Genomic DNA, 144179 nt, shown 5'->3' with positions numbered 1-144179 from the left:
TACGACTATTTTCTTTCTTTATTTATTGTAAGTTTGTCGAAAAAGTTAGATTTATTTCACTCTCCTAAAACTATATATTATGTTTATATTAACTTGAAATCTATTTTAAAACATTTTTTCATATAGTTTGGCCCGCTAAATAAAATATGTTTTCTTGATTTATTTTTCGTACGAAATATTAAGAAGATTTTCTCTGTTAACGATCTCCATTTTATATTAATAAATTGTAAAATAATTATAATGCTGTTTGATTACATTACGACTTGAAATTTTTTAACGGATTTCTAAAGAATTTGGAAATCGCTGTTTTGCGTTCGGTCATATTTTCTAAGAAGTGGTCGGAGGGATGGGAACAAGCTTTTCTTTACGTTATGGAGTGTCCTGGACACGTTCCCGCAATGTTTTATATCCATATGTATGTATAAGATTATTTTGTCCGCTCTACTGGAAGCAAATATTAACCAGTTTTCACGAAACTTGGTGAAGTATGTAAACCTATTGCATATGGAGTTGTATTGATTTCCAAGTGAACCGGTTTATAGGAACCAAAATTAGAAATAAAAAACTGAATTTTTGGGTGCCTTTTCAAGGAATTTCGCCTTTCTAATGCTTTTACTACGTCATCATTTTTCATATATGATAATGTATGATGCAATTTTAAATTATGATTTTATATTTTTAATCTTTTAATAAAAAAAAATAAGTTTCTATTCCACTACTAAGTCCAAAATTGCAACATTTTCAATTATCCATTATTTAATTTTTTGTGTAGATGGTAATAAAGATCATAAAGGAATAGAAAATCCTCGTATCTTGGTCATCTAAGGGTCATAAAATTACATGAAAAAATTTTAAATTTTGAATTTAGGACTGTTGTAAAATCTAGTTGTGCACTTCCCATTTTGATTGCAATCGACTGGACCAAAAGTGTCCAGAAAAGCCCAAAATCTAAAACATCTGGATTTTCGACTTTTTCTTAACTGCAATAAGCCCTCATTGAGAGATTTTAACTATATAAGTGGTACTTATTTCCATTGGTTCCAGAGTTATAGCCAAATAAAATTTTAATTAATGAAATATTTGGATCTCACAAGGGGAAGGCACGTCGGTTCGAATCAGACTTCATCTCCTTTTTTTTTTAATTTAAATATATTGATTTATCAGTAATTATTAATCTCCGATTGTAAAAAAGGTTTACAATAAATAATCATTCAATAATAACAATAATATATATATATATATATATGAAAAAATATCAGAAGTTATTAATGACAAAATTTTATGTTCTTTTCATTTAAAAAGAATGTGTGTGTGTGTGTGTGTTTGTAATTTAATTGGTGTGCAAGGAAGTCACGTGGGGTCCACATCAGATTTTTTCTTCCTCTTTTCCACATAGTTGTTGAGTTGTAACTGCATCAATTGCTTAGCTCTGCTGCTTGCTAATAACCCGCTTTGATACTGCTATCCATAATTTGTGTAGTTATGGAGCCGTGCTCACATAAAAGAACATTTTTAAATTGACCCAAAACGATTAAACCTTCAAAACTGATTTTTTTGGTCACCAACCCCTTTCCATCCTACCAGATAACATTTTGGATTATAGTGAAACTAAACTACTATAGCGAAACTAACTCGCACCTGGCGGTGCTCGCAAAAATCTGATTTGGGCTACAAACTTAGTGTTTGGGTTCATTGGGAAACCAGCTCATACCTGATGGTAATCGTACAAATTTAATTTTTTCTTCTAACATGTCATCCTTCAAGTTAAAACATAAAAACCTAAACGTACCCAAAAATCCAGTTTTTGCCTGCAACTCTGGTTCCTGAACCGATTCGCTTGAAAATCATTAGGATCTGTTTCTATAGGTTTACATTATCTTACCAAATTTTCTCAAAATCTGTTAAAAATTGCGTCCAGCAGAACGAACAACCTGGAAATGTACCAAAAACTCCATTTTATGGCTCTAACTCCGGTTAGAGCCAAAAAACAAAAGTAATGAAATGTAGTAGAAATAACAAAGATGGACCACTGAATGTGAAAATAGGAGGAGAAAAGATTATGGAGGTAGAAGAATTTTGTTATTTGGGAAGTAGAATTACTAAAGATGGATGAAGCAGGAGCGATATAAAATGCCGAATAGCACAAGCTAAACGAGCCTTCAGTAAGAAATATAATTTGTTTACCTCAAAAATTAATTTAAACGTCAGGAAAAGATTTTTGAAAGTGTATGTTTGGAGTGGCGCTTTATATGGAAGTGAAACTTGGACGATCGGAGTATCTGAGAAGAAACGATTAGAAGCTTTTGAAATGTGGTGCTATAGGAGAATGTTAAAAATCAGACGGGTGGATAAAGTGACAAATGAAGAGGTTTTGCGGCAAATAAATGAAGAAAGAAGCATTTGGAAAAATATAGTTAAAAGAAGAGACAGACATATATTCCACATCCTGGAATAGTCGCTTTAATATTGGAAGGACAGGTAGAAGGGAGAAATTGTGTAGGCAGGCCACGTTTGGAGTATGTAAAACAAATTGTTGGGGATGTAGGATGTAGAGGGTATACTGAAATGAAACTACTGGCACTAGATAGGGAATCTTGGAGAGCTGCATCAAACCAGTCAAATGACTGAAGACAAAAAAAAAAACTCCGGTTCCTTTTAACCGACTGGCTTGAAAAAATCTATAGGGTTCTGTTCCCAATAGTTTAACATCACCGGTTTCAACGATCTGCTGAGGACTCCTTGGGTGTGTTTGGTAGGTATAAAAAATAACAAAAGATCCATGGGCCACACCACGGGATTGAGGTATGGTGTGGTGCCATAAAGGACAAAAATGAAAGAAACCTCAAAAGAGCCACCGGTTAGCCCGACCTGCTATGCCGGTAGGTTGGGAGGGCCAATTAGAGTAACGGACACTCCCCTGGGTGGCGTAATATCATCAAGTCGGTCCGGCCCAGGGGAGGGGGAAAAAACAAAACATCACCTCGCCAAGTTCGTCTGTTAAGATTTACGTCCGGTAGAACGAACAAAAAAAATCTTATACATACATACGTTTGTAAACACTGTAGAAACGTGAGTTCAAAACGAAAAGAAAAGTTTGTCCCCCTCCCCTCATCAAGAAAATCTAAGCGGGAGCAGTAGCGATTTCTACAGATCTTTTGAATAGCCGGTAAAAGTCATAAATTAAAAGAAAAGCGATAGTTTCAAATCTCGCTAGGATAAAAAAAAAATAATAAAAAATATATGAAATAATGGTTGGACCTAACATGCAAATGTATAAATTTTTATATAAGATTGTTATTAAATTTTATTATTTTGATGTCAAATAGTTTAACGAATTTTTTGAAGTAAATAAAATCGAATTTCTCATGAAGTTCATTATAGCCGATCTCCGTGGCGGAGTGGCAGCGTCTCAGCTTTTCATCCGGAGGTCCTGGGTTCGAATCCCGGTCAGGCATGGTATTTTTCATATGCTACAAACTTATATTCTCATAAATAACCAATGCCTCGATGCTCGTAATTTCAAAAAAAAAGAAAAATGACCGTTTTGTAATATTGTTTGTGTACAGTGTGTAGTCCCGTCCAATCTTTCTTGTGTTTTTTGGATGATTGTATCACGTTGTTTGAGCGTATAGCTGTAGAGCATATATAAAATTTATAACTCTATGTCATAGTTCATATCATACATTGTCAGTTTTCCCTTCAGCTTCTACTACTCGTATCTTTCTTTTTGAATTCAATCTCACTAATTTTTTATTTATTACAGACATTGCTCTTTTCATATATTACATTATTTTTCCTTTCTTTTTTACTTTTTAATCTTTATAAACTAAACTGTAATTCAATTGTAGATAAAACAAAGTATATCAAATTACCAGTTTTTGCGAGTAGAAATAATGTCTTACGATTTGGAAAAACCGTAAAATGGATCTTTATTAAATATAATATATATATATTTAAAAAAGTAGTTATAAGAGATCTATAAAATATTTTAGTTACTTTACGCTGTTTGCGAACGCGTATGTAACCGATCGCGTGATGAATCATTTACTCAAATTTTATATATTATTATTAAAATAGATTGTGCGTGTTATTTCCGTAATTATGATGTTTGTAAGCAGCTCACCCCGAGATAAAATCGAGTAGTCATTTCAAGAATAATAAGGTACCGTACCGGGCTTACCGAAGAAAGCGAGGTATGAAATAGTTTACTGTAGCCTTCACCGAGCCGGGTATGTTATTTATTACATATCGGGGAAAAAATGTAAGTGATTAGACTCTGCAATCGATTCACAAAGAATAATTCATTAATTCATTTCAACGCAACTATAATTGTATTGTATAATGAATATCATTGACATTATATTGTGTGAGCAAACCGAACAAGCTCGAACTGCAGTTATTTGAGTATCACCTTTAAAGTTGATACTGTCGCTGCCTACTAGCGCCATGTATTTGTTGTGTACGTTATAATTCTCGTCTACAAAACTTTAGTACGACTAGTAAAGCGTTCATTTTTTAGTCCAGTTTATTTTCTTTATGATTATGTTCTTTTGTAAATGTGTTTTTCTTCAATACTATATTTGATCGAGTAAAGATTGCTATAATGAAAGCGTATGTTCGTTCTTGATCCTTTCAAGAAACGCGTAAAATGTTCGTTAAATGTTAAAAAATGGCGTAGAAAGTGGTAGATTTCAAACGTAAAACGAAATGGATACCTTATGTTCGAACTCCAGAGGCCATAGTTGACTTTTAAAGAAGATTTCTGCCCGTCCGAAAAAACTATAGTAAGTTACCGTGAATAAGCGGTGATAAATTTGTATCTTTACGTAAGATTCTTCGTTATTTAAATTTAAAATGGTATGTAACTACTAAAGAGCGACTGGCTTCTCAAAGACATTGTCGATGGGCCGTTATAGCCGATTCTGTATTTCACGTCAGACGAAGCAAGTTTCTTATATCTGGGCGTATTAATTTGCACAAAACCAGGTATCCTCACAGGATGTTTGAGTGTCATCGAGATATACTTATTAGAGATAATACTTATTTTCGTTGGTTCAAGAGTTATAGTCAAATAAAATTTTAATTAATGAAATATTTGTTTCCTGCAAGGGGAAGGCATATCGGTTCGAATCAGACTTCATTTTCTATTTTTTTTTAACTTTCTTTTAAATTTAAATATATTGATTTATTAATAATTATTAGCCTCTGATTGTAAAAAAATGCGTATATGCAATTTAATATGCGTATAAGGAAAATTTTTTTCTCCTATTACTGTACCATGTTATTTGTGATGTAATGTCGCAATTATATCACGTAAATTTTTTTATAGTGCGCAATATTTTTGTTATATTTTATTATATGGGTATAATATTTAAAAAAATTCCAGATATATCTGTATTGTCTTTTTAAAATAAATAATTTGAATATAGTGCTTTAGAATCTGCGTTTATTTATTATAGTAATTTCATCACTGTTAATTTTTGTTTACGTCAATATTTTTTTTGAAAAATATTATTTTTATTATTAGAAATTCTAATAACAAATATAATTAATAATATCTGTAATTGAATGTAATTAATGTTTCCTTTGTAGGTGTCACAGCTGTCTGTGTCAAAAGGGCTTCTACTGATGTCACAGAACATTGATTATCGGTATGCATATTAGCCCCTACTATAACGGAGGCAAAGATTAAAAGGATATTTTCAGTTGGGGAGAACTAAACATTTTTATTTTAAAAAATTCTGAATTCTTTCGAATCGAGCTCTTAATTTCGGATTCGTACTCTACTTACAAATATATATTTTCCCTTCCTAAAATGAAATAGTTAAATATTAATAGATAAGTAACGTTTACTTAATAAATATTGCGTAGTTTATGGTAAAATATTGTAATAATATTATAAGATTTATTTTATTTTTAATTATAACTCGTCTTAATATTTTAAATTTTATGGAAAATCATATACTAATAAACTTTTTCGCTAACGATCGCTTCTTCATCAGATGATTCTTTTTTTTTCAAACGATATTAGAAATGATTTACTTAAAAACGATAGATCTAAATGATATACCTTCTTCTTCCTCTTCATCTTTTCTTCTTTCCATCATTAAATAAAACAGTCACTTTTTGATTAGTTTGCATACTCTTCTGATGAAGTAGCGATCACAACGAAAGCGCTCAAGAGTATAGACACAATTTAAAAAAAACTTTAAATCATTATAAAAAAAAAAGCTAACAACTCAGTAGTAGGATTTTCCCGTAACGCCACTTTTTTCAGTTGCACGTCTTACATGCACAACTTAATTTAAAATATTTTTAATTGCATTTAAATGTAATATTTTTTGTACGGCTGTACGTCAGTGCTACACTAGCGCTCCTTGTGCTGACTGGGGGTACTATTGATGCAGTGTACCCGCTTAGCCAATAATTTAGGGAATTTTTTAAGGTGGTGTACGATTTTGAAAAATTTTTGTTTGCTAATATTATTACTTTTTAATTGTATTAATTAAATTTCCACCAAGTGAAAATTTAATTGATAAAATTGTATTAATACCAACCGTGCCAAATGCTTAGGAAATTAAATCTATACTTCTTAATTATTAACAAATGTGCCTAAGAAAAATAAGACCTTAATCAGGCGAAATCTCGAGATACTGAGGGTGACCTTGCTCAACAGCCTCACACTCTTTTGATCTTTTAAGTTGAAAATATAGTGGTATCAATGCATATAGGGTAGTAATCTGACCAAGTTTGGTCAACATCGGTCAAATAGTTCTTGAGATATAAGGTGTGAGACATCGAACACAGAAAGTATATACGAACATCCGGAAAATTTTTATCCGCTTTTTTGTTTTTTTGGGTTCCTTAGGTATTAAAACGTTAATACAGCCTCACTCTTTTGACTTTTAAAGTTGAAAATTTAATGGCATCAATATCCCATATGTAGAAGTAATCTGACCAACTTTGGTCAAAATCGGTCCTGTACTTCTGGAGATATAAGGTATGAGACATCGAACACACAAAGTATATACGAACATCCGGAAAATTTCTATCCGGTTTTTTGTTTTTTTGGGTTCCTTAGGTATTAAAACGTTAAGATTCGGTGAAAACCGCTATGCCCAAATTGAACCGATTATAATACTTTCCCCTCTACAGCTATAGCTTTGCTATAGTGCTAAACGGAAAGTAAAAATTATTTCAATGTGTAATCGATATTTATATAGTATGATGATCCTTAAATAATTTTTCAACGGTTAAACACGAAAAAATATAATTTAGCAAATTCTACGTCCTCGAAACTGTTTATTTTTCAGTAGGAGAGAATCTCACCAAATGATCCCCGACTCAAAACATTTTAAATGGATAACAGATGATTTTCAAAAGCATTGAAACACAATTTTTTTGTAAAACATCGGGCTGTGACAATTCTAACCAATATTGTAGTCATTTAATATTTCTCATAGCCCGTTTTAAAAGTGGCCTACAGTACATCTCTGGTAGTAATCTCATATCGAAAAATAGATCTGTTTGAAGTAGGACACATTCCTAAATTTAATTTTTTAGTGCTTTAGTGTCAAGCACCTATTTAATAGGTACTTTAGACGACTTTTAGAGCTAGGTATTAAAAAAAAGGTCATTATTTTGGTTAGAATTGTAATATTTTTAATTATTTTACATCAAAATATTTCATTTTCATTGCTCTTTAAAATGATGTTTCAAACGGTACCCGTTTTCATTAAAACGTTTTGAGTAACTCCTCTGGATGCTTGAAGAGTGTTGGTCTCGAATATAAAAATAGATCATTTAGAGATAAAAAACGTATACTTAAATTTAATTTTTCTGTAGTTAACTGTTAAAAATTTATTATTTAAAGATTGCTATACTTTATTATTTTCTACTACCAATTGTTAAATTATGTAAAACTTTTAATATTTATTGTTAACATTTTTTTGATTATTCGACCGTATAATTTATTGAATATTACTTTTTTAAATTTTACGTTAGTTTGTTGAAAAGATATTTGAAAAAAAAATTAATTTAAACTTTATTTTTTTTAAAAGTAACATCATTTCTCATTCTTAATCAAAAGTTTCCAGATTAGAATTCAGAACAGGTATACCATTTTTTCAAGCGTTGATAATTTTTATATTTCTTCCTTCCTCTAGTAGATTGGTGTCGGAAAGGGCATACTTCTAAGCCTGTTTTTCGTTTACTTCCCATACAAAAATGGATTATAAAATGGAAAAATACAAACGTTTCTTTTGAGTAAAAAAAAATACTACGTTATTCATTTTTATACACCAGAACATTTTTTTTGGGTTTTGTAATTTTACTTTAAAAAACCATATTTAATTTGTTTAACTGTTAAAACCTTTTCGTAACGTACGGGTTATATATCTTTTAGGTTGGAATCTATCAGTTTAATATCCAATCGGTTAAGAATCGTAAAAACGAGTATTTTTCGACGAGTAGTGTAAGGAAGAAGTTCCATTTCGCAAATACATTTTTTGTAATGTTATTTTTAAAATAATTTTTATACACATATTTCAGTTGTAATATAAGAGTAGATATCAATTCTTAATTTTATTTAACTTTATCCCTTTTTAAAAAAAATTCCCGTTGTTTTATTCTCACGGATGTATACTGTTGTAATATCGGTCGTTTGGTACTTCAATATGATTATGTGATGTATTATAGTAATGTAAATATTATATGTAAATGTAATATTTTTAATATTTCATCATTAAAAATAAGAGTTATCGACCACGGTAATGTTTGTATTGGTATTCATATTAAAATATTGTTGTAGTAGAATATTTTGCTGAACAATTCTTGTTTAGATCAGCACTATGAATATTTATTGTTGCGTAATAACAGATACAAAATCGCTTAATATACCTTATTTTCTACAACCATTAATTTGTTACCGTTATAGTTTAATCGACAACGCTATAGAAATTTCTGCTGATATTAACTTGTAGCTATAAATTATTTTAACTTATTATAAAAATAAGTAAAAAAAGAAGTAATAATAAATTATGGAAAATGAGTTTTTAAAGTTATCTATATTTACTACATTTTTACATGGGAATTAATACAAGGAAGGTAAAAAAATGTATTTAATTCTTTATAAAATGCGGTGGTTCTTAATTTTATCGGGTTTTTCAAAAGTAATTACTATGGAAAAGATTTTTAAATAACTAAACATTTAAAAAAAAAAAAGTAAATATACTTGACGTAAAAAAAAACAAAGCTGACAACAGTTGTTTCTGATATACGGCTTACATACATACACATACACGCGTGCGCGCGACTAAATTAAAAATATTTATCATTTTATTTAAATATAATAAATGTTTTATCGTTTGTTTAATTAAATGATTCTAACTAAAACGCGTGCGCATAGACATTTAATTCGCACGGGTGTGGCGGTATTAGCGTTGACGGTCTGCGCTAACTAAACTAGTGTAATTTCACAACTTAGAACAAATTTCGCTTGTACGGTCGGCAGCTGGTGTAGCCGTGAGGCTTAACGCACTAGGTGCCGAGTCACCCGGGCGATCAAGTTCGAGACCTAGCCAGACCGAGTTTTTATTATACTTTAAACATTATTCATTTGTTTAATTCTGTCGTTCACCTGTGATGTCACAATATAGTAGTAGACTACAAAACAATTGTTTCGGGTGGGGGCACTTGGACCCCAAATTTTTGCAAATATTATTATTTTTTAATTGTTAACAAATGTGCCAAAAAAAAAAGTGATCTTAATTTGGTGAAATCTCGAGATGCTGAGGGTGACCTTGCTGTACAGCCTCACCCCGTTGACCTTTTAAGTTGAAAATTTAATGGCATTAATTAATTAAACATATATAGAAGTAATCTGACCAAGTTTGGTCAAAATCGGTCCAGTAGTTCTGAAGATATAAGGTGATTGTAGGCCAACAACAAACACACAAACATACATACGAAAAATCCGGAAAAATTACATCCGGCTTTTTGGATTCCTTAGGTGTCAAAACGTCAAGATCTGGTGAAAACCACAGGTGTCCAAATTGGACCTATTATTATACTTTCCCTTCTAGAGCTATTACTCTACTATAGCGCTATCTAGATGGGAAAGTAAAACGTACCTGGTTATTCATTTACGTATCAGAATTAACAAAAATTGTTCAAGTGAAATAATGGCGCTTTTACTTCAAATTTGATGGCTTAATATTTTACTGTATTTTATCCGATTATTTCCCTGAAAGATAGTTCAATCCGTAAGACCTTGCAGGGTCAATAAGATAGGATAACCTGATTTAAACCAGATACATTTCTACGTTTGGGATCCTCTAAAATGTACGCTTTACATTACAGCGTGCTCAATTTTAAAGATCTGTAGCAGAAAAATGAAGAAATTCTTCGGCGTTCAGAAATACACCTGTGATTTTGAAAACGAAACGAATTGTTTAATCTTCGACTACTACAGATTACTGTCATTTCGAACTTTAGTTCTAGATAAATTGAAAGTAAAACGGTATGAAATTTATTTAGTGATGTTTAAATTTAAATAAATTTATTGTTTATTGTAACGGAGTTGAATTTATTTAATTCTATTGTTTTCCTATTTATAATGATGAATAATCTTGAATCATCATAATAGTCACTGCATGAGAAAGGAATCGTATAAAACGGCGGAAAACTGTGTTGTAATTAATATTTTAATTAATATAATTATTTTTATATAATTTAAAGGCCTCTATTTTGCACAGTAAATAATATTTCACTAATTATTTAATTACATTAAGTTTAATTATCCATTATTTAGCTTTAAAACTATGTAACAAATTTAAGCGTATTCAGATTAATTAATTAATTAATTTAACAGTGGTGGAGATGATGAAATCCGACTGAATATTATATCATTAGTTTTATGCAATAACTCGGTCGTTTGTCAAACGATTTTCAAAAACAAGGTATCATTTTGTTTATAATGAAAAGATTAACGTTTTAATTAACAAATGCATTTTGGTAAAACAAACGATTACAAAGATTAAATAATTGACGGCCCCCATTTTGAAATTTACTAACTTTTTGAGCTTTACTAAAGTATGCGTTTGTAATAAAATATATATTAGAATGATTCTTAATCATGTATTTTTTCGTACCAAAAATGTGTTCCTAATAATAATAATTTATTCTTAGACGTACAAGGGTTTTCTATAACTCCTTACAGGTATTTGTTATTATAAAAACAGTTTTCATAAATCTCTTTTAGTTAATTAATAAAAATTTGAGTGAACGATTGTCTAAACAAATGAACAATTATCTGCGCAAGTTAAATGTTATTACTTCTTATATACAAGAGGTTAAAAATGGACTTCATATCTTCAAAAGCATATAAAAGTTTATTTAGATAACTTACAGATTCGGTTGATGTTTCATTTCATAGAAAAATAAATCAACTTTGTCGCCCAACATTTACTTTGGTTTGATATGGCTTCGATTTTTAATGTAACTTACATTCCACCTGAAATCGATTTCATTCCAGACTTCAATTCGGGCCGTACTTCTGCAGCTGCGGCGTTGATTCGAAGTTTTAGCTCAACAAGTTCAGCAGGCAAAGGTGATACATAAACTCGATCTAATAAAACCCCACAAGAAAAAATCTAGCGGGGTCAAATCTGGAGAGCAAGGTGTCCATGCAATTGGACCTTCATAACCAATCCGCTGATCTGGGAATCGAGTGTCAAGAAAATCTCAGAATTCTAAGCGGTAGTTGGGTGGTGCCCCATCTTGCTGATAGTAATGGCGTCCATCTTGGTTATTATCGTCTAACTGAAGAATTAGAAAATTTTGAATAATGTTCAGATAAACGATACCATTTACGTAGAGTATTTGTTTGCTTAGAGTAAAAAAATTCACCTTAGGGCTACCACGAATATGCTGATAAGTTTCATGAGGGTTTTACTCCATACTCGGAAGTTACGATTGTTCACCTTGCCAGGGATGTGAAACGTTGATCCATCACTAAAAATTACATTGTCTAAAAATGTATCGTCGTCTGCAAATCGATCCATCGCTTCTAAATAAATCTTAAGCTGAGCAACCGTGTCGTCATTTGCAGTGTGTTGAACCACGGTTAGTTTGTACGCCTTGAAGTGCAGTTGCACTTAATGCGCAACTGCACTTCAAGCCTATTCCAGCAAATATTCAAAGATATTGTTAATTTCTGGCTACCACAATGATTAAAGCAATTACATTTAAGACGCAGTGTATTTTATATTGAATATGATTCCTGATTCAAAACGCCATATCTGGGAGTATAATGTGAAAAACCCAACTAGGGTATGTCATCCTATTGAAAATACGTTTCAAACATCGCTTTCAGATTTGTTATTTTATTTTCTACCGATTTAATTTATTTTATCTCTTTTACCTATTTACATCACTAAAGTACAAAAAAGTCTAATTTTTAATGTGTAATTACAAGACGTATTTGATCGGAATAAAATATACTTTATTGTTAAAAAAAATTGCGAAATCATTCCTAGAATCTCGTTAAACCAATTGTCGTATGTTATTTAACTTTATATAAAAACAAAAAGAAAGAAGAAACATATTTAACTAAGTTAACTGAAATCATATGATTCAAACAAATCGTTTGGTCAAAATGGCGTTTGTAAGCGTCGAGAAAAGGAAAGATTGCTTTGTTATATACTTCCCGCGGTGCATATCGTAAGGTAGTTTTTTCTGTCGGTAACAATGATACAATCAATAGTTAATCTAATTTATATACAGTTTAAAAGTTATTTGTAATTGAAAAAAAAAATTAAACGCTAGGTTTTATTTGATGTAAAATCATCATACGGGTACATTTTAATGCTGTATCAAACAAACACTTTGAATTTCATCAATACGCTGCAATGTAGAATATTATTCAATTGTTTCAATATTTTAATAAAAATAATAATAATAAAATTATATACAATATTATTAAAAAAAAAATCTACTGTAAAACTCTTTATTATATTCTACGTTTTAATGTTTGATTTTAACGTACCGATACGTATGCATCCGCAAAATCGTGACACACACATACACATGCGAGTGTGTAATTTGCATTATAAGTGCTGCATAAATACGCCATATTTATATAAGGTGTTTATAAAATCCGTTTCGAGAATTAAGGCGATGGTCTACCCCCCATAAAAATAAAGAAAAAAACGTTTATCAGTATATGTTCGGAAATGTTTAGTTTACCGGCTATCCGCCATTTTCTATTTTAATGTATAAATTTTTTTCTTAGGACTATCTAATTCTATCAAGCTGAAATTTCATATACTGCTAGGGTACGTAGAGATTTACTTGTATAAAAATAATGAAACTGATTTCTCAGTCCATTTCAAAATAATATTTATTACTTTTTAAGTTAGTATTTAATTTTAAATGTAAGTAATTACCAGGTGAAGTAAACGGTCTTTAAAATGACAAATTATACTACATGCAACGATTAAGGAGAAAATTTATTGTCATTCGCTTCTAAAAATATCAAAGAGGAAGAGGGATGAATTATGATTTCTTAAAAATCACTATATCTCTAGTACACATAGAAATTTTTAAATTGACCTTTTATTTAATAAGTAATTGATCCGTAGATTATTTTACATCTTTTCAAGAAGAGATATTCAGTAAGCAATACTCTTATATCGATTTATAGAAGCATCAGTTTGATTTATTACAGGTATTTGAATATTTGATACTAGAGTAGTTGTACTGAATGTTATGCACTTCCTCATCTGTAATGCGGAGCAGATCTAATTTCAGGATTTATTCCCTCTAAAATATATACATAAATATATATGTGTGTGTATCTATACACTGTATTATAAAATAAACTTTCTGCTTGATTTTGCATTACCGTAGAGTTAGTTATAAATTTACAGTATGGTATATATAAATTTAAATATGTTATGATTTCCAGTCTTGTTTAATAAATAATACCACCATTGTACATTAATAATTAGAATATAATAATATTGTTTAATTCGTAACAGTTAATAATTTAAATAGGTTATACGAACACGGTAGAAATCTTCTTATAACAAATCATAATTTAATAAATTATTAACTAGTTGTTCTTAGAACAGTAGATTTTACTCGTTTTGTACCGACTAACAAACTCATCTCTACAATGAAATCTACATCTGTGCTTCTGTACTATTATATAAAGAAGAAGAGGGTTTCTGTTTGTTCGGGATAAACAAACAACTATTCAATCAATTGCAACCAAATTTTTAGCCATGTTTCTTGGCATAACCGAAAAGGTTTTTAGATATGTTTAATCTCGAAGAACCGACCGATCAATTGTTTTAAAATTTTTAGAGTACATTCGTATTATACCATGGTTGGTTTTAAGCCACAGACCGAGCCCTAGCACCCTTGAAGGTGAAATATTAAAAATATTCATTATTTCTTCACCCTCAAGCAGGGTGAAGTTGTTGATATGAAGATATTGCAGGGTGAAGTTGAAGATATTCATTAAGGAAAAAAAATTACTCTTTCTAATTCATTATTATATTTATGCCCCATGCCAATCAAATAAGTTATGGATTTTTCGTTGTCAAAGGTGTGTGCCCTTTAGTCACCATAGCTATTATTATTAGATCGTGATCTCTACTAGATCGTGGATACAGGTGTTCTTTAGTGGTTGGGATTCAATTAACCACACATCTCAGGAATGGTCGACCTCTCTCTCTTTTCCTGTTTAGCCTCCGGTAACTACCGTTTAGATAATTCTTCAGAGGATGAATGAGGATGATATGTATGAGTGTAAATGAAGTGTAGTCTTGTACATTCTCAGTTCGACCGTTCCTGAGATGTGTGGTTAATTGAAACCCAACCACCAAAGAACACCGGTATCCACGATCTAGTATTCAAATCCGTGTAAAATAACTGGCTTTACTAGGACTTGAACGCTGTAACTCTCGACTTTCCAAATCAGCTGAAGGAATGGTCGACCTGAGACTGTAAAAGACTACACTTCATTTACATTCATACATAACATCTCCATTCATCTTCTGAAGTAACAGCTTAACGGTGGTTCCGGAGGCTGAACAGAAAAAGAAAAAAGCTACTGTTGTTCTGTCTTTTGTAATTTAGTTTCTTTTGAAGGTTTCTATAAAGTCTGAGTACTCTAATTGTTGTTTATCAGTATTATTCTTACAATCATGAAGATAACGAACAGTGCGGGGGCCCAGCGGGCGGAAGACTCTGGGTAGACGGGAGTGGCGATCGTCGAGTTCTGCGGCCGTCGAATAGGGTCTATGGTCCCGGGAGGCCCCGAGGAGCCCCTGAGTTGGCTCCGGGGTTGGTCTGGGCCGACCTGGACCCTGAAGGTCTAGGTTCTGGCAAGGCAGGCCGGCTAGTTGAATAATAAAGTAAAAATCGAAGAAAAAATGATGATTGTCGGCTGTAATTTCGGGAGGTTTAGCCTGTCAGAAATAATATTATTGAGTTAGCGAGACCGTAAGCGTTGTTTCCAGGGGTATGAAATTCACGAAAATTATAGAGAAGATATTTGTTTTATCGCTATGTACCTTTTTTCAAATAAGGTGTTCGAAGGCAAAACAAAAAAAAAATCTGAAATGGGCATCACATGACTTCTTTGTACGCCTGGTAAATTACGTATACAGTTTTTTTTCTGCACTTCATTTAAACTTATTTCATTTGAAAGTAAGATACGATCCTCCAATTCTTTAATGAAGTGAACGGTTACACAATTGCAAAAATATTTTTATTGACATCAAATATTTATATATACTGTTACTAATTCAACAATCTTACCTGAAATATTAGGATAGAGTAAAAGTCCCTTTATTACTCCTTAAATAAATGTAAGTCATATCTATTTTTAAATTATTATGATGTAACCAACAACAAAATGAAAACAAAAACGAAATAGGAGAAAGTTATTAAATTTCATAACGATGTTTATTATCAGGTAGACTGAAGAAAATGGATAAATAAAAAAATAATACGATTCTAAATTATAATTTTCAATTAATATTAAATAATCATATATTTCATCAAAACTGATGTGAACACCACATGACTTACTTGTACACCTATTAAATTACCTTACATAGACACATTTCTTTTTAAATGAAAATTACATAACATTTTTTTCATTAATAACTTCTGATATTTTTTTCAAATTTTATTTTTATTGTTACTATTGATTTATTATTAATTGTAATTTTTTTTTACAATCGGAGGTTAATAATTTATTATTAATAAATCAATATATTTAAATTAAAAAAAAAAGAAAGGGAGATGATGTCTGATTCCAAATATTTCATTAAATAAAATTTCATTTGGCTATAACTCTGGAACGAATAAAAATAAGTACCACTTATGATATATTGTTGAAAAGCTCTCAACGAGGGTTCATTACTACAGTTAAGAAAAAGTCAAAAATCCATTTTTCTTTTGGATTTCGGGCTTTTATGGGCACTTTTTTCCAGCCGATTGCAATTTTTGTGCATAGCTAGATGTTACAACAGTCCAAATCCAAAATTCCAACATTCTACAGCTAATTGTTTTTGAATTATGCGAGATACAAACGTAGAGCGTACGTACATACGTACAGATGTCACACCGAAACTAGTCAAAATGGATTGAGGGATGGTGAAAATGGATATTTCCGTTGAAATCTGAAAACCGAAATTTTTGGCGATCACAATACTTCCTTTACTTCGTACAAGGAAGTAAAAATGATCGAAAACCAAGGTAGAATTAAGTATTTAATAGTACATATAAGAGGGCATGATGATCTACACGTTTTACAAGAATGGTGTTACTAGACTAAACGGCGCGAGTTAAACATGCAATATTGAAGTATTAAACGCACAGCAACTAAAAGAATAATCGGAAATGTTGTGTAATATCAAGAATACGCTAGGTCAGGAACAAAGGGGGCAGACGCGTGTTCCGCTTGTTAATATCGGTGACGGCGACATAAACTTCCCTTCTTCCTCTGATCAGTACTTATAAAAATGACAACTGCCACTTTTTAAAAAAGTGGCGGTTTTACAAAATATCGTTGTAGATACGTCTGAAAATTTAATAAAACAAAGAATATTTATTTAACCGTAACCGCATCAGAAAAAAAAAAAAAAAAAAAAAAAAAAATATATATATATATATATATATATATATGTGCTATGCTAAAAAGTCGAGTTAAAAATATTTCACTTCTCTCGGCCAGTTGAAATAAATCTTTAATTAAAAAATTATATACAAATGGCTTTTTTATTAAATATATTCATCATATATCAGCGCTACAGTCCATACAGGAGGACCCTGGCCTACTAAACAACATTTCTCCAAATGTCTACGTCCTCCATCACACATTTCCACATCTGATGTTCATTTCTCCTGTAATTCTCGACATCATAAACCAGTCTCTTCCCCTGCCTCCTACTTTTTCGAATATCCATCAGGCCTGCCGGTCTATATCTCTTTTTTTTTGTAAAACCTGCGGACTACACACTGTCTATACTACGTTCCATGTTCCTAAAATAAATTCGACTTTTCGCTTTCATTTTCATTTCATTAAGTTTTTGATATCCATTATTCTTCACAAAAACAGTATATTTAATTTTATAAAGCCGTTAACATTACGCTAACCCACAGTTTTGAACACTTCACTGTCCTCAATCTTGAGGACATAGAGAAGTAAAGAATTTGTAAATGTGAGTACTTAGAGGTTTGTAAGATCAAAAAATTAATCCTTTTCGATATTACATAATAAAGTCATTAATATTTGAAAACCCTATGGTTTATCTGAAATAAAATTACGTCGAGAGCATAGCGCCGAAAATCTAAGTAGATTTCTTACGTAAAATATTCATTTTTTGAAATATTTGATTAATAAACCGTTATTTAAGTAATTTAAAATTAATTAATAAATATACTGGAGGTTGATTCATTCATATTTTTCTGCCATAGGGCAGATCCTGTCATGGCTATTGCTCTCCACCTTGTTATCCTTTGCTAACCTCTTTGTTTCACAGTATATTTTCCCTTTTCCATAATCCCATCCATAATTTAAAATCTCTTCTTTCCTCTTCCTTTCCTTCCATATACCAAGCTTTCTATTTTTAAAACCTTCTTCTCATACAACGCCATGGCCAGTTCCTTTTCCTCTATTCAATCACATTTAGCATTTTCCTGTTCTCTCCTATTCTTCTTAATACGCTTCATTTGTTACATATTCTTGCCATCTGACATTATAATTTTGCGCCACACCCACATCTCAAAAGCCTCAATTCGTTTTCTGTCTGCCTTTCTCATCGTCCAAGTTTTAGCTCCATAGAGCATCATACTTCAAATAAAACATTTCGTTAATGTCTTCCTTAACGTTAAGTTTGACTTTCCACACGCAGTCTTCCCTTATTATTAAACTTCTGCTTATTTCTTGATATTCTTATTTTAATTTCTACTGCGCTAGTCAGATCAAAGCTCTCTAAGTACTGAAATTTCTTTACCTGCTCTAAAACTTTATTTCCTATCTTAATCTCAATCTTCTCCTCTTTTCCAGTTAATATCATTCATTTTAATATCATTCTTCTTTCTGTTAATCCGCATATCCTGACTTGCAAGCTTCATTTAAATCATCAACCATTACAGTTAGTTTTCTTGGGTTCTAGTTTAAATTGGATATAATCTATTATAATTTTTTTTTTTTCATATGGTACGGAATTTGTGTAATTTTCATAAATATTTTGCTAAATTTTCCGTAAAATTTCCCAGATTAGAATTTTTGTAAACAGACTTTTTTTTTACTCTCATCCATTTATATAAAAATCTGATGTGGACGCCACATGACTTTCTTATACGCCTATTAAATTACATATACATATTTTTTTTGAAAAGTACATAAAATTTTATTTCATTAAAAATGCCTGATATTTTTTTTTTTAATTATTATCTATCGTACATTTTTTTTTACAATCACAGGTTAATAATTATTAATAAATTAATATATTTAAATAAAGAAAAAAAAAGGAAAAGAAGTCTGATTCAAACCGATGTGCCTTCCCGTTGTAATAACCTTATATTTCATTAATTAAAATTTTATTTGTTTATAACTCAAGAGAACCATTGAAAATAAGTACCACTTATGAAATATCGTTGAAAAGCACTCAATGAGGGCTTATTACAGCATTTAAGAAAAAGTCTAAAATGTAATTTTTTTGAATTTTGGACTTTTTTGGACACTTTTGGTTCAGTCAATCAAAAGGGGAAGTGCATAACTAGATGTTACATTAGTCTTAAATCTAAAATTTCGACATCCGATATTCGTTTTTGAGTTATGCGAGATACTTACGTATGTACAGACGTCGGGTCAAAACTAGTCAAAATGGATTCAGGGATAGTGAAAATGGATATTTCCGTTGAAATCTGAAAACCTGAAGTAAAAACTTTACCTTCTTGTTATATTTCTATGTAATAGTTAATCGATTATTTTACGGCTATTACTGTATTGTATACTTATACTATTGTGGAAAACCTTTTTATTGGAAAAAAAAACAAAAAAAACATTATATGGTATTATGTACTAAAAATATCATTGCATAAAATCATTGATCCAATAAGTTGAATGAAATCAATATAAATTCTAGTTGTTTTTATCAAAGCCTTAGTACTAAATTTATTTAAAATTTTTGACGCCAGTTTTGTTGTGGAATTTTTACGTAAATATTTTTTGTGATTTTATTTTTAAAGTATAGTTCAGTTTATCTCTTTATTCGATGGTAAAAAAGTTTCAACATTATTGAAACTCTAGATATTGCATTTTTTCCTCGATTTATAACGGATAAACACTTTAAGTTTTCCATCATTTCCATTTACATTTCATCCTCTTTTCTTTTCATTTTTTTTCAGTGTCTCTTTTTTGTTTTCTTTTGATTTTCGATTATTGAAATAATTCTCATCTCACATATATATATATATTTTTTTTTTTCAGAGTAGATACCAATTAAATACAAAAATTTAGTAAAATTTTAATGAAACTGTAATAATTTAATTACCGTTCCTATTTTATTTCTATTCTTCATCATATAAACGTCATCTCAGTCGATTTTGTTGTATTTTGTAATATTTTTATTCTTGCTTTGTTTTTCTGTGCATTACGTGACATACAAACTTAATTCGATGTATGTTATTTTAGTTGTCTGAGTTAAAATTTAATTGAATTTTTAACAGTATATTAAATTTATTTAATATTTAATTAATATTTAAATTTATTAAATTTTATTATTATTAAATTTCATTAAACTTTTAAATAGGTATTTAATTACAAAAAAAAAAAATAATAATAACTTTTGTGAGAAGGTTTCGAATGTTATTTCAACGGTTTGGTTCAGCTTGGTTTGAGTCGAGATAAGTAACGTCGTATAAAAAAACCTAAGTAAATAAAGGAAGAAATTTAATACAGTACATAACCGAAACATACTCAAACTATAAATAAAATATATATTTATTTATTCGGGAATTTATTTAACTGATAATTTCAGACGTATACGCGTTTATCTATGTAATTTATATCGGTATTACAAATATAATTCTCTGTTTGATTCCAAACCAAGCAGGAAATGGTAATATAATTTTTAGTTCCGATGAAATTAACAATAACCCAAAAGTTTGCAATTTATTGGTCGACTGGCTAATACGTAAGCCAGTACCTTTAAATTTTTAACATATTAAAATTTTAAGTAGTCGATCTTCGTGGCGGAGTGGTAGCCTTACAGCCTTTCATCCGGGGGTCCCGGGTTCGAATCCCGATCAGGCATGGCACTTTTCATATACTAACAAATTTCATTTCCGTATCCCACGCCCAAGTTTTAAGCTTATGTGGTAATATCATCAAGCAAAAAAAAAGACAATAATTTAAAAATAAAAATTTTTAAACTTTGCTCAACTCACCTACTTCTAATATTGTTCCCAAAATACTTTTTTTTGGAACGTATTCACTCCTAGTATGCCTTGGAAGACATTACAAGATTCGATTAAAAAATAGGCAATAATAAAAAACATAATTTTTTTGATATTTGAGGGTGGGAAAGTTTTGGTGGCAAATATTTTTTTTAATGATAAGATAAGCATGCATGCATGTACCGAGTTTAATATAAAGTGGGGTTATGTTTGTAAAACTTTGAGAAAACTGACCCCAAAAACTGTTAACCTCCAATCCCTGAAATATAACCCCAAAATTTTGCCTATTAATTGCTTCATATACACGAGTTTCTGTACAACCTTCAAGGAAATCGGTTATCTAAATAAAAATTATCATGCTTTAAAAATTTCAACGCACATATTTACGAAAATTACTCCTCAATATTTTTTTTTGTTTTTGGTGTTTCTCTGTCATGAAATGTCAATAAATGCGATAAAACCTATACCCAATTTTTTGACTGATTACCAGACTTTCCTTCTTTCAACATACCTCTGGAGCAATGACATCAGCCTTTTTAACTTCACGACCTCCAAAAAGTAAAATAAATAAAATATAATGAATATTTCGCGACCCCCCCTCAACCCCAAGCCAATGAATCCTAGTTAAAATTACTTAGCTAGGTTGATAGCGACGGGTATGAAAATGCATGTAGTGTACAAACATGAACAATTTACAGGGTTTAATTTGATATATATATATATATATACGTATTCCTTGTTATTTGGTCTGCTTGTATAATATTCGCTGTGAGAACTTCATCTTCGAACATGCATATTATTTGTTTGAACACGTTAAAATAATTTACTTTTGGTGTTTCTAACATAGATCCACGAATGGAAAACTTTTAAATGAAATACAAACGAAACCCTCTTATTAATTTATTTTATTCACTTATGTACTTATAAATGTAAGTAAAATGTCTATAATAAACTATTTTTTCTCGTAAAATGATTTCATTATTGTTTACGTGTAAAATTGTAGACTAATTTCGCGACTCCCCCTTTCACTTCATCGCGAGACCCAGGTTGTGTAACGCTGCTCTAGAGCTATGATGCCTTATGTTTGAACAAGAAATAAACGTATTCTACAATAGTAATAAAAATATAAATAGCAGTTATTTACTTGAATTAGATTGTAACTTGATTGGAAGCCTTTTTACAATATGCGTTTAAAACCATCAAATTTATCCATTCATAATACAATAGTAATGTAATGTCGAAGTAAATAGCTCTGTTATGTTTATATTTTCAACGTTTTTGCTTTCTTGTTCGAAGTAAAGGAAGGATTTTGATCGGGAAAAAATTTCTGTTTTCAGTTTTTAACGGAAATACCCATTTTAACTAACTATCCCTGAATCCATTTTGACTAGTTTCGGCATGACATCTGTACGTACGTATGTACTCGTATCTCGCATAACTAAAAAACGATTAGCCGTAGGATGTTAAAATTCTGGATTTAGAAATGTTGTAACATCTAGTTGTGCACCTCCCTTTTTGATTGCAATCGACTGGACCAAAAGTGTCCAAAAAAGCCAAAAATCACCAAAAATTTGGATTTTGGGTTTTTTTTTAACTGAAGTAACAAGCATTTCAACGATGTATAATAAATGATATTTATTTTCATTGGTTCCAGAGTTATAGCCAAATAAGATTTTAATTAATGAAATATTTGGATCTTACATCGGTTTGAATTAGACTTCATCTCCTTTATTTTTTAACTTTTTTTTTAAAATTTAAATATGTTGATTTATTAATAATTACTAACCTATGATTGTAAAATAAAAATTACGGTAAATAATAATTCAATAATAACAATAAAAAAAAATATGAAAAAATATCAGTAATTATTAGTGAAATAAAATTTTATGTACTTTTCATTTTATATGTAATTTAATAGGCGTACAAGGAAGTCATGTGATCAGATTTTTTTATCAGGTAGGTGGCTATTTGAGTTTGGTGTAATGTATTATTAAAGAATGACTTATATGCTTTGAACTGTCATCAAAATTAAAATATTTATACGAATAAAATCTTTTAGCGTTACTTCAAATTATTTAATCGGATGGAATTGTTTGATGTTAAGGATTTTATGTTTAGCTGTATTCCGTAATATTTATTGCAAGTAATTTTTTTTTCTTTTACCAGTTGTTATTTTTATCCGGTGAATTATCAAGGGAATAAAACATATTAATGGTGGATTTATGAAATAAATTTAGTCTCTCTTTTTGTTCGCTCGTGTTAGTAGATTAAAATTAACGTTTTTTGTTGTTTATCATTTGTTTATCGACCAAATGTTTTAATCTTCTTCACACCGTCCGTTCTTTTTCTTTTATTGTTACTGCGCACAGTTTTTTTCTTTCTCTTATTAGTTGTTTCTCTCATTTGGTTTTTATTTTCTCTCTTTAGTATGATTTTTTATTTGTTTTTACGATTAACTTTAATGGATGTATTATTTTTACTTTGTAATTTATATTTTCGGCTGTAATCCTTATCCATTTTATATTATACGATCGATATTCTGTTTAAATGTTCAGAATAATCACTGGAATCGAATTCGGTACTTCTTAAATAATACTAGCTTTACTACATATCTACCGATTTATTTGTTGATTTATTTTCATAATAAAGAAGATATTAATTAAAATGGTTGGTAATTTCTTTTTAAAAGTGATAAAAAAAATTCCGGTTAGGATAAATCAAAAAGATTATTTTATTGCGTGTCATAAAAAATGTAATAAAATTGTTGATATGAACGATATTTGTTTATTAAAACGTTTTACAAAGTCTCTTTATATTTTATGGGGTGAACATTTATCTGCGTCTGAAATCAACTCGCAATATTCTACAGCCCTGACACAGTAATATACTCAGCGATTATTTAAAACTGATTTAAACATTATTTTCATACGAAGGTGTATAAATCTGAAAAAAAAATTAAATCGTCGTAATAAAGCTTTATTGTAATCGTTTTAAGCTTAATAAGCGTTAAAAAATCTTATAAATCTGTAAAATTCAATTACTATCGTTTATGTTGAAAATGATGAGTACGATTTAAACAGTTAAAATAAATCTTGCGCAGTTGTGTACAAGAAGATCACTTTTCAATTTAAGTTGATTTTGATAATTAAACATTCTTTTTTAATTTGGTTTAATATTGCTAACAATAGACATCGTAGATAAAGAAACGTTAACGTTTTAACTTGCAGCATAATTACGAACCATGCTTCTAACTTGCTCCGCTCAAATATTTTCGACCTTAAATTGAGTGTAACTCAAGAACGACTCAATTAATCTTTATTAAATTTTTATATGCACAACTTCAGGTATACTACTACAGAATATGTAAATATCACTGAAATTGATGTAGCATTTTTGGAAATTTTTGAGCCACAAAATTTTATACATTGGTGTGTGTGTGTGTGTATATATATATATATATATATAGATGTAAAAAGGAAATTACATTATTTTCAGTGAGAATGATATTTTCGTACTCCTCGTACCTCTAAACATAAAGAAAATTCAATTTCACACCCCCCCAAAATCATTAATACCGAAACTAATACCATAATTTCTTCGAAAACCGAAAGTAGTAGCGGAATTTTATTTGAAAAGTCAGTAAAAAATTTTACTGTTCATGTCTTTAAATTTCGAAGAATAAATATCATATAATAAATAATTGCTTTAATTTAATTATTTTCAATTTTATTAAGTGGGTGGTGATCTCAAATTAAAATATATATAACAGAATCGGGTAGTACTATTTTTACTTAAAATTTTATTTTATTTATTTCCTGTATTGATTTCGAAATATTTCTTTAAAGAATTGCTTTTTTTACTTCCTTGTACGAAGTAAAGGAAGTATTGTGATCGCGAAAAATTTCGGTTATCAGATTTCAACAGAGATATTCATTTTGATCATACCTGAATCCGGTTTGACTAGCTTCGGCGTGACGTCTGTACGTACGTATCTCGCATAACTCAAAAACGATTAGCCGTAGGATGTTGAAATTATGGATTTAGGACTGTTGTGCGCCTCCCCTTTTGATTGCAATCGTCTAAACCAAAAGTGTCCAAAACAGCCCAAAATCCAAAAAAAGGTTTGGATTTTGGACTTATTTGGGTCTTACAAGGGGAAGGCACATCGGTTAGACTTCATCTCATTTTTTTTAACTTTTTTTTTTAATTTAAATGTATTGATTTATACAACTTCCGATTGTAAAAAGTTTTACGATAAATAATTATTCAATAAAATAAATAAAAAATATCAGAGGTTATTAATGAAATAAAATTCCATGTATTTTTCAATTGATAAATATGGGTATATGTAATTTCATAGGCGTACAAGGAAGTCATGTGTTGTCCACATCAGATTTTTTTAATTACGTAGTTTTATCTTATAATTAATATTAATTTCTCTCTACTTCTTTAATGTTATATGATATTATAAAAATTATTATTGTCGATATGATGATGCTTATTTATTATAAATGAATATCTTTTTATTTAAAATTGTATAATTAATTACTACCAAAACCCCAAACCTCCATGAAAAGCAAATCAAAAATTTTAAATGGAGAGGAATAAGGTTTTGTCAACCATTTTAATTGGAATTGAAAAATAAAACATTTGACGTGAAAACCTTTATAAAAATCTTAATCAAAGTTACGGTCATTTAATATTTCTTTTTAGTTTCAAAAGTGTGTCAGAGTACACCCACTCCAAGATCGTTTTAAGATATGAGCATTTGTTAAATCTCATTCTTCTGTATATACCGTTGAAAAGTTATTTAAGGACTTGCCATGTTTTATTAACACCCTGCATTTTAAATAAATTTAAATATATATATATATATATATATATATATATATATAATAATAATAATAATTAATCTAAACTGTATCCTTTGGCTAGACAAATATTAAAAAACTAAATAAGTTAGAAAATTATCCAAAATAATAGAAAATTTTCTAATGCAATTCATATTGTTGATAATTCATTTATGAATTGCTTTAGAAAATTTTCTATTATTTTGGATAATTTTCCAACTTATTTATATAATATTATCTTATTTATTATATATATATATATATATATATATATATATATATATATATATATATATATATATAATAAATAAGAGTTTATCACAAAGTTTTTCCGGGAATTTCATAAGTTATTCTAGTGGTGTAAATAATAGAAATTTTCATATAAACATATGTGTTAAAATGCTTTGTTTGGGATTTACGGCTAGTGAAAGATTTCTCTCGGACATCAGCTACCCTGCGTAGCGTACTGTGTACTGTGTACTGTTTTTAAACAAAACTAGAATTTTTCTACTTTTCTTTGTTTTATTCAACTTAACTTACACCATTTTGTTCAGAATTAAATTCGCTAAAAGATTTGTTTAAAATTTTATGTGTTGATTACCCATTTAATAAAGTTATTGTACGTCAAACATAAAAAAACAGTGTTTTTACCCCAATTTATTTGTTTTCGCCCAGATTTCTCATAAACTACTGAAGGTATGGTTCTGGGACTTATTTGATTGATTTTTCAGGTGAAAAACCATAAGAAATCTCTAATTATGCTGCTTAATTACGGTCCTAAAAATTTTAGTACGGTCTCATCGGGGTAGCTGAAATCCAAGCGAAATCGTACACTAGTTGTAACTCGTTAAGGAATAATATTAGAGCATATTTTTATATGAACTTTTTCCATTATTTTCACGAGTAGAATAGGTTATGGGTTATGAAAGTCCTGGGAGAACTTAGTGATACATTCTGTATATATATATATATATATATATATATATATATATATATATATATATATATACAGATATATATATATAACGGCTCATATATATGAGCCAAATTTCAGGTTTAAATGTTTAGGCTGTCCGGAGATATCTCTCAAAATATAAGCAAACATAGATACATTCTTCGGGGATTTTTTATGTTTTTTGTTTTTCGATTTGAATAGATCATGAAGCTTCGACATTTACAAAATTTCCACACCGAAACTTTTGATAGACTCCGTATTTGGCTGTAACTATAGTGCTGCCAGGAGGTAACAAAAAAAATATATTTCAGCTTAAAAAATCGAAACAGAAAGAAATACTTTATGCGAAAAATAAAATAAATTACATAATTAAACAAAAAATAAAAGATAAAACGATGGTTAAAAAATATTTGAATAACAAGTTCATTTCTTTTAGGTAATCGTGTCATATACCCTTCTTCTTCTTTTTTCTGTTTAGCCTCCGGAACTACCGTAAGGTATTACTTCAGAGGATGATTAAGAATGATATCTATGAATGTAGATAAAGTATAGTCTTGTACAGTCACAGGTCGATCATTCCTTAGATATGTGGTTAATTGAAACACAAACCACCAAAGAACACCTGTATCCAAGATTTAGTAATCAAATCGGTATAAACGTAACTGCCTTTACTAGGATTTGTACTTTAGAACACTCGACTTCGTAATCACCTGATTTGTGATGAGTTCACCACTAGACCAACCTGGTGGGTGGTTTTTCGTAACCGGCAGTTTGCAGCTGAACACTCATTATACTTACACTTTCACTTGATGTTAAAAGTTACTGTGTCTGAGCCCCATTCCCGATTTAATCTAAGGAATAATTGTTCTTTTTTAAAATTTATGACATATCTTTGAAACTTTTTCAGTTTATCTTTGTATGACTCCGGTAGCCGCTTAGATATTGTCATCCTTTTTTGAATAGAAAAGATATCTGCAAAAAATTCTTCGTTACCGATATTTAATTCATCGGCGATTTCCAGGGCTTTGATCTGACAGATTTCTGTAGAAATCGCATCTCCAAACTGACATACATTCCATACGCTGTTTCTATTTGCGAATATTTCACCTTTTTCCGTCGAAATGCTCCTTTGTTTTATTGCTTAAGAGAAGTTCGTTTTTTTTTTCTTTTGCCACTCATGAATGGAGGTTTCTGGTATATCAAATTCCTCGTCTGTAGTACGATTTCCATGCTTGTTTGCGTTAACAATAACACGTAACTTCTTGTAATAATGAATAAACGCAGTCTCTTTTTTCACTCGTTCTGTAGTTATACTGTACACGAGATTTTTGAAACTTGAACGTCGTTATCACAATAAAAAATTATACATTTTTTGTGTAGACTGATTGTATCGTTTTTAAAGGTGTCAGTAACTTGAATTTTTGTGTAATTATATAATCGGCCTATGGAATAGGCGACGACAAATCGCCCTGTGTTTTTCTTTTCACTTATTCCTGAACAGGCTAGTCCGTTTTCGGGATTGGCTTTTGTTTGATGATAGTTTGCCAAAAACAATCTAGTACTAAAAGCTTACAATAATAAAAATCCCTTTCGGCACGCCGGAAGGCGGACGTAAATTTCAACGGTGCTAAGTAGGGAATAAAAAAGATGTCCACCTTAAAGTTAAGAAAAACTTCGAATTTACTCAATACAACAATGGTTGCATGTGAAAAAGAATTTCACGTTTAGCATATGAAAAGCCTCATATTCATACAATTCCAGTAATATTTTGGTCATCTCTTGCCGTAAGGGTTGGTCTTATCAAAAATTGTTTCAGATAAAGGTTTAGGTAATGTTTAGAGGACTAACGGCCACTTTAAACCGATTCGATACTATGTCTATTACTGAAAGTATAATATTTTTTGTCTTCGAAACCCCATTTTTTCCACCCCCTGGACCAATGTTGGTGATATCAAAAACTTTATTTAGATAAGTTTTAGGCCCTTATCCAAAGAATAGTAAGAACTTTAAACGAATTCGATATTTTATTTAATAAGAAAGTTATAGGATATTATGTTTTTTCGAAAAAGCCCCCCCCCCCAATTTCCACCCCCATGGTCCGATTTTTTCCGTTAACAAAGTTGACGGAGATTTTGGGTCGTTATATTTTATGTATCAATTTGAAGGTGATTGTCACAAAATTGCGGCAGTTGTCGTGTTCACAAGAAAGTGAAATATATATGTATAAACATATGAATTGGCGTTGGTTTTGGGACCTGGAGGATGTGAAACGCGAAGATACATCGAAATTTTCCGAAAGTCGAATCATGGTTCCGTTACAATAAGTAGCTTTTTTATGACATCTATCAAAAGACATACTAAACTGATAAAATGTTAGAAAAAAATAATAAGGGATTCTATCGATTAAAGTAATAGAATTTAGGAAGTACGTGACCGATGACCAGGATGTGTGTTTCTGTATGGTAGGCTATTGACTCCCGTTGTATACACATAACGTTTAAATGTTCAACATGTCATCTGATGAAGGTTTAAACCCTCAGATTCAACTGATGGCCGAAGAGCTAGGAGCAGGGAATGGAATGGAATCCAAAGGTGGCGGGGGTTTCACAAATTCTCCCTACGAATCGCAGAATCTGGACAGTGTCCGTTGCTGCTGCATGATTCTATAATCGGGGGTGTTTAAGGGTTTATTATTTTTTATGACGGGTCTAAGTTTTATATTATTTTATATTTTAAGGACGGATTTATTAGCATTCCAATCCGTTTATACCAGCGTTCTCGAACCCATTTTAGGGTCCACCGCGGGAGGCTAGGCTTTTAAAACCCGTGCTCCCGACGTAATTCCCCTTCAGACCGTCCACTGAAGTCCTTTCGGTACTAACACTTCATAGGCTAGCAGGAATACGCCACAACGGGGCGCTAATATGGAGGGAGCAATGGGCCCCCTTTTCCGGAGGGAGTCGCAATTGCCGATTTAATTTAATTTAATTGTAAGTGTTTTTAGGAATGGATAAGAGGAAAATCTTCATCCACTTCTTTAATGGCTGCCTTTCACGGTGCATCCGTGAAAGGCACCGTCACGGACTCCTGTCCGTGACGGTCGCGTAGAGGGTCTTCTTTCTTCTTCATCTCCTTCCTCTTCTTCTACAGTTGACCTCTTCGTTCTTCTTTGGCCTGCACTTTCAGAAACTTGGCAGTAATCGGAATTACATACCATTAACCTTGATATTCCCGTGGCACCGAAGGGCTGAACGGGGGAAAGTGCAGGTTTCTTCTTTCTTCTATGCTGTCGGTGGCTGCTAGGCAGGTGACTGCTGGGCTGATGGCTGCTGGACTCGTTCCCTCTTCTTCTTTCTTGAAGGGCTCAGGGTAGTAGTAAAGCTATATTATTTATACCTAGAATTGTACTTTGACCGAATGACGTGTGTTTCGACCCTCCTTTTCTGACGATGCCTCACACCAACCTTCGGGTATAGGGTTCCCAAATGGGTTAGCAAGTCGTCCAAGGGCGTACTGGTGCCTACGGTCAGATGCTGTGCGACTGAAGCCGAATAATTACTCCGCGCTAGGGTAAGTTGTGATTCAAAACCTATGCTGAGTTCTAAACCGGATCCGTCTCCGAAAAACAACGTTGCTCTTAGACGAATCGCACCGGTTGCTGGGACAGTTGAATGTACTCGATGTACGCAGTTGCGTATACCAGTTTACTCAAAAGTCCGCGCTGGATTTTTATTTTTGCCTAGGAATTCTGTGATTGGACAGCGTAAAATCTTTTTCCTGTCATCTCACAATGACATATGGAATAGTACCTTCTATTACTTTGTGTATTTCATCAGGCCAAGCACAGGTTAGAAGGTCTATTCTTCGACAGATCAAGAAGTCCTACTTCTTTATTCATAGAATCTGTTCCTTTCCGAGAAGAGACAGCTGATGATGTGCTCGTTAGTTATTTTACTATCAAGTATATTGATAATTGTAATCTATGGTAGGCAAGTGATTGTAACCATGTAAATAGATTATAGACGATAGTACATAACGTAGCAATCCTGGACGTATATCACTCGTCTTCTGTATCACGCTATATGTGCATGGTTAGCTCGTAAGAGTGCGTAGCCGAAGTTAAAAACAATGCATTATTATTACCCTTTTCTGTGAAACTTGATGTCTTAATATATTATCATGTATATATTTTTATTCTATTTCTTTCGCTTCTGTTTCCTCTAATACAGTCTTTCCATAAGATTTTATTCGATTTATTGTCGCATTTAGATAATTTTTTAATGGAAATTTGAAAAATAATGAAGATGATGTACACTTATAAAAAAAAAGTTTTTTACGCTAATAAAAAAAAGATAAAATAACAACAACAAAGTAAGAAGTTTTGAAATTAAGTCTATACTAAGTAATGTAATTCAGATTATTACTTTTTTTTATTATTGTTTAAAGGAGTTGCTAAAAACAAAATATATGTTAGAATGTAATAAATAAGCCAAATAAATTTAAGTAGATTTCAATTGTATCAGCAAAAATTTGTTTTCAACAGATTGTAACTACTATATTCTAGTTCAATGAAAGATAGAGCTAATCTTTTCTAGTCTGTAAGAAAAGAGATGAAGATAAAACTTAGAGAGAAGTAGTAAAAATATAATGTGGAGGACGGGTTAAAAAGAAAAAGATAGAAAGAGTAAAAGATGGTAGCAACGAATTGGAACTGTCATGAACACCATTCTGCGATTCTAAGTCAGGGATATTATCATCCCTCCCTACGTATTCTGTTCGTTCCTTCTCCCTTCCCCTCTTTCTGTTTTTTTTTCATTTTCCCTTTTATTGTATACGTTTCTCCTTGTTGCAATTTCTCTCTTTTTTCTTTTATAGTATAAAAACCCCTTTAGGATACAGTATCCTCTTTATCTTCCCACTAGAAACTAAAGTTTGAAATCAATCCAAATTTCCTTTAGGGTATCCTTTATTGGAATCTCTCTTTACCGGATAATATACTATTATTAAAAATTCTAATTAATAAAAAGATGTATGTATCATTTATAAAATTAACCGTTTTTAAGCCGTAAACAACGGTATTTTATTATTCATTTGAAATTATAAGTTATTTATCTTAAATCGATCAATTTAATCAGATTGACCCGCCAAGGAAGAGGAACGTTCGTGCAAGTTGCGAACGGTAAAATTCTGATTTTATCTGCTAACAATCAAATGTTGATAAAAGTTGAATATAAAATTTTGTGAGGTAGGACAAGAAATTTATTGATAGGTATAAGTGTGAGATTCGGAAATAAATGAGGGAAGTCTCAACATTTAGCAGTCCGAGCTGTGAGTATCCGTTTGGATACCGGGAAATTTATTGTAAAACGGGTAAATAATAGTTACAATATCACAATGTTTGGTAGAAGTGATGACGGTAATGTTTCGATGAAAATGAATAAAGTAATGGTAACGTTTCTTTAAAGTTCAACTCTTTGTAATCGAGTCAAGTGAAATATTTTCTTTACAAGTGTACTACTGAAGTCGTGTAACATACTGGGTGGGTGAACTGTAGACGATTAATTTTGGAAGACAGAAAATGCAACACTCAAATGGAAATTTTTTAAAAGACGCCTGTCACTATTTTCACTACCACTTTATCAAGTAAAAATTACATTAGGAAATGACAACTAAAGAATTTAGACTGAGTGAGTGTCTTATCGTTATTTTTGAAGAAAATATTTGTACCGCTGAACGTTTATTATTTTGCTTGATGAAATTCACTACAGAATCTCTATGCTTGTGCATGAAACACTATGTTCTAACTTTAAAGCCTGATTTAATATTTATTATCGTAATTCAAATTAATTTATTGTTCGGGAGGTCAGTAAAACGTTATGTCTCCCCATATATTTTCAAAAAAACTCTGATATGGGCACCACATGACTTCCTTGTACGCCTGTTTGAGTTACATACACCCATTTTTTTTTTTTTAATTAAAAGTACATACAATTTTATTTCATTAATAACTTCTGATATCTTTTCATATATTTTTTATTATTATTATTTATCGTAAAAGTTTTTTTACAATCAGAGGTTAATAATTAATTAATCAATATATTTAAATTAAAAAAAAACAGGAGGTGAAGTCTAATTGGAACCGGTGTACCTTTGTAAGATTCAAATATTTCATTAACTAAAATTTCATTTGGCTATAACTCTGGAACCAATGAAAATAAGTACCACTTTATAGTTGAAAAGCTTTCAGTGAGGGCTTAGTACTGCAGTTAAGAAAAAAATCCAAATTTTTGGACGCTTTCGGTTCAGTCGATTGCAATAAAAAAGGGAGGTGCACAACTAGATGTTACAACAGTCCTAAATTTAAAATTTCAACATCGTACGCCTAATCGTTTTTTTAATTATGCGAGATACGTACGTACAGACGTCACGCCGAAACTAGTCAAAATGGATTCAGGGATGGTCATAATGAATATTTCTGTTTAAATCTGAAAACCGAAATTTTTCGCGATCACAATACTTCCTTTATTTCCTACATAGAAGTAAAATATCCCTATTTTTATTTCTTTGCAAAGTTTAAATGTAGTAAATTCTTTTCTTATTTTTGAACTTTTCTCAACTCTACATTACTCCACAGATCAAGTGTGTACTCCTGATTTGATTTCTATAGAATTTTCGTTGTGATTCACAGTATGATGCTTGAAGTGCACGTTAGCCGAGGTATGAATGCCGTTGTACTATGCTCGTAAGTTTATGTTAATTTATCTAACGTTGAATTACGTTAATTTATAACGATCCTCATTTAAAATGTCATTTACTTTTCTTTAATTTAATTTTCAAGATTAAAATCCAGTTGTATGTAGTATTAATGTAGATGACAAAGGACTTTTAACGAAAACGATTCCCGTCGGACTTAAAATTTTTCGTTTTTTTAATTTCTAATAATTTATATGATTTTATATGAACAGCCAAACTGTGGCTGTTATTAAAACATCAATGAATGAGGTTGCTGTCGAGCAAGAGAATCAAACGGTACCAAAAAAGTACTGTTTTTTTGGTTTTTTTTCAGCAGTTGTACTGTAAATACAGTATAATTTTAATAATAAAACCGTCATTTGTTGAACAGGATCAGCTGGTTCCGAACTTTTATATTGACATACAAATCCGCTAGGATGAAATTGCTATAGTATCAAATCCGTTTCCGGATTAGCTAAATAAATAAAAAATACTGTTTTCACTATTATTGATAATAATTATTAATTAATAATAACAATAATTATAATATTAATTATTGTTATTAATAATAAAAAACTATTTATGTAAATGAATGTTTGATTATTTTTGTAAAATTTATAACAGATTTCGTAAGATCCTAATACTTAAGAAATAGGTTAAGTGATATGACCACCATTTGTACTGTAATGTTACAGAATCCTGGGTAAAATCCTATTAACGACTACTCTTAATTAGATTTTCTAGTGCCGGAGATATCCAGGAAATCTGAATTCAGATCAGTTTTACGGTCGGCTCACACTGGAATACTCCAACAATCTAATTATTTACGTATATTATAATAAAATATAAAGAAATAATAGTTTTTTAAACGTAGTGATCTTTCTTTGAAAGAATATTTAATTATTTTACATTGCGCACGCGCGCACACACACACACACACACACACACACACACACACACACACACACACACACACACACACACACACACATACACACATACATACATACATACATACATATATATATATATATATATATACACACAGAGAGAGATAGAGAGAGAGAGAGAGAGAGAGAGAGAGAAAGAGAGAGAGAGAGAAAGAGAGAGAGTGAGATACTTGTAATATATATATATATACTAGCTGTACCCTGCCACGCCTCGCTGTGGCACAGCGAAGTTTCTGCGACGTTTATCAATTGATAGTTTCTTCGATGGAGAACAATATCTCTAGGTTGGAACTGATCTCCGACTATGACAATTGCTACTTCGTCTATAGTTGGATCATTATATCTCCGGACATGTTCTCCAGCGGGCGTTTTGTCTGCGGGAATGACAATCTTGTGTATCTGATGGCATTATATCAATTGCCGTTTTGAACAAACGCACCAAATTGTTCCTTTCGTGATGGAGCTTCTGTAGCTGCGAAATAATGGATCTTCTTGGCGAGGTATGTATTCCACAACGTGCATCAACTTCATCTCTATTATCACCAATGAAGTACATTTGAAGGAATTTATGGTCACTATCTGGGAACGGGAGCAGGGAGCCAGCTTTGTGATATATTTGCCCTTTAATTTTAAAAGTTGGCATGAATTCAGTCGTCACGATTTCCACACTAAATGACGTCATTTGGAAGCAAGAGTTATATTTCCTGATGTTCGATAGGAAATGCTTCGATTCAGCGGTAGATCCAGCAAATAGAGTTTTAAATGGCTCTGGTGGTGCATCAAGTTGAGGCAATTTGATTTTTCCGCCAGCGCAACACATCCCTTTCGTTTCAGTATTAAACTTTAGAGCCTGGGAGTAGGTACAGACATGATTCATCTGGCCAATGACAACATGCCGACTAGAACTATAATCAACAGCTGGATTGTACCGGGAACGCAAGACGATTGTATTGCAGATTCAGATCAGCTGTTCTTTGGGTTCATGTTTCAGCTATCCTCACCCTGTCGCGTTCATTCCGTTGAGAACGAACCAAATCTGTTGCTGCAGAACGCGACTGACGTGCTCGCAATCGTGCATCCTCAAGCCTGGCTGCTTGTCTTTCTGCTGGTTCCACGTTACGTATCTGGATGATGCTTAGTCTGTTCCTCTCTCGTACGGATGCCCGCTCTTCCTCAGTCGTATTCGAAAGCCGTCTTCTTGATCCTTCTGTGTAGCGAGTGCGACGACCCAAATTCGATTTTCTGCAGGCATTATTTCGGTTTTCACTGGAATAGAAGGAAGGGATAAGATTATAAGCTCTTATGGCTTTCACAGCTGTAGGTTGAAAACCATGACAGAAAGGACAAATAGTTTAATAAGGAAAAATTTTCATTTTGAAAAGGCCAAAAAAATTTATTTATACGTTTTTCACCTATCTCTCATGGTTCTCATAGCTGCAGCTAGACAACAATGAGATACAGGACAGACAGAATTGAAAAGTGGCTAAAAATTAACAATATTAACTAAATACATGAATTTAAACAAATAAGTAAAATGAAATAGTTAAATAATAATTATAAAAAATTAATATTTTTTCTGACCGTCTCTCATGTAAAACATAACCTCTACTTACGATTTGGTGAAAGGCGCAGCTCAATCACGACACGATCACACAAAAGTACCTCGATTAAAGTGAATATTTAATTTAGATTGTGTATAATAATCTGAATCAGATGCAGGTAGATACGTTTTGTATCTACCTTCCCAATGTAATTGGGAACAGGTATTGTTTCACATGTGACTGCGGTTGTCGTTAGCTAGTATGGCGAGTGTTCCCCTCCCTTCCGGCAGATGGCGCGGTCACTGGTACGCAGCTGACCGTTAAAAAACTGTTTTCTCGCGGTCCCGGGTATGTGACTGATGCGAAAATTAGATAAAAACAACCTTTGCTGCGGGTTATATATCGTGCTAAAATTTGAGCTCAATCGGTGCAGAACATGTGTCTTGTCGCCGTTGTTATTACAAGCAGCTAGCGGTTGTTTCATAATACCGTGTCAGCTGATAGATTATCAAGATTAACTATTTAGCTTGATATCGATTAAAACCCTATTAAAATCGTAATAAACAAAATAGTAATAATGTTCTCTTTAATACAATACCTGAACAATGATTTTACGATTATATCAGTACTATGTCTTGTTTTACAGATTTCATAATTAAATTAGGACCACTTAGTAAATATATCATTAAAATTAACAACGAAAATCTATAACGTAAAATTTTAAGTTATAGTCGATCATTAATAAATTGTCGAAACATCTATCAAATATTAAATATAGTATTACGATTTCTAACTATTGTTTGTGAAATTTATAAATTTTAACTACTGAGAATTTTAATTTTTTTTCTAATTTATACTTTTAATACTACATAATATTTTTTACTGAACATTTTGATCTTTTTCGTAATAACGTAATGAAGTCATGAATATTTAAAAACCCTACAGCGTATTTGAAGTAAAAAATTTGTCAACGGCAAAGCGGGGAAAGTCATGCAACCCTTTGGCGGCTTTTTATTTATATCATTAAACAAGCGCTGTACATACACAATTCTTTTTAATTTGTATATAAATCTGTTCACTAATTACAATAGTTATTCGGAATGGGTCGTCGTGTAATATTGTTTTAGTTCTCAAATTAATTAGTTTACAATTTAAAATACAATTAGAACTAAACAAAATCTGTTGTGAGATTTAGTCTGCTAAATTCAGTTAACCGATGCGGTTTTAATTAATTTTGCGAGTAAGATTAAACAGAACGTATTTAATCGATCGTTACACTATATACGGTCGACTAGTAATAATTAGTTAACCGGCTATGAATAAGTATCTAGCACCCTGTTAAAGTAATTCAAAGACTACATGTGTTATTCGTTTATCCATTAAAAATTCTTACTGATAAAAACGCTTCTGTTTTGTATTCAAAGTTCAAGTACGGTCATCGTTTTAAATGTTGTGTTTTCTTTTGAATATTAATTGAAATGCTTTGTTTTTATAGCGTATATTTAGCAGTGTATAAACAAAAAAAAAGAAGGGAAACAGTCGGATTATTTTATCCGAGTTTTCACCTTTCTTTTACGAGGATTAATAAATAGCTTAAACATGCATTAATTTTTTTTCACGAGTACTACTTATTTCACCGGCGGGTGGATTTATAAATTATTTGTGTTGATATAATAGCGAGTTCATTATGAATAAAATTTTTATATCTCTTTTTACGTGAAATTATTCCGCTTGTATTAATAATAATCATTAAAGAGAAAATCGAGCAGCAAAACGCGTAAACTTTATAACCAATATAACGGGAAACGATAACTATGTATGAAACTTTTATGTTTTTCTGTTTTCGATCGTAGGTAGTTTATTATCAAATCTAATATGAAATTTGGTACTGCTTTACAATGTATAATAAATTAAACTAGTCGTAGAATTTGAGAACGGTGCAACTATTGAAAGAGAAAGAAAGAAAGATGCAAAAGAATAATAAAAAGAAAGGATTCTCTAGTGATATTGTTCTTTCCTCACAAACTAAAAATTAGATGAATGTCTTCCCTTCGCTTCCCCACTCGCCACACCTCGCTCCTTGCGATTTTTAATTATTTCCGAAATTAAAATCGGCGATGAAGAAGACGCCGTTTTGACTATTGATGACATTAAAGCAAATTCGTCACCGACCTTAAAGGCCATTTCAAATGAAGCTATCCATGACTGCTTCGCGAAATGGAAACACCCCTGGGATAAGTGTGTGAATAGTGGAGAAGAGTACTTTAAAGTGAATAAAAACCATTAAGCTGTAAAATTAATAGATTAAAAAAAAAAAGTTCGGTTATTTTCCGAACAAACCTCGAATATATATAAACTTGTCGATTGGAAATATACTTTTTTTTTAAGTCCGATGAGAAACAGAATAAATTATAAAATAATCATTAAATAATAATTTGTAATTAAATATAATAACGCAGTTACATTAAAAAAATATTTACCGACTAAAAATTCTCGAGTAAAATATATCGGTAAAAGAAACAAATAAATAAAAATACCTACAAAGAATTATGTACTAACAGAAATATTATAAAAGAATAATTCAAAAGTTCAATAAAACTGTATTTTATTTGAAAAATAAAGAAGGAAGGCTGATTAATCCACAAGAATAACGGTACACGATTAGTAAATAAAAGTTAAAAAAAATATAATAACTGTAAACCAATTAAACAACAGATATATTAAAAATAAATAAACTAATAAAATAAACAGATTTAATAATAATAATAAAGCTTAAATATACTAAAACTCAAATAATCATTTTAAACAATAAAATTTAATTCACAGAAATAAACGAAAACAACTTAATATAAATCAATGAATTAAAAAAAATAATCATAACTAATTAATTTAAAACGAATAACTTTATAACTTTAATTGTTGTAACAAATATAAACCTGCAGCTATATAACTACAAATTAATTTTATTTACACCAGAAAGTTATAAAATAGAAAGCAACGGTTACCCTAAAGATATTCATCGACGTTTAATAAAACACTGTTATCGATACACGAGAAATCTTTTTCAAATTCATCGCATAGAAAGAATTCAGGTATTTCCAATTCAGACGATAAATTTCAGATTATATTCATTACAATAAGTGTAGATTGTTAGTGTGTTTCTTTTAAGTTTTTAGTACGTGTATCACCATAAAAAATTGGAATAACTTTTTGTAAAAATCATAATTATATCGCTTACATTCTATAAAAATTAACTAAAAAAAAGAGAAACGTATTTAACAAATGAAAATTTTATGCGTAAATTTATCCTCTATAGATCTTATTAAATCGTAGAGTATATTATGATTTAATATTGGGATTTAAAAAAAGAAATCATTATTAAAGACCATCGAAAGGAGTTTTATGTAAACGTTTTTGTTATTTGTTTGATAAGAGATTAGATATTGTAATTTTTATAATTTAACGTAGAACATTTATTTATATATATGCGGTCTACAAGATCTGGAATTTAAACGACGACTGAAAATTTAAATAAAAACAATTTTTCAATCCCGCAAATTCGTTCTGACCGTTTAAAGATGCCTCAGTAATTTATTCTCTATTCCAGACGGGAATATATGTAGACATTTAAATATGTAATTATAAAACTGAATTGTATTATTTCGAAAAATTAAAGTAAAAGATTGTCTAACAGCAACTTATTTATTTTTTGTATCGTTGTAAGTAAAATATTGCCGGAGTAGATGAACAAGTTTTATTACGGCCATCCTGTACTATATAATAAACACAAGTAATAATTCGAAGGTTTAAATTGATTATACGTACTTCTTTCATAAAACTGAACAAGTGGGTTCATTACTAGGAGAGAAATTCAGTTTGAAAATAACCAGGAGTAAAACAAATGCAATGAAAATTAAAAGAAGGATAAGTAAGTATTACGATAAGTGAACATAATATATAAGAAATTTAAATTTTTTTATTTTGGTAGTAAAATTGCAAAGAATGGGCGAAGTAATGTAAACATTGAAAGAAGTACGGCACAATTAAAAAGAACTTTCATACAGAAAGAGAGGCTGCTAATATCAGATCTAGAAGTGGAAACATACTTTTTAAAATATTTCTATGGGAAAATTCATATTGCTTTGTGATAGCAATTATGAATGACAGGAAAGCAGAAAATCAAATAATAAAGGCCTTTGAAATGTGGTGTTACAGGAGGGAGTTGAGAAGACGAGACGGGTCGATAAAATTTGAAATGAAGAAGCTTTTAGAGAGGGAAGAGATTGTGGCAGAGTATAGCAGACTATCTAGGTAAGCGGGTCGTATTTTAAGACAATCAAGTTTAATTAATTTGTAACCTGTGGGATGTGTAGAAGGTAAAATTTGTAAAAGTAAAGAGTAAGGGAAGATTGGAATATATAAAACAAATATTTCAAGCCGCAATGTTCACGATGAAAGGTTAATACAGTACAGAAAGGAACGAAAAAAAAAAAAGTATTTTACTCTTGTTTTGGTATAAAGAAAATCTTTTATTTAACCTCTGCACGCATAACATCTATTATTCTGCATCATTTAATAAACTTGATCCATTAATACAATTTTTAAATTTGCTCAATAACCATTAAAATTACAATGGGTTCTCCTGCGGAGCCATAAGTAAGTTTTCTGACAAAAGCATGGCAAAAAAATTAGGTAATTCACCATAAATAATTGCAAGTAAACTTAAAGTTCAATATGAAATCTCAATTCATAAATCACAAAACATTAATTGCAGCACCATGTTGTCAACAAAGAATAAAAAGAAAGAGAAGTAACAAAGAAGTTAGATACGATACCACTAAACTTGACAGCGTTAGATTCCAAACTGTTACGCAGATCCTAATTCGAGTACATAGACATGTCTCAACCATCGGGCGTTCCAGCTATTATCGAGTAGATTAATTGCAAAGTGGTTTACATGATTCTCAGGCCTCTGCAGGTATTTGATACTGTGCTGCCGTGCAATCTCAAGTTTCCTGGACCACGTTTCCACGGAGCGGTCTAAGAAATTTAATAAATAAATCTTAAGTATCTTTTTTATATTCTTCCACTATATAAGAATAGATAACAATGCTAGGAACGTATTATAACTTTTTTGTCAGCTTTTTACTAGGTTTCCTGACGTCCAAGGTTCTGAGGTTCAAATATGGATTTTTACGTTCGAATAGGACAGGGTAATTTAAAATACAGCTTCTCGCAACATATATAATTGCATAAATCTAAATAATAATAAAAAACAGAAGAAAATTTTGGATCTATAAATCTTTATGGACAACTAGATTGTGGTAACTTGTAATTACCGAGCACGTAAATTACCCTATCGTCCATTTAATCAATCGTGATTATTTTCCTGGTATATTAACTTAAATGCAAATTATAAGATGGGTTTTATTGTATCTGTAAGGATTGTCTTCGAGGGCGGGAGACTGGAATGATGACTGAATTAGTAAATTTTCATTTTGAATCAGATTTACAAATTTAACATAAAGCACAATTTATACAGGTATGTATATTAACGCTCCAATAAACCTCCATCATTATTTGACTCCTATTTTTCTTTAAAATAGGAAATGTTTTCTGAATATATATTACATCGATTCATTCGTTGGTGAATATTTTATTATATTAATTTAAATAATTTTTATTATCTCCAATAATAGTTTTACAATATCGTTTTAAAAAAATCTAATCTACATTATAATGTTTAAATCGATTTTATTCAAAGAATCAAGAGTTATTAGCTCTTAAATATATTTCGGCTTCCAACAATTTAATAATCCCCGTCTATCTATCCTATTATGTTAAGTACTATATTAAAATTTAAAATAATTTCTAAATAGATTGGTTTTTTTTAAATATAAATATGTTAGCAAGATATGATTCAGAATGTATAATTTCTCAATTTCGTTAAATTAACAATTTATTTTCATAAATTAAAATATAAGTATTGTGTTATATGTTTCCTGGCATCATAAGTCTAGAGCTATGCTATAAGAAGGCAATCAATCTGAAAATGAGGTAAGGATCTTTTTCTTTATTTTTCGACGTTTCATGACCCAGAACCCCCTAAAAAAAAAAAAAAATAAAAAAGGGGTAATGTTCGTACGTATGTACGTGGGTTGGCATGTTTGACGTTGGCATAAACGTTGGCTTCAAAAAGTTATTAATTACATTAACAACTTTTGACTGGACAAACCGATTTTTTTTACAGAGACTCCAGTGTATGGGGCAATGTTTTGGTAAAATTTTTGGGTCAATATCTTCTGGAGAAGGGGAGTTTTAGAGGTCAATTTTCTCAAAATTTTGTAAATGTACCTCACTTTATATTAAGCTCAATATATACGCGCATGCTAATCTTACATTTCCCCAAAAATAGAAAAAAACTATCTTTTTATTTATTGAATAATTTTAATTAATTTTTTTAACGTCTTCCTAGACATAATAGTAGTGCAAGTTATCCCAAGAAAAAAAAATACTTTGAAGGCAATATTGTGCGTGATGAAAGAGCCAATCAACGTTAAAAAATATCAATTTTTGTATTTTTCGAAACTTTTTTGGTTTACTTTTTTATTTTTTACTTTTAATATTATTAAATGTTTAAGTAATATATTTTTAGTAATAATATTGCATCATAATTGATCTTCTATCCTCAAAAATGGAATGTTACGTAACTTGTTACTGGTTGTACAATTTTTATGAAATTATTTTCTGGTTTATTCTATTTAACATAGTATACGTAGAAATATCAGAAACTTTTTCTTGAAAGGTAATTTTAGAGGTGAAAGGAGCAGAAAATATAAAAATATACAGATATTTTTTGAATTAAAAAAAAATTTTTGTTTATTTAAACGTGTAACGATAATTTTACAATAAATTACAATAATAATTTTAAAATTATAATCATTAGAAATTATAATTTTAGTTATTGTAAATAATTTTACAATAAATCTTCATCATAAATTACCACCAACCCAAAAAATAAATCTTAAGTATCTTTTTTATATTCTTCCACTATATAAGAATAGATAACAATGCTAGGAACGTATTATAACTTTTTTGTCAGCTTTTTACTAGGTTTCCTGACGTCCAAGGTTCTGAGGTTCAAATATCAGTAAAGATAAGTTAATATGGATTTGAATACTAGGCAGTGGATATCGGTGGTATATTTTGGTAGTTGGGGTTTAATATTTTAGATTGAGGTTTTAATTACACATATCAAAAATGGTCAGCCTGAGCATGTACAAGACGACCTCATTTACGTGTGCTATATAATATCTTTCTCATCTTAATGGGCTATCGGGTTGCTTTGTTTACAAAGTTGAAAATAATGTGGCGTACACTTTAGGAATAAAAGAGTTTAGTAAAATAATGAGATTAGTGCATGATTTTATTAGTAATGATTTAAAATATTGTAAAACTGTTTAGACGAAAAACGTATGTAGTTTTTAAAAATTAATTAAAATAATTAAATATCATGAAAATACAACTACATTGAAACTATAAAAGAAGTAAACTTATAGCACTTAAGTTCGATTTACAGGGAAAATATTGTCGATAAGGATAAGTTGACGTGGTATGTAGCTACGAAAGGATTAAATTTAGCGGGAAATGTAAAAAAAAAAGCCTTAGAATTATGAATTATTCCCGGAAATGTTATAAAAATTGGGGGTTTCTATAAATATAAAAAAGAAGTTTGCCTGCGTATTGGAAAATAGCAAAAATTCAATATCCCAATAGTATAAATAAAGAAATAATTATTCTCATCCGAGCTTAAAAAATATATTATTAAGATCACGTCTGTAAAAGATTAATTAAAAATGATAAAGCAATTATAAGATAAAAAAGTTGATGTGTTTAAAGTCCATATTAATTATTTACCTGAAATAATGTTAAGATAAATTCATTAAGAATAAATGATTCACAATTCAGAAAACTCCATTGAAAATTATTTTGAACACATATTTGTACTCGTTGAACGGGAAATAGATATATTGTGTTTTTTTTTAACCAATTTTTCTAAGAAAAGTACGGTATTACTCTCATTCGCATGGTGGAAGTGAGGGATACAAATGAATTTTCTTACGTTTAAAGGTACGAGGAGTGAGAAAATATCAATTTATTAAACATTCTGAGGTCATTAATAAAAAATTAAAAAAGAAAGGGACTGAGAAGTCCCTGATGTACTTGCGTTCTACATCTTGAAGTGAGGTCCTACATTTTATATGTTTATTCGTATCAAAACATGAAATTTCAACTTGTTTATAGTCGGTAAAATATGATATTAAACAATTTTAAGCAGCCCTTTGATACCAAAGCTATTATGTTTTTAGTTCCTTGAACCAAGTAAAGGAAAGGTATTACTGAGATGTATTTAGATAAATTTGATATTTGAAAATGGATATGAATTAAAAATTATTTTTTTTTTAAGATAATTAAAATTTATCTTTGTACGTTTGGCGCTGCGATGCTGCATAAATAATGAATAAGTTATTAAAATGTAGCCGATTGATAATGAGAAAGTAAAACTTTCTTCGATATACAGAATTTTTTTGTGGTTTTATAATATCATTGTACGTCTTTTGGGGTATTTCTCCACGGAGTGTATTTACGAAGTGCATCAATAAAATAATGAGATAGATTTTTTTGAGCAAAATGTGGCAACACTGCTGCCGTCATAGACACTCTCTGTTTGACCTTGATCTTCCCGCTACTACTGCTGCAATAAAATAATGAGATAGATTTTTTTGAGCAAAATGTGGCAACACTGCTGCCGTCATAGACACTCTCTTTGACCTTGATCTTCCCGCTACTACTGCTGCCTTCATAGACACTCTCTCTTCGACCTTGATCTTCCCGCTACTAATATTCCAAGCGGTACATCCATAAAACCTCTCACTCTTAAATAGTAGTGTAATAAGTGAACACGTGTTTCTGTCTCTCGTCACGGAAAAATGTAGCAGCTGATCTGTTGGCACAAGTACAAATCAACCTAGAGTTATTGAACCGTGTTATCACTGGTAACGAGAATTGGTTCTTCCAGTATGATCCAAGAACAAAAAGTTAACGTTTGCAGTGGTGTTTAAAGGGATCATCTAGACCATAAAAAACTCGCATGTCGAAGTCAAAAGTGATATGCATGCTTATGTGCTTTTTCGACTCCAAATGCATTATTGAGGAAGAATGGGTGCCTCCTTTCCTTTTTTGGTTTTTGCCTCCGAAACCACCGTAAAGTATTATTTCAGAGGATGATATGCATGAATACAAATGAAGTGTTGTCTTGTACAGTCTTAGGTCAACCGTTTCTGAGATGTGTGGTTAGTTGAAACCCAGTCACCAAAGAACATCGGTATCCACAATCTAGCATTCAAATCCGAATAAAAGTAAAGTGGGTATTTCTTGGACAAACAATAAATATTTCATATTTCTACTAAAAATTCTACAAAGACTTCGAAAACGAGTCCTCCGTGTCCATTCAAATATTGGTACAAGTTGGATTCTTCATCATGAAAACGCGCCATCTCATACTGCATTATCTGTACAGCAGTTTTAACTTCAAAACTCATTTCAATATTACTACAGCCACCTTATTCACCAGATCTCGCCACGAGTGATTTTTTTTATTCCCAAGAGTCAAACTGGTGGGTCAAGGGACACCATTTCAAACAATTGAAGATGATCAAAATAATGTGACAATAGTCTTAGACTACATTCTAGAAGAAGAATTCTTGAAATTTTACCATTGGTGGCAGAAGCGTTAGAATAAGTGCGTGCAAGCAGAAGGGAACTACTTTGAAGAGGTTACACTACAGTGACTAAAAACGTAAGTAAAGATTTTTGTCACATCAGTCTCATTTTTTTTTTTTTGTTGCACTTTGTATCTTGTCGTTTTTTCTCTTAACGACGTCTTATAATTTAATTTATAGACAAGATTCCTTTTTCACCATACTACGATTCAGATAAATGAAACCGTAAGCGTTTTCATCTTTGTGAATCCATCCGCAATTTTTTTCTTTCCTTTATAGTTAAAAATTTCCAACGTATGATTTCTGTTCTTTTTGAATATTTCTTCATTAGTTACTCTTCTCTTCTGACTGAAGCTTTTCATTATTTTTCTCACTATTATTTCAAACACCACAGGTTTTCTTTTGTTTTCTGTTTTCGATGTGCAATTTTTCAGCACTATAGAAGATCACTCTCCGTACAAAATATTATATCGTTCGTTTTACTAAGTTTTATATATATGAATACATTTTTAGCTTTTAATTTACATAATATGTATTTTTTTTTAAAGTCAGCTCTTCATGTCACAAATCTTTTCTCTTAGATAATATGTCACGGTTTTCAAAAGCTGTGATTATTTTTTTTTAATAATTTTTTAACTCCGTTTCACGGTTGAAAATAACGAGTTTTGTTTTATATTCTGTTGTACCAATTTAATTTTTCTTATGAGTTATCTTAAAAGTACATGTAAATAATTTTTGTTTAATATTATTATTATTACAATAATGTTATTAAATATAAAAACGTAACGAGAAATAAAAATGTAAATATAATTGTAATCTTTTTTTTTAAAATTGTTCATTTATCAACAATTTATTCCGAACATAATACTTTAACTTTTCGATGCAGTAATTAAATAATCGGTATTCTTTTGTATATTCTTATTATATTATTTAAGGAACATAAAAAAAATTATCAAAGGTAGAAGAATATATTCTTAAAATTTACAAAATTTATTAAAAAAAACTTTCGCAGTTTTGCACAAGAAGACCAATTTTTCGTTATTTTATTGAAAAATACGTACATACGAAACATACCGTAGAATGTTGAAATGTTGGATTTTTAACGTTATCTTAACTGCTGTAATAAGCCTTCATTGAGAGCTATTCAACGATATACGTATCATAAGTGGTACTTATTTTCGTTGGTTCCAGAGTTAAAGCCAAATAAAATTTTAATTAATAAAATATTTGGATCTTACAAGGGAAAGGCAGATCGATTTGAATCAGATTTCATTTCCTTTTTTTTTTTTGTAACTTTTTCAAATTTAAATATATTGATTTATTAATAATTATTAACTTCTGATTATAAAAGAGTTTTACAATAAATAATAAAAAATATTAAAAAAATGAAAAACTCAGTAGTTATTAATGAAATAAAATTTTATGTACAAATTTGTATATGTAATTTAATAGGAGTACAAAGTAGTTATGTGGTGTCCATATCAAATCTTTTTAAAGGTTTCGTATTGATAGAAACTATAGAAAAAGTGTTAAAAGTACTAAATGACAGCTAAATATATTTTTTTAAAGTATTCTTAAAACCTTATGGCTTTATAAAATATGTACCTTCAGTAATTAGAATAAATTTATTAAGCGAAATATTAATTAAAATATTTGTTTGTGTGATTTAATGATATTGTAAGTAAATCTGATGTAATCTGTTGGAAAATTTATAATTATAATAATGCAGTAGTTCTTCCTGTAGTTCAGTTAGAGATACTTTTTATAGTTTTTATTATTGAAATGATTTTGTTTGACGGAATTTAAATCGACAAAGTAAATGGTCTTTTGTTTAACCAGTGGCGCCGACCGTAATCTCCTTCATCGTGTTCACAAACTCACACGCGCGCAATATTTACGCACACATCCGATCGTATTCCATTATTTGATTGCTGGAGCATGTTTGTGAAAATATATTAACGCACACCCGGTCACAAATAAAATTTTCTCTTTTGTTTAACTTGGTCGGGTTACTCTCCTTTAAATCAATAGACTAATCCTTTAAATATTAGATCATCCATTAAATTAGTTAAGCTTAAAAGACGTTTAAAAATAAATCTATGTCCTTATTGTCGTTTTTTTTTTAATAGAAATTTATTTCTCTTTAGCAGAATTACATAAAGTTTTTGATTTTTTTTTTAAACCTATTTAAAATTTCATAATTTTTGCATTTAGTAAATGATAAATGTTATGATGAGAAAATGAATTTCTCACTGTAACGGTTCTATTAGAATAATTATTGACATTATACAGAAAAGAAACGACCAAAAAATTAACAATTACAGCAAAACGGAACGCTGGAACTCTCGACTTCCAAATCAGCTGATTTGGGAAGACGCGTTCACCATTAGACCAACCCGGTGGGTTATCTACGATAATACTAGTAAGACTTTCCCGAGCGAACTTTCTTCTTCTTTTTTTATTATTATTATTGTTATTATAATATAATTATTATTATTATTATTATTACTGTTCTCTTAATTATTAATTCATTTGACAGAATTATTACCTCTAACTTTTGCTTGACTCAAATTATTACATATTTCATCTTTGTATAATATATTAAGTGTTATTGTTTGATTTAATGCAATTGCTATTTATAAATTTTATATGTATGATTTTTATGTTTAATAATTTTATATTTATATTATTATTTTTTTTAAATCTGCAGGTGGCGCAAATGAGTTTGTATGATTTTAATAAATCTCTATTGGTGTCAAACAACGCTAAGTTAATACAATCTATTTATCTTATGTTTTGGTGGTTTTATGACATTTAATTTTTCAATTATTAAAAAGTTACCTTTTCTCCCATTTTGCGGTCTTACAAAATTTATATCTATATATTTTATGCATTTTAGTAAACATATATAGTGCTTTTGAACTAATTTTATTTCTTGCACCGTTATTGCGTAGTGATTTTAGAAAACCTTTAATTCTGGCGGCCATTCCAATAATTTTAATCCACTAATGGTACATAATCCGAATCCGTATTCAAAATCAAAATCCGAGACAAAAATTGTTCACACGCATACATAGTTGAGCTCTATTACAAACTTTTCTTTCGTTGAAAATGAAGAAAATCGGTTTTAGTCCAGAATTACCTGGAAACTGGACACATTATTAAAAAAATGGTGGTTTTTAGGAATGTATGTAATAAACAGGGATTACGTAACTGGAAAATTTTCTTTGTCATTAGTAAAATATAAATTTTTAAATGAGTATATTTCTGCCATGTCTATATCTTTCTTAAACGTAATTTTTATTTTTCCAGCCTATAAAAGATTCGTGTTGTGAGATCTGAATTTTAGGATTTAATAGTTTAGATATTTTAAAAGTAAAGTTATCTTTTTTATTAAATTATCTAGAATGAAAATAATTTTGTATTTTTTACCGATTTTTCAAAGAAAAGTACAGTATTACTTTTAAGTCGCAAGGCGGTCGTGGAGGCAAGTTCCTTATGTATTTATAGGCCTATGTATAAAATTTTGTGGTTCGAAAATCTCCAAAACTACTTCAATTTCACCAAAAATTTAGATTTGCTATAGTGGTGTATCTGAAGTTGTACATATAAAAATTTGATGAAAATTGGTTGTGTAGTTCTTGAGTTATGCTTGAAATTTAAGGTCGAAAAAATTTGAGCGGGGCAAGATTGAAGCGTGTACTGGAAAACGTGTATTACAGCCAGCAGATATACGAATTGGAGACTATAATATTGAGGAAGTAACAGTATTAAAATATCTTGGAGTCATCTTACAGAAAAACTGCAGATTTACTGAGCAGGTACTAAGTGTCTGTCAGAGTGCGGAGAAACTGACTAAATGCCTAAATATAATTTTGTCAAAGCAGAGCGCTCCTCGGGCATGAAAAAGAAGAGTTTTAGCGACAACCGTAGTGTCAACAATGATGTATGCCGTGCCGGCATGGAGTTGTGCTCTCACTATTAGCAGAAATAGAGACAGGTTGAAGAGAGCACACAGGGGGATACTACTGGGAGTAGTATCTGCCTATAGAACTGTTTCTTACGAGGCCCTCTGTGTGCTCTCGGTAATGTTACCGACTGACCTTATCGCCAGATATAGAACTGACAGGTTTTTAGGGAGAGCAGAAAATGAAGTCAGGGAAAACATACATAGAATCTGGCAGGAGAGATGGGCGGAGGCTGGAGTGGCTGGATGGACAAGAACCTTAATTCCAGAATTAACAGGATGGATTAACAGGCGGCATGGAGAAACTGACTATTGGATCACCCAGTTCCTGACGGGACTGGGTGTTTCAATGGTTATCTCCATAAGGTGGGAAGAAGGAATGAACCCACGTGCATGTACTGCGAACAGGACGATGATTCTGAGCATACGTTTTTAGTATGTAATAAATGGATAAGACTAAGACACGACGCGGGTATTCATGGAAAAACGCCGAAGGAGACCATGGATTTCATGCTTAGCAGTAAGGAGAACTGGAGGAAGGTCTCTGATTATATAAAGACAGTTCTAAAACAGAAGAATGAATATGAAAGAAGTATGGGTTTCTAGTATGTTAGGTTGGGTGGACAGCCTCAGCGGTGAGAGCCAGCATGCTTAGTTGTGCTGGTTTCAATGATCCGCTGAGGACTCCTTGGGGTGTGCTGTAGGGACAAGAGAGTATTATAAAAGATCCGGGGGTCACATCACGACTTGTAGGTATGATGTGGTTCCATAGAGGACATAATAGAGAATAAAAAATCTCAAAAGAGCCACCGGTAGGCCTGAACTGCCATGCCGGTAGGCGGGGAGGGCCTATTAGAGTAACGAACACTCCTCTGGGTGGCGTAATACCATCAAGTCGGTCCGGCCCAGGGGAGTAGAGAAATAAAAAAAAAAAAAAAAAAAAAAAAAAAAAAAAAAAAAAAAAAAAAAAAAAAAAAAAAAAAAAATTGGATGTTGCCATTTCTTTATCTGCGAAATCTGTTAACAATATAAAAAGTAAATTAACAAAAAATAAATTTTAAATTAAATCAACGAAATGTCGGTCCTTTTGAGCAGAACTGCACAATTTTTTTTTAGTTTGTGGTTATTTTTTTATTATTACTCTTAAATTCCAGTTAAATCTATTTCATTTTTACAGTTTTTAATTAATATTGTTTATTATATTTTGTTTTTTTACGTTATGTATAAATATAATTTTTTTTACCTGTATGCTTTCTCCGTGGCTCTTACTGATGATCGTTAACAATCAAAATGACTAATTTTAGCTAAACAGCCAGTTTTAGCTTTAAGTAAAATTCTTTTGTAATGATTTTGAAGCATAATCCTTAAAATTTATTTAACGTATTATGATAAACTTGCTATGGCTTTTAAAAGGAAATTTTATTTGTTGTAATTTTTATGCTTGTAAACCTTTGTTTTTTTTTTATTTATTTTTAATTGAACTGTACTGTTAGGCAGGAATGGTATGCTGCTAGGAAGTTGGATAAGTTGACATCTGAAAAGATCCAGGAGATCGAGCAGTATGGTTATGATTTATAGCAAACAAGATGGGATGAGACGGAAAATGGGTGGTACACCCATGATCTTTTCCCGGATATTTCCCAGGGCGCTTCCTGGATTTTCCCGAATAAGTATGTTATGCACTTTGTTTCAGAACACGTTGCTTTAAGGGGCAGGTTGGTGCGATTCGACCTGGTGGATGCGGGTTTGTGTCCGCAGTGCGGGGTTCTGGATGCTGCTTTTCATGATTTGCATGAGTGCATCCTGACCCCATAGGGGAAGACACTTTCCATGTGACGGTTTCGGTCGCCACGCCATCCCTTCCGTACTTAGCCCTTATAGGCTTTACCGGAGGTCATTTTCAGTACCTCGGTAATGACATCTTTCAGTCTAGCTTCAGCATGGATTCTACCGATGAGAATGGGAAAAGCGACGTTCCCGTCGGTCTATTAACATAAACAAAACACTTCTAGCCAGATCTCCTTCTATACTGAATAACTTTCTAAGAACGAAGGAACTGAACTCTACCTGTCATCGTATTTTTGCATGAGTGCACAAAATACGATGACAAGCGTATATAATAATTGATTTGCATTACTGCTTCATGGAATAATTAAGAAGCGTACAATAATTAAGGAATTTACCTTACAAAAGAAAGGATAGCGGAGGAGGTGTAGACTCCTGACTGGGCTTCCCTCGTTTTCTCATTTCTTTGTTACTTTGTATTTGCTGGTTTTCCTGTTAATTGTTATATTGTTGTTTTGTTTATGTTTCACTTTTATGTTTTTCACTTGTTGATTGGTTTGACTTGTATGTCGAACTCACTTTTACCTGCTAGAGTAGGTGATTTAAATTCCTTCATTTAACGTTTAGGAATTCAGTCTTGTTTAAGAATTTATTTGAGAGGTGGTTTGTTGTTATGATTTCATCTTTGTTAGTAGTACACCGATGGGAATTCGCTTGCGGCATTCGAATGGGTGGCATCCTGGCCGAAGCGAGACTGAAATATGTCAACCGCCGAGGTTTCTGAAGATAACCTCCTGTAAAGCTCCTCTGGCTTAGGTACGGAGAGGGTAGCGTAGCGACCGGAAACGTCATATGGTGGGTGTCTTGCCCTGCAGGGTCAGGATGGTGTACTATTCATTTATATTCCAATGAGTTTAAAACGTAATACCTTGCTAAATAATAGACGAACATAAAAAAAAAAAATAATCGACTATATTTTTATTCAATATTTTTTCTACAATCTATGTTATTGTTTGAGAGTTACTCCAGTGATACAGGTACTTACAAATGAAAAAGTAAATTATAATTTAATCAAACTAAACTCAAAAATTAAGATTAGTATAACGCCGAGAAATTATAGAGGAATCCCCTATACCTGCTTTGAATTTAATATAAAAAGCATTTGTGTAAAGGATCATGTGTAAAATAAATAGTATTAGTATTAAATTTACGGAGAATTAACTAACAGTTTTTTGCAAGCAGATCTTAGGTGACGTAATGTAACATTTTACGTCGTAGTTTTTTTTTGTTGTATTGCAAATGTACACTTCGCACGTGACTTGAATCGAAATAGCTATTTTTAAAAAGGTTCAAAGTACTACGTGTTGTTTAGATCTGTGTAGCATTACTGATGTCATTAATTTAGCTTAGTTGTAGTCAATTGCATTTTTCCTTTCTGTCCAAGTTTTTTTTTCTAATGGTACTCCAAAAGCTATCAAATTATGATATTCATCTATTTTTAACTGAATTTATCTTTGTAACATATCTCATTATCATCTTAAAATATTTTAAAACAATATTTGATATTATATTTGACAAGAAATTTTCCTAAGAAAATTAATAAACGAAAAATATTAATTAAATTTTCGTTACGTGCATCGTTGGTATTTTATAATTCTCATAAATTATAAATAATGAGAGTTGTTAAGCTTACCAACAGTTATAAAATGTTTAAATCTATTCAAACGCGTTCCCCGTGGCGCGAGTGGTAGCTTCTCAGCCTTTCATTTCATCCGGAGGTCTCGGGTTCGAATCCCGGTCAGGTATGGCATTTTCACAAACGCTACAAATCATTCATCTCATCCTCTGAGGAATGCGTAACGGTGGATCCAGAGGTTAATAAAATACAAGAAAAAAAACACTTTCCTCTATCCTCAGATTAATCCACATGATTAATTATAAAAATATAATTATTCATTTAAAATGAGATAAAATAAAATAAACTAAAATTTTATTTCCATAACAATTGATTGTCATATATTATTCAAAGTTCAGTAATTTTTCTACTAAAAGTATAGTAACAGTCTCAGTAAAAGAATCTCAGTTATGGATATGTATTAAATATATATACGTATATGTAATAGTGGAGATTTTCCGGTTGAAGCATAGACGTTAAAGAATTGAATTAATGAACTGTGAACTGCGAGCCTTTATCACTGTGTCATCTAGGTTTGAACTAAATGATTCGAATCAATCGAATGAATAATATTACAATAATAATAGAATTAAATTTATGTTAAATAAAATAAATAAACTTAAGTTAAATAAATTAAAAAATTTCTATTTAATAATAACGGGCTTCCCGTGGGGACTGTGTGTGTGTCTAGGAGTGGTGAGATGATGAGAACGCCTCATGCGAGGTTAGACTAATCATCACCATCAACCGGTGACAAACGGGGTGCTCCAGGGCGCTGTTTTGGGAGGTACAATAGGGTGTTCTTATAATATCTCTGTAAGAAATCGTCCGATTTTGAAAATTCAAATGGGGTATTTGTTAGTAGGTTGAAGACTAACATTTGCATGCATCAGGTACACTCTCGATCTAACAGATCGCGGTTATTCGGAAATGTTGTTATATCTTCGCCATCAATCTTCCGATTTTTAAAATTCAAACGGGGTATTTGCTAGTGTAATACAAAATCATGATAGAACCAAAAGAAATTAACCTTACTTTCTACAGAAATGGACCTAACTTTGGCAGTCGTGTTTTTTAATTTTTAATATTTATCTCTTGTTACCAGATTACGTACACAAGAGGAGTGGTAATTTTAACTGTGAATATGTGTTTGTTCCTTCTACAGCTTCACAGACCCAACCGATTACAGCCAAATTTAAGGTAGTAACAGTCAATTGATCTGTAAGTAACATAGACATCTTAAATTGTCTGAACCAAAAAGGGAGCGCTACAATGGGGGGCGGGAACAAAATTAAAAATTATGTTATTTTTTAATTTTAATGATGGTATTCCATAAAACGATAAAAAAGAGATATTTTTTTACATTTTGTGATTTTTTCGTAAAATCCATCGTTTTCTAGATATAAGTGAAAACTTTTCACAGAAAAAAGAAGCAGGAATTCATCGTGAATGTTAATGTTAATGTTATGAATGATAATGTACATGTTAGCCATGATGCATTCCTTTTCTTTCCCTGTTTAGCCTCCGAGAATTACCGTTCAGGTATTTCTTCAGAGAATGATATGTATGAGTGTATTCTTCAGTCTCAGTTCCACCATTCCTGAAATTTGTGGTTAATTGAAACCCAACCACCAAAGAACACCGGTATCCACGATCTAGTATCGTGGATACCGGTGTTCAGAGTAATTACATTTATAAATTCAGTTATACTATTTTTCAGTTCATCGAGGGTTTGAGGATCGTTATTGTGTACAGATTCTTTTTTGTCCTCCATTAATAAAAATCTGTATGTGTAAGAATGGGGGGGATCTCAGTGGCTAAATACGATTTGAAATGAAACTATTCACGAAGACTTCAGGCAGCATGTTTAGCGAAAAATCGGAAGCATTAGACAAACAAATGGCGTGTGAACGCACACATTGGTATAAAAATTGATTTCCCTACTTGAGTTTCATAAAAGTACAAATGTTTGATTAACTTGTACAAATCTATTCAATATTTAAAAAATAAAGTGTATTAGTAATCTCGAATATAATCCCGCTTTTATTGCTCGTTACTATTTAAAATTTAAATGAGTGATACTTTTGTATTCATATTCAGTCGAGTGAATAACATTGACGTTGTTTCAAGCACACTCCGTTTGTTTATCATGAACAATTGAGTACTTCAGTTACCATTTTAATCATTTTATTTACTCTTAGATTTTGATAAAAAAAAAGACTATAAAAATTAAAAATTTAGATTTGCTTTTTCATATATTACAACTATTTATATTCTTGTATTCTATTTTTATTATTTAAGGGTGTAAAATTAAAATTATATGTTTTATTTTTGTCAAATTACGAATTAATTATTTGTTATTAACATATCATCACTTTCAGTTCCCTTTAATCAAAGTTTCCTCTGGTTTGGCCTTCTACAAAATTTCTTCACCTGACTCGATCCATAAACCATCTCTTTTCCATTACTCTCACCACATCTCCTCTTTTTCCCCTCTCCTCCGAATCGGATTCCACAGTGAAGCATAACACAATCCGCGGGAGTTTCTTTTTATAAGCCGGCTGGATCTTAACTAATAATGCCTGCCTCTAATAACGTCTTCTCTCTTGCGGACTTCCTTTATCACTGTATTTAACCATTTCATTCTTGGTCTACCCGTGGGTCTTTTACCGGTTTCTTCTGCATGTAGCATCCTGTTTGGTTATATTTCCTCATCCATCCTTTTATTTGCCAAAAAAACCATGTGAGATTTGATCTTGCAATTGACATGACAAAGCTTCCCAATTTCAATTCCTCTCTGATCATACTGTTTCTTACCCGTAAAATACAATTGGATATTCCATAAAATTTATTGTAGATTCTTATACAGATAATGGTGAATAATTAAGAACATTATATCAGTTGAATCATTATTTTATTTTATATAAATCAGGTTTTCCTCTTCATAATAAATTATACAGTTGATAACTTTTTTTTTCATTTGGTGCAATTCATAATCAAAGTAAAACTGAAATCTGTAAATAAAGAATCATGTTAAAAAGGACATTAAATACAACCTGAAAGAAGTTTTACTTCCAATTAAATTTAAAACGATGTCCTTCCTTGGTTATAGTTTAGTGATAATTTACTTAATTTGCGGAATTAATTTAATTTTATAATTTTAATTATGTTATTAGAAAAAAAAAGTAATAAATTTTTAATTTATAAGGTAGTTTGAAATACTAATAAATTCTGCAGTGTAAAAAATTAAATCATAATCATTTTTATTAAATAAATCTTTGATCATAAAATTTTATTAATTAAAATATTCTCGTTTTTTTTTTCTAATGATTTTCTGGCTTTTTTCTATTTATATTTGGTAATAGTTTATATCTTATAAATTATTTATGTTATAAAGGTTTCACATCACTATAGTATTGGTAAAATCGGTATTACCAGTTTTCCTGTTGTTTTTACAAACCTTTAGGTTGACTTCAACCTTATTAACTGAAAATAAATCCTCATTCTAAGTGTTATATTGAATACCACTATATTTTTCGATACAATTATACAATGGTATTGTACTATTGACTGAGATCTCGGATTTAAGAGTTGTATTTGACTAAGCTCTCATCTACCCTTGATGAAACAAAATGTTTTGTCGGGTGTTAGAGTTGTCAGTCTTTTTATTAAAATTTGCAGGTCGTTTAGAAATATATTTTCAATAAAATTGTTGTTTTCTTATACTTTCCCGTCTAGCGCTATAGCTTTAGAAGGGAAAGTATTGTAATCGATCCAATTTCGGCATATGCGGTTTTCACCTAAGAAACCAAAAAAACCCAAAAATCGGATGGAAATTTTCCGGATGTTCGTATTTACGTGTACATATTCGGTGTCGCACTCTAAATCAATCACCGTATATCTTCATAACTACTCGACCGATTTTGATTAAACTTGGTCAGATTACTTCTACGTATGGGGTATTGATGCCATTAAATTTTTAACTTAAAGGTCAAGGGGGTGAAGCAGAGCAAGATTACCCTCAGTATCTCGAGATTTCGCCTATGTAAGATCTTATTTTTCTTAAGAACATTTGTTAATTAAAAAATAATAATTTCCAAAAAAGGTTTTAGAAATAAAAATCTTTTACTTTTCTCGCCTTGTGACGGGTCCTAAAACTGTGTTGTCAAGATTTTTTTTTGTTATTTCAGGATAAAAGTACGAATCAGTTATATGGTGCCTTTACAATTCAATTTATGTTAATTAGATTAATTTTATTTAACATGGCCCAGTGGTATATTTATTTTTTTTTTTTTAATTTGATATATTTTTTATATATTATATAAAAAATTATAAATATAAATCCGCTTACCAACAAATATTTGTATAGATACATTTTAGCGACGGAAAATTATTTCCATTTTCAGGGATGTATCGTAACTAATTAAACCAGGGTCATTCACGGGAACCGGATGTTTTTAAAATAATCATAAAAAATTAAATGTTTACTTTAAAAAAGTTTTATTGGTACCGAAACGCTTGTTAAATCAAAGCATTTGTTACTTACTCATGAACGAAAAATTATGTCCGCCAACTGATGTCCATATTGGGCTATAAATTGTTGCAGCCTTTCATGGTAACTAGCCTCAATTCTTTGCAGCATGTCTACATCAATCTGGGTGACGTGATGACGAATTGCGATCTTTAGGTCCTCCAATGTACGCGGTTTATTGCCGTACACACGCGATTTCAGAAACCCCCACAGAAAAAAATCACAACTACTCAAGTCGGGGGACCGAGTGGGCCTAGGAATATCGCTGAATCTGGAAACGATCCGTCCCGGAAACAAGTTACAGAGAACAGCCATCGTTGCCCTCGCTGTGTGCGCTGTAGCTCCATTATGCTGGAATAACAAATTTTGAAAATCGATTCCCCGGTTTCGTAACTCAGGGATGAAAAATGTATTCAACATCGCAATGTAACGATCAGTTGTTACAGTTACGGCAGCGTCATTTTCTTCAAAAAAATATGGTCCAATAACACCGACCTTTCCTATTGCACACCAGACAGTCACCTTTGGGCTATGAAGTGGTCTCTCGTGAAGCTGATGCGGGTTTCTTTCTGCCCAATACCGGCAATTCTGTTTGTTGACGAAGCCATTCAGATGAAAATGGCCTTCGTCACTCATTAACAATAACAAATTTTCATTTTCTTCAAAAATGGTAAGCATTTGTCGACAAAATTGTAATCGCTACGTGAAATCTTGCTCGTTTAACTGCTGCAAGACGGCTATCTTGTAAGGATGGAAATGCAGGTCTGTATGCAGAATTCGTCTTACCGTACTTGTGCTCATTTGAAGCGCTGCTGGATGCCTCTGAATAGAGCGGCGTGGGCTTCTGACACTGGCTTCCCTTACTCATTCGATGTTCTCCAGAGTGCTAGCGGTTCGTCGGGGATCCGGTGGTTTTTTCTTCAATATTGAACCGCTTGTTCGAAGGTTGTTTACCCGTCGCGATATTGTGTTACGAGAAGGGACACTTGCATTACGATGGATATTAAACTGACGGCGGAAATCTCGCTGAACAGCAGTTACGGAATCGTCATTTCGCATAAAACTGTCATACGCGTGCAGGCGTTGGTCTAGCGACCACGGCTCTATCTCAATGACTAAAATGTAAATGCTATGAACAAAGGGAACGTCAGACACCAGCCACGTGCCCTCCCACCACGAACGCCCGAGTACAACCCACTTCAAAAACATCCTATTCCCGTGTACACAATGACTCTGTACATATAATAATAATATTTCACATATTAAATTAGTTATATAAATAAACAAATATTTGTATAACTATAACAATTGATAGTTAATTAATAAAATCAAGTCATACGTAATACGTCTTATCAGTGTGGTTGTCACAATTGTTATGAATTGTGATAACAATGACACTACCACACTGTGTGTGTGTACTACCACACTGACAAGACGTGTTACGCATGACTTGATTTTAATAATTAACTACCAATTATTATATTTATACAAATATCTTTTATTTATATAACTAATTTAATATGTGAAATATTTTTTTTCTTTCCTGTTTAGCCTCCGGGAATCACCGTCAGGTATTACTTCAGAGGATGAATGAGGATGCTATGTATGAATGTAAGTGAAGTATAGTCGTGTACAGTCTCAGGTCGATCATTTCTGAGATGTGTGGTTGATTGACACCCAACCATCAAAGAACACCGGTATCTACGATCTAGTATTAAAATCATATAACAGTAACTGCCTTTACTAGGACTTGAACGTTGGAACTCTCTACTTCGAAATCAACTATTTGCGAAGACGCGTTCACCGCTAGACCAACCCGGTGGGTTGAAATATTATTATTATATATATAATTAGTTACGTTACATCCCTGAAGATGGAAATAATTTTCCGAAAGCGGTAAGATGAAAATCTATACAAACATTTGTTGGTAAGCGGATTTATAATTTATATTTATAATTTTTTATTTATTAATTACATTGAAAAAATCTCTTCACTGTTTGCCATTTTATAAACTGTATAATTTTTGTACATTTATAATACTATAGTAGATTTACTTTTTTTGTTTAGTGTCAATTTTCTTAAATTAAGATGAAAAGTCGCTGCCTTGCTTTATTGGAAGTACATTTTTCTTGAGAAGGAGAATGAGGAAATTATATTACAAATACTGCCATAACTGATCCTTGATCGCGTGCTTTATTTTAGACAGAACACATAGATCGGATTATATTATCTATGAATTCTCCTATATGTTTCATGGTGCAATTAATTGTTTAATAAGTTCATAAGCTGATTTTTATTCCCCAGAGTCGGAAAAGATTTACAGTATCCGTGGTAGTGGCTCTTCAGTTTAATACGTATTAATTAATATGGATAGGTATTTAAATTTCTTTTTTTCTTCTTTTTTGGGTCTTTCAAAGGATATTGCAATGTCAGGTAGATTTTTATTTTTCATAACTTTTTAGAATATCTTTTGCTCTTTATTTTAAAATTCTTTTATATTTTGTTTAAAAATTAAGAATTTACAATATGCAGTACATTCTTAATTATTATTATTACATTCTTTATTAGTACAGTGTATGCAGTTATTTTTCATTGTATTAACATTTTATTTTTATTTTGTAAATTTGATGAAAATATAATCTAATTGTGGTTTATACGTTGTAATTTTTATTGTCATTTGCAATAAGCGGACTTAATTTTAGTCTGTTTTGAATGATAATAAATAAATAAACAAGTAAATAAGAGGAATCGTCGGCTCTAATTTAGAAGAGAATCGAATTAGCCTAAGCTATTTCAAAATATTTATTTATTTTTTATTTGTATATATAACAACCAAATAAAATTTGTTATTTTTACACGCTCTATAGTTTTATTACAGTAATAGTAATTTTAATAATAATAATTTTATTATTACTTTTATTACATTTTAGTAAATATTTAAATATATAGAATTATAACAATAGGATAAAATTTTGATATAAATATAATAGTAACTTTTATTTTTGTTGATTTATGAAATTAGAAAATCGTTTTACTAAAAACATTGTTTGGGCCATATTAGCCTGCTCCACTTATTATGTTCATAAATAAATATTTTTTTCTAGATGTTGGTAACTTTCTGTGGTTTAACGATCTACTTCAGTGCATTATAAGGCGATTTCATAATAACTGAACTGTATTACTCATGTTATTTAAAATGATAATCCGATTTTGTTCCATTCTGCTGTATTCCGTTTTTGTATTTGTGAATTATATATTTAGGAAATATTAATTTTTAAGTAACAGTAGCGATAATACTATATTTCTGTAATAACACTTGAGAAAATAATTTCTAATAAGAATTATTTTAACCTCGGAGAATTTTTGTTTTTAGCAATAACACATTGTCGGTACATAGATTATATTTTATAGAAACATATCAGAAATGGGTATATATACGATTTTACTAATTCAGTGACGAAAAAGAGGTAATACCTCAGCATTTACCTGGTTCGATTAAGATTGTCAAAGCTTGATGTGAGGAGCATTAAAATATATAATTAAAAAAAAAAATTAGATACCATTGATGTCCACATTAATTATAATTAATATATAAACACTTAAAATAATATTAAGGTAATTATTACATAAGAAAAATTTAAATAGAAAAAATAAATACAAAAAAGTTATTTGAAACTACGTACGAACATACCACCCACTTTTTGTTGTTCCTGAGATATGAAACGCTGATTACCATGTTTTTCTTATCATAGCTAAAGAACTATGATCCCAAGAAAAATAAAGGAAATAAGGTAATTTTAATTGGTCGTAGATCTATAGTTACCGAAGAGAGAACGTATAAATAAATAATTTTTAAGAAAATCCAAATAATCAGTGATCTTATGATCGTAATGGGTGCCCAGATTTCTATCTTTACAATTTTATCAATTATTAATAGAGTGAAGATGTTAATAATGCTCTGTAACTAATAGGACCATGCATCAAGCCTTGTCACTACATGCGATCGGAAGATAAGTAATGTGATTCGAAAGAAGCATGATAGCATCTTTATGTAACAATTTTATCTATAGTTTTCGATCGTACGTAAAAATGTTGTAACAAAATGTTTTGTTCCTTATGTTCTTCACTTAAAAATGGCATGTATATTTTTTTTATCAGAATATTCTCTAATCTACCAATTTTATTTCAATTTGTTCTTTACAGCGATCGTATTAGATTAATAAAAAATCCCATTCGGTACGCCAGAAGGCGGAGGTAGATTTTACCGGTGCTAAGTAGGGGATAAAAAAGATTTCTACCTTAAAGTTAAGAAAAACTTCAAATTTACTCAATACGACAATGGTGGCATGTGAAAAACGTTTCACTTGTTTAGCATACGACAAGCTCATCTTCTTACAATTCCAACAACATTTTGCTCATCCGTTGCCGAAAGGGTTGGTCATAGCAAAACCTGTTTCAGACAAAAGTTTTATGTAGTGTTTAGAGGACAAACGACCACTTTAAACTGATTTGTTACTGTGCCTAAAGAGAGGCATGATTTTTTTGTTGTTTTCGAAACCCCATTTTTCCACGCCTTGCGCCAATGGTTAGTGATATCAAAACAATTTAGTTAGATAAGCTTTAGGCCCTTCTCCAAAGAATAGTAGGAACTTTAAACGAATTCGATATTTTACTTAATAAGAAAGTTATAGCGATATTTTTTTTTTCGAAAAAGCTCCCCCATTTCCAACCCAATGGTCCGATTTTTCCCATTAACGAACTCGACCGAGATTTTTGGTGGTTATATTTTATGTATCAATTTGAAAATGTTTGGTGCAAAATTACGGCAGTTATCATGTGCACAAGAAAATGAAATACATAAATAGATATATAAACTTTTCAACTGACGGTTGTTTTGGCGTCTGGGGGATGTGAAAAGCGAATATATGTCGAAATTTTCCGGAAGTCGAATCATGATATCCATTCCATTAGGTCATTTACCTATTTTAGGTCATTTCTTATGAAATCTACCTAAAAATAGACTGTTTTTAATTCTTAAGAAGATATCTGTGACCTCGGAGGTAGGATTAATCTCGTACAGTAATTTTTCCTTTCTGAAAATAATCTGATGGACTACTTTAAGTACATAAACTATATAATTAGTCGTAAAAATTAATTAGATTGACATATTAGAAATTATAGATTTTTTTTAATGAATCTGAGAAAAATATCTTGTGATAAATTTTTACTAAATATATCTGTTTAAAATGCATTTGTAAAGATTTTAATAATGATTTGTTATTACAATTTTATTACCTAACTTGTTAAAAATTCAATCGTGTTTATTTAAACAAAAAAGTAATTTTAGCAGGAAGATATCTGTGCCAGGGTTTTGTTTTTATTTTTATAAAATCCACTCACGAATAGAGTGTAGTCGAATATGTTAAATTTTAAACATCTGTATTAGGTACAGGTGTATAGGCCTGTATGTTTTGTTATAGGAGCAGGTCTGGAGAAGAATACATAGCAGTGGGGATGAACTGCATACCGCGTACAACAGCGACCTAGTCGCTTCGTTGCCTGCAACCGAGTCGTGGTCAGAATACGTAATACGGTATCGGGAGGAAATTTTCAGATGAAACATAACCTCTCCTGAATCCTTTATCGGTTTATAACTTTACTGATAGGAAACTTCCTTTCCTTTTCCACAAATAAGTGAATTTGTATTTTTATTAAGTATTTTAGAAATCTGGGTTGTAATATTAAATGATCTAAAGTTATTTTACTTTATGAAATTATTATCATAAATAAAAACTGCAGTATTTCATTAATTATTATAGTACAAGGTGTTCTGTACAAAACGCAACCCATCTATGTCAGTAGGTATATTTAAATAAAAAAGGCATTTGTAAGTTATTAAATAAGTATTTTATTTCCAAACTTTCTAATTCCTTAAATTCTAGATTAAATGCTGGAAATGGCCTCCATCTTCATGAACACACGCTTCCGCCCTTTTCACTGTGTTTCTTGCAACTGTTTTCAGAGTTTGTAAGTAGATATTTAGAACAGCTTGTTCGATATTGACCTTCAGTTGTTCAAGTGTTTGTGGTTTGTTGCTGCTGTAGGCTTTTTCTTGAGGTAACCCGAAAAAAAAGATCTGGCGCAATAAAATCTGGGGATCTTGATGGCTTTTTTTGTCGTCCGAAGAACGGTTGATTTTGCTAATGTAATCTCAGCTGACAAGCGACTAATTGATGTTTTTGGCAAGGCAAGTTAATCGCCTTTTTTTTCAGCGACTGTCTGCATTTAATATTGTCGATCTTGTCATCTCTCTAAATCTAGCCACTAACCTCAAAATTGATGTCTTGTTATGTACTGGTTTATCTCGGTACTTGCACAGTAACTATCTTTACTCAGATAAAAGATTCTTCCACTGCAACCACTGATCGCGTGCTAAAGTACGACTTTAGAATAAAAACACGTTGGTTGTGTGAAAACACCATCTTCTCTCTAACAATGCACTAAACGTTTTGATTACTTTGTTATGATTATCAGTAGCAGTTTACTGCGTCGGGGCGATTTTACTTGTTGGACGAGTCCATCCCAGTAAAACGTAGGGGAGTTGGTTGTCAATTCAAATATTATAGAAGGCTGATTGGTGGGTTATGTTTCAAATTGTAAATTATGTGGAAACTGTGAAATTTTAAGTACCTTAAGAAGCACTACTCACTTAATTTAATTTGTACTAAAGCTTAAATCTTCTCCCACCTTTATACAAAAATTAATTTAATTTGTTTAGATAAAAAATTAAATTTTATATCCTCTTTATTAATTTTATTCAAAATTTAATGTCATTAATATTAGATCCATTTTCGAAGAATTTTTGTTGAAACAGTCTGGAAATAAAATTAAAATACAAACTGACATAAATCCGTACGTAAGTACATACATCTTACGAACATTTCTATACTTTGTGTTTTTTTTTTTTTTTTTGTAAGATGATCTTGAAACTTCACATTTGCAAAAACTTGACAGACACCAATAATTTTGGCTGATCATTATACGTTCTCTTTAAACCTGTGCTGCTGCAACAAGATTAGAACTATACCCAGGATAGATAGAAGCACTTGTGACAGTACTGCTGTAATGATTTTTGAAAATAATATTGCTCTTGGTGTTTTAGCTAGCTTTCAGTATTTTTTTGTATGTCATGTTGTTAGATCATATGTTATTTTATAATACTGCTTGGTACTATGTATTGTTCCACATTATACTCGTATATTCGTGTTTTTTCTTCCTCTTCTTCATATAGTTGTACTGTGACTGCATCAATTACTTAACACTTGCTAATAATCTACTTTGATACTGTTAAGCATAGTTTAAGTGGTTTTGGAATCCAGTTTTTTGTCTGTAACTCCGGTTCCTGTGAACCGATTATTTTGAAAATCAAAAGTGATGTATTTTTATTAAATATACGTCATCCTACCAAGTTTCATCAAAATCGGTTAAAAACTGCGACCAGTAGAACAAAAAAGCTGAAAATGTACTCCAAAATCCGGTTTTTGGTTCTAACTTCGGTTCCTGTGAACCGATTCGCCTGAAAGTCACTAGGATTTATTTCCAATAGGTCTATATCACTCCACTAAGTTTCGTCAAAATCGGTTAAGATCTGCGTCCGGTAGAAGGGACGAAAAAATCATAGAGATTTTAAATCTTAAAAGCCCAAAAAATTTAAATCTTATAGGCCATTAATCTTAAAATTAATGTTCATAAATATTGCAGAATCACGTTCAGGAGACGACCAAAACGTAAACAAAAATTGGTCTTCCTTCTTCCAGCCACACCTCAGAAAATCTGACGGCGTAGTAGGGATTTCTACAAATTCTATTAAAATCTGCTAAAAAAAAATTAGAAATATCTTCTACCAGTTAATCTTTGTTTCTTCCAGAAGATAAAATTTTACAAATCTCACTGTTATTTATTGTATTACTGTTATAATTATGCAATTGCAGAGTAAAGCAGTCTTTACATTTATCTTACAATATCTTTTCATTTTTCTATAGGTAAACCTCGAAAAAAAATGTATGTATGTATTCCTTTATATTCTCATTCGTGTATTTTTTATCTTGAAAATATCTATTTAATGCTTCTTATTAAATAAATTAATAAATTTTAGTGGCATAAAACGATACTTAACAATACACTTACTGAACGTTCTTATGTCTAAATCAGTTGTAAAACTATATAACGCTCAAATAAACTAATTTTCAGTTAAAATCATGCTATAAATTAAATTTTATTATTATACACATTATTCATACACATGCTTGCGTTTGCGCACATATAGATTTATGTATTCCTTTAGCGAGAAAAATGTTTTTATATCCAGTTTAAGCGATGTTAAAAGAAATTTTAATTTATGTTTAATTTTTTTAATTTTTACATTTATTTCTATCTCTTGAATAAACTTACAGTAGATAAAAAGATTTCATAATTCCGTTGTTAGAATGATATTTAAATTAAAAAAGTTTTAATGTGGTACAGTTAATTTATTCTTATGTTGGATATGTATCTATTATTAAACCATGGTTAACGTAAGTTGTAAAAATAATTCATGTACCGTGTAAGTAAAACAGTTTTAATTTTTTTCCACTTAAAAACGTATTAAATTAATGTATGTAGTTGAAAGATTATGTAATACAGGCGTGGCCAACAGTTTTTGCCTCCGGGCCGAATTGGAAAGAAGACTTTTTCCACGGGCCGAACGAAATATTAAAATTAAAAAATGTTAAATACAAAATTTTATTATGGAATTTGTTGTATTTTATTTAAATTCATTAAAGAAAAAGTTTGTTCGCAAATATAAGTTGAGCTGAAAATTAATAAATATTTCTTGACAAGTTTTTTAAAATTCCCTATTTTCCATTATTCAATTACTTATTAAAAAAAAGTTAATAAAAAATGTTTCGCGGCCGCATAAATTCATTACGTGGGCCGTATGTTAGCCATGCCTGATGTAATGAATTATTTAATCAATTAATTTGTTTAAATAATAATCTACTAATATATTTCAATGTAAGATATTAGTGGATTTTATTAATTCGATCCGCCTTATTGAAATAAACGACTATTTCCAAGAATTTTGCAAATTATATTATACGAACACCTCTTGTATGAAGAAAAAAAAAGATTATAATTACTTTATCTTCTTCTTTTTTGTGTAATGTTAATTTTTATCATCATTATTCCATATATTTCCCTTCATTTTATTTCTTTTATTAAAATAATAAAACATATAAACAATACGATTAGGTCTTACTGAACAAGAAATAAATATAATATTAATTTTTTATTAAAATATTTAAAAATCATTTATAGGCCATTAAAAAAAAGCTTCAATAAAATTCGGGTAAATAACGTTTGGAAAAATCTGTTCCTTAAAAAAGATATCACCGAAACGGAGAGTGTTTGACGCTGCCTGTAGGTCAATAGTTTACATGTAGGTTCAAATTTGGGGAAATAAACAGATAAAAGATTCTAAACTGATAAAAATAAAGATATAAAGCGGATAAAATTTGGGGATATAAACTTCAAAAGAGTTTTCTTAAGAAGGATATTTAGACTATCGAGTAACATATCTTATTATATCTTATATTGTGAAATTAAATCTCAATTTATCTAGTAATGTATTTAAAGTACATATTAAAGGCGTTATTCCTTCCTGATAACATGTTACCCAAAAGATAATGGAAATTGTATCGGATAGAGGAATGCGATGACCCAGAGAATTGTTTGAAATTTTCGGTTAGATATGATGTTTAATACAAATTATAATGATAGATGGAAAGGATAATTTAGCGAAATTTTTGAGAAAATGAAAATAAGTGGGGTTTGAGAGGGCTAACTGCTAGTCGGACACTGTATCACATAAATTAATGCTGTATACATCATAAATTTAATTTAAGTTTGGGTGAAAGGACTACATGAATAAAAACAACAGAAATTTTATCGAGGTATTCGGAGCAAGAGGTGGGCTGCTACTCTTAAACAGTATGCCGTAGAAGGAGGTTGAAAGTTGTACATCCTTCCAACATAATGCTCAGGAGGATAAAACATATACATTTTCTAGGTTCGTATTGGATTCTTAAGAACTGTTATTTGTATCCTGGATGCTGACGGATAACCTCTTACAGACGAATTACAAGAGGTTATTGTTGAACGTGAACTACATTTTCTGACGCTATATTCAATAAATGATACAATGGGCTGTATAAATATAGCACAAATTTCAGATTAATAGATGGACAAAAATACAATACAAAAAAACTGATGTGGACACCACATGACTTACTTGTACGCTTGTTAAATTACATATATTTTTTTATATTTAAATTTTTTATGACATATTTATATATTATTTTTCATATTTTATTATTTTTTTGTTATTACTGAATTATTATTAATTGTAATTTTTTTTCAATCAGAAGTTAATAATTTTTAATAAATCAATATATTTAAATTAAAAAAAAAAAAAATATGGTGAAGTGGGATTCGAACCGATGTGACTTCCCCTTGTAAGATCCAAATATTTCATGAATTAAAAATTTATTGGGTTATATCTCTGGAACCAATGAAAATAAGTACCACTTATGATATTTTGTTGAAAAGCTCTCAATGAGGGCTTATAATTGCACTTGGGCTTTTTTGGACACTTTTGATCCAATCGATTGGAATCAAAAGGGTACAACTAGATGTTACAACAGGCCTAAATCCAAAATTTCAACATTCTACGGCTAATCTTTTTTGAGTTACGCAAGATATGTACATACGTACGTACACAGTCACGGCGAAACTAGTCAAAATGGATTCAGGGATGGTCAAAATGGATAATTCCGTTGAAATCTGAAAATTGAAATTTTTCTCGATCACAATACTTCCCTTTACTTCGTACAAGGAAGTAAAAGGAAGAAATTTGGAAAATTTAATTTTAAAAGATATAGGAATAAAGATTCTATGAAGTAATAAATTATACATTACATAAATAATGTAAGAACTGTGATCAATTATTTTTTTTTAAACGGTTACTTTTACATCATTAAGCGTGAAAACGTTTTTGAGGCATTCTTACTTTTGAAAAATCCAAAACTAAAGGAATTTAAGAAAGTTACAAGAAAGTAAAAATTAGTACCTCATATAAGATTAAAAGAATTACTTTTTACTACCAGTTATTTTATGTTAACGCAGGGAATTATTACATCCGTGAACATTGCGAGACTGTGAGCTATTGTAAGTTTTATAACTCGATTTGTAACCCGAGTTTACAAATATTCAAAAGATTCAGTTAACTAACCGGAAGTTTTTAAGATTTTCGTACAGGTCACTCCGTTATCGTAAGATAACAGGCAATGTATCGGCAATTACGCCGATAAACCAAATTTGTATATCGTCTCCGGTAAAGAAAAATATGAGGTTAAAAAAAGATTTCATCCGTATCCAGTTGTATCACAAATTTGTTTGCTATTTTATATAGTCGGTAGACAATAATAAAAATTCATCGATTTAAAAATTATAACAAATCTTTTAAAGTAACTTTTTTTCGATTACGGCGTGAGATTTTATGGTCGGCCAGTTCTCGTTTTATGATTGTTCAATACTAGAAATTAGATAGAAAGGAAGACAGGCATTCTAGCGAAATTAGAAATAAAAGCGAAAAGTTTTCGTTAATTATATTTGGTTTTAATATATTTTTAATTTGTTTTAACATTGCTAACAACCGCAATAGATATTGGTAGATAAAGAAATATCAACGTTCCAATTTGCAGCATCATAATGAACCACGTCTAAGTTAAATTGATTCTAACTGATGAACAACAAAATCAATCTTCATAAAATTTTTAAATATGCAACGTCAGATATACTACTACAACATATCTAAAATTCAGTGAAATTGGCTCAGTAGTTGTGGAGATTTTCGAGAATCAAAATTACATAAGCTTATAAATATATAAGGAAACCTCATTTTAAATGAATGTCATTTTTTTACTCCTCATACCTCAAAAAGTAAAGAACATTCATTTATAAGACCCCCCCTACTCTTACCATGCAATCGAATGTAATAACATACTTTTTTCGAAAAGTCGGTAAAAATGAATTATATGCAAATTTCAGCCTTTTCTATAATCAGCATCAGTACATGTAAAGGAATTAATTAAAAATATATATGTTAAAGCAAAACATGAAGAAGAAATTATTTATTCGAACCTATATACATATAAAAAAATAATTTTTTTCCTTGATGAAATCACCCTATAGGTTTGATTTGTGAAAAGTTCTAACCGAAAGAATAGGTTAACGAAAAACAAAAAAAAAAAAAAATGAATAATTAACAAAAGGCTTCACTACGTTAATCTCAATCGAGAACATTCCTTTTAACCTATAACCTCATGTGAATTCTTCGTTTTGATTTTGACCGTTCAATAGTTCTGTTATTAAGACATCCCGGGAACTGTAATGTAAAATTAAAATTAAAAAAAAATCTAGTGTTTTCCTATTTTCTTACTGATTTATATACTAGTATTCTCTTTCAAAAATCTGTTTTTCTCTCGAGTCTTTTCTGACCTCTGATTAACGAGTTTTTTGATTACAAAGTATTTGATTGTTCTCTGTGTCCACCTATTTTTGTACGTTCTTAAAAAATTCTGTTATAGAAGTCCTATTCTGTTATAGAATAGTGTTATGGTATAGTTCTGTTGTAGAATGTTTGTTATCATATCGAAGGTTTTCGTTCTTTTCTTGTTGAATTCTGCAGGTTTCGTTCTCCTTTGAGGATCCAAAAAGTTTTAATAAATTTCTTAATTTTTTCCTAATTTTTCCATTTTTTCATTGCTATTTATATTTATGTATGTCGATGATTAAACATTGTCGGGTTTAATTACTATTATAATACGTTACGTTTTCAGATGTAAAGTTATTTTTTATTTGTATATTCTTTTATTTATATCTCAACCTTTATCCATTTTTTTCAAATCTTTCATTAATTTCCATTTTTTTAAGTCATTTTATTTTTTGTATATTTTCTCTTAAGTATTACAATTTTTCGACTTGTACGTTTCCAAAGATTAAAGTTAGCAGATTGTATGTATTTTTTACATTTTTCATGAGTTTTGTTTTTCTATGATTATTTATAAGTCAATTTTTACCCTACTGCTTTAAGAAAATTAAATTGAATTTCTACGGTTACTATGTTTTGTATAAAGTTCCAAATTTTTCGCGAAAGCTAACCAATTCAGTTTGACTCCCCTTATTTTTACTCCTGAAGGATTTCTAATTGTAAATTCTAATCATAGCATCTGTAGACAAGGTTGGTTTTCTAAAGCCCTGTCGAAAACATCCTTGTCCGACTCCTATTTTGATCAGAAATGCATCCGTTATTTCGCCCACGATCTTAATTTTGGAATAAGTATCTAACAAAATTTCTCGAATTAATTTTCTGGTTTTTTGGTACATTATAAATTCTTCTAGGATATTAAATACATTTTTTTGTTTATTCAATCATAGGCTTTCTTAAAATGTACAAATGTTACTTCTCGTAAATAATTACTTGTCCCATTAATTTAGTCTAATTAAGCTTTTCAGATTGAAGGATTGATCCGCGCAGGATCTAATTCTTTTAAATTCTACTTGATATTACTCTAAATTTTAATCCAGTATTTTTAAATTCTGTTAAGGAACATTTTGAATAAATTTATATTAGGGTCTGAAGAAAGGAGATTTTGACGATAATAGTTACCGACTTTCAGGATTGATTATCCTTTTTATGTAAGGTATGAATAAGAAAGTTTTCCAATTTGTGAGTAGTTTTTCCTCCTCCCACATTTGTAAGAAGCTTGAATATAGATTATCAATTAAATTTAACTCGGATGGTTTTAGAAGTTTTGTGGTTATTGAATTTTATCCAGAAGCATAATTATCGAATTTCTAGTTGTCATCTTATATATCTAGATTTTATTTAATATTAATGATTAATTTTTTACAAAAAATGAAATATATTTGCACCGTGCGCTTGTACATGTGTTCGTATGTGTATGTATTGTGATGTATCGAAATATTTCTTATGATTAGTTAAGTGCGATTTTAAAATATATCCCTATTTTATCTATAACTTTGTATTATTCACTGAAAATTTTACTTTATATTTTCGAATCTTCATTAGAAATTTATATGCTTGTTAAATATGACCTCGATGCATCTCTTGTTATATTTCTATTATTTATAGAAGGTAGAAAACAAGCGTTTATGCTATACCTATATTTTACAAACATGACATGACATAACTACATCAGGTGCAGTGCACAATTTGAAGCTGTACTATAGTACTTGTACTAGTGCTGTGTAACACTGAATTTGGTATATAATATATTATAAAATAGCTATACATAGTTAATTCAAATTTACTAACACATCAATAACATATACATATGTGTGTGTGTGTGTGTGTGTGTGTGTGTGTGTGTTTGTGTGTGTACGTGCGAGTGAGTGGTATATGGGTACTTTGGGAGCAGCAGCCATAAACCAAGCATTAAATTCACTCTATCCTTTCCCGACTATAAAGTAAAAATCTGTTTCTAACAGAACTGAAATCTGTACAACGCTACCAAAAAAAAAAGATAGTTTTCTGCCAAAATTGATTGGATATTTTGTTTTTAATTAAAGAATACACATAAAAAAAAACAAAAAAAAACAATTATTGGTTTTGTGTAAAAATTTACTCGTTCAGATAAATGACGCAATTAATTATTTACAACGCAAAATCCAATTCGCTGTAAGCTTATAATCTCTGCGTTCAAAATTATATAAACAAATAGAGTATAATTATTTCCTTCTTATCCTTGATTTAATTATTATTTCTTTCTAGTTTTACCCAAGGATGACTATTTTATTGATCAGATTCGACTTCAATCTGTGGAGAAACCTATCTAGAAACAAAAACATCCCAATCGTTATTTTAAACAACTCTATTTAATCATGTTGATCATTATAATTTTTTAATCTCATAAATTGCGAAAAAAATAACTTTTATCCAATTCTTTTTAACATCAAAGATCGATGTATAGAAAATTAAAAATGTTAATGTGTTTATTTTATTTTATGAATGTGTGCAGTCGTTGCTTAAAACAAAGAAAGAAAAAAAGTGCTTAAAAAATAACAGTATTTATCTCTATCAAACCAGAAAACAGACTGTTTTCGTGTAACTCAACACAGTACTTTGGGTTACGACTTTGGCGTCGGAGCCGAAGTCCGTCGTTCTTTATGGTGCGCCAGCGTGGAAGAGGGCACTAAGCAAACAGCGAGCCAGGAATCGACTGCTTAATTTGCAGCGGCCGTTAGCTATTGAAGCTGTGAGAGCCTGCCGAACCGTCTCGACTGAGGCTGTTTTAGTAATAGTAGGAATTCAAGCTCTCATTACGTTCATTTCGCTCGTTACGCTCTCATTTCTGTTTTTAATTAATTACCGAACCATTTAAAAATTCTTATCAATTTATTTAAATTCTTTTTTGTAGAAAAAATATTTTTGTCAATGAATTAAAACACCTATCAAAAATGATCTTCGGTTTCCCCGTTCAATGTGTGCATAAATTATGTGCTCAAATAATAATTGTACAAATATTTGATGTCAATAAAAACTAATATTTTAGCAATTGTGTAACTGGTCCACTTTATTAAAGAATTAGAAGATCGTATCTCATTTTCAAATGAAATAAGATTACATAAAGTGCAGCAAAAAATGTGTATATGTAATTTAATAGGCGTACAAGGAAGTAATGTGGTGTCCACATCAGATTTTTAGTCTCTTTTTATTTTGTCTTCAGTCATTTGATGCAGCTCACCAAGATTCCCTATCTAGTGCTAGTCGTTTCATTTCAGTATACCCTCTACATCCTACATCCCTAACAATTTGTTTTACATATTGCAAACGTGGCCTGCCTTCACAATTTTTTCCTTCTACCTGTCCTTCCAATATTAAAGCGACTATTCCAGGATGCCTTAGTATGTGGCCTATAAGTCTGTCTCTTCTTTTAACTATATTTTTCCAAACTATATTAGTCTCATGAACATAATTCTGTAATGTTTATATACATATTTATATAAATACCAGACGCAAATCTTAACAGATTTTGATGAAACTTGGTGGGATGATGTAAATCTGTTGGAAATAGAGACCTACTGATTTTTAGTGAATCGGTATACAGGAAATGGAGGTACAAGCAAAGAACTGGGTTTTTGGGTGTTTTCAAAAACTCATGATGCACTTATGATAAACTCATAACATCCAAAAAAATGCAAAAGCTAGCTCAAACACCGAAAGCAATATCATTTTTGAAAGTGCAACATACTTTCTTTCTTAACTACAGCCGGAAATCCGCCCTTCTAACGCAATTACTGCGGCAGATTTTTTTTTTAACTTGATAATTTTATTTTTATATTTTTTAAGAGAATTTACTAAATTTAAAATAAAACTTATGGCTCTTGAAATTTTCGCACGATGTATTGTGCCCTAACATTTTTTATAAGTTATTTTTAACTGAAAGCAAAATAACAATAATATTTTATTTCGGAAATTTATTTTTTGAAAGATATTTAGGGATTTCAATGTTTCTAAACCAGTTTTTGGAAACAAATTCAGAATTCTTTCTTTATAAGGGTAGTGAGAACTTCAGAGGTTGGTTTATGGATGCTGCTCAGTACTGCTTTCATGTTCAAATCTATACGGATGGAGGGCTATTAATAGTTAAGATGAGGTTCCGTTCCTTCGACTATCATTCATTATATGTACGTCTGCGTTCTCGTACGTATCTCTATTTCTCGTCACTCCTACTCATTCTGTTTCCCCCACTCTATTCGATTTCATATCTAACATGATTCCTGTTTATTAAATCCGTATCCTATCTTACTTTTATCTAACCAACATTGGTAGCATCTTAACATTTGACTGCGGTTAATAAAAAGTTATTAGTAATAATAAGGTCGTTAGTAATAATTTTTTTAACCTCTGGGAACACCAGTAGATATTGTTTCAGAGGATGAAATGAACGATTCGTAGCGTGTGTGAAAATGCCGTGCCCTACCGGGATTCGAATCCGGGACCTCTGGATGAAAGGTCGAGACGCTACTACTCGCACCACAGAGGCCGGCACATTAGTAATAATTAGGTCGTTTATTTATTACGAACTAATTATTCATGAAATTTTTTTTAAGCGTGACCCGTTGGTATAAGTATATAATTACAGTTAATATACTTTATATTATACGTTATAATATATTTTAACTGTTGTATCTCAGTTGAGACCACTAAATTGACAGGACGTTTACGTTGATATAATTTTAAAACATATGACGATCAACTGTTATGTTTTACGCAAACATCAGAGTTTCCTACATACATGTGACGTTTTGATTAATGTTATAAATACGACGAATATGAAAGTTCCTGAAGATGGAATTTAATTTCGAAAGCGCTTGAGCGCATCGAATTCAATTGTTGGTAAGCGGTTTTTTATATTAACTATAATAATTATTCATGAGCAATCCGATTTCGTTGGTTAATTTTTTTTTAATTTTAATTTTAATAATTAGCCCACCGGGCTAATTTGGCCAACCGGTTGGTTTGGTGTAGTGCTTAACTCGTAGTCGCAAATCAGTTGTTTATCAACCGATTTTCGAATTTGAAGGTTCTGAGGTTCAAATCGTGGCAATTGTTAGTTGCTTTTACACGGATTTTAATGGTAGACAGTAGATACCGTTGTACTTATGGTGGTTGGGGTTCTATTAACTATACGTGTCAGAAATGGTCAGCCTTTCAATACAAAATTACACCTCATTTACATGTCATATATTTCATCCTAATATCATTGAGCCGTCGGGGGATTGCTTATTATACATTATTTGGTCAATGTAGACAGTAGGAAAATAATAAAATTTTAATAACAATTTTCAAAACTAGAAAAAATTTTTTCTGAAAAATGTTTAAAAAGGAAAGATTTTTACTTATTGTATTTTAATCGAAATCCGTATTTTTTATTTATTTACATTTTCAGAACAATAAATATTTTTTTAACTACTTTTTTGATTTTACAGTTTTAATTTTACATTTTACATTTTAATTTATAATTTTACGGACTTATGGAATATAAAGTTGATTTAAAGGTATGTGTAAAGTTAATACAGTACACTTTGTATTGTATTCTTGATAATTATAAATATTTGTAACGGATAGTTTCCCTTTACTGATGGCGATAAATGAAATCCATTTTATGTAATATTATCCAAATCACCTCCTTGCGTACAGTCAGCTTTGAGATTGTGTAACTCTTCAGTCTCACCGCTTCAAACCTCCATGTATATCTATTCTTAAATACGTTGTAACTTTGTTACTATGGGTACATTGCAACTGTAGTACGTTTGTTACGTATACATTTTTTTAAACGTACTGTATTTTAATCTTAACTTTTGAAACGCGAATTTTATTAGGTCTTTTAAAATGTTAGCTTTTTAATCTTTCGTTATTCGATTCGTTATATAATTGTGGGTTTTATTATATAGCATATCTACGTAACTGAAAACTAGATTTCTACTTTATTCAAGCTTCTTGAGGTACCTATAATTATCTTTTATTGTTGTATGTCGATTTCCGTGGCGAGATGGTAGCGTCTCCGCCTTTCATCAGGCGGTTCCGGGTTCGAATCCCAGTCAGGCATGACATTTTTCATACGCTACCAGTTTACATTTCATATTCCGAAATAAATTTATATGATAAATTAATCATAGAAAAAAATGAACAATCGCTTTGTATACATACTATTATTTTCCTGGCATCATAGCTCTAGAACTACGCTGCAAGAAGGTTATGGTAATCGGTCAAAAAATAAGGTATAGATTTTTTGCATTTCTCAATATTTATTACCCAGGAATTACAAAAAACAAAAGAGGAGAGGGTAATGTTCGTAAGTTTGTAGGTGTGATACCGTGTTTGAGGCTTAATAAGGTTTGACTGGATAAATGGATTTTGGTAAAATTTTTTATACAGATACTCTGTATTCGGGGCATTTTTTGTTTATTTAAACTGTTTATATAACAAGTTTAATAAGTTTAAGTTTAACTAGTTTAAGTAACAAACTTTAGTAATAATATACAATTAAATTTTATCATAAATCACCCCTTCCCCGCCACGACCAAAAAGGAAATCTTGGGTAACGTTTTACTTATTGTACATTTTTATTTCAATTTTTTTTTTTAGTTTCTTCCATTTAACATAGTAAACGTAGAAAAAAAAAGTATTGTAAGGTGATTTTGGATGTAGGGGAGCAGAAAAATACAATAAAATGCCAATTATTAAAATTTTTAAGTTTTTGGTTTATCTTTTTTTTTTTGTCTTCAGTCATTTGACTGGTTTGATGCAGCTCTCCAAGATTCCCTATCTAGTGCTAGTCGTTTCATTTCACTATACCCTCTACATCCTACATCCCTTACAATTTGTTTTACGTATTCCAAACGTGTTCTGCCTACACAATTTTTCCCTTCTACCTGTCCAATATTAAAGCGACTATTCCAGGATGCCTTAGTATGTGGCCTATAAGTCTGTCTCTTCTTTTAACTATATTTTTCCAAATGCTTCTTTCTTCATCTATTTGCCGCAATACCTCTTCATTTGTCACTTTATTCACCCATCTGATTTTTAACATTCTCCTATAGCACCACATTTTTTCAAAAGCTTCTAATCTTTTCTTCTCAGATACTCCGATTGTCCAAGTTTCACTTCCATATAAAGCGACACTCCAAACATACACTTTCAAAAATCTTTTCCTGGCATTTAAATTAATTTTTCATGTAAACAAATTATATTTCTTACTGAAGGCTCGTTTAGCTTGTGCTATTCGGCATTTTATATCGCTCCTGCTTCGTCCATCTTTAGTAATTCTACTTCCCAAATAACAAAATTCTTCTACCTCCATAATCTTTTCTCCTCCTATTTTCACATTCAGTGGTCCATCTTTGTTATTTCTACTACATTTCATTACTTTTGTTTTGTTATTGTTTATTTTCATGCGATAGTTCTTGCGTAGGACTTCATCTATGCCTTTCATTGTTTCTTCTAAATCCTTTTTACTCTCGGCTAGAATTACTATATCATCAGCAAATCGTAGCATCTTTATCTTTTCACCTTGTACTGTTACTCCGAATTTAAATTGTTCTTTAACATCATTAACTGCTAGTTCCATGTTAAAATTAAAAAGTAACGGAGATAGGGAACAACCTTGTCGGACTCCCTTTCTTATTACGGCTTCTTTCTTATGTTCTTCAATTGTTACTCTTGCTGTTTGTTTCCTGTACATGTTAGCAATTGTTCTTCTATCTCTGTATTTGAACCCTAATTTTTTTAAAATGCTGAACATTTTATTCCAGTCTACGTTATCGAATGCCTTTTCTAGGTCTATAAACGCCAAGTATGTTGATTTGTTTTTCTTTAATCTTCCTTCTACTATTAATCTGAGGCCTAAAATTGCTTCCCTTGTCCCTATACTTTTCCTGAAACCAAATTGGTCTTCTCCTAACACTTCTTCCACTCTCCTCTCAATTCTTCTGTATAGAATTCTAGTCAAGATTTATGATGCATGACTAGTTAAACTAATTGTTCTGTATTCTTCACATTTATCTGCCCCTGCTTTCTTTGGTATCATGACTATATCACTTTTTTTGAAGTCTGACGGAACTTCCCCTTTTTCATAATTATTACACACCAGTTTGTATAATCTATCACGTTTCCTCACCTGCACTGCGCAGTAATTCTACAGGTATTCCATCTATTCCAGGAGCCTTTCTGCCATTTAAATCTTTATAGCTCTCTTTAATTCAGATCTCAGTATTGTTTCTCCCATTTCATCCTCCTCAACTTCCTCTTCTTCCTCTATAACACCATTTTCTAATTCATTTCCTCCGTATAACTCTTCAATATATTCCACCCATCTATCGACTTTACCTTTCTTATTATATATTGGTGTACCATCTTTGTTTAACACAATATTAGATTTTAATTTATGTACCCCAAAATTTTCCTTAACTTTCCTGTATGCTCCGTCTATTTTACCAATGTTCAATTCTCTTTCCACTTCTGAACACTTTTCTTTAATCCACTCTTCTTTCGCCAGTTTGCACTTCCTGTTTACAGCATTTCTTAATTGCCGATAGTTCCTTTTACTTTCTTCATCACTAGCATTCTTCTATTTTCTACGTTCATCCATCAGCTGCAATATATCTTCTGAAACCCAAGGTTTTCTACCAGTTCTCTTTATTCCGCCTAAGTTTGGTTCTGCTGATTTAAGAATTTCCTTTTTAACATTCTCCCATTCTTATAAATAAATATGAAAAGTTTTTTCTGTTTGTTTGTATCAGTACCACGAGAGAATCAACCGACCTTTCAAATTTGCAGGATACATTTGTATTATTCCAAAATAGGTTTAAGCCGTAGATCGAGGCTCTAGCTCCCTTTGGGGTTAAGTTGTAAATTAACGGTATTCATTAGGAAAAAAAAAATCCGTTTAATTCATTATTATATTTCTGTCACAATGGTAACTGAGATGAGTTGTGGAGTTATCCTCGTCAAAGGTCTGTGTACTTTAGTTACCATGAGACTACTGTTTTTGTAATTTAGTTTCTTTTTGATGTTTTTATAAAGACTGAGCACTTTAATTGTTATTTATCAATATTATTCTCACTACCATGAGGGTAACGAATAATGCTGGGGCGCAGTGAGCGGAACCCTTTGGCTAGACGGGAATGGTCAGCGATACGAGCTCTGCGGTTCTGGGTTCGGCAACAGGAAGTTCCTGGGTAGTCCTGATCCCCAGGGTTCAGGGAATGGCTATACGATCGGGCGAGCGATACGTGCCGTGACGGACTAGTTTAAACGTAAAATAATAATTTTACAATAAAACTTCATCATAAATTATCCCTCATCCCATAAAATCAATTTTAGGTAATTTTTTTCTTAAGAATAAATAATCAATGCCTGCAAAATTGTCATTTTTTACTCTTTTAAATGTAATAATTGGAATTATTACATGCGTATGAAGGAGAAGCCTTTTTGAAAATGTTGAGAATTTTTACTGCAAAAAAAAATCTTTTATTGTACGAGTAAATTGATGCTGTGTGTAGCAGAGAACCAGATTGATAGTAAATTAATTCTCAGATTGACATTTCAACATTTTAGACAAAGCTTTTATAAAATGTAGAAATTCAATTTATTTTTTCTATCGATTGTGATACAATTCAAAAAATAAAAAACAGAAGAAGTGGAAACCATTTTTGTATAAAGTGGTGAAGCAATTTGATACAATTTATACAGGTTATAAATTTTCCTTTTGCTTTTGTATAATAAAATGTAAACTAAGCGAGAAAAATAAAGCGATATATACTTTAGTTGAAAATTGAACAATTTCTTTTAATGACATCTTAAGTCACAAAATAACAATGACGAATAGACTATTATAACAAAAAATAAAATTTTCTCTAGGTGATACAATTGTAAAGGAAAATAAATATTCAACGTCCAATATGTATACTTCAGTTTTATTAATATAATAAATAGATTTTATTTGTGTTTTGAACAAATTAACCTTCAAAAGAAATTACCAAACTGTCATAAGAGCTATAATAATTAATCTGATTTTTGGATTAATGACAAATTTTACCATTTTTTACTTCCTTGTACGAAGTAAAGGAAGTATTGTGATCGCGATAAATTTCGGTTTTCAGATTTCTACGGAAATATCCATTTTGACCATCCCTGAATCCATTTTGACTAGTTTCGGCGTAACGTCTGTACGTACGTACCTATGTGTATATACCTCGCAAACTAAAAAACGATTTGCCGTAGGATGTTGAAATTTTGTATTTAGGACTGTTGTAACATCTAGTTGTGCACCTCCCTGTTTGATTGCAATCGACTGAACCAAAAGTATCCACCCACCGGGTTGGTCTAGTGGTGAACGCGTCTTTCCAAATCAGCTGATTTGGAAGTCGAGTGTTCCATCGTTCAAGTCCTAGTAAAGCCAGATATTTTTACACGGATTTGAATACTAGATCGTGGATACCGGTGTTCTTTGGTGGTTGGGTTTCAATTAACCACACATCTCAGGAATGGTCGAACTGAGAATGTACAAGACTACACTTCATTTACACTCATACATATCATCCTCTGAAGAATTATCTTAACGGTAGTTACCGGAGACTAAACAGGAAAAAAAAGAGAACCAAAAGTGTCCAAAAAAGCCCAAAATCCAAACAAATTTTGCATTTTGGACTTTTTCTTAACTGCAGTAAAAAGTCATAGAGAGCTTTCCAACGATGAATCTTAAGTGGTACTTATTTTCATTGGTTCCAGAGATATAGTAAAATAAAATTTTAATTAAAGAAATATTTGGCTTTTACTAGGGAAGGCACATCGGTTTGAATCACACTTTTTTTAATCACTCCTATTTTTTAACTTTTTTTAAATTTATATTTTAAAAATTTTAATTTATTGATTAATTAATTAACCTCGATTGCAAAAAAAATGTTTACAACAAATAAATCAATAATAACAATAAAACAAATATATATATATGAAAAAATCATAAGTTATTAGTGAAATAAAATTTTATGTAAGTTAATTTTATATTTTTTACCATGTGTATATATAATTTAATTTGCATTAATTATTTATTACATATGTGTATATTTAATAGATTAGTGAAACATCTGATTATTTAATATAAATTGAAAATTATACTTTAGAATCGTATTATTTTTGGATTTTCTAGTTTAATTTTATCTACATTAAAGTTAACTACAGTGACTGAAAAATAGTCCCTTAAAGAACAACATATACATTGTGGCATATATGCCCGATCTTTAATGAACTGCAAAAAATTCTTTTCTTTTAGTTCATTACTCCTCTGATATTGAAGGACAATATTCTCCCTTGGAGTTCATCATCATTTCGTTTATTTGTTTTTTGTTGCCAATTATTTAATCGATCTTTGGTTTGATATAATTCTTGTAATCTTAATTTGTGTACAGGTTCTCTAGTTTTCAAATTTTCTCTTTGTATTCATCATCCTCTTTTAATATTTTTATTCTTCCTTGGTCTTAACGTTTTCTCCCTCTTTATATTTTTATTAATAATTTTATTTTTTCTTTGGTTTTAACATTTTCTTCCTGTTTATATTTATCATCTTCTCTTATTTTTTTTATTCTTCCCTTGTTCTTAACATTTTCTTCCTCTTCGTATTCATCTTTTTGTCGTTTTTTTTATATATATTTCTTCATGTTATCTTTCTTTTTCCTGTATGACTGTTTTCTTTTTCATTTATGATTATTCACCAAATAATCCAATAATAAAAACTGAATATCTTACACCGTAAGGTCGAAATTAACATTTGTAACCAGTGTACAGGAGTTCACTAAACTTTAGTTTATACGGCACACCAGAAATCTGAAATATTTGTTAATCAGCAACTCACAAAGATACGAATAATACTGATCTAGTAATACGAGTAATAAAGAGACTTTTACATTATCCTATTATTTCACGTAAGATTGTTGAATTAATAATTGTATAAATATTTGATGTTAATAAAAACTAATATTTCAGCAATTGTGTAACTATCCACTTTATTAAAGAATTGATATCTCATTTTCAAATAAAATAAGTTTAAATGAAGTGCAGTAAAAAATGTGTATATAATTTAATAGGCGTACAAGGAAGTTATGTGGCGTCCACATTAGATTTTTTTTTTTTTTTAATTCGTTCGTGTCTTTAATTTTATTGGTCTTTTACAATCTTTCGTTGACTATTATCTGTAGTTACGGTCTTTTTTTTTACTCGATCTGAACCTTGGCGTTCTTTTTAAGCAGAAATCCTCCTTGATTTTTTTCATGTAGCGTGTTGTAAATTTTGTAACCGTGTTTATTTCTATTATCCAATCTTTATAAAATGTTTAATGTGTTTTATAATGATGTGCAATTATAAAATGCTTTTATAATATATATTTAATCTTTACATTCACGCTAAAAATATTTATTTTCTTAAATCTCTGTGCATAAATTAATGTTTTTTTTAATTTTTTCCTAGTCATCATTTTTTGTCGTTACGATAAAAAATATATATTTATTTATGTTGTTTTTAATTAATCCATAAAATATTTTTCAGTTATTTTTGTGTAATTAATATTTAAATAAAAGTATTTATTACAAAAAAAGCCTACCGAAGGTAGAGCTGTGAAGTTTGATACAATTACGCTTAAAGAAGATAAACTTTTATTTCCAGAGCAGTTTAACTTTTAGACACCTTGTTTGCTAGAAAAGTCATGATTGGCATTCCAGTATGTTTTAAATTGGTTCATTCTGACTAACCTGTTAAAAAAAGAACTTAATTTTTTCAAAACTAAATAAAAAATATATTACTCTTTTCTTTTTCTTTAAATTTTATTCTGCTCATTTCAAAAGAGTTTTTATTAAGTAAAATAAAAAAAAAATGGTTAAAAGTTTCGGTTGGTGATAATTTTTTACTTAACTGAATTATTATATTTTAAAAGAATCTACGATTTATGTTGAATAAAATTATCATTTTTAAAAACGAGAACTTTTCCTTAAATTTCTGTACGTAATGGGTAGTTGAAAATTGTAATTAATACCTGCTATTTTTAACCTGCTAATTAATCTTTCGTTATCAATTTTTACTTTCATGGCGTCATAACTCCAAAGATATGCTGCAAGAAGGAAAGAATAGTACCACGATTATTCTTTCTTCAGCAGTTAACCGCATTTTAACAAACAAGAACACACGATCACGCAGTATTGTTCAAAAGCCAATGCTCGACATAGACTGGTAATGCTCAATTGTGAAGGTAATAAACAGTCCTCCCTACTCCAGCTCCAGTTTTACCATCTTCTACATTAGTTTATCCATCTCGCATCAATATACGCATCTAACAAAAAAATGCATTTAGTATAAACTACTGAGTGACGGGGCATCTTTTAAGTTGAACATCCTGAATTAAGTAGAATGACGTAAATACGTGCCTAATAATGAGTATTTTACCTGTCACATATATATACATTTCTAATCTTTGATTGGTTCTTCCTTAGTCAATTATTAACGTTTTTTACGTATAGAGGATATCTAAAAAAAAAGCGGTTAGAATTAATTCTACAAGTAAATATAAAGAAATAAATGCTTATAAACACTAGTATCGAAACACAGACTTCGTTTCGAGTTTTAGCTTGCAAAAAATATCACCCTTATTTGTACTTCAAGTGTAAAATCAGGCCGTTGTGAAAATGGTGGAACGTAGATTAAAGGGTAAATTTGATCGTTTTTGACCAGAAAAATAAAACTCTCGTTCCAGAACTGTATCACTATTAAAATTTTAAAAAAATATTGTTTGTTGAAAATGTATTATTTATCGATGTGCAAAACACCCATTTTGCAACGTTCAATAATTACGTTAAATTGCCCGTAAAAATTAAAATTTTGCAAAAAATCTGATATAGACATCACATGATTTCCTTGTACGCCTACTAAATTACAATACACATTTTATTAAAAAGAAAGGTACATAAAATTTTATTTCATTAATAATTTCTGATATTTTTCTTTTTTTGTTATTGTTATTATTGAATTACTATTTATTGTAAATTTGTTTTACAATCAGAGGTTGATAATTATTAATAAATCAATATATTTAAATTAAAAAAAAAGTTAAAAAAAGGAGATGAAGTTGGATTTGAACCGAAGTGGCTTCTTCCTCTTGTAAGATCCAAATGTTTCATTAATTAAAATTTCATTTGTCTATAGCTACGGAACAAATGAAAATAAGTACCATATATGATACAACGTTGAAAATCTCACAATGAGGGCTTATTACTGCAGTTAAGAAAACGTCCAAAATCCAAATGTTTGGGATTTTGGGCTTTCTTAGACACTTTTGGTCCAGTCGATTGCAATCAAAAGGGGAGGTGCACATCTAGATGTTACAACAGTCCTAAATCCAAAATTTCAACAGCCTACGGCTAATCGTTTTTTAGTTTGCGAGGTATATACACATAGGTACGTACGTACAGACGTTACGCCGAAACTAGTCAAAATGGTTTCTGGGTTGGTCATAATAGTTATTTTCATTGAAATCTGAAAACCGAAATTTTTCACGATCGCAATACTTCCTTTAATTCTAACAAGGAAGTAAAATATAATTATATAGAGCTTAAAGTCGAAATGATTCTTGTTTTGATTTAAAATTATATGCAGTATTACAGTATTTTTCTTCAATGTTTTATTCTTAAGTCAAATTTCTTAAACTCTCAGAATTTAATTCTGATAAAACTTATATAAGTAATGTCCTCAGACCGTCATGTAAGGATAGCATTAGATAATTAGTGTATTTGAGAAAGGCTATGAATTTTTCCTCGTCATTTTCGAAGTAAACAACCAGACGGTTATAGTTGATCTAAAAGAAATGAATATTTGACTAATAACATATTGGTATTGCCATTTATTAAAATGCACCCTCCGATGTTTGTTTAATGAGGTTCCGTGCGCGCACACGGAACCTCATAAAATAATTAAATAAATGCCGTGCGCGCGCATGTTTGTGTTGATTTTATAACTCAGGAACAGGTTAGCATAAATTATATGATTTGATATGGTAGTATATGTATAGGAGTTAGATTCTGAAGTACTTTTATAATCGGATAAGATAGCTAGCCGTTATGTTGAACAGGATTTTCTTTATGAAAATTTTACTCGTGTGTTTAGGTCGTAAAAATAATTATAATTTTTTACTTTCTTACTGAGTAAAAAGTTAAATTATAAGTTCTATGCAGGTAAGAAAAAAGTTAATTAAATTGTACTGCATTAAAATTATATATATTTGTTAATTTATAAGTATTTATAATTCAGGTTTGTACAATGAATTTCTACATGATATTTTACCGCAATGAGAAAATCGAATTATTTCATGGGTCAATATGTTAGTATATTGTATTATATATATATATATATATATATATATTATATTATATATATATATATAATATATATATATATATATATATATATATATAAAGGGGGATATCGATATATATATTTATTTCTTTTGCGCGGTTTTGTATACGGAATGAGATCTATAACTGTAAGGTGGAAACACCGTATATTTTGCAGTATTTACTATTGAGTAGCTAGCTATATCAGGTATAGGTGTGTGTGTATGTGTGTTCAAATAAGCCTCTAATCTAGTACTTCTTTCCCTCGAGAGAAAGAAAATAACTAGAAAACGGATGAGTAGAGTGGTAGAAAAAGAAAATTTGACGGAAAAAGGAGGTTTCAAAAACATCATTGGTTTTTCTCTTACTCTTTTCTTTCGTTTCCTCTTTTATTTGGTTTTATTATTTACTTTTAACTTTGTTTACTGCTTCACTTCCAGTCTTTCTGATTGTCTATTTTCTTCCCATACCTAAATCTTCTAAATCAATAAGAAAACTGGCATATGTACAAGAATTAAAAGCACTCTCGTTTACAAAACGCGCGCGCGAGTACACACACCATACACACACACACACACATATATATATATATATATATATATATAATTTACTTAAAATTGCATTGTTAATAAAATCGATAAATGCATAAAATACGTTTTGCATTATGTTTTCCAATCCTGTTGTTTATTATTACTCATGTAGATTAAACTTATCTTCTGCATCACCTCGCAAAACAAAAATTTGTTTAATGCGGTATTCTATTTAACTAAATAGATAAATCTGCTATTTATGCATGTTTATAAATATTATTTTATATTCATCTTTTAAACAAAAATATATGACTTTAACTTAGATCTTATTACGTAGAAATACCATAGAAAAGTTACCGCCCGAACCTATTTACAGAGTGATTCCAAATTGTATGGCAATCTCTCGGGAGATGCTTCTATAACCAAAAATAAGAAAAATCGATCATATAAACATAGATCAGAAAACTGTTCATTAGTGAGATTCGGCTGGCGAAACATTTAGCTTTGTTTTTTGCTCCCTCTTTGAAATTAAACCGTACTACGATTCTTAGGAAACAAATCAAGGGATAAATTTGGTGCTTCCTTATGGTGTTTATACTAAGAAATTGAATAAAAGTAGTTTCAGAACCAAGTAGTTTTTAAGAAAAACGGAATAAAACACGAGTAAGTTTTGTCGCAAAATATAATTTATTTGATATAAAAAAACTTTGTTAGTTTACCTATGCAGGTAAGGAAGCGATTGATAGATTATACAAACTGGTGTGTAATATTTATGAAAATGGGGAATTTCCATCAGACTTCAAAAAAAGTGTTATAATTATGATACCAAAGAAAGCAGGGGCAGATAAATGTGAAGAATACAGAACAATTAGTTTAACTAGTCATGCATCAAAAATCTTAACTAGAATTTTATACAGAAGAATTGAGAGGAGAGTGGAAGAAGTGTTAGGAGAAGACCAATTTGGTTTCAGGAAAAGTATAGGGACAAGGGAAGCAATTTTAGGCCTCAGATTAATAGTAGAAGGAAGATTAAAGAAAAACAAACCAACATACTTGGCGTTTATAGACCTAGAAAAGGCTTTCGATAACGTAGACTGGAATAAAATGTTCAGCATTTTAAAAAAATTAGGGTTCAAATACAGAGATAGAAGAACAATTGCTAACATGTACAGGAACCAAACAGCAACAATAACAATTGAAGAACATAAGAGAGAAGACCTAATAAGAAAGGGAGTCCGACAAGGATGTTCCCTATCTCCGTTACTTTTTAATCTTTACATGGAACTAGCAGTTAATGATGTTAAAGAACAATTTAGATTCGGAGTAACAGTACAAGGTGAAAAGATAAAGATGCTACGATTTGCTTATGATATAGTAATTCTAGCCGAGGGTAAAAAGGATTTAGAAGAAACAATGAACGGCATAGATGAAGTCCTACGCAAGAACTATCGCATGAAAATAAACAAGAACAAAACAAAAGTAACGACATGTAGTAGAAATAACAAAGATGGACCGTTGAATGTGAAAATAGGAGGAGAAAAGATTATGGAGGTAGAAGAATTTTGTTATTTGGGAAGTAAAATTACTAAAGATGGACGAAGCAGGAGCGATATAAAATGCCGAATAGCTCAAGCTAAACGAGCCTTCAGTAAGAAATATAATTTGTTTACATCAAAAATTAATTTAAATGTCAGGAAAAGATTTTTGAAAGTGTATGTTTGGAGCGTCGCTTTATATGGAAGTGAAACTTGGACAATCGGAGTATCTGAGAAGAAAAGATTAGAAACTTTTGAAATGTGGTGCTATAGGAGAATGTTAAAAATCAGATGGGTGGATAAAGTGACAAATGAAGAGGTATTGCGGCAAATAGATGAAGAAAGAAGAATTTGGAAAAATATAGTTAAAAGAAGAGACAGACTTATAGGCCACATACTAAGGCATCCTGGAATAGTCGCTTTAATATTGGAAGGACAGGTAGAAGGGAAAAATTGTGTAGGCAGGCCACGTTTGGAGTATGTAAAACAAATTGTTGGGGATGTAGGATGTAGAGGGTATACTGAAATGAAACGACTGGTACTAGATAGGGAATCTTGGAGAGCTGCATCAAACCAGTCAAAAGACTGAAGACAAAAAAAAAAGTTTACCTATAAACAAAAAAAAAAATTCTAGTGAACTTTATAGAGAATTAAAGTTGAACTTCTTAAATTTGTGTTTATTTTTAATTAACGTTATTTACAACAATTTTTTCAGAATTAATTTTTTTTTAACAAAATAAAATCAATGAAAATGTAATAATTAGAAATTTAGATTTATCTAATCGGTTGTTCTGTTTCGTGCCGGGGTACAGGTATGAGGCTGTCACACACGCATATTTCGATAGCTAATAAGGTGATTTACTAGAGCTGTCGCCGATGGGTTGCCTTTCCTCACCTCTGTAGATGAAGCGCCAGTTGCAATCGGATGGTCAATAAATGAATTGATTTTCACAATATCCCATATTTCCGCGAAAAACAACGCCAGGATTTTTTTTTTAACGTAACAAAATATAGGCGTTTATCATAAATTATACCGTCAGGAATAAATTAAAAAATAATATAAAAGAAAAAGACAATTACAACAAAAATGAAGTATACTAAATAAAATTTGATTATAAAGCTATGTATATAGGACAAACGGAACGAAAATTTAAAACAAGATTTAATGAACATATAAGATCATATAAATACGAAAGAAGGTTTTAAATTATTTAACAAATTTTATATAAAAAGGACATATTCCAAATGAAAGATAGAATCCATGAAAATATACATTATGCAGAAAAAGGAAAACGTTTGAATATTCTAGAAAACATGGAAATATTCATGCTAAAGTTAAAAGGACAGGAGATAATTAATACTAATAAACACTCAATCCGATGGAGTATTTAGAAATTTAAAACTGTTAAAATGAAGAATCAGAAAGATTAGTTTCTAGAAATTGTATAGTCGTTATAGCGGGTGTGACAAATCAGAAGAGGTAAAAGACGTCACAAAAGAGACAAAATTCTGATTCGACTTACAGATTTTCTAACAAAAAACTTGATTTTTACTAGTCTGATTCAACTTGTACCTGAAAATGGGGGATAGCCTATAAATTTCAACCACATCTTTACAGAATATTTTTAATTTCTCCCCTCTTCACTTTCATTTAATTGATAAGTTTATATGTTGTGTATGTGCTCGCGTGCGTGAGTGGTGTAAATATAGTGGTATAATTGAATAAAAAAATCAAATCAAAATGCAATCTTCATGATTGGAAGAAATAAAACCATTTTTTTTTTTACAAAAAAACAGCTGAGTTATTTTGATTTTTCAAGATACTAAAAGATGTTGCGTGATCGCGGTTCGATCAGGATATTGAGAGATTGAAAATTGAAAATGTTTATATAATTACAATTTATTAGTTAAAGAACCTAAGTAAAACAAGACAAATCAATAATAATAAACCGACCTCCGTAGCGCGAGTAGTAGCATCTCGGCTTTTCATCCGTAAGTCCCGGGTTCGAACCCTGGTCAGGCATGGCATTTTCACGCATGCTACAATTCATTCATCTCATCCTCTGAAGCAATACCTAACGGTGATTAAAAAAAAATTAATAATAATAATAACCGACAGCGACTACATACAAAACAGAATTTAAAATAATCATCAGGATTTATTCACAGGTAGATAAATAATATTGGAAACCAGAATTCAGTAACGTTGACAAAAGACGTTAGCATGATCGCCAGTCGTAATACTTTTAACTATTAGTTTTGTATTAACAACAATAGTACAATAGATAAGACATGTATAAAGTTATTTAACTGCAAATACCTTTGTTCACAAATAAAACTACCCTAAAATTTATAAATGAAATTTAGTATATTATCTCTTTCACTTACAGTCTTTCAGTAACTCATCGAAGCATTTCTTGTTTCGTGTACTGGAATTACGTGTGACGTTATCTTAATCGCATCGAACTAGCATAATAACTCTATCGTAGCATTCTCGCAGACTCACATCTCGAGGAAATCACATCTCGCAGACTCTCACCTACTGACATCATAACGTCTCCCTTAGACTGATTGTCAACTAGTCTTCCCCGGAATATTTATACTTTTATCTTCTTTATCTGCAGGACCAGACCCCAATTGAGCGTGAGAACGATCGACCGAACCCTTTCATTCCCATGCATTCCTATCCTAGTCCGGTAACTCTTCTTACGAACAATATCTGTTTAGTTGTGTCAGTGGGCAGTATTACAAAAGACAATTTACCTTTACTAAAAGACCTATTACCTTATTAAAAGGGTTTCTTTTAGCCCCTTTTTGGATTCCTCCGATTATTAAATTTTCTACTACTTTCATCTTAATTGGCAGGAATCCGTTACTCAGGTCCGTTATACCGATCTTGTTACAATATGTATAAACTCAAAATTGGAGCATACCTCCCTCTTTATAAGAGAAACAATCGAAAATATATATGAAATTTATAAATATCGAATGATAATTCTCCTTTTTTATTATTTTATGAAATGTTTAAAGCTATCGTTAATGTAATATTTTAAAGTTTTACTTGTAATATTTATAAACAGTAATTGAAAGATGAGTAAAGATCAACGATGCGTGTATCGATGTATAAGTAAAAAGAATGAAAAACACAGATATGTGAAAGAGAAAATAATCAGGAGTATGAGTGTCGGCGTGGAGGAAGGGTTTTATACACCTTTATGCACATATTTTTTTTTTTAATATGAGAAAAAAATGGTTTGTAGTAGGTGAATTGAACCGAATCGAAACGCACTCTACACTGAATCAAAGGAGATGAAAAAAAAAAATGAGCGAGCAGAAGAGGAATAGAAAGAAAGAACGGTAACGAATATCGGTTGAAAAAGAAAAGAGAAAAAACTGTAAATTGTAGAATGAATGTAGTAGTGACCTCTCCGCGTTTCATCTCTCGATTTTTTCTCATATTTTCACTTCTGTTTGTTGAATTCGTGTTACTTGTCTTAGTTATTTTCTTTTTTTTCCTATTTTTTGAAACTGTTATCCCGGAAATAGAGTTTGTTCGCGTAGTTTTCCCTTACAAAATAAACGAAATAAAAAAGGAAATGGCTCCGAACAATGTATTATGTGTTTTTTTAGGAAGTATAACCTAGTTTATTCCTACTATTGTAGGATTTATTCGGTAGAAAATAACCTGTGGAAAAAATTAATTAAAACAAAGATACATAAACTAAATTAAACTCGGATTATAATTTATGTAAAATAAGAATACGAACTTTAATGTTAACCGGTTTGTTAATAGAAATGTAAACAAAGACTGGTTTTTTTTTTATTGTATAATAAGAAATAAATTTGTTTCTGAATATTATTATAAGCTTTCATTTTTTTATTAAAAGATATTACTGTTTCTATGTTTAGTATTATCTTTCTTAGCTTCATTGTTTTATTTCTTGTTGACGGGTTTTGGAATCACTTCATTGTCAAAACTTATTGTACTGTAGAGTACAATAAGTTTTGACAATGGAGTGCTTCCGAAACGCGTCAACAAAAGAAAGAAAAGAATGAAGCTAAGAAAGGTAAGCAGTACTAAACATAGAAATTATAGTGATCTATAGTTCAATACGAACAATAAATTATAGTGATAAATCGTTCAATAAGTTGGCTCAAATTGGTAAAATTTTTTTAACAAAGCTAAAAAAATTTATAGTTTCCAAAAAAAAAAAAAACTTGCGCAGTTCGGCACAAGAAGACAGATTTTCCGTTAATTTAATTTGATTTTAATTTATTAATTTGTTTTAATATTACTAGAATAAATACTACAGATAAAGAAAAAACGTGAATTTTCAATTTGGATCATGAAATGGAATGGAATGCAAAGTTGGCAGGAGTTTATTACTCCCTACTCCATCGCAGAACCTGGACAGAGTCCCTTGCTGCTGGATCATTCTAATCGGGCTTGTTTTTTTAAAAGGGTTATTTTTAATCTCGGATCTAGTTTTTCAAGTTTTGTCTATTATTAATTTAGTGAATTTAAGACGGATTTAATTGCATTCCAATCCGTTGTTAAACCAGCGTTATCGAACCCATTTCATGGGCCGACCGCGGAAGGCTAGGCTTATAAAGCCTGTCCTCCCGACGTAATTCCCCTTCAGACCGTCCACTGAAGTCCTTTCGGTGCTAACTCTTAATAGGCTAGCAGGAATACGCCACAACGGGGCACTACCTGTAAGGAGGGAGCAATGCGTCCCCTTTTCCGGAGGAGTCGCAATTGCTGGGTTATTTTATCTTATTGTAAGTTTTGAAATAGGAGAGGTTGTGTAGAAGCTCTTCATCCGCTTCTGCTATGGCTGCCCTTCAGGACGCATCTCTGCTGGGCTCTGTTCCGGACTCCAGTCCGTGATGTTGAGACGAGTGGCTGGTCTTCCTTCTTCTTCATCATCATCTTCTCCCTCTTTATTTGGATCATCATAATGCAACACGCATATAAATTGCGCCGTTCAAAGTTTTTGGACCTTAAATTGAACGTAACTCAAGAATGACTAAATCAATCTTTATCAAATTTTCAGATCCATAACTTGAGATAACACTACTACAGCATGTCATAATTTCAATTCAGTGCATTCATAATAATGTACGTGCACAACCGTTTATAAACATTTAATAAATTACATTACCATCCAAGCTGGAAAATTTAAGCAACTCTAGCTACAGTGGGTTTTTCTCTGGGTATGTACGGAAGTAAAGAAATATGTTAAAAATTATACTAGTCTTTAAGTAAAATTTTGGGATGCGGGATAAATAATGAACGTATTTCTGTATTTATTGACCAATTGTAACCGGAATCAAGTAGAATTAATTCCCTGTATTCAGAAGTCACCGTAAAATATTTTTAACAATCATTAAATCTTGTCTGGAGATATAAAGATAAATCAATAAGTGACGATCAAAGCAAAAGATTAAGGTTATCTCCACCTATAAATTAAATTGACCGAAAATAAAATCAAAGTACAGTAATGCACTAATCTCTAATAACACTAATAATGCAATTAACACGAAAATAAGATTTGAGTCCACAAATGACAAACAACAGAAAATTTTTTTTCTGTTTTCAAACACCATCGGAAAGTAACATAGCTATCTAAGGGATTAAAACTTTGAGAAAAATCTATGTACTAGTTGAGTAAAATGTTGATATACAGGACCCATAACGTTCGTATCTCCCTGGTCTCGTAACCGATTGGAATCATAAGTAAACAGCGTTTAATGACCCATTACACAAAATCATAATGCCAAATTCCATCCAAACTGGTTCCAGTTTGAAGATAACAAAAATAAACCGAAATATGCGAAACTGATTTTTGAATCCGCCCGCACTAAAAAATGCTGTTAGTTGGCCATATTAGAAGTATCTTTTTGTGCTTACATCTTCTTTATTTTTCAGACTAATGATAATCTTAGTTTGATAGAGACTAATGATAGTTTTTTAGTGACTATTGATAGCAAAAATAAACCAAAATATGGATGTACATCTTTAGTTTTTAAATTCTAAAACTGTATCTTTTTATCGACTTTCGGTGAAAAGTACGATATTATTTTGGGTCGTATGATAAGATTGAGAAGGGGGTTGAAAATGAATTTTTCTTTACGTTTTGGGGTATGAAGATTGAAAAAATACCATGCGTTAATTTGGAGTTTCCTTATATATTTATGCATAGTTTTTTTAGTCCCATGTATAAAGCAGTTTTTGTGGCTAAAAACTATCAAAAATTATTTTAATTCAATTCTTGAAATTTATATATGGAGAAGTTGTACACGTGAAAATCTAATGAAGATTAGTTGAATTATTCTGGAATAATGTTCAATTTAATGGCGAAAAAATTTGAGCGGAAAGTTAGAAGTGTGGTTCATTATGATGCTGCAAATTGAATGATTGACATTTCTTTATCTGTGGTATCTAATTTTAGCAATATTAATCCAGAGTAAAAAATCTGATGTGGACACCACATGACTTCCTTGTACATATCCACATATTAATTACATATTCACATTTTTTTTTTTTTACATTCAGGTTAATAATTATTAATAAATAATTTAAAAAAAAGTTAAAAAAAAGCAAATGAAGTCGGATTCGAACCGATGTGCTTTTCCCTTGTTCGATGAGCCAAATATTTCATTCATTAAAATTTTATTTGGCTATAACTCTGGAACCAATGAAAATAATTACCACTTATGATAAATCGTTGAAAAGATCTCAATGAGGGCTGATGAGGGTTGCAATTAAGAGATAGTCCAAAATCCAAAAAATTGGATTTTGGGCTTTTTTGGACACCTTTGGTTACTCGATTGTGATCAAAAGGGGAAGGACACAACTAGATGTTACAACAGTCCTTAATTTCAACATCTTACGGCTAATCATTTGATTTATGCGAGATACATACAAACGTACGTACAGACGTCACGCCGAAATAAGTGAAAATGGATTCAGGGATGGTCAAAATGGATATTTCCGTTGAAATCTGAAAACCGAAATTTTTCGCGATCACAATACTTCCTTTACTTCGTACAAGGAAGTAAAAATATTAAATTAATGATAAGTCGGTCTCCTTATAAGATTATAATCATCCTTGATGACCTTGAAAATTATCTATATGACTTGTAGTAATAGGATTATCATGATTGGAAACTATCGTGTTCAAATTACATATTTGTAACATTTAAAAGTTCTGCGCAGATTCTATGATCATGGGATCCAGTAGTGTTTCATACTATTTTATTTAACATCTTACTGAATCGATTCCCAAAAGGTTTTTTTTTGTTTAACCTCTGGGTCCGCCGTTAGCCGCTGCTTCAGAGATGAATGATTTTTAGCGTGCATGAAAATGCCATGCCTGACCGGGATTCGAACCAGGGACCTCCGGATTAAGGGCCGAGACGCTAGCACTCGCGTCATGGAGGCCGGCAAGTTTGATTTAGATAAAGTTTTGTCCACATTTTGCTTCTTTATTTATGCCAAGTCACCATTTTACCCTCTGGTAGATAAAATAGGAGATGTTTTATAACTTATCAGTAAATATCGATGCAACCGTATTCAAGAATTATTGTATCGTTAATACGGACAAAGTTACTTACAAAATCGTTACATAATTATTTATTATTTATCTTTTAAATTTAGCTGAAAAATTAATGCAATTTAAACATAGAATTTTACTTACGTAATAATATCTGTCTCGTAGTTCAGTTCTGTTTCTGTATGAGCTTGTTATCTGTAAACAAAAAATTGAGCTATATTTTTATTTAGGCCTAAAATATTCTTTAGTCGTAAAAAATACATGAAAATTTAATCGACTAAAATTATTTAAAACAACATTCCATTTGTTCAATTAATAAACAAAATAATTGTATTTTAAGTTAACTACCGTAAACATCTTGTAAATATTGATTGTTTACATACTTTTAGATCGAATAATGAATTTATGTTAACAACTATTTAAAGAAATCCAAGTTCCCGTCCTGTAAATACTTTTGAACTCTTGCACCGTTAGTACTTGTATAACGATTTTTAAAGTAATTTTCTCGCGTTTATTCTTCAACAATAATTTTCTAGTGTAAACAATTTTGATTAGGTGCATGTTTTTTTAGTGTACACTAATAAAAAATAAACACGTGTCTACTCATACATGTTTAACTGAGAGTATCTTTTCATTTACTCTGTTAAGTTAATTATTTTATCATATAAGTGGAATTTATAGCTTAAAAATAATTTTTTTTCAAGAACCTTTTTTTTAAGCTATCATGAAAAATCTTTCAGAGGATTTTGATTTTTTTTTTTGCTTGACGATTTCGCCACATAAGCTTGAAGCTTGTACATGAGATATGAAGTGGAATTTTTTAGCGCATAAAATATGCCATGTCTGACTAGGATTCGAATTCGGGACCTCCGGTTGAAAGGCGAAGACGCTACCACTCCGCCACGAAATACTATATTTTATAGATATTATGTGTAAAGAGCAATGAATTTGAAAAAAAGCATATCTTCTTCATTGATTTTTATTAGCTATTAACTTGTTGAACATAAATCATGATAAGATTTGTATAGCACATACAATCGTCTGATTCGTTTAGTATCTGATTTTATAAAATAAACGTCAAGAACTGTTAGAATTGCAGGTGCTGCACTTAGTCGGTGTGTCTTACTTAAGTAAAAGGAAATTAAAATAAAAATTTAACAATATATATTCTTAAATGAATAAGCGTAGCAAAAAAATCATTTTAAGTCCAATTTTATTTTTTATTTACATCGATAAACCAGGAATAGTTTAATGTAGACTAGTCGCACCAAGTATGTAGATAATAAATACTCGTATACTGATCACCCCCGTTTAAAATTCAGGAACTCGCGTCAAAAATGTAACACAACTACGATATAATTTATACAATATTGACAATTTTTAGTAAATATTGCGTGTATTTAAGTATAAATCAATGACACGTACTTAAAAAGAGATTAATGTAAGACTGGTAAAATTTCATTGCTTAATAAAAGATTTTAGACTACCAGGTTGGTCTAGTCGTGAACATGTCTTCCCAAATCAGCTGATTTCCAGCGATCAATTCCTAGTAAAGGCAGTTACTTTTATACGAAGTTGAATAGTAGATCGTGAATACCGGTGTTCTTTGGTAATTAGGTTTCAATTAACCACACATCTCAGGAATGGTCGAACTGAGACTACACTTGATTTAGACTTATATATATCAGCCTCATTCATCTTTTGAAGTAATATCTGAACGGTAATTCCCGGAGACTAAACTGGAAAAGAAAGAAAGATCCCGTTTGACCAAATGATATGTGTATCAACAAAATTATACTGTATATAGAGTGTAATTACAAAAAAAATAAAAAAAAATAAAAATTTTGAATAATTAATTCTAGTTCCCATTTTTCCAAAAAAATTGTGCTTGATACATAGTAAAGTATCAACGCTGTTTTACAATATGCAATACAACGAGTTTCCGAAAGTTAAGTAAATTTTTCTACAAATCGTCAAACAAATTTGCAGTCTACTCGTAAATAGCTAAGAAGAAATAGATCTATAATAATGTTAATTCTTTATTATTTTCCTTTCTGTCGCATTTATTACATATTTCACTCTTTTTACTTCAGTTTCCTAGTAATAAATCCATTACATTCAGTATTTTACCAGAAGTAGCGTTAAAAGTTGGGTTTTAAAATACATTCTCGATGTTATAACTATTGACATATATTACTGTGGTTTAACATACCCGTAGTCCACATGGGAGTAATTAAAAAAAACTTAAATGGAACGATAGACTGTGATATTTTAAAGGGCACTAAAAAATTTTCGAATAAACGCAGTTGGATTACGACAAACCTTAATTAAAGCGAGGATCTATTTACATTTTTCACAGCTATTTTTAAAAGTAGCCTTGGTTTCAAAAGTTCCGAAAGTACCATTTTGGTTACAGTGTCGTTGGCGGATGTATTTATGTTAAAATATTAGTTTTACAATGCTCTATAAAATTACGTGTCACAATCTTATAATTTTTGATTTTATTATCTCGATGTTTGGGGTGTGTGGATCTCATAATGAAAATAGATCATTTTGGAGGTAGGAGCTTTTGCTAAATTATTTTTTATATTTGTAACTGTTAAAAAGTCGTGTGTGTATTTATATAGTATATATATATATATATATATATATATATATATATATATATATATAAATGTTCGTTTGTTTAAAATCTTAAATCTCAGAAAGTTCTTCACAGATTGCTTTAAAATATTGACACAACGTTGCATTCGAATACGCGCGTGTTTCTGTATCTACTATTTATACACCTAAGATGTCACACCTATGACAGATAAAAACAAGTTTTTTTTTTAAAGACAGCGCTATCTGTTGGACGTAAAAGTAGCACACGCTATACTAAATATTTTACGATTCCATTTCAATGTTTCCGATGTGTGTGTCCGGTATAGAATAGAAAACTACTGGACCGATTTACGCGCGGGGAAAAAGGGAGAAAGGGAAAAATCGAAAAAGGTAAAAGGGAAGAAGGGGAAATTGGAAAAAAGAAAAAAGGGGAAAACAAGGAAAATGAAATGGAAATGGGAAAGTAGAAAAGAGAAAAAGGAAAGGGGGAAAGAATAATAGGGAAAGGAAAATAAGGGAGGAGAAATGAGGGAAGGAAAAGGAAAGGGGGAAATAGGGAAAGGAAATATGATAAAATGAAAGTGTGGAAAAATAAAAAAGGGGGAAAGGGAACGGAGGAAAAGGGCGAAAGAGAAAAACGGAAAGATTAAAGTTTGTGAAGTTCCGTAATGGTGATTTTCTTAATGTTTTATCAAACTTCCAATTGTGTTCATAATCTATATATACATATATATAATAAATCTAGCAATAGCGAAACATTGTCGGGTCTGCTAGTATAATTATATACATAAATAATAGTTTTATTTAATATTTAAATGTAAATAAAAACAAATTGCTAGTACAGAATTCTATAATTAATAATTTTAAATTAAAACGCTGATATTTTTTATTTTATGAAAATGTGGCCGAATGAAATAAAGAAATTATGAAAAGGAGTTGAAGTAATTTAGATTTAATTGATAAACTGGTAATAAACAAACTTTTATAAATGTTTTTTTATTTACTAAACATTCAAGTACTTTTAACTTTAATTATTTTCTCTCTTAGTTTTTATTTGTTATTTAAACCGTTGCACCAATTTAATTATTTCATTTAAGTCGTGTTTGAATTTGTTAAATAATTTGCTTGAATAAACTGTATACTGTAAAAAAATTATTTTATTTTTGTTTATAATGGTGATAATACTAATAATAGAAATAATAATAATAAAATGTCAAATCTCAAGTATTTTAAATTGAGTTGTAATATCTAAAAAAAGAAAAACACATTTTTTTTGCAGTAAAAAATGAGCTATGGTAAGCTGTTACGATAAAGTAATTAGAAATTATTGCGCAAAAAACTAATTAAAAAATTTAGAATACTCATTAGAGATGCATTTTTTGACTCTTCAACGATTGTGTACCAGTACGTATTTATATTTATAAAAATTAATGTTTGTCTGTATGTCTCTTATGCCTTCCTAAACCGTTCATCCGATAGCGATGAAACTTTGATAAATTGTTGTACGCACGCCCGCGAAGGTTTCTGAATTAGTTTGAACCCGCTAGGTAGCACTGGGGTCGAGATATTTCGAAAAATTTTATTTGTAGTCTAATTTGGCTGATATTCAGAATATGTGTTTCATGGAAAGAAATACTCTGAAAAAAATAGATCCGCTAGATGGCGCTGTGGTCGAGATATTTGGAAAAATTGCATTTATGGTCCGATTTGGCTCATATTCAGCATATATATTATTTACGGGAGAATAGATATTTTTGCGAATATTGGACCCGCTAGGTGGTTCTGGGGTTCAGATATTTAGAAAAATTTTATTTATGGACCGATTTGGCTCATATTCAGAATATATATATATATATTAGTTACTTAAAGAGAAAATTTTTTTTGCAAAAACTATACTTGCTAGGTGGCGCCGGTGTCGAGATACTTATGCAACAAACAAATACACAAACGGACTTTCTTTTTCTATATATATATATATATATATATATATATATATATATATAAAAGGCAATGTATATGGGTGTCCGCTGTAGACTATTTATTTATGTTGATATCTCAGTTATTTTTAATTGAATCGAATTTGTGTTCGGGTAGGGAGGTTCCTGTATGACCCTATGCTCTCTTTTTTCTGTTTAGCCTTGGAAACCACCGTAAGGTATTACATCAAGAGGATGATATATATGAATGTAAATGAAGTGTAGTCTTGTAGTCTCAGGTCGACCATTCCTGAGATTTATGGTTAATTTTAAATTGCAACCACCAAAGAACAACGGTACCCACGATCAAATCCACGATTCAAATCCTTATAAAAGTAACTGCATTTAGTAGGATTAGAACCTTAGAAATCTCGAATTCGAAATCAGCTGATTTGAGATGATGAGTTTAACAGTAGATCAACCCGGTGGGTTATATGACCTCGTGCTGCATTTTTGATATATATATTTTTTTTGTCTTCAGTCATTTGACTGGTTTGATGCAGCTCTCCAAGATTCCCTATCTAGTGCTAGTCATTTCATTTCAGTATACCCTCTACATCCTACATTCCTAACAATTTGTTTTACATATTCCAAACGTGGCCTGCCTACACAATTTTTTCCTTCTACCTGTCCTTCCAATATTAAAGCGACTATTCCAGGATGCCTTAGTATGTGGCCTATAAGTCTGTCTCTTCTTTTAACTATATTTTTCCAAATGCTTCTTTCTTCATCTATTTGCCGCAATACCTCTTCATTTGTCACTTTATCCACCCATCTGATTTTTAACATTCTCCTATAGCACCACATTTCAAAAGCTTCTAATCTTTTCTTCTCAGATACTCCGATCGTCCAAGTTTCACTTCCATATAAAGCGACACTCCAAACATATACTTTCAAAAATATATATTTTGATATATACGCCTTATAAAAAAAAATTATATTCTTATTTGAAATTTTTTTCTCCAAATTATTGTAATTTTTCCATAGTACAGTACAATACGGTAATTTAAAAAAATTAATTTTCTGTTTCGAAGAGTAATAATAATAATAATAATAATATATACAAATCAGAAGCGGCCAGATATCCTATTCCATGGATGCAATAAAAGGAACTGTCTTACAGTTTGCCCGGATGGATTGAGAGAAATAGTATTAAAATTTTGATCGTCGAATATTTGCGTTTTTTTCGACTTTTTACTTGGATTAGAAAAATGTTTTCTTAGGAAAAAATGTATAGTATTATATAATGTAATGTATAGTAGTAAAAAATCTAAAAAAAATTGCAAGTATAAATTTTAGTTTTGTTTTTAGAATCTCAGCAGGATGTTCCAGTACGTTTAAAATAATGACATTGGAGCATTTTTAGTACAATCACCTATCAGAAATGTTTGCAGGCTTTTTGACCTTCGAGTACTTGTCACATAATTCGCAAATTTTTCGTAATAAGTTTAAGGTAAATTTTTTAAGTTACTTAAATTTTTTTTGTAAAGTGTTCAATCTTTATAATTTTTTTTTGAAATCCAAAAAACACATATACAATTTTATTTGAATTTAAAATGTTACTTACTTTTTTTTACAGTATTAAAAAATAACCACTCTGTTATTAATTTTTATAATTTTTTTTAATTTTAATTTTATAACTCAATATTTTATTTTAAAATATAATATAGTAAAATTAAAAAAAATAAAAATGTTTATTCCTTGTGCAAAGTAAAGGAAGTATTGTAATCCCGTAAAATTTTGTTTTTCAGATTTCAACGGAAATATCGTTGTTGATCATTGACTAGTTCGACATGACGTGACGTCTGTACGTATGTATCTCACATAACTCAAAAACGATTAGATGTAGAATGTTGGAATTTTGGATTTAGGGCTCTTGTAACATCTAATTTTGATCCTCTCCTTTTGGCTGCGATTGAACCAAAAGTATCCAAAAAAGCCCAAAACCCAAAAATTTTGATTTTGGACTTTTTCATAACTGCAGTAATAAGCCGTCATTGAGAGCTTTTCAACGTATATAACAAGTGGTACTTATTTTCATTGGTTCCAGAATTATAGATAAATAAAATTTTAATTAATGAGATATTTGGATATTACAAGGGGAAGCTACATCGATTCGAATCAGATTTTATCTCTTTTTTTAATTTAAATATATTAATTTATTAATAATTATTAACCTCTAATGGTAAAAATAATTACGATAAATAATAATTCGATAATAACAATAAAAATAAAAAAATGAAAAAAATATCAGAAGTTATTAATGAAATAGAATTTTATGAACTTTTCATTTAAAAAAAAGTGTATGTGTAATGTGTACAAGGAAGTCATGTAGTGTCTACATCAGATTTTTTTCTTAAATAAGTTTGCATGAAAACAACTGTAAGGAAAAGATTTTTAATCATTCGAGAAACCACTTATCGCGATACTGCTTCAGTTTCTCATTGCCGGGAAAGTATAGCAATTCCGATAACAGCTTTTTCATTACTGATATAATTATAATTAAAATTTAACTGTTGAACCGTATGATAAAAAAATATAAAATTTTAAAATCAATAAATACTGAACTACCAACTTTCAGCCAACTTTTCACACGACTGCCCAAAAAGGAGTAGTATTTAGGTTATTTGTATGTATGTTTGTTCCACCGTAACATTTCAACGGTAGACTACATGTGAGGCTAGAGTGGTGAAGTGATGCGTTCACCTCATGCGAGGCTACACCAATCATCACCATCCACTGGTAACAAATGGGGTGCAGGTAGGGCGCTGTTTTGGGAGATGCAGTGGGGTGGTCTTTATCTCTTAAATTATTAATTATTATTCTCTAAATTAGAAAAACAAATTGAACTATATACAAATACTACATGCAAAATTGTCATCCGCACGGTTTTCAATTAACTTATATTAGTAATTATATTAAAGAGTAATGTTTGTCAGAAATGTTTCTTTTTTTTGGGAGTCCTGTTTTTCAATTTTTAATATTTATCTGTTGTTATTACATGATTAATTACTTCTAATTAACAAGAATTAGAAAATCTAATTCTTGTTAATTAGAAGTAATTAACGGCTCCACAATTTATAATGAAATTCCAAATAGCCAAGCTGATTTTCAGTTGAAAATACTAAAGCTATTACTTACTTCAAGTACGAAAAATATTTTCATGTCGGAAAAATTACATCGGAGACGTATATTATCCAATTAAATGTTAAAAAGCAACCATCATTAATGGTGTAAATTCTAGAATTGTTCAATGCAAAAGTTTCTTTAATTATGTTCAAAAAAATGTTTTTTGATTTTATTAACAATTTTTAAGTGTTTAATAACCATAATAGTCGTGATTTTTGTTATGTTTATTATTTATGAAGTAAAAACACCGGTTTTTTAAAAAAAAGTATCTATTATTACTTACTAACGATATTAGCATTTTGTGTGTGAAAAGCGAAATTGAAGCATTATCGCGTATTCCATTAGCAGAAAAATTATTTAGGAGTAAATGTTATATTAAACTATTATTATTAATATTACCAGCATTACAGTTCATACTCGTTCAGTTACAATGTTCACTGTTATCTTTTGTTTAAGAGTTTTAAAATTCCCGCAGGATGTTCTTTGTCGGTATGCATCGTTAACATTGCTCTATAATCTTGTTTTTCTTTCTCAGTTTTTAAGTCCGGGTTATTTTAGTTGTCGTAACTTATTCTGTTTTACCGCATTCTACTTTGAGTTTACATTCTCAATAACAAAAATATTTTATAGGGCTAAAATTTATCATTCATGCTATTCGTAATTTTTTTCAAAGAAAGACTATTTTTTTACTTTTATTCGGGATTAAATGATTTAACTACAGGGTGAAATAAATGGAATAAATCGTTTAGGAAAGATAAATATTTGTATATAATAGTGTTATTAAACCTAAGAGACCCAATGAATGTATTGAAAACGACGAACGAGTAATACTGAACAGAAAATAAATAAATGCAATGGGCGATTGAAAAATAAATATTTTTACGATGGCCGAGTTTTATTGCGACCAACGCTTAGTGTAAAGAAGTCCTGTGTAGGTCTGCAGACCTATTCGCCCCGCCTTTCCATAAATATTAGAATGTAGACCCAGTAATCCTAAAGATTTAAAGAATTACCGTCGGTTTATAAATTTATTAGTCGGTATTTTTTTTTAAATTTACGTTCGTCATTCGTTCGTTTTCAATATATTCATCAGGTTTCCTAGGTCTAATAAATAAATCTAGGTTATCTCGTATAACCTTAATGTAAATCTATGGTTTGATTATCACCTGCAACATTAAATGTTAAAAAAACGCGTTTATGAGATTTTCTACAAATCACGGTTTCAACCTACTAAACTAAATAATTTAACCGTGTGTTCAATAAACCTTTTCTTTCTTTTTCATGTTTAGCCTCCCGTATAGCCGTTCAGATACTACTTCAGAGGATGAATGAGGATGATATGTATGAGTGTAAATGAAGTATAGTCTTGTACAGTCTCAGGTCGACCATTCCTGAGATTTGTGCTTAATTGAAATCCAACCACCAAAGAACACCGGTATCCACAATCTAATATTCAAATCCGTGTAAAAATAACTGTTTTTACTAGGACTTGAAGCTGGAACTCTCGACTTCCAAATCAGCCGATTTGGGAAGACGCGTTCACCGCAGACCAACTCGGTGGGTTACGTTCAATAAACTGCAAAAGGCCAACTTTACTCAATGTCTGTGTCAAAAACTAGAAAAAGTAAATAAAATAAAATATCTTGGCATCTGGATAGACCTTCATCTTAAATGGGACGCGCGCATTAATAAAATGTGGAAAAGAATTAAACACGTAATCCTTAATTTCACAAAATTAGTAAACTAAAAAGAATAACAGCATCGCTAGATTTGTATATTTTGCATATACCCATCAATATTGCAATATGGAATATATTGGTGGGGTTGGGCAAGAAACGTGCACTTTAATAGAGCGTATGTGCTTCAAAAATACTTAATAAAAGCAGCCTTAAATAGGCTCAGGCTTTACCTTACAGCTAACCTAATCCGAGAATTTAACTTGTTAACAATGAGACAGCTCTACATGAAAAACATTGTTTTATATATTAACACATTCGATAACGTAGACTGGAATAAAATGTTCAGCATTTTAAAAAAATTAGGGTTCAAATACAGAGATAGAAGAACAATTGCTAACATGTACAGGAACCAAACAGCAACAGTAGCAATTGAAGAACATAAGAAAGAAGCCATAATAAGAAAGGGAGTCCGACAAGGATGTTCCCTATCTCCGTTACTTTTTAATCTTTACATGGAACTAGCAGTTAATGATGTTAAAGAACAATTTAGATTCGGAGTAACAGTACAAGGTGAAAAGATAAAGATGCTACGATTTGCTGATGATATAGTAATTCTAGCCGAGAATAAAAAGGATTTAGAAGAAACAATGAACGGCATAGATGAAGTCCTACGCAAGAACTATCGCATGAAAATAAACAAGAACAAAATAAAAGTAATGAAATGTAGTAGAAATAACAAAGATGGACCACTGAATGTGAAAATAGGAGGAGAAAAGATTATGGAGGTAGAAGAATTTTGTTATTTGGGAAGTAGAATTACTAAAGATGGACGAAGCAGGAGCGATATAAAATGCCGAATAGCACAAGCTAAACGAGCCTTCAGTAAGAAATATAAGTTGTTTACATCAAAAATTAATTTAAATGTCAGGAAAAGATTTTTGAAAGTGTATGTTTGGAGTGTCGCTTTATATGGAAGTGAAACTTGGGCAATCGGAATATCTGAGAAGAAAAGATTAGAAGCTTTTGAAAAAATGTGGTGCTATAGGAGAATGTTAAAAATCAGATGGGTGGATAAAGTGACAAATGAGGAGGTATTGCGGCAAATAGATGAAGAAAGAAGCATTTTGAAAAAATATAGTTAAAAGAAGAGACAGACTTATAGGCCACATACTAAGGCATCCTGGAATAGTCGCTTTAATTTTGGAAGGACAGGTAGAAGGGAAAAATTGTGTAGGCAGGCCACGTTTGGAATATGTAAAACAAATTGTTAGGGATGTAGGATGTAGAGGGTATACTGAAATGAAACGACTAGCACTAGATAGGGAATCTTGGAGAGCTGCATCAAACCAGTCAAATGACTGAAGACAAAAAAAAAAAAAAATATATTAACAAAAATATAAACCTCTTTAATACCAGTGAATTATCATATAATCTGAGACCATCTAATATCACCTTTATAATACCCCGATATATCAGTCTGCAGAAGACATTTCATGTATATTTCTGCTAAATTTATAAATCATATTCCTGCTAAATTTATGTATAGCAAAGTTAAAAAAAAAGTCAAAGAAACAGATGAGTGGATAATGACAATTAATGTGTATGAATCTCAATTATAATAAAGTTTTTACCATTCTGTCATTTAGTTAATTTTCTAATCCATTTTTAATAACAGTTTGGTTTTTTTTTGTGTATAAAATCCTATAACTGAGCTAATCCAAACTAAGGAAGGAAAATTTATTAAAGGTAAATTTATAACTACAGTCATAATATTAATATTCAGATTATTTAACCTGGGTTCGGATATGAAATTTCTATTAAACGTCTATAAAAACGTCTGTTGCGGTTCCTCTCCTACAGTGGAATGAATAATACGATTTAGCGATTTTTGTCTGATTTATGTATTTTATTTTGTATTTGTTGTTGTGACTTGTCTATGTTTGTTATTTATTGTTCCTATTTCTTTATTGTTTATGATTTTTGTTGTTTAATACAATACTACATGATAATGTTACTGTAGTCGCTAATTGTTGATGCGACTATAAATAAAAGCATTAAAAGAAAAGATTATTTAGCATTATGTTGTGTTTTTAAAAAAAGAGTTACAATATCCATTTTATTCAATTTTTACTAAGCGTAAAAGTGTACAACAATGTAAGTATTTACATCAACTTCATATTCTTGTATCTTATTGATATTACTAAATCTAGAATGTTTGAATTTTAATGCATTGGTTTGTTTGTTGTTGTATTAATATATTCCTTTTTTTTCTAATTCTTTCGTCATTTTTCTAAGATAATACGTTGAAATTATAAATGATCTCAATCTTTAATAATTAAGTTTTTGTTTGTAAGAATTTTTATTTGTTTATGTAGAAAGTTTTAGTTGCTAATATTTATTTTTAAAATAGTTTAAATACTATTTATGTAAAAAATTTTTACATTCCCTTTTTAGAAATATTATATAAAGTGGCTCATACCTGCGCACAGGTAATCCTTTGGCATTAGGTTTCCTATTTTATAATTCTTTTTTGTATCACGTTTTGTGCAAAAGAAATAAAGGTTTATTCATTCATTCAAATTCAGCAGGAATCGATCCGAAATCAGAATACACAAAAGATAATGAGGTAATGATGATCCCTACCACTAAATTGACTGCAAAACGAACAAAAAAATTCCATCAAAAAAATGTTTTGGAACTCGTCATCTAATTAGAGCTCTCATCTGGACATTTTCGAAGAAGATCAACTGTTCTTATCCTGAATTGAATCTTAATTACATAAAAATATATGATGTAAACGATATTTCACTGTACCTTTTCAAAATTTGTTCGGTGGGAGGAGAATCGTTAAGGAAAATTTTCTTTCGAGCTGGAATTTTGAAGTGTATAAAAGTATCCGATTGAATTAAAAATAATCAAATCTGATCCTCAATGGAAAATTATCATTTCTTGTAAGTTCAGATTATTTTGAAATAAAATCGAATGTGCGGAATTATCTTCGAAGTTCAATATTAGATGTAAGTGTTTAAAGATGGAACGAGAAGATATTGCAACAAACGAAGGAAAAATAAATGGTTTTAGTTTTACAATAATGCATTATTTATCATAGTTTATAAAGCTCAGTTGACAAGCAGGATGAAATTGGATCGCTGACCCACTTCTTATTACATCTTGCTGCAAGATGTGAGTAATAAATTTCGCGGTAAACTATTCCCCCATTGTACTATTTGCAGTGCCGATATTCGTGGTAGCATTGCTGCTCATTTATTTGTTAATAATTTCTAAACTTTGTCGTACTTTGACTATGTGTAGGTTCATACAAGCGTAAATTCGAGAAAGTTAAAAAATTATTCTAATAAGGTTGTTTTCTTTAGTTTTTTTTTAAAGTAAAATTTTCTTTATTAACGTGAGATAAAGGAAATTAATAAAAGAGTGATCGGGGAGAAAAAAAGAAAAATTACTAACGATATATTTAGTTGGTTATTATAAAACAGTTATTATTTAATTTAGCAAACTGATTAAATATAGCTTTGGCAATCGACACAGTGAACTTTAATATTCTATTTTCGTTTCTGGAAAATTTATTACACCGAACCTGTACATCGAGGATAACTTGTTTTGTCACCGCATATGTTAACAATCTCGTAATGATTTCACAAAATATATTATTTTAAGCTTAAATCTACTTAATTAACAACAGAATAATTAATTACGCCATTAAATTTTGTAAATTAGTACATACTGTAATCATGCATAATTAATTTCCTTCCGGTTAATAAAATTATTTAATTTCAATATCAGTTAAAAAAAATACTTGTCGATGAAATAATACAAAAACAAATAAACAGTAAAATTCAGTTTCACTTTACATATAACATGAATTTCGAATTATATTGAATCCACATTCCGCTTGATATTTTAATGAAGCGAAATAAAGTTAATTTTATTTTTTAATACATCAAACGATTCGATTCAATATTTATTTACACAGAATAATTACGTCTAGAAAAATAATGATTTTCTTGTATAATTATTTTATTTTCATTATTCGTCTGGAAGTTCAAATCGAAACCTATGAGGATATGGAAATCAGCATTGCCTTAACAAACACATTTCGACTAAGGAATAAACCCCAAATCGTATAGAGAAGTATCATTTTATACCTAAATGACTACCGATAGAGTAAATAATCCGTCGTTTAAGAGAAGATTACAACTGATGAGCGTAAGCTGCCCGTGCTTATATTGCAAGACGATAACTGTATAACTATACAACTCCATAAATCACTCGAGATGACGTCCCTCTGTTTTCCATTTTCACTGAGTGTTCGATACCGAATTTAATAAAACTTATTCGGCCTTTTAGATTCAACCGGAAACCGATCAGCTTGTTTAGGCTTACATATTGCCAAAATAAAACAACCGTTCTTCACATACCGCAATCAGATGGTAATAAAAAAACATTTTTTTTCAGTTCTGCGCAAGAAGATAGATTTTTCCTTAATTTAATTTCGTTTTAATTTTTCTCTTTTTTTAATTTGGTTTAACATTCCTAATAGTAAATTCCACAGATAAAGAAACGTCAGTGTTCCAACTTGCAGCGTAGTAATGAACGACCCTTCTAACTTGACCCGCTCAAATGTTTTTGACCTTAACTCAAGCGTTACTCAATCAATCTTCATCAAATTTTCAAATGCACAACTTCATACGTACTACTTCAGTATATATAAATTTCAAGTAAATTGAAATAGTAGTTCTGGATATTTTTGAGTCACAAAGGTTTTTACGCTGGCCTACATATATATAAAACAAAAAATCTAAAACTTTAAGAAAAATCGAGATGACGTTGTATGCGGGAGTAATTAAAAGGACTTAAATAGGAGAACTGATATATATAAAATCTGCACGATGAACAAAGAAGATAAACTGCAGATGAGATAGCCATAACTACATAGCACGTAGAAGAAGCGATAAATAGTTAAAAAATTAATTTAACAGGAGGAGTAACTATCCGAGTAAAAAGGTTAAATACCGATGAAATTTTCTTCGAGGAGAGATCGAAAAGGAGTTAAAAGAAAACGTGAACGGAATAGATTTATTGATAGGAAAGAAATTCGGTTTTAGAATAAACAAAAGTAATGAAAATGGAATGGAAGACGATGAAGAATTGAATATTCTGATAGATAAAGTAATAGCAGCAAAAGATATAGAATTTTGATACGTAGGGAGTAAAATCAAAGAGCTTAGACGGAGAAAAGATAAAGATCAAGAAGATGACTGGCCCAGGAAAGGACAGCTTCTATACAATAAAGAAATGCCCTAGTACCTAATTTGTATATAAGAATTAGAAAGATGCTATAATTTATGAATAGCATTGTATGGTAGTGAAACATAGAAAAATAAAAATAAAAATAATAGAAGCCTTTAAATTGTAGTGTTACTGGAGGATATTGAAAATTAGTCAGTCACTAGAGAGTCAAGTTAGTTAGTTAGTCAAGACGAGTAGGGGAGGGGAAAGGATTGTAATTCTGTCATTTATCCACAGATGAAAACCGGTGAACGGCACACTAATATACGGTACGCCAATTATAATAAGTAAATTTATGTCAGCCATTGGAGATTCCGAATAACACGCTACCAAATTCTGTAGTTCTACGGTGTCTTTCCCCGTTAGAATCTAGTATATTACTAACATTAGTCAGAAAAAAATACTTTGGTAAACATAGAAAAAATTAAATCACAAATAGTACAGTTATCACGAAAATTAAAAGAAGAAATAATAAATTGAGTAGGGGAAATATGAAAGAACTGAGTGTTTGCAACCTACTGACTGTTTTAATCATGTATTAGACAAATGAATCTTTTTCAGTTGAAATGACGTCAGACACACTGGTGTTTTTGACATATCGGGTATCCGAAAAAGGCTTCGGGATTTCATGAATGACTTATTTTTTATTTTGTAGTACTCAGTATTGTTTTATGTATAACCATGAAGCTACAAGAATTAAGTTTTAGTTTACACATTCTTGGTCAGATAGCAGCTGCGCTAGATAGTTGTAACGGCCAAGCAGTTATTGAGCCTGGGGTTCAGTACGATGGCGTCGTCACAAAATAAAGCACATTGAGCATACCGGTTTGCAGAAACAAAATCAGCGACTGTCATACAAAGAAATTATTCGTGATTATATCGTAGAAATTCTCAGAGCGACAAAAGCATACGTAAGTGATGAATTCAGCTTTTTTAAAACTGAAAGCGTTTGGAAAGAACACTCCCCAGATAGGCTTAAAACAAGTGTTGAAAAAACAGGAACAGTACGTCTGTCTTTTCAACAAAATCCAAAGCGTTCAGTTGTTAGTTATCAATTAAACATTTCTAGAAGAACTGTCCATGAAACCCACTGGGTTGATCTAGAAGAGCTGGGAAGAACACTCCCCAGATAGGCTTAAAACAAGTGTTGAAAAAACAGGAACAGTACGTCTGTCTTTTCAACAAAATCCAAAGCGTTCAGTTGTTAGTTATCAATTAAACATTTCTAGAAGAACTGTCCATGAAACCCACTGGGTTGATCTAGTGGTGAACGCTACTAGATCAATTTCAATCAGCTGATTCTTCCCAAATCAGCTGATTTGAAAGTCGAGAGTTCCAACGTTCAAGTTCTAATAGTCAGTTATTTTTATACGGATTTGAATACTAGATCGTGGATACTGGCGTTCTTTGCTGGTTGGGTTTCAATTAACTACACACTTCAGGAATGGTCGAACTGAGACTATACAAGACTACACTTCATTTACAATCATACATATCATCCTCTGAAGTAATATCTGAACGGTAATTACCGAAGGCTAAACAGGAAAAAGAAAAAAAAAATAGAACTGTCTTTGATGTTCGTAGGCAAATGAAACTTCGTTATTCTAAAATTTAGCTACTTCATGAAATTAAACCTAATGATAAGCCACAAAGAGTTCAGTTTGTAACAACTATGTTAGACTTCATTTCTCCTGATGAAAACTACTTGCAACGCATTTCATTTTCTGATGAAGAAACATTTCATATTCATGGAGTCTTGAATTACCATAGCAGGCAGTATAAGTCTCAGAAAATCCACACGAATCGGTGTAATTCGTTATCGACTGTTCGAACGTGAATGTCTGATATAGTACCATGCATAAACGAATTTATGATTATTTTTTTCAATGAGCGGACTATTATGAGTATATATACTCTGTAATATTAGAGAATTTTGTGTTTTTACAGATTAAAATTATATAAAGAATAATTTTCTAACAGAATTGAGCTCCTCCACATCATTATACAACTTGTGCGAACAGTTCTCGACGACAAATTTCCAGAAGACAGGATAGGTGTAGAAGCTTTCAATGCTCGGCTACCGCGAACTCTTGATTTGAAGCTGATAGATGTCCTGTTTTGGAGCTACGTACACCAAGAAAAATCCATTAATTCGTTCACCTGTGTCAAAGAGTAACAGTAGCCGTGGAAGCGATTATGGTAGACGTGCTCGCCTGTGTGGATTATCGGTTAGACGTCTGCGGGGTTGTAAACGGTATTTATATTTAGTTACGTTAAGAGATAAAAACAACCCTAGACTTCGTATTTTCGTGTAATAAAACATACATTTTTAATTCTAAATATAATAAGATAAATTTAATTTAAACACGGAGTTGTTTATCCGTTCACGGTGCCGACACCGTATAAGTACTTGCTACCGGAATTAGACACAGATTGCTACTAGTGAACCGTACACTGATCACCGGCGTCTTTTCTTTTTTTTATTCAGAAATTGGAATATTTAAAAAAAATAACTATGGATATTATGTTGAATTGTAAAGTGTGCCCGAACAGCAAAGAATGAAGAGTAGCAACAAACCGGTGGACCAATGATGAATTAAAAAAAAATTATTTTTTTGTATTAAAAAGTACATTTTTTATTTTGTAATAATGTATTTATATTTTAATCTAGAAATTGTAAATATAAAGACTTTGGAAAAAGAAAATATATTAAAAGTAAAAAAAAAATGCAGATAATTTTATTATTTGCTTTTACGGAAAACTTTCCACCACAAAAACTACTACGTTAGAATTACCCCAGGAGATTTTCTTCCGCACAGTAGCTTATGAAAAACTCTGATATTCATCCTTTGCATTAGGAAAAACCCTTGGGCTTACTGTTAAATAAATATGAATTAAATAATACAATTAATTACTAGGTAAAATTTCTGTTAAATTACTGTTAAAAAATTCATCACTATTTTACAATTTTTACATTATTAATATTTTTATTATCATTATTGAATACTAATTTAATTTCTTTATATTTTGTTTTTAAAAACAATTACCTCCTATTGATTCTTTAATTATAACAATTTTCTTTTTTTCATTTCGGTTAATTTAAAATAAAAATGATTGTCTAACTATTTATTAAATAATCCTAATTCATTTGTCAGAATTATGTTGCCGCTTTCTTTTTTTTAGCATTTTTTTCTAGCATTCATTCTAGATCCTTTATGTAAGTTATGAGAAATACCACTAAAATAAAACTGTTCATTAAGATTTCAAAATAAATTGTTAAAGTTTTGAAATTTTCGTATTAAATTAAAAATTTGGTTAGTACGGTAATGAAGAATGCGTACAGTTTCTCAATCTCTAAAACGTAAAGAAAAATACTCTTTATATATAGATAGTTAATAAAATGTGAATCCTTATTTAACATTCCAATCGTTAAACATATAAAAATAAAATCAACCACTTTTATCACAAAATGACCAATTTTTTTATATATGAGACCATTATTTGGGATGTGCTACAGACAACTCTTGAAATTAGTCCTGAAAATATTAAATGTTTCTTAAAGTTATCATTGTTCCATGTTTTTTACGTCAAATGTTTTTTTTAATGCCCTTTAAACTGATTAGTCACTGCTTTGTCCTCTGCAATTGAAGTTTTTAAGTTCCTTCCGTGAGAGCCTCCTTGATGTTTAGGATGTTCACATACCGAAAAATAGATATTTTTGAGGCAGTGGTATTTAAATTATTTGTATAATAGTTTTCACGTACCAACAATCTTTAATAATAATGTTCGAGCGCTTTCGAATTATTAATTCATCCTCGGGAACAATGATGTGTTATACATTATAATTATTTATTTCACATGTCATTAATTATACTAAATTTAATTTTATAAAAATATAAATATAACAATTGATCGTCAAAAGGTAAAATAACGTTAACGTTATCTGTCATGTCAGTATGAAGGTCTGAATTGTTATGTTTAATAGTATGAAGCAGAATTACCGACCCAAGAATCAAAATTATTGTTTAATATTTGTTTGAATATCATCATTTTAAAATTTCGTTTGTTCATTTAACAAACGGAACATCCGTCGCACGAAAGCTTTTCCATATTCAAATAACCGTACATAATGCAGTAGACACAATCTATCGAGATGTTTGCGATGTCAGCTTGTTCTCTTATGCTCAATCAGTGATCATTTAATACAGTATTGTGGATTTTTCTGACGTAGCGGTGGTAGTGGTTTTTGGGCATCTCGAGCGACCGTCATTTTTAACGGACTATGATCACGTTTAAATTCAGCAGCTAACCTCCTTTTTTACCGTTGAAAACGAACTGGAAGAATCCTCTAAAGTAAATCTTTTAAAACAAAGTATTTTATATCAACTTTAACTTCAATTTTATCCATTTTTCAGGAAATATCAAAACTTGTTAGTTTTGATATTTCCCTTTGAGGTATTAAGATTACCATGCAGTGCAACCTCAATAATCACACTCCAATCTTCTTGGCTTTGAGCATCTGTGACGATTGTAAATTGTTGACGGTTTTCACATACAATCCCATACCTTTACCTTTCTTAACTCCTTTACCGGTCCTCCTGCAGCTTCCCTGATATCACGTAATCTTAGTAAAATCCCCTTCACTTCTTTTAATAACCAAATATTGTGGTATTGCTACAATACTCTTTGGTCGAAACTTTTTCGATCCGTCTTTTCTTTATCGCTAAATTCAATAATCTGCCTTCGATTTGCTTGTGAAGACAAAGGCCTTACAGGTCAAGGATTTTTGTTTAGAACTCTGCCACAGAAATTATTCAAGAGCAGATATCCACAAAAGACGCCAATCAAGGTTTTGAAAGGTGCGAGTGGAGAGGCAGTTGGGCATGCCCCGGATCACTGATCCTGTCTGGGTTCCCCCATTCAGCCGTCATCAAAAATTTAAACCGTATCGGGAAGTCAGGTACTACCTGACCCATTTCACGTTATACGTCTCCATTATACGTCTCAGGGCTCCGTTACTAACCACGGGACACTTGCTGCCAAGGGCTGAAATGACTGTACCACGCAACGGCACAGTTGGATTTTATGTAGGGCATTATTATTTATTCATTTTATTATTATTTTTTATATTTATTAATTTTATTACTTTAACTATATTTTGTACTTTGTAATAAAAAACTTTATTTTTTATAAAAGACGAAGTTAAAAAGAGGTTGAAGGAAGTAAATGAGATATGCCTTTTATAAAGATGTGGCTGTTACGATGCTTACATCTCCCACCCCATTCTCTATTTTCCTCTTTTTCTAATTCATGTGTATTCTAAGACATACTAAAAGCATTTCAACCAAATGACTCTTTCTATTTATTTTAAAATTTTAACAATTGTAATAATCTTCAAAAGTTAAGAAGTAAGCTTCATTTTATATATTGGCCTATCCCTTTAGTCACACAGCTGTTTTATGGACCGCTCATCAATCAGTAGCGATCGACTAGAGTAACCGCCGACGGTGTAAATTTATTGGATGAACATCAATAAAATTCACCGGTAATGGGATTTTTATTTTTATCCATTGGTAAGGTTTAAACTCTCGCCGATTAAGGTTGTTTTTCTAAGCCGTATGATATTCATTATAAACGTCTCGTACATTCGATGACGTTCTCAGATTTATACGGTAACGTATTATTATTCTGTCGATTCCGTATAGATATTTGAAATTTTTCAATTGGTGATATCGGATTCACCTGTCGATAAAATTGGGTTTTGTTTTATTACAATTGAACTGCATATTATTTTAGATAACCTATTTTAAAAAGAAAGTACAAGAACAGTTAATTTATAGAAAAATCTAGTGGTTCCCAAATTTTTCCGAGTCACGGCGTCCTTTTTCAATTAAAATTTTTCTATGGCGCCTTACCCTAAGTAAAAATATGGCTACTCGTAAGTAAGAGATAAAAATAAATAAAACTCGTGTATCGTCATTATTTTTTTATTTTATTAACATTAAATTAAAAATTATAAATGTCTTGGTTCAATTAATTATGAAGATTTTACAATATTTCGCGGTACCTCGGTGAAGAGGCCGCGGCGCACAGTTTGTGAATCACTGGAGTAACCGGTTTTACGCAAGAATTAAATATGTTGAAAATTTAAAAAAGATTCAGTTATTTTAATGCTGTCTCTCGGTATTAAGTTTTTCTTTTACTTTTCCAGTTTTAAAATTTCAGGGTCAACAAACGTTGTTGACTGAAATCCATACAAAGTACATCCCAATGATGTATATGGCAAATATATATATATATGTATGTGCGAAAATCAGAATATCTGTGTTTTTGTTCATTTGTACGGATGTTAGCTTAAAACTCGGGAACCGAATCTAAACGATTCGTTTAGAGCCTGTAGTTTTTTTTTATATTATTGTAAATTAATATTTTAAAACACACTTGGTAAAACAAACCGTTACAGTTTTTAACAATGAAATTCAGAAAATAAATAGAATTTCATTCATCATAGATCAAAAAACCGATATCAACTACAGTTCAAACCGATATCAACTACAGTTCTTACAAAATTTGTTTATTCTTTTACAAATTTTTTACGAGACGATTACTTAATTATTTTTTCAGTTTATCGTAATTTTAAATAAAATTTGATAGTAGACGGATTAAAAAACAAACTTTCCAGGTATGATGTTAAATAAAACTATTTTATTCGTTTTAAAAAAGTGCAAGGTTTTTTTAAAGAAAATTCAATAGCCGACAAAAAAAATATATTCTAAATAAAGGGCATATTCTATTTTACCAAGTAATTTTTTGATAGGTGATTCTTAATTCTCCAAATAAATCGTTCTTCTACAGATAACTGCAAAATTAAATTTAGATGATACTATAAAATTTATTTTGGTTTATTTATTTATTGAAGCTTGTTATCCGTTCTTGAAGTATCAGCGAATTAATAAATGTTTCTACTTTTTTTAAGTCTGCTAATTTATGTCTCTTTTTAGTTTTGATTGTGAGCGCGTTATCTATTTTGTAAATAATAAACTTTTATCTCTAAATTTCTAAGAATTCTGTTTTCATACATCTCTTTGCTTTTCATACAAAACGGAAGCCCTTTCTTATTTTCGTCATTTAACGTTTAAATCTATTATTTAAATTTATGTTGTTTTTTTCTTGTTTTTACAGGAATTTTTTGTGAATTGTAAAATCTATTTTAATGAAAAAACTCCAAATGAACAACTCAGTTTAACTAGATTTAGGGATTTACACGATTGAAATCTTAGTATTAGATGGATTCATAATGTTAAAAAAAGTAGTAGTACTTCACAAAAAAAAAAATTACAAGGTCGTTCAGAATGTAATTTATGAAAAAAGGACAATTTTAACGGATAAAAATAAATATTTGGAACTTCTTTTTAAGGTTCCTTCCCGGGATTAAGGTTCCATCCCGTTTTAAAAACTGTTATTTATTAGGCAGTGACCCACTTTAGGGAAAACGTTTCGAGTTAAATCGATTTAACATTAAATAATTTCGTAGAAAATATTTTTGAAAGATCTCTTCCCCGTTATGTATGTATAGTTTTGTTGATACTCGCAAGGATTTGTTAAAAATATAAACGATTTTATAGGATAAAAACTAAAGAAAATAAAATTTTTTAACGATTTTGGTACAGGAAGTAGTAACCGGTACTTAAAAATACTCAAATAATAACTCTTAATTACTTAAAATTACTCAAATAATAACCGGTACTTGGGAAAAAAAACACCGGCTTTTCAGCTTTCTATTTTTTTAAATAAGGAAATAAATAATTTCATTCTATAACTGGTACAGTTACAACAGTTATTTCACAGGATATGTACTAGTAGAGAGATATTTTATCAGAGGATTATTTCGGTGAAGTAACTGAAGTACCAGAAATACAACAGAAACTGATCGGATTCGCTTTCTCTGAAAGTAATAATATTCTTTAGAAAAAATCCTTTCAACCGATGTAAACAGAATGAAAATGCCACTCAAAAGTTGAATATGCCTTCACTTACATTCGAAATGAATTATATGATATATACACGGCTTGGAGACGAGACGATGTTAATGGAAATCTCTTTTTTCTTGGTTCGGTATAATTGTTATTTTTCAGAAAGGAGTGACTTCTATTTTTGTTTGTGATGATTATTACTCGTATTAAAACTCCTACGTCACTTACAGTTTAGGCACTTCTTTATATACTAATATTTAATTAGTTAATAATAGACTTATAGTTTTAGGAACGAAAATGCGTTTATAATACAATAGAGTCGTGTTAGTTGTAGAATCTTTTATATCTGGATAAATCAGTTAATTTTTATTTTGTTTTTGGTGTATAACATTTAGAGTATTATACCAAAACGGTTTATTTCTGTATTTTTTTATGCGCATATCGGTTAAAATTGTTTCGTTTGTTATATACGGTAAGTAATTTAATTCGAAATGTTTGAGAACTACAATTTCAACGAAAAGGGAATCGCGTTGGACGGTATGAAAGTTATCTTTAGTATGCGATCCTTTTGTTGAACTAAACGCTGACTGAAGTTATTACGATCTCCTTTGAATACTTTCTCTATTTAACGTCATTTCAAACAATCTGACCGTCTATGTTATTTTATACCTAATAAGAAGAGGTAAATTTGTTTGTGTGTGTGGATCTGTATATGTATGTATGTATGTATGTGTGTGTCTGAGCGCGTGCTTGTTAGGGAGCTGTGACCTAAATCGTTTGTATAACCACTAACAGAACAGTTTAGAACTAAATATATTTAAAATATTTATAACAGAATTTTCATTACAATATAAATAAAATATTTTATTTTCTTTTTATATAATCATCAACGAACGAACAGTTCATTGTTAAATTCAATATATATATATATATATATATGTGTGTGTGTGTGTGTGTGTGTGTGTGTGTGTGTGTGTGTGTGTGTGTCACAACAGTTTTTGTCACGGATTTTAATTTTGATTTCGGATTTGGATTAAACGTCGTTAGAGGATTATTAAAATGCATGAATGGCCACAATCGACCGTCGAATTCACCGCCACCAAAATAAAACATTTTTAATAATCATTACGCGATAACAGTTTAAGCTGTCAACTTGGTTCAAATGTATTAACGTAAGGTTTAATAAAGTATATAAATTTTATAAATCAAGTGTAAGACCCCAAAATGATAGAGAAAATAACTGCTCATGGAAGGTTGAGTTGTTCTATGATTGGGCTTGTTCTTTTTGTTATGTTAAACTTTATTTAATAATGAACAAAAAAAAAATTCCATAAAACTGCCAAAACAAGAGATAAATAAATTATATTAACTTAGTATATGTAGGACCTCAATAAAGATTTATTAAAACGATAAAAAACTCATTTGCGCCACCTGCAGATTTTTAACATTTTTAATTAGTAAAATGTGTAACTTTTCAATTGTAACATGTACTGAAAAGGATCCAGCGTTATATAATACTATAAAGTATAGATAATATCGTATGCGAGTATATTTTCTTTTTTTCTGTTTAGTCTCCGGGAATTACCGTTCAGGTACTACTTCAGAAGATAAATGAGGATGATATGTATGAGTGTAAATGAAGTGTAGTCTTGTACAGTCTCAGTTCGACCATTCCTAAGATGTGTGGTTAATTGAAATCTAACTACCAAAGAACATCGGTATCCACGATCTAGTATTCAAATCCGTGTAAAAATAACTGACTTTACTAGGCTTTGAACGCTCGACTTCCAAATCAGCTGATTTGGGAAGACGCGTTCACCACTAAACCAACCCGGTGTGTTAGTATGTGAGTACTGAATTGATCGGTCACCAAATAATGGTTACATAATGTAAGGGAATTTTATAACATAAAAATAATCCCTTAAAGATTTATGTAACCTTAATATATACTAATAATATTATTGATATTATTATTATTATTGTTGTAACTAATTATATTTTAATGACATATATTAAATTTTATAATTAAGTATATAGTATGTCCCACAAAGAGGTATACGCTTTTGATTTAATATCACTCGTCCATTCCTCCACCGATTCTGTTGAAACTTTACAGATCCTTTAATGAAGGTTTTAAAAATGTTACGTGAAAATTTCAACTTTCCAGGATTTATAAAATAAAAAAATTGGTGGTTTTTCAACAAAAACATCAATTTCAGATAAACCGCATTTTCTATTCATTGCTAGTAAAAATGATTGAAACAGATGATAATTAGAACTAGAATAATTAAAAACAGTTAAGATTATTAGTCATAACTATGACTAATTATTACCTTTTTTATTGAGTTTGAACAGCTGTTTAACAATATATCATCTGTTTTAATCATTTTTACTAGCTATTTTGTAATGAATAAAAAATATAGATTAACTGAAATTGATGTTTTTCTTGGAAACCGCCATTTTGTTTCTATAAATCCTAGAAGGTTAAAATTTTCACAAAACATTTTTTGAACCTTCATTAAAAAATGTGTAAAATTATAATAAAATGGTTGAGGAATGGGCCAGTGATACTAAATAAAAAGCGTATACCTCTTCATGGGACACCGTGTACATATATATACATACATATATATATATGTGTATGTGTGTGTGTGTGGAGTGTTTCTAAAATGATGGCTGGCTATACTTTTTTGGGATTCTACTTGTAAAACTAAAAAAAAAAATCCTTACGAAAAATGGCAATTTTTCTTTCGTTCTCCCCCTGTCCGTCATTTTGTTATTTTTATATAAAAATTTATATCTCAAGTTCGGATAGAGGAATCACATTAATATTTAGTAAGCGTCTTTGTAATAAAGTTTTAAAATTAGCAAAAAATCAGGACTTAAATACCTTTGCAAATTACAAAATGGCGGCCATATTTATTTTTCAACCCGTTATAAGTATTAGTTTTATCAAAATTTATGTTATTTGCTAAATTATTAACAATAAATAAAAACAATATTTAATCGAATTGAACGTAAAGTGGTGGACAAGAAAACAGACACAAAATTACATCAATTTTCTGCCATAACTCGTATATTTGTTAACCGATTTTATAAAATAAAATGTCACTTTGTTTAAAATAAAATGCTTAACATTTTAGCAAACATACATTTTGATAAAACATATTTATGGAGATTAAATAAAAATAAAAATGGCCACCATTTTGTAATTTGCGAAGGTATTTAAGTCCTGTTATTTTGCTAATTTTAAAACTTTATTACAAAGACGGTTATAAAATATTAATGTGATTCCTCTATCCGAATTTGAGGTATACATTTTTATATAAAAATAACAAAATGGCGGACAGAGGGAGAACGAAGAGAAATTACCATTTTCCCTAAGGATATTTTTTGTTTAGTTTTACAAGTAGAATCTGAAAAATTATAGCCAGCTCACCATTTTAGAAACTTTCTACACACACACACACACACACACACACACACACACACACATACATATATATATATATATATACATATATACATATATAAATACAGCCCAGCGAGCTGGACTAGTGGTTAACTCCTCGTCGCAAATCAGTTTGTTTAACAGCTGGTTTTCGAAGTCGAACGCTGTGAGATTCAAATCCTAGTAAAAGTCCTTCTAAAAAAATCCTAGTAGTATCTTTTATACAGATTTGATTACTAGACATTGAACAGCGGTATACTTTGGTGGTTGGGGCTCAAACACACGTCACAGTAACGGTCGCCTTGAACCTGTACAAGAATACACCTCATTTACATGTCATACATTGTCATACATATAATCATCATCTCATTGGGGCTGTGGGGGGTTGCTTATTGTTCACTAGTTGAACAGATTGAGACGCACACATTAAAAATATAAAAAATATACATAAATAAATACTTTTTATATATATTTATAAATTCGATTGTATTAAATCATACAGTAATATTAAGGTATAATATATATGGTTATAAAATCTATAAATAGCAATTGAATTAAATCAAACGATAATACTCAAATATATTATATAAACATATAATATGTAATAATCTGATATTCATACCGCTACATATCAAATAGTATTGTTTTGCTCATTGTCATAAGATTTATTTATGTAGTTAACTCGATATTAAGCGAGCGAAACTATACGAAACAGTAATCTGTTGTTTATTCTAGTAATCCGTTTAGATTATTTTTTATGTTTAAATTTAAAAAAAAAACCATACACACATAAAGTAATACTGTATTCTATTAAAATAGTTTTTATAGGACCTTCCTATACTCGGCAATTTATAATCTGCAAATCACCTGGTGTTTTTTCTCTAAATGTCCAATTATTAATAAAACAATCATTAAAAATCGCCTTCATTGATATTATGCACAATATCTTGAATAAAAGTAAAAGTTCACGTTATTATAATCCTTTATGATTTTTTTTTTATCCGGTTTGCTTGACGAGATGAATTTAAAAGATTATAGTGGACAACGAACGTAATTAAAAATTTCTCCAGTTTTGCCTTGCAGCGAGATGTATTTTTTAAATATCCTGCTTATTTTCTACAGCAGGATTGTAGATTGGATAAAAATTTATTTGATAATGATGGTGATAACATATAAATTATTTTTTACGCTATAAAAATGTATATAATCAGAAAAATGGGATTACAAGATTAAAAATATTTTTACCAATCTTTTTAAAAAGTACGATATTTTCTGTCGCATGGTTTGTGTGTGGGTGGGGGAAATATTGCAAAAAAGTTCGTTTAGCTAGAAAGAGTTTCTTTGGGCAATAATAATGAAATTTTTCATTCTTTGAATGAATGGATTTAAAAGTACAAATCACAATTTTTAAGTAGTAACACCCATTTTGTGGCACATCTTTTAAACTTCTTATAATACGAGAAAAATATGTGTAGATAACAACTCTATGATATTCCAATCCAAAGAGGCGGAGGCGGAGGGAAATCGTCTGATCTTTAACATTTTTAATTTACGAAGCATTTGGCTCTATTGGTATTTATACAATTGTATAAATTAAATTAACATTTACCAACAATTTAAAAAGTGTAAATCCTATTACTTTTGGAACTGTTACTCCATCTTCAGGGATTTTCTAAAAGATGTTAATTTAAATTTAATCATTAACCGTTTTTAAATTAAAGTATTATCTTCATATTAGTCGGTCGTCAAGAATAAAATTAATTCGTACGATAATAAGGCAGTGACGTCATTTTGTAAGATGTTTGCGACTATTATGAATAGATCTGATATTAAATGGATGTTACCAACTTATTAATAATTAATTATTATATAATTTATTTATAAAGGATATCATTATCGAATCTGACCTGTTCATTCATCAATTTATTATTATTATTTAAATATATATGAAATTTTTCTAACATCTGGTTTTATAATAATTAATATTGTATTCCAATATTTTAATATATTCGTTGGGGTTATGTCCAGTTTCTGAAATGTGTTTGGCGAAATGATATTTTTCTTTATTATTTCTAATTAAAAATAAAAATAAAAAAATAAATAAATAATAAAGAAAAATCTAATTTTTCTGAAAAACTTTAATAAGTAGAGTTTTTTGACATCAAAAAACATTGGCCCAAGGAGTGGAAAATATGGGGTTTCGAAGACAAAATAAATCCTATCTCCCTTAATAGGCACAGTGTTGAATTGTCTTAAAGTGGTCGTTAGCCCTCTAAACATTACCTTAACCTTTTCTGAAACAATTTTTGATATGAGAACCCTTTTGGCAAGGGATGACCAAAAGATTTGCAGGAATTGTAAGATGGGGCTTGTGTGCTAAACACGTGAAACTTTTTTTCATTCCCTATTTAGCACCGGTGAAATCTACCTACGCATCCCGACGTGCAGAAAGTGATTTTTTAATTTTTTTTATAATAGAAAAAAATTGAGCTTAAATCCGTTAAAATTCTTATTAAGTAAAATAAATAAGCAAAATATGCAACAAGTTAAATAAATTAATAATTAAAAGTATTAATTATTAAAAACTTCAAAGTTTTAGATCAATCAAATTTTTGAAGGGGGTAAATTCAACATTATCTCTAAACAGTTTTTTCCTGATATTACCTCCAAACGCGTTAACCTAAATGATTGAAATTCTCCACATATATTTGCCTATCTGTATCTAGCTTTAGCCAGAATTTCGACCGTATCGTACATGGCGGCATTAACGTACCCATCATTTCTTTTATTAAGCTGTAATTTTTTTAATCTTGTTGAATACATAAAATCAAGCTAATTTCAGCCTTCAAATGCCAATGGCTGAATGGAATCCATACTTAAGATATTAACAGTTTTAAACTTGGATTTAAATTGATTGTGCTTGTAAGGAGAATACGATTGTTGCGTTATCTACGTGGAACGTATCCATGTTATTATCTTTCTTGGACAGGCATAAAATAGATTAACAGTATATATTAAACGTTCAGATTAATTAATATATATTTGTCGATGGATTAAATTAAGCGGAAATGTATGAATGAAAAATTTTATTAGTACTTTTTTTTTAGAAATTCATCAGCTAAGATATGAAATTTATTAATCTTTTTTTTTTAATTAAATGTTTGTGTAAGCCGTTAGGCTCATTTAAAGTCTGTTTTTATGTTAAAAATTATGTCTAAAATCGTTTCAGATTTTATTTTTGGATGTACAGAATGATTCAGAAATGAAGGGAGATAATTTGGGATCGATTCTAGAGATTGAATAAGGAAAAATGTTCCTACAAACTTACATCTAAAAACGCATTGTTATCGAGGTATGGGTAGCAAAAGATTTTCCCAGATTTCTGTTTGCTCAATAGTATGAGGTTATGATGAAACTTTTTAAGGTAAACATGATGGTTTTTTTTGCTTTGTGACTTAAAAAATTGAATAAAACAAGTCTCAGAGTTGTATTATCTCCCGTAGTTTTTATGATATCCAAATTTTAAAAAAAATTCAGTGACGAAAAACACGGTTTTTTATTTTATTTTTTATATATTTATAACTTTTTTACTTCCTTTTACGAAGTAAAGGAAGTATTGTGATCGCGAAAAGTTTCGGTTTCCAGATCTCAACAGAAATATTTTTTTTGACCATCCCTTAATCTATTTTGACTAATTTCGGCGTAACGTCTGTATTTGCATAACTAAAAACGATTAGAATGTTGAAATTTTGGATTTAGGACTGTCGGAACCTAACGCAAAAGTGGCGGGAGTTTCAATATTTCTCCCTACAGATCGCAGAGCCTGGACAATGTCCCTTGCTGCTGTATGATTCTATGATCGGGCGTGTTTCAAGGGTTTATTTTTCTAGTGTCGGTTATGAGTTTTAAGTTGTGTTATATTTATGGACGGATTTGTGATAGCGTTCCTATCCGTTTAGGACTGTCGTAACATCTAGTTGTGCTCTTCTCTTTTTGATTGCAATCGACTGAACCAAAAGTGTCCAAAATATCCCAAAATCCAAATTTTTTGGATTTTGGACTTTTTCGTAACTGCAATAATAAGTCCTTATTGAGAACTTTTTAACAATACATCATAAGCGGTACTTATTTTCATTGGTTCCAGAGTTATAGCCAAATAAAACTTTATTTAATGAAATATTTGGATCTTACGGGAAGGCACATCGGTTCAAATCAGACTTTATCTCCTTTTTTAATTTAAATGTATTGATAATTATTAACCTCTGTTGTAAAAAAAAAATACTTTGAATAATAATTCAATTACAAAAAATAAAAAATAAAAAAGTATCATGTTTTTAATGAAATAAAATTTTATGTACTTTTCATCTTAAAAAAATGTGTAAATGTAATTTAATAGGCGTACAAGGAAAGTCGTGTGTTGTCCACATCAGATTTTTTTTATTAAGTTCTATTGTGTCTCTTTTTAATAATAATAGTTGATTTTTTTTATACTTTATTACATCAATTTTTTTCAGAAAAGTTATCTACAAGTTTTGAAAAATACAATTCACGCATTTATTAGTTATTTAACAAAGTTTATTGTACTTAAAACCTAAAAAAAATGTATTTTTCTTCATTAAATTTTACTGTTTTACGTTGTATATCGTAAAAATTACGAAAGAAAGAGATCTGGGACCTATTTTATTCAATTTTCCAGGTTAAAAAACATTAGTTTAACAAATTTATCCCGAATATAACATATTGAAAATTTAAGTTTCATTTTCTTTCATCCGGAGAATTGAAATTCAGGTAAAATATTTTGCTAACTACAACTCTGTAACAAAGCTATAGCAAAGTTTCGGACATATGTTTATATAAACATTTTTATTTATTTCAAGTTCTAGAATCGGTTCCTAAATTATGTCCTCTTCTTCTTGAATTACTCTGTATAACTGTAAATAAAACTTAAATATAATTTAAATAATGATTTTGACATAAATGGGATTTCAAATGAACCAAAATACTTGGAAAAATATTTGAATAAAAAAGCAATTTATGAATGTTATAATTTACTTACTAAATTTGTACAAAGAACAAAAGTAACAATTAAATTTTTTTCGTTTATACATTTCCGCTTATTTATTTGTTAACCTATTATTTTGTTAACACATTTAAAATGTAGTAATAATAATAATAACCGTAATAATGTACCATTTTTTGTTAACTTGAACGTACGTAATACAATATTACAAAAATAATTTGTGTTTTTATAGTACATTTATTACAAAAAAATTTAACTGACCTCGTATAAGATGAACGCAATTTATATGCTAATAAAGTTGCACAGGTGTAGGTTAGATGTTTGGTGTAACAGTAAACGTATTATATTAAGGGTTAGGTTGGTTTTATATTCTATTTTCCTTACCTCTTTCTTCTTTTCGAAGGAATAAGAAAATATAAATTTATTCTATCAGAATCGTGTTGTGTGTAACGTACCGGGTTGTTACTATTATTATTATTATTATTGGTATAGATGATTTAAAATGGAATTCAGTGGTGGGTAAGGTGAAGTTTATACATAATCGGGCTACAGACAAGTGAACTAAGTAAGGAAAGTCAGGAAAAGTTTTCAACAATATATAAAGTCTAAGTTCAACTTAATATCAGTTTGAAAATTGCTACAATACAAATACGAACACAATTAAGAGAAAACACACACACACACACACACACACACACACACACACACACACAATAATAATAATAATGCTAATTAAATAAGTTCAGAATTCTTATATAAAGTAAAAATAACGACACGCTAAATACTTATTCAGTATTAAACCTTTTTTTAAGAATTCAAATAGAATTTTAAACCTTTTTTAAAAACATGTTTCTGATGATCGGAAAGTTATGTTAGTATAATTTTTAACTTTTAATGTCAAGAAAACGGATATAATTTTTTTACTTATTTTATTAGCACGATAGATTTTAATACGTTAACTCCTTAACAGAAAATTTATTTTTTCTTTCCTCACGCTATCCTATATATAAATAGGATCCTACAACTTGCACTAATTCGTTAAAAGAAAAGAAATAATATGTAATATTATTGTTTAAATAGATCTATTATAAAAATAAATCATATTTATTAAAGAAATCTCTGTAAAAAAAAATATATAATTCAGGTTTCTCATCGCTTAGTTAAAATATTTAACAACAAATTTGTTAATTACTTTATGATTATCAATATTTAAGTTTACTTGCTAGCAATTTAAGTTATAAATTTTCCAATAAGATTGTACAAAATTTTTATCGCTAAAAGCCCAGATATGAAAATAGAATATGTAATAATTACTATTTACCAACGCGGTTTCGCTCGCAAAATATGTAATCGGAATTTGAACATTAATATAAAAATTAATTCCTCAATACCAATTTTATTTTATTTCTTTAATTACAAAATATGAATAATTATTCATATTTTGAATAATTATGAATTTTATTAAATAAATTTGAATATTATCTCTTTTTATTATTATTAATAATAAAAAGAGATCTACACAAGTAGTACGAATTGTACATCAGTTGACAAAAATCTAGTAAATAAGAAAATGTATAGATAAATACGTACAGTTATCAGCATATCCGTTCGTACTTGAAAATGAATAAGCGTATCATGTATCAGTGCTGCTTGAGTTTCGGATAGATTCTGAGATTTTAATATTTTGTTTTAGTACATACTTGTAAAGTACGTTATTAGTTTTTCCTTCTGGAGCCAAAATAGACTACTGGGTGAGCTGATCCTAGAGTAGTCTACATAAAATTGTAGACACACGCCAGAAAAAATTATGAATAATCTTAATTTTTTTAATTATTCAACTTCTATTTGAGATGTAACATGAATCAAAATTTATACGTAGCGTTTATCTAAATTACGATCGTACCATCACAATGTTAACCAAATATCATAAAGATGGCGGTTTATAATTAATAGTGGTAGCATAAAATGGCAAAATTGTAAAAAATAATTTGTCTTTTTTTTACCTTAAAATACTAAAATTCAAAAAACCCGGAAAAATGGTTTTTAAATAATTATTTGAAGGGTATTTGTAAGCACAAATCTAGTGAATATTTCGTTAAGTATAGTCGGAAATGAGGAAGATTTCCAATCATTGTTCGAAATTATTTTACTCTTCTTATCGCTTTCAAGGTTGAATTTAAAAAACAAAGAAGAGATTGGTTTTTAAATATTCACATGATAATTACACCCACCAAAAATGAAAATGATATCTTCATTTTTTACCGACAAATTCAAAGTAGTAAAAATTCAAGTAGTAAAATTAAATATAACCTCATTTTAACCATTAAAACTCGAAATGTCAAAAAAATCATTTTTTAGTGTGCATTTTCACCGTAAGAAGAACGTCTGTACAAATTTTCATCAATTTATCTAGTAGTTTTAGCTGGGCGTTGATTATGAATCACTCACATGTTCTTTTATATATATACTAGCAATCCCGTAGCCGTTCCGCCCGCTCTGTTAGGTTGCTTGGTTTTTCCGTCGCGGTCAATTTTAGGTTTCATAAGAAAGCTACCTATTAATGAGTACCATGATTCGAATTCTCTAAAATTTCCACATATCTTCGCGTTTCACTTACCCCAGATCCCAAAACTCAGCTCAGTTGTGGACACAATAATTGCCGAAATTTTGCGTCAATCACTTTCAAATTATTCCCAAAAAAAAACTCAACCCAAAATCTCGGTCGAGTTCGTTAACCGCCAAAATCGAACCATGGGGCTTTTTCGAAAAAACAAAATATCGCTATAACTTTCTTATTAAGTAAAATATCAAATTCGTTTAAAGTTTTTACTATTATAAGGGGTGGAAAAAATGGGTTTTGAAGACAAAAAAATCATATCTTCCTTAATAGGCACAGTATAGAATCTGTTTAAAGTTGTCGTTAATCCTCAAACATTACCTAGAACTTTTGTGTGAAACAATTTTTGATATAACCAACCTTTACGGCAAGGAATGACCAAAATGTTGCTGAAATTGTATGATGGTCTTGTCGTATGCTAGACACGTGAAACCTTTTTTCTCATGCAATCATTGTCGTATTGAGTAAATTTGAAGTTTTTCTTAACCTTAAGGTGGACATTTTTTTATCTTCTCCTTGGCACCGATGAATCTTTTTTTTTTAAAGATTTTTTTTTTTTTAATTTAATTATGTTGATTTATTAATAATCATTAACGTCTGATTGTAAAAAAAGTTTTACAATAAATAATAATTCAATAATAACAGTAAAAAAAAAATCAGAAGTTATTAGTGAGATAAAATTTTATGTACTTTTCATTAAAAAAAAAAAAGGAAGTGAAGTCGGATTCGAACCGATGTACCTTCCCCTTGTAAGAGCCAAGTATTTCATTAATTAAAATTGTATTTGGCTATAACTCTGGAACCAATGAAAATAAGTACCACTTATTTCATAAGATTTGATATATTGTTGAAAAGACTTCAATGAGAGCTTATTACTGCAATAAAGAAAAACTCCAAAATCCAAATATCTTGGATTTTGGGAATTTTTGGTCACTTTTTGTCAAGTCAATTGCAAACAAAAGGGGAGGTGCACAATTAGATGTTACAACAGTCTTAAATCCAAAATTTCATCATCCTACGGTTAATCGTTTTTGAGTTATGCGTGATTATCCGAAACTAGTGAAAATGGATTCAGGGATGGTCAAAATTGATATCTCCGTTGAAATCTGAAAACCGATATTTTTCGCGATCACAATACTTCCTTTACTTCGTACAAGGTTGTAAAAATCGAGATTTATAAGTAACAGTTAATTATTTTAATTGGTAACTGGTCGCTGGTTATTGAATTCACTACTGTAATAGTTCGATTTCGCAGATCTCGAAGAGTAGCAGGCCTTATTGGTAAACCCACTGCGTTAATCTAGTGATTAACTCGTCATCGCAAATCAGCTGATTTCGAAGTCGAATGTTCCAACTTTCAAACAATAGCAAAGGCAAGAATAAGTTTTTTTACGGATTTGAATACTAAATACTGGACACCAGAATTCTTTGATGATTGGGATTCAATTAACCACATATCTCAGGAATGGTCGCCCTGAGACTGTGCAAGATTACATTTCATTTACATTCATAGATATCCTCTGAAGTAATACCTTACGGTGGTTTCGGAGGCTAAACGTAAAAAAGGAAAATAACCCTGAAGTTAAATGTTACATATGTATTTGTTGTTTATATTATAATGTCTACATATTTCAAAATAGAATTATAAACCAATGTTCCGGTCTAAAGTAATGAAAAATATTGTTACATTCGCTATTTAAAAATTAAACTATCTATTTAAAAATTAACAAGATAAAATATTTCATTTAATAGAACGTAATAATATTAAAAATGCCTATTTCATAAAAACAAAATTTAGAAAAAAATTAGGAATAATACACGTATAATGAACATGCTTAAAATAACTTATAATATGAAAATCAAAGTTTAAAATGTAATATTATATTATAATACAATATGAATAGGATAGGGCAGCTTACACATTAATATCAACGCATCACTTTTTATTTAAATGAGTTGAAAATAATGACTTGATATTTAATAATTAAAGGTCCTCAGTTTAATATAAACGAGGTCATGGTTTTAAATACGCTTTTATTCAAAATCAGTTAAAGATCTTTAATAATTAAAAATAAATTATTGTTTCTATTTTTATATAAAATATCTATTTCTAAATTTTTAAGGAGTTGTAAATGGGTAAAACCCCCCAAATCACAAAATAGTTATTTCATTGTATTTTTTGACAATTAATGTTTTAGAAAGATTTCATAAGACAGCTACTTATTGTAGTGGGTACCATGATTCGATTTCAGGAAAGTTTTGACACATCTTCGCGTTTCACATCCACCAAATCCTAGAACCATCGTCAGCTCAAAAGTTTATATATATATATATATTTCACTTTCTTGTGGACATGTAACTGCCGTAATTTTGCGCCAATCACTTTCAAATTAATACGTAAAATATAACGACCCAAAATCTCGGTCGAATTGGGTTAATGGGCAAAATCAGACCATTGGAATGGAAATGGGGGGGGGGACTTTTTCGGAAAAACAAAATATTGCTATAACTTTGTTACTTAGTAAAATATCGAATTCGTTTAAAGTTCCTACGATTCAAGGGCCTAAAAACTATGCAAGTAATTTTTTTGATATCACAACCATTGGTCCAGCAGGTGGAAAAAATGAGGTTTTGAAGACACAAAACATCATACCTACCTTAATAGGCATAATGTTGAATCGGTTTAAAGTGGTCGTTAGTCCTGTAAACATCACCTTAAACCTCATCTGAAACAATTTTTAATATGACCAACCCTTACGGCAAGGGATGACCAAAGTTTGCTGGAATTTTAAGAAGATGGGCTTGTCATATGCTGAATATATGAAACTTTTTTCATATGCAACCATTGTCGTATTGAAAAAAATTTCAAGTTTTCCTTAATTTTAAGGTGGAAATCTTTTTTATCCCCTACTTAGCTTCGGTAAAATCTACCTCCGCCTTTCGGCGTGCCTAAAGGAATTTTTTATTTTATGTTTTTTTTAGTCAATTAACTGGAGGGAGGTTCAGCACATACAGTAACAATGGAGTGGCTGTGTTGGTTGAGTCGCCGTGCTGTATAAATAAAGAGTCGTCACACTCTTTAAATAATCGAAGTTCTAAAACACCTGAATACAGTTTTTAAATATTTAATTGAAGAGTATTTATTTGCAAGCCTCAGTCTAGTGTATATCTCGTTTAGTATAGTCGGAAATGTGGATAATTTGCAATCATTGTTCAATTTTTCTTTACCTTTCCTCACCCATTTCAGAGCCGAATTTCGAAAAATCTAGAAATTGCTTTTTAGATGTCTACATGAAAATTAGACACACCAAAAATTAAGTTTATATCTTCATTTGTTAGTGAGAAATTAAAAAAAAACCGAGTTTCAAAAAAATTCAAATCCATTTTAGCCCTTTAAACTCAGAAAAAAAAGACTAGAAATTGGTTTTTAAATATTTACATGGAGATTAAACACACTAAAAATCAAATTGATTTCTGTTACCGAGAAATTTAAAAAAAAATCGGGTTTAAAAAAATTAAAAATTCATTTCAATCCTTTAAACTAGGAACCCCTTTAATCTAGAAATTAGTTTATGAAGATTACACACACAAAAAAATAAAGTTGACATCTTCATTTGTTGCAGAGATTAAAAAAAAATAGTAAATTTCATTTTTCCATTTTAATCCTTTAAACTCTGAATCTTAAAAATTCTTTCTTTGTGTTCACTTACACCGTAAGAAGAATATGTATATAAATTTTCATCAATTTATCTTTTGTAGTTTTTGTTGGGCGTTGATGAATCGGTCAGTCAGGACAAGTTGCTTTATACACATTAAAACCGGATTATATTATTTCCAACAATGTACTACATTTAGCTGTTACTGCCGGTTGGGTGTATATGTGTAACTTTGTATACAAAACGGAGATTTTATATTTGTATATATTCGTGACCCTTTTTTTAAAGGTCTGAAAAGTCATAGAAATATGACTGAATTTTTTTGTTGTAATTAGAAAGGAATTTAATAGCGTGAAAAAGTTTAAAAGCCTGATCCGGGATTTGAACCAATAACTTCTGAATGAATAACAGAAACGCTTTTTTTCGCTACAGAGATTGGTAGTTTCTTGAAGATATAATTTTAATTCTTGACTAACGATTTACAATTTTTCTATTTTCCTGCAGTTAATACATATGCCATATTTTCTTTTAAATTTATTTTATTTTCATACTGAAAATTTAAAAAAATACTTTTTACGATTGCTGCTATAAAAAATTACTACTTGTAAGAATTAGAATAAAAATTGAAACACAAGTAGATATTTTTTACGCTGAATCTTAAGATCAACTCAATTTTTCTTTATTACCATTAAATTTTTTATTACGCTAATTAAGAAGTAACAGGAAACATTTAATTTTATGATCTTCCTACTATATGATTGTGGTACTGTAATATACATAATCATTGTGAAATATTTTTCTTTGTAATAAATAAATATAATTTTAGAAGTGACAAAGATAAATAAGGTTTTTTTGCTGAAATTAGGTTTATTTAGTTAGAAATTGAGTTTTTTCTTTTATTTATCAAGAAGTTTTTATTTTGTAAAAATTAGGTGTAATTACTCATCAGCAGTAATTATTTATCCCATCTATCTTCATAACACTATTTTATTATTAACATATCTTTATTGAATTTTTATCCTTTCTATCGCTCACAATATCCGTATTTGGAGGGAAGACTTCAAACTGAGAATATAAAAAATAAATTTCCAGTGACATTTTTATTTTTGTTGTTTAGAAACTAATTTGTTCTTCTCTAAGAACAAATTTTCAGCCTTGTATGTTTTCAGAAAAAAAGTTAAAATCTTAAAGGATTTTCACGCTGCTGATTCCATAGGATCGATTTTCAATTTAGCATCATTTAATCGCTTTAAAACCAGAGTCAAATATTTAAAGCCTTCTTCATCTTTATCTAATGGTATCAAAAAAATTCTTTATTAGTAGTAGTATTATATATAGGGATGATAAAATAACTCGGCGAAGGTTAACAAATGGAGTATTCTTATAATTTTGCTTTACTGTTTTTTTGCTTTAGTGAAATTATCTTTTTACGGTCAGCCTTTATTTAACTGTGTCAGAAGTTATAACATTTATCTTATAATAAAATCATACATAAATATACATATCTCCTAAACAATGCAAAAAATGCCTTTTATATGCTAAAATTATAATCACATAACACTATAACAAACTGTAAACGTTATGAGAGAGATTATTTAGTAATAAGTTGATGACTTAGCTTAAAAATACTATACAAAACACCCATTTCCTTTTCGGTTACAACTATATTTCTTATTTTATACATATATTTTTAGCGGATTTCCAAAAAAATTGTAGAAATCACTACTGCGCTCTGTCAGATTTTCTAAGAAGATGTCGACGGGATGGAGGCCAACTTCTCTTTACGTTTTGAATTCTCCTGAACACGATACTGCAATATTTGTATATTTATGTATGAATAAGATTTTTTGGTCTGCTCTACCGGACACAAATCGCAATTAATTTTGACTAAACGTGATGGACTGATGTAAACCTATTACGAATAGAGCCCCTAATTGATTTTCAAGCGAATCCGTACCCAGGAACCGAAGTAAAAAGCCAAAAACGGGGTTTTTTGGGTACATTTACGGCTTTTTCGTTCTACTGGGCGCAGTTTTAATGGATTTTGATGAAACTTTTGATAGGATGATGTAAATCTAGTAGTAATCTAGCTTCGTCTTGTTGCACGATAATGCACGCCTACATGTTGCGGGTCCGACACGTGGTTTACTGAGAACATTTGGATGGAAAATTTACGATCACCCACCATATAGTCCGGACTTTGCTTTTTTCTGATTACCATTTGTTTGAGAAATTGAAAGAAGTTTTGTGTGGTAAGCAATTCGCGGGTGACTATGAACTTAAAATGTTGTTAATCAGTGGCTAAATGACTGGCGGAAGAAGAATACGACGAGGGTATATTGAAGCTGGATTATCGCTACGATAATTGTCTTAATTCATGTGGCGATTGTACAGAGAAGTAGTAAAAGTAGTAAAGTTTAAGAGAAATAAAAATTATTTATCAAATTTTCAGAATAATATTTTTTACAATCAAACGGTCTTTACCTTAGAGATGACCTTTCGTAATATTTGGTTATCGCGAGTGAAATTTGATTTTAGCAATCGATTTACCATATCGAATAAAATGGAGATATAACGAATTGAAAAATAAACATGGCCGCCATTTTGTAATTTGCGAAGCTATTTAAGTCCGATTTTTTGCTAACTTTATTACCAAGACGCTTACCAAATATTATTGTGATTCGTCTATCCGAACTTGAGATATAAATTTTTACATAAAAATAACAAAATGGCGGACAGTGGGAGAACGAAGGAGAAATTGCTATTTTTTCCTAAGGATATTCGTTGTTTAGTTTTAAAAGTAGAATCCGAAAAATTATAGCCAGCCCACCTTTTTAGAAACAAACATACATACACCCTAAATACATAACAGTCATTTTTAGTTAGTCATGTAATAAAAAATATACCGGGTCGAATCAGGAATTACCTTCTTTTTTTGAAGTCTGTAAAGAAACAGTTATCTATAGATATACTTACAATAATAATTTTTTATACATTTTTTAAACTTAAGTTTTTAACTAAACAAATTAAGGTATTCGTTAAAGAGCACAATTTGTAGGACTATAAACTAATTATAACAATATGTATATAAGTAAAAAAAAAATATATAAATATATATATAAATCAATTGTTATGGTATTTCTTGAGTGTACATCAAATTGCAAATTAAATCAAACATACATATACAATTAAAAAAAAAGGACAGGGTAAAATAACATTAAATTGTAATCAAATAAAATTTTACAAAATTTTATTTGATTTGTTGAATATTCATGTTTGTATGTGTACATGAAAGAGTGCACATTCATTTTATGCTTTTATGTATATATATTTATATACAAAGAAGAATGCTATTTTGAATGGAGTCATATGGTGGAAAGAAAATTTATAAGTTAATAGAGTGCGTGAATTTAAAATATGTCGTTTGTTGTAGTCGGGAGGGGAAGAAACGTAGCTGTCATCCCTGTATCCCTGACCCATACAACTGACTGGAAACAAAATATGTTATCCATCCTCTACCGTACAGGGACTGTTCTCTTACCCCTCTCCTCGCTCTTTCTCTTTTACCTTATACATATCTGGTCCTTCTCTTTCTCTCTAACATAGCAGCATGAATCCCTCCCCACCATTACAACTACTACTGGGTGTTGTGAAGCTCCGGTTGAGGTCACGAGGTTGACATTTCCATTCGCTTGCCACCCCTCTACTTCGCTTCAGGGCAGCTCTACCCGTCACTGCCACCGCCTACAATTCTCCAGGACTACTACAACGATACCTGCTAATCTACGCTTTCCGTTCCATTCAGTTCCGAACATTTTACCAGGCTAACATAATGGGTGTATTTTATATAACCACAGTCGACCGTTATCGGTAATCTAAACTTTACACCGACCGGAGAAATTGTTAGCATATCGTCGATTAATAAAGGCTAAATTTATCTTCTACTTACGTGTAGTATTTCAAAGTATTTATATTATCGGAAAAAGCAATTATATTGTTTACAGATGTAATATTTTACCGAGAATCAATTATAAAAAGTATAGTTAAAAATTAATGAAAAGTGAAATACACGAAGAAATTCGTTTTACACTATAGTTAACCATCACTAAATTATGTTGAAACAGTAATGGAAAAAAAATGCACGCCGGAAGGCGAAGGTAGATTTAACCGGTGCTAAATAGGAGTTAAAAAAGATTTCCACCTTAAAGTTAAGAAAAACTTCAAATTTACTCAATACGACAACGTTTGCATGTGAAAATGTTTCACATGTTTAACATATGACAAGTCCCATCTCTTACAACTCCAGCAAAAATGTTGGTCATCCCCTTGCCGTAAGAGTTGGTCATATCAAAATTTGTTTGAGACAAAAGTTTTACGTAATATTTAGAGGACTAACGACCACTTTAAACCCACTCAATACTGTGCCAATTAAGGGAAGTATATGATTTTTTTTTGTCATCGAAACCCCATTTTTTCCACCCCCTGATCCAATGGTTGGTGATATATAAAAAACTTTACTTAGATAGGTTTCAGGCCCTTATCCAAAGAATAATAGAAACTTTAAACGAATTCGATATTTTTTACTTAACAAGAATGTTATAGCGATATTTTCTTTTTTCGATATAATTTCCACCCCGATGGTCCGATTTTGCCCATTAACGAACTCGAACGAGATTTTGGGTCATTATATTTCACATATGAATTTGAAAGTAACTGGCACAAAATTACGGCTGTTATCGTGTCCACAAGAAAGTGAAATATATATATAAATGTACATATATTCTTTTGAACTGTCGGTGGTTTTGGGGTCTGGGAGATGTGAAACGCGAAGATATGTCGAAATTTTCCGGAAATCGAATCGTGATACTCATTAGAATAGGTAGCTTTCTTATAAAATACCCAATAATATATTGGAATTTTTGAAATTTCCGAAATTCTTCAGATGTAAGGGCCGACTTCATTTATTTAAATTGAAACCGTCAGTTTTTATACTATTTTCACATAATACTCATCATAATACTCTAAGGCATTTTTATAAGTAAGTAGGAAATAACAGGTGAGAATAGCTGATAACTCATATATCTTTTTTCAGTATAATAAAAATTTTTTTGAGCGATTGTTTTCGCCATTATTAACGAAAATATTCGTGGTTTAATTATCCTAATTAGTACAAGTTAGTACAGATTGTTTTTTGTTTTTTTAAAGTGATCTATATACATAAAATATTCATAATTTTCATGAAAAATTATAAAAATATATATTATATATGCTTAGAAATGCAGAAAAGTATCGCGTTGATTAAAATTCTCATATACAAGGAAATCTATTGTTTAGCCGTTTAAAGTACTTTATTTAAATACCATAAAAGTAGATCAAAGCTTAATTTAAAAATCTCAATTTTTATATTTAATGTCCCATAATATATGATAAAAATCTAAAAGGGTTGTAGTAATAAAATATATTATTCTTTAAGCGTGTCTTACCCAAATTGCTACTAATATTGATATGTAAATTAATAAATACATCGTATTCAAACATAGACCGCTTTATGATAGACTCGATAGTGAGGCACGTACTCATAAATACTACAACAGTCACAGTCACCCGTAAAATGTTTAATGATTTTACTTAAATTGATTCATATCCATAAATATGAAAATGTTTATAATATTTTAAAGCTTATTTTTTTCGTAACTATTGTTTAGTTTGTAAACACATTAAAAAAATTGTTACCGTTTTTATTTCTTTCTATAAAGTTTGATGGTTTTTATAGATTTTGTGTAGCATTAATAACAAAAAGATTGTAAACAAGTGCTGATATTAAGTATTATTTTATTGAGGTAATAAAAACAGTATAGCTAATATATAACTAAATAATATTTAATTTTTCATTTCACATTTTGCAAAAATATAGGTTTATTTCAATTGATTTTTTTCCTTAAAAAGCTATACCTATTTACTACACCTTTGTACACTGTTCTAAAATAAAATATAAATTCTTAGGGTTCCTTAAAATATCAAAACGAGTTTATGGAAAACAAAAATGGGTAATCCGATCAATTTCGGGCAGAATTAAGAATCAATCCTGTTAACCTGAATAGTAAACTAAGATTTTACGCGCATGTACTTTCGGATTAAAAGTATAATTATTTATCATTAAAAAGTAAACTAAATTCATTTCAACCGAAAAGTGAAGAAAATGTTTGATCTATTAAAAATGATTCATTTATTTTATGTCATCTACCGTTTGTACTCGTACTTAACAATATTAATTACTATGACAAGAAGACTGAATGAAGTAGAAGGGAATAAAGTGCCAGAAATTACAGCAAGCCTACGATTCTAGGACATATTTTATTTGATTTTTCAGGTCAAAAATCATAAGATCATTTCTGCTGTTCCTTAATTAAGTCCTAAAAATTTCAGTACGATCTCATTTCACCGGTGCTGAAATCTGAGCGAAATCTTTCCGTAGCTGTAACTCGTAAACGAATCATATTAGGGCATATGTTTATATGAACTTCATCAATAAAAATTACATCGTCTAAAAATTATTCGTTTTCGTTAATTTTGTGGAAAATTTCAATAGCGAAATTGAAATATTTTTCTCCATTATCAGGTTTCAAACTGGTGCAGTAGTTGGATTTCAAATGCGTGTAATTTCAATTTTTTGTGTAAAACATTTTAAATTATTTTTTTCGGAATATCTAAAGGCTTCGACAAGAGATGGATTTCTTAAGGACTTCTGATCGCAGATTATTTAATTCGTTCAAACACTTTCGTCTGATACTCGTGGTCTGCCTGTTGATTTTTCCTTGAGAAAGATCCAGTTTCTTCAAACTGTTTGAACCAACGTCGTATATACATTTTTTTTCATGTGGTAGTTCTTTTCTATATTCGCGTCGAAAAGCACGTTGAACTAAAATTACGAACTTTAACTCAGCCTGCCACAAGACACACTGCTTTTTCTTGAACAGAGAACATAATAATGAACTAAACACACCTCAGCAACAATACAAAAAGTAGTGTGATGGTTTGAAATGATGTTACAGAAACTTTTGCGTTGGAGGCTATCAGGGCTTTCAACATAACTTCTCAAAATTTCCCTACTGCCTTGATCTGAATGACAGAAATCCCACTAATTTTTTTATAAAAACTGTATTTAATAATAATAATAATAATAATATTCCGGTTTTTTATTTTCATTTATTTTATTTTGATAAAACTGTTACATTCAATTTTCATTTAAATAAATAAATTTTACGTAACAGCGTATTTGATTGTATTATTTCCATTTTAAAATTTTGTTCATATAAAGGGTAGCGAAGGGAAAGTTTTGTAATCCTTTGCCGATTTTTTTAATATTTGTGTAACAAAGTTAAAAATGATTATATAACTTAAAAATAGGTTTTAAATAGGTCAAAATACGTTTTAAATAGATGATCCAAATTAAGGAGGTATCCAAAATGACAGCTATCTTTATCTTAGGAATTCTGCGACGGTATTAATTTGTATGCATTAAGAAAAAGTTTCTTAAGAAACAAAATTATTTAGTTAACTAAATAATTTTATTTATTATTTAATTAACTAAATAATTTTCATTAATTCATTTGTTTTTATAGTCTGTACGTACTAAGTTGAATTCGATTTTTTTTTATACTATTCTATTTTAAATTGCTTGAATAATAATTACGTTCAAAAAAAAAAAATTGTAAATGATTATTATTTAATTTTTAGTAATTTTTCAATCGGATTACTTTGTTTAAAGTAGTGTTTTTTTCTTTTATCGTAGTAGATTAATTGAATTTCTTTTACTTGACTGTTACAGTTTACTGTTTTGTGTTTTATTTTTGTATTTACTTTATTTCCCCGTAGACATCTGTTTCATACATTTCAGACTATTTATATTATAGTACTTACTTTCGTATAGTTATACGGTATTACACTATTTTAATGCACGTTTGTATTTGTTCTATTTTACAGTACTATTATTAATACGTGATTCTACAATGAGTAATAGTTAGTCTGCTTCTTTCACGATAAAAAGGAGACATAAATTAATGCCCTTTTACCGTTCATAGTACTTTTTAATATTAACAGGAAACGTGTATATTTTATAAATAATAATAGTTATTTATTATTGTTTAATTAAGTTCCATTTATAGTATGCTATAAGTCAATTTTTTAAATAGGTGATTTTTTTATCTCCTGTATCAGACTGTATCGAATCGGTCCGTTAACTTCCTATTATTCATTTTAAGGCTTAAGGACTGTAAAATTTAAAGTGCAGTTTTTCTATTGTAGTTCAAGATAATGAAGGGGAATAACATAAAAGTAACGTATTAATCGAATTATTATTTTTTATTTTTTTTTGTAGTGAAGTGAGTTTAGTAATTAATTAGTGTGAATTGTAATTAGCTGTGAAGTCCATATTATTTATTTTTAAACATTTCTTAAAGTAATGTCGTTTTTTTGTGCTTTGTTACGAAAGATTTTAGTACAGAAATAAGTATTTCATTCAGAGTGACACATAAAGAGTTGCGTAACTTTCCAGGAATCATCCGTGACAGAATTTTATTTCAAATACACTATAGCGGTTTTAAATATGAATGACATTATTATTATTGCCGATTTCTGTGGTGGACTGGTGGCGTCTCGGCCTTTAACCCTGAGGTCCCGCGTTTAAATCCCGGTTAGACATGGCGTTTTTCGCACGCTATTAGATTTATTCCATTCACTATAAAATTCCATCGGTAACTGAAAGCGGGCGTAAGCTTGTTTGTTGTTATTGTATAAATAAATGAATTCAATACAGGCTTGGTGATTAATTTTAAATATAGAATTTAATAAACGACTTTAGAAATCGATTTCTATTAACCACTCATCTCAGGAAAGGTCGACCTGAGACTATACAAGACTACACTTCTTTTACATTCATACATATCATCCTCTGATGATATGATAACCACCTTTCGGTCGTTCTGTAGGCTAAACTGAAAAAGAAAGAAATCGATTTCTACAGGTTTTTCTAAAGATTCTGGAGATATTTCACTAAGCGACAGAAGGTTCCGTTTGACCTCCTTGGCCGATAGATGCCTATAATTCACAGTTGTAATATTAGTTTTAGTGAAATATATATTTTTATAAACAAAAATATTTTAGATGAATATGGATTCCATTTGAATGCTTTTACCTGACTGGACTCCAGAATCCTTAAAATGAATATCAGGTTGTAAAGATGACCCAGTAAAGTCTCCCACTTTTTGATCGACTGCAGCGCTGTCAGTGGAGCGGCGAGAGAAATGAGCGGTTGTCGCTTCCGCTTACCACTCTCCTGCCGTTTTCAGTCGTCATAACGGTTTGGTCCGGAGCTCATCGCGTATACGCAGTCAAAATGATTTTCAAAAGCAGCAGTTCGTGATTACAGTGCAAAGAACTTTTCGCTTAATGTTTACTATTCCACGTAATGAAAATTTTCCTGATCGGAAGACTATCTTGCAGTGGGTCGAAAATGTCCAAACGACGGGTTGAAAAAAAAATCATTGAGCCGACATGAAAGTGCTCGTACGCCTGAAAATATTGATGCTGTGAGAGAGTCTGTTGTGCAGTCCCCAAAACATTCTGCAAGGAAGCATACTGCAAATTTTGGGCTTCCTACCGAGAGTGTAATAAGAATTTTACAAGAAGACCTGCACTTTCACTCATAAAATTATGATGTATAGAAATATATATATTGTATTCTGAGTATATACTCATATATATGTGATATCCTTTTTATCTAGTTTGAAATCTTCAATTGTGTTTCGAAATTGTATTCTAACATTTTTTTCCATTTTTTTTTAATTTTTGTAGATTTTGGTTTACGTCCCGGTGCCACCCTATTTTGGTTTTTCTATATTTGTAAATGGTTAAATAATTGTTTTGTAAGTATATTCTTCACTCATTCTATAAATATGACCAAAAAACCTCATTCTTTTCTACATTTCCGTTTTTAAATATTTTAATTCTCGGTAAATTTCTTTGTTAGGTTTTAATCTATAACCTTCCTCTATTCTTTTGGATCCAAAAATCTTCTTTATGATTCTTATTTCTCCTTTTGAAAGATCTCTTACATTAAACTTTCCTAAACATATAAAGCTTCATATAAAGCTTTTGCACAAATTACTATTTTGTTGTGTCGTGATTTAACTTTACAGTTCAAGAAGAATTTCTTATTTTTAACATCCTCTGTCGGTGTATAAACTGTTTTCATTTTAGGAATTCTATTCAATTTAGATTATTTTTTACGATAGATATTATTTGAGCATTTTATTATTTTTACATTTAAAAATAAATTTATTACATATTATTATTTATACTTAAGAAAAATAATTAATTTATTTTTTGTTATATGGCTTTATTTAATTATTCTAGGAACTAGTAATGTCGGCTCTGTAAAATAACATTTTTAAATCTAGTATTTAAATAAGTCGGTAAAAATATTTATTTAATTGAATGCCAAATGAAAACTGTTAGATAAAAAGAATGTTTCAACCGAGTACTTTGTTGTCACGTGGAAAATTCTACGTAACAAACATATATTTTTTACACAAGAAGAAATTTGTAAAAACTGAAGATAAATAACAGCTAGGGAGGACTTACTTAATATCGTTTCATATAGGTTGGCCTTTAGTTATTTTGTCGTAATAATAAATATAATTAATAGAAATCTCGTATTTAGATGGTTTAATTTTTTTTTAACGGGTTCTTAGAGAACTAAACGGTATCTTTTCTATAAAACATCATTTTTTTAGGAAGATGGATGCGAATGTGACGATCAAGTTATAAGTACCATTATTAATTTCTTATGTAGATAATATAAGTATGTATATGCCTTACTGAATACTGCACAATACATGTCGATCGGAATGTCAACTATTGGACTATTGGACTATTGGACTGACGCACTTATTCAGTATTGTAGTTGAATTTTTTTGTAGAAATTATTGACATAGAAGTCGAGCCATGTTTACATTCCTTTACTGGCTGTATATTTGTTAATAATATTGTATATACATTAAATTTACCTTCCGTAAAGATATGCATAAACGATTAAAATACCTCCAGGAATTGGACATTAATTCACTGTAAAAAGATAACATTTAATTTCCTTTCGGAATATCGCTATCGAGTTATTATATCGACTAATAACACGAACATATATCAATTAAATTACAGTTCCAAACCATTTTATTTTATGTATTTTACAATATTTATTTTTTACGCCGGTGAATTTTAATTGTGTAGCTAACTGCTTCGTAGCAAATAGCAACTGCTTCGTAGAATATAATTATTTAT

The sequence above is a fragment of the Lycorma delicatula genome, chromosome 9 (assembly GCF_047948215.1).
Source record: "Lycorma delicatula isolate Av1 chromosome 9, ASM4794821v1, whole genome shotgun sequence".
Taxonomy (NCBI): Eukaryota; Metazoa; Arthropoda; class Insecta; order Hemiptera; family Fulgoridae; genus Lycorma; species Lycorma delicatula.
Note: the sequence above shows the minus strand (reverse complement) of the source record.